The 128,713-nt window shown below is 47.2% G+C and overlaps 8 protein-coding genes and 1 non-coding gene across 23 annotated transcripts; 4 read left to right on the top strand and 5 right to left on the bottom strand.

Annotated features, from left to right (window-relative positions):
* Nucleotides 1–19,803: 19,803 nt before the first annotated feature.
* On the bottom strand, nt 19,804–33,507 carry NPR1 (natriuretic peptide receptor 1). Its single transcript, XM_027975457.3, has 22 exons — nt 32,376–33,507; nt 31,501–31,700; nt 30,948–31,061; nt 30,404–30,539; nt 29,966–30,057; nt 29,236–29,371; nt 28,749–28,833; nt 27,746–27,866; nt 27,082–27,156; nt 26,847–26,924; nt 26,335–26,439; nt 26,012–26,083; nt 25,748–25,904; nt 25,316–25,471; nt 24,908–25,076; nt 23,806–23,952; nt 23,597–23,720; nt 23,376–23,444; nt 22,731–22,905; nt 22,414–22,512; nt 20,930–21,021; nt 19,804–20,777 (listed from the first exon to the last, which is right to left on the bottom strand). Exons 1-22 carry the CDS (start codon nt 33,085–33,087, stop codon nt 20,715–20,717), a joined length of 3,177 nt encoding a protein of 1,058 aa, XP_027831258.1. The 5' UTR covers nt 33,088–33,507; the 3' UTR covers nt 19,804–20,714.
* Nucleotides 33,508–43,838: 10,331 nt separating this feature from the next.
* On the bottom strand, nt 43,839–43,910 carry TRNAM-CAU (transfer RNA methionine (anticodon CAU)). Its single transcript has one exon. It is a non-coding gene; the product is annotated as a tRNA-Met (tRNA).
* Nucleotides 43,911–44,187: 277 nt separating this feature from the next.
* On the top strand, nt 44,188–50,868 carry ILF2 (interleukin enhancer binding factor 2). The gene is made up of 14 exons (XM_004002533.5): nt 44,188–44,243; nt 44,936–44,995; nt 45,203–45,245; nt 45,814–45,918; nt 46,292–46,369; nt 46,678–46,780; nt 47,274–47,339; nt 47,807–47,923; nt 48,406–48,484; nt 49,143–49,230; nt 49,642–49,703; nt 49,782–49,896; nt 50,103–50,193; nt 50,333–50,868. Exons 1-14 carry the CDS (start codon nt 44,239–44,241, stop codon nt 50,491–50,493), a joined length of 1,173 nt encoding a protein of 390 aa, XP_004002582.1. The 5' UTR covers nt 44,188–44,238; the 3' UTR covers nt 50,494–50,868.
* Nucleotides 50,869–51,053: 185 nt separating this feature from the next.
* SNAPIN (SNAP associated protein) lies at nt 51,054–52,696 on the bottom strand. Its single transcript, XM_027975451.2, has 4 exons — nt 52,534–52,696; nt 52,224–52,270; nt 51,874–51,992; nt 51,054–51,663 (listed from the first exon to the last, which is right to left on the bottom strand). Exons 1-4 carry the CDS (start codon nt 52,674–52,676, stop codon nt 51,562–51,564), a joined length of 411 nt encoding a protein of 136 aa, XP_027831252.1. The 5' UTR covers nt 52,677–52,696; the 3' UTR covers nt 51,054–51,561.
* A 21,599-nt stretch (nt 52,697–74,295) lies between these two features.
* On the bottom strand, nt 74,296–83,513 carry CHTOP (chromatin target of PRMT1). Of its 6 annotated transcripts, none has more exons than XM_027975429.2 (7): nt 83,247–83,513; nt 82,035–82,116; nt 80,430–80,583; nt 79,738–79,821; nt 77,743–77,929; nt 76,784–76,921; nt 74,296–75,137 (listed from the first exon to the last, which is right to left on the bottom strand). In XM_027975429.2, exons 2-7 carry the CDS (start codon nt 82,097–82,099, stop codon nt 74,932–74,934), a joined length of 834 nt encoding a protein of 277 aa, XP_027831230.1. In that variant the 5' UTR covers nt 82,100–82,116; nt 83,247–83,513; the 3' UTR covers nt 74,296–74,931. The 6 variants fall into 6 exon arrangements, with proteins under 6 accessions (XP_027831230.1, XP_027831235.1, XP_042110128.1 ...); XM_027975434.2 differs by having other exon boundaries at nt 77,743–77,926; XM_042254194.1 differs by lacking the exon at nt 76,784–76,921.
* A 1,239-nt stretch (nt 83,514–84,752) lies between these two features.
* Nucleotides 84,753–88,340, bottom strand: S100A1 (S100 calcium binding protein A1). 3 transcript variants are annotated; one of them, XM_060402179.1, is made up of 4 exons: nt 88,266–88,340; nt 87,065–87,209; nt 86,225–86,377; nt 84,753–85,062 (listed from the first exon to the last, which is right to left on the bottom strand). In XM_060402179.1, exons 2-4 carry the CDS (start codon nt 87,185–87,187, stop codon nt 84,919–84,921), a joined length of 420 nt encoding a protein of 139 aa, XP_060258162.1. In that variant the 5' UTR covers nt 87,188–87,209; nt 88,266–88,340; the 3' UTR covers nt 84,753–84,918. The 3 variants fall into 3 exon arrangements, with proteins under 3 accessions (XP_060258162.1, XP_042110147.1, XP_004002578.1); XM_042254213.1 differs by lacking the exon at nt 87,065–87,209 and having other exon boundaries at nt 86,225–86,425; XM_004002529.4 differs by lacking the exon at nt 87,065–87,209.
* A 1,212-nt stretch (nt 88,341–89,552) lies between these two features.
* S100A13 (S100 calcium binding protein A13) lies at nt 89,553–96,360 on the top strand. Of its 3 annotated transcripts, none has more exons than XM_004022908.4 (3): nt 89,553–89,604; nt 90,537–90,730; nt 96,132–96,360. In XM_004022908.4, the coding sequence occupies exons 2-3, from the start codon at nt 90,578–90,580 to the stop codon at nt 96,273–96,275; spliced, it is 297 nt and encodes a 98-aa protein (XP_004022957.1). In that variant the 5' UTR covers nt 89,553–89,604; nt 90,537–90,577; the 3' UTR covers nt 96,276–96,360. The 3 variants fall into 3 exon arrangements, with proteins under 3 accessions (XP_004022957.1, XP_011963424.1, XP_004022956.1); XM_012108034.4 differs by having other exon boundaries at nt 89,581–89,832; XM_004022907.6 differs by having other exon boundaries at nt 89,581–90,379.
* A 2,876-nt stretch (nt 96,361–99,236) lies between these two features.
* On the top strand, nt 99,237–101,447 carry S100A14 (S100 calcium binding protein A14). 2 transcript variants are annotated; one of them, XM_042254161.2, is made up of 4 exons: nt 99,237–99,340; nt 99,759–99,866; nt 100,305–100,451; nt 100,674–101,447. In XM_042254161.2, exons 2-4 carry the CDS (start codon nt 99,837–99,839, stop codon nt 100,809–100,811), a joined length of 315 nt encoding a protein of 104 aa, XP_042110095.1. In that variant the 5' UTR covers nt 99,237–99,340; nt 99,759–99,836; the 3' UTR covers nt 100,812–101,447. The 2 variants fall into 2 exon arrangements, with proteins under 2 accessions (XP_042110095.1, XP_004022958.1); XM_004022909.4 differs by lacking the exon at nt 99,237–99,340 and adding an exon at nt 99,357–99,382.
* A 570-nt stretch (nt 101,448–102,017) lies between these two features.
* Nucleotides 102,018–109,009, top strand: S100A16 (S100 calcium binding protein A16). Of its 5 annotated transcripts, none has more exons than XM_012181919.5 (3): nt 102,018–102,286; nt 107,804–107,981; nt 108,271–109,009. In XM_012181919.5, the coding sequence occupies exons 2-3, from the start codon at nt 107,829–107,831 to the stop codon at nt 108,427–108,429; spliced, it is 312 nt and encodes a 103-aa protein (XP_012037309.1). In that variant the 5' UTR covers nt 102,018–102,286; nt 107,804–107,828; the 3' UTR covers nt 108,430–109,009. The 5 variants fall into 5 exon arrangements, with proteins under 5 accessions (XP_012037309.1, XP_004002579.1, XP_060258188.1 ...); XM_004002530.5 differs by lacking the exon at nt 102,018–102,286 and adding an exon at nt 102,507–102,658; XM_060402205.1 differs by lacking the exon at nt 102,018–102,286 and adding an exon at nt 102,820–102,886.
* Nucleotides 109,010–128,713: the final 19,704 nt, after the last annotated feature.

The raw sequence follows: 128,713 nt of genomic DNA, 5'->3' as shown, positions 1-128,713 counted from the left end.
CTTCTTGCTCAATTAGTATTTCTATCCTGACCATTTTTTTCCTCCCAAATCAAAACATGGAAATTAACTTCATTCCGTCTAACAACCTCATAATATTCCCCTCCTCTCTTGTGGAGAAATTGAGCTCTTCCCTGACACTGCCCCCCACCTAGCTGATTTCCAGAAGGAAGGACCTTCCATTTGCCAAAATCCACCCACTGTTGAAGGCAATTGAGGTTAAAAATAGCAAAATGTGTTGTTTTTTTTTTTTTTCCTCCCTTGACAGGGGAAGCTATAGTTACCATTAATAAGAATCAAATAATAAGGCCCTAGAATCAAGAAAAAATTAAAATGAAAATACAGTGCTGCAGAAAGTTCCTCCATCAAAGAAAAAAACAAACAAATCAGTGCCTAATAATCCCAAGAGACTTTTGGGTTTGACAATGAAGGAATCTCCCTACCTCAGAGAGAATGATGAATTACAGGGTTTGGGTAAAGACTAAAAAGGCATACTTATAAAATTTATAAAAACACAAAGCTGAGACTAGTAGCTAATAGACCCGATCACCATATAGCACTGAAAATGTTATTAATGAGGTCAGAGATTGAACTAACAGAACATGAAGTTATTTAATAATGGAAAGCGTGCTTACTTGTATGCTCAGGCCTAGGCTAGAAAGGATTTAAAACAGGGATAAATGTGAGTTCCTGAAATTAATATTAAAAAATTAGTGAAGTGAGATAGGCAAAGATTTCTTTTTTAAAGTATTTATTTCTTTTTGGCTGCACTGGGTCTTCCTGGCTGTGTGTGGGCTTTCTCTAGTCGTGGAGAGTGAGTTTCATCATGTGGACTTAGTTGTCCCAAGGCATGTGGAACCTTCCCAGACCAGGGATTGAACCTGTATCCCTTGTATTGGCAGGTGGATTCTTAACCACTGGACCACCTGGGAAGTCTGCAAAGATTTCTTAATAGATAGAAAAATCGTAATGGAAGGATGGATGAACTGGACTTAATTAAAATTAAGATCTGTTGGACTTTCTTGGTCCAACCGCATGCCAACACAACATGGTGCAACTTGGAGCAACTAAACCTGTGCACCAAACTACTGAGCCTACGCGCCAGTGCATGTGCCACAGCTGTGGAAGCCTCCACTCTTCGCACCTGGAGAAAGCTCACGCCAACAAAGAGCCAGCACAGCCAAAGATAAACAATAAAATTTAAATAAATTAAGACCTGTCCATTAGAAGGCACCATTAAACGGATAAAAGACAAGCCATGAGCTGGGAGAAAATATTTGTAATGCACATGCCTGATAAAAACTGTCATCACAAGATGATATTAATAGGTAGGTAGATAGAGATATATAAAACACAGGAAACTCTCGTTTGAAAAGTGGATAAAAGATGTTAGCTGGCATTTCACAAAGAAGGACTTCCAAATGGTTAAAAATACACAAAAAGTTTGTTAATATCAAGTCATTAGGACAATATTAATTAAAATTACAAAGTGATACTGGAAATTCTAGCCACAGCAATTAGAAAAGAAAAAGAAACAAAAGATACCCAAATTGAAAAGGAAAAAATAATATTATATCTATGCATAAATGAAATCCATAACCCCATATAGAGGAAACCCCCAAAGAATCCACAAGAAAGGCAGTAGAACTAATAAATGAATTCAGTGAACTTGTAGGGTACAAGATCAACACAAAAAGCCCCAGCTGTGTTTCTGTATAACAGCAGTGAATAATCTGAAAGGGAATTTAAAAAGGCAATTCCAGGAATTCCCTGGCTGTTCAGTGGTTAGGACTCTGAGCTTTCACTGCTGGGTCCTGCAAGCCACATGGTGTGCCAGAAAAAAGAAAAGCAGTAATTCCATTTACAATATCTTCAAAAGAACAAAATACCTAGGAATAAATGTAAACAGGGAGTAAAAGACTTGCACACTGGAAACTACAAATTATTGCTGAAAGAAATTAAAGAAGATCTAAACAAATGGAAGCTATCCTATGTCCGTGGGTAAGAAGATAATATTGACCTACAGATTTGATGCAATCTCAATAAAAATTCCAAAGCTTTTTTTTTTTGGTAGAAATGGAAAAGTCAATCTACAAACTCAGATGGAATTGCAAGGGGCTCCGAATAGCCGAAATAATCTTGAGAGAAAAAAAAAAGAACAAAGTCAAGGACTCACACTTCCCATTTTTAAAATGACTACAGTAAGCTATAATAATAAAAACAGTGTTGTGTTGGCATGAAGATAGACACATAGATCAAGAGAATAGAATATAAAGTCCAGAAATAAAATAATAAATGTATAGCTAGTCGATTAAAACAATGTTTTTGGTTGTGCTGGGTCTCCATTGCTGGGAGCAGGCTTTCTCCAGCTGTGGAGAGCTGGGGCTGCTCCCTAGTTACGGCACACAGGCTTCTTGCTGCAGTGGCTTCCCTTGTTGCAGAGCACAGGCTCTGGGGCACACGGACTTCAGTAGTTGTGGCTCATGGGCTCTAGAGCATGGGCTCAGTGGTTGTGGCTCATGGGCTCTAGAGCATGGGCTCAGTGGTTGTGGCTCATCGGCTCCAGAGCGTGGGCTCAGTGGTTGTGGCTCATCGGCTCTAGAGCGTGGGCTCAGTGGTTGTGGCTCATGGGTTTTTGCTCCGAGGTGTGTGGAATCTTCCCAGACCAGGGATTGAACCTGTGTCCCTGCATTGGCAGGTGGATTCTTACCTACTGTACCACTAGGGAAGTCCCAATAGCTAGTCAGTTTTTGACAAGGGTGCCAAGTTCATACAATGGGGAAAGAACAGTTTCTTCAACAGACAATGATGAGACAACTGGATTTCCACAGGCAAAAGAATGAAATTGGACCCCTACTTCACACCATTTACAAAAATTATCTCAAAATGTACCTACAATCTAAATATAAGAGCTAAAACTATAAATCTCTTAGGAGAAAACATAGGACAAAAGCTTCATGACACTGGATTTCAAAATGGATTGATTCTGAGATATGATACCAAAAGCATGAACAACAAAAGGAAAAAGAAATAAACTAGATATCATTAAAATTTAAAACTTTGTACACCAAAGGATATTATCAAGAAAGTTAAAAGATAACACATAGAAAGGGAGAAAATATTTGCAAATCATATGAGGGTTTAATATCCAGAATACATAAAGAACTCCTAAAACTCAAAAACAAAAACAAAAAAATTAGAAAATGGACAGAAGACTCAAACAGATATTTTCCCAAAGAAGATATATAAATATAAGCACACGGACAGTTGGTCAATGTCATTAGTAATAAGGGAAATACAAATTAAATGCATGTTATAAGATGGATGAACCTTAAAAACAATATGCTAAGTGAAATAATCCAGATACAAAAGGGTAACTGTTACATGATTCCACGTATATGAAATATCTAGAAGAGACCAATTCATACAAGTAGAAAGCAGATTAGAGGTTACCAGGAATAAGGGAGGTGGGAATAGGGAGTTATTCTTTAGTGGTTATAGATTCTCTTTTTGAGGTGATGAAAACATCTGGGGAATAATGGTGATGGTTATATAATGTTATGAATGTAATTAATGCTACTGATTTATACACTTAAAAATGGTTAAAACAGTAAATTTTGTGTTACATGTATGTTACCACAGTAAAAATATAATCTTTAAAAACCACAATGAAAAAAATAACCTTTGACAAAAATCATTGTAACAAAGATTTAAGCAAGAATTTGAGAAACCCAAATTGAGGGACATTCTACAACATAACTGGTCTGTCCAAAATGTTAAGCTTCTTAGATCTAAGACTGAAGAACTCTTCTAGATAAAAAAAAAATATCATGGATTAAAAAAAATACCGTGGAGACATAAGAACTGTACATAATGTGTGATCTTGGGCTGGATCCTGGACTGAAGAAAAATGTTTTCTATAATATGCATTATTGGGACAACTGGAAATTGGAAAAATTTGAATACATGCTTATAGACTAGATAGCAGTAAATTTCCTGACTTCAATCAATAATTAATAGTAAGAAATGTCGTATATATATCTTATACATATATAAAAACAATATATTAGTATGTATATTTGTACATGTATATAATCCTAAGCCTTTATGTTATAGATATACAGCTAGGGAGAGAGAATGACAAAGAAACTGTAGTAAAATGTTAATTGGTAAATCTAGTTGAAGGGTGTGTAAAAGTTCTTTGTATCCTTCTTGCAACATTTCTGTAATTTAAAATTACTTCAGATTTTTAAAGTTTCAAAAAGAAGCTTATGAGATACCACTAAACACTTAGGAGAATTAAAAGACTGACAATACCAAGTGTTGGTGAGGATGTCAAGTGATTAGAACTATCACACACTGCAGGATAGTGTGGAAATTAGACTAACTGCTTTAGTAAACCGTTGAATAGTATCTACAAAAGTTAAACAGTTGCCCATCCCAGGACATATTAATTCCACTCTAATTTACGGCCATGAGAAATTACTGCATGTGTCCACAAAACGGCATGTATACGAATTTTCATAGTAGCACTGTTTATTACAGGAAAACAACGAGAAACAATTGTGAGCCAAAAACTACTCTTAAAAAATAGTCTTCTTTAAAAAACTAGAAACAATCCGAAAGTCCATCAATAATAAAAAGGCTGTAAAAAGGAATATCTCTATATATCTCTATACTTATATATGATTTAAACTGGGGCTTCCCTGGTAGCTCAGCTGGTAAAGAATCACCTACAATGTGGGAGACCTGGGTTCGATTCCTGGGTGGGAAAGATCCCCTGTAGGAGGGCATGGCAAAACACTCCAGTATTCTCACCTGGAGAATCCCATGGATAGTGGGCTACAGTCCATGGGATCGCAAATAGCTGGACATGATTGAGTGACCAAGAACAGCACAGCATACTTTAAACTGACACAACATTGCATTGTGAAACAACTATACTTCTATTAGTTGAAGCATACAGTCCATGGAGTTCTCCAGGCCAGAATACTGGTGTGGGTAGCCTTTCCCCTCTCCAGGGGATCTTCCCCACCCAGGGATCAAACCCAGGTCTCCTGCATTTCAGGCAGATTCTTTACCAGCAGAGCCACAAGGGAAGCCCAGAAATACTGGAGTGGGTAGCCGATCCCTTCTCCAGGGAGTCTTCCTGATCCAGGAATCAAACCAGGGTCTCCTGCATTGCAGGTGGCTTCTTTACCAACTGAGCTATCAGGGAAGCTCATGCTTCAATTTAAAAAAAGAAAAATAATAGAAAGGATAAATAATTATAGCTATATTAATACAATGGAATAATATATAGTGGTAAAAAAGAACAAACTCTCACAACAGTGGATGCATTTCACAGACATAATGTTGATTGAAAGAATCCCAACCCAGCACCAAAAAGAAATAATGCATTAAGCCATGAAAACACATGGAAGAACCCTCAATGCACATTACTTAGTGAGAGAAGTCAATCTGAAAATAGCTATATACTGTATGATTCCAAATTTATGACATTCCAGAAAAGGCAAAACTGTGTGGAGAGCAAAAAGATCTGGTTTCCAGGGGGGTGGATGATGGGTGGAAGGATGAATGAGGAGAGCACAGAGGATTTTTAGGGCAGTGAAAATACTCTGTATGATATGATAATGATGGATACGTGTCATTACACATTTGTCCAAACCTGTAGAATGTACAATACCAAGGTAAACACTGAGGTAAACTAGTGAGTCTGGATGATAATAATGTGTCAGTGTAGGTTCATCGGTTGTAACAAGTGTAGCGATCTGGTGGGGGATGTGGATAATGGAGGAGGCTATGCATATGTGGGGGCAAAGGGTATGTGGAAAATCTCTGTACCTGGCCCTCAGTTTCGGTGGGACCTTAAATTGCCTTTCATAAAGTTTAACAAAAAATAAGAAAGAATCTAGACTTTCTAAGTACGCTAAGTATATATTGTGCCATTTCAGGTATATGAAGTTCAAGAATACTTCGTTAGCTATGCCAGTAGAAATAAGAATAATGACCAACTCTGAGGGAGCGAGGGTTGGAGGAGGTATTGGTTGGGAAGGGAAATGAAGGAGATTTCTGACGTGCAGTCAGATCTTTATTTGGGTGATGGTTATATGGTTTATTTGGGTGATAGCATGCATGTGTATGCATGTATGTTAAGTCATTTCAGTCATGACTGAGTCTTTGCGACCCTGTGGACCTTAGCCTGCCAGGCTCTTCTGTCCATGGGATTATCCAGGCAAGAATACTGGAGTGGGTTGCCACACTCTCCTCCAGGGGATCTTCCCAATCCAGGGATCTAACCCACGTCTCATATCTCCTGCACTGACAGGCAGGTTTTTGTTTATGTTTTTTTTTTAATCACTGAGCCACCTGGGAAGCCTGGGTGATAGCATACGTATGTAAAAATTTTCTGAACTGCATATTTTACTATGTATATATGCTTTACCTCAGTTTTTTTTAATGGAGCAAATGAAACAAAATTGAGACACCACTTTTCATCTGTCAGTTCAGTTCAGTCGCTCAGTCGTGTCTGACTCATTGTGACCCCATGAATTGCAGCACGCCAGGCCTCCTTGTCCATCACCAACTCCTGGAGTTCACTCAAACTCATGTCCATCGAGTCGGTGATGCCATCCAGCCATCTCATCCTCTCTCGTCCCCTTCTCTTCCTGCCCTCAATCCCTCCCAGCATCAGGGTCTTTTCCAATGAGTCAACTCTTCGCATGAGGTGGCCAAAGTACTGGAGTTTCAGCTTCAGCATCAGTCCTTCCAGTGAACACCCAGGACTGATCTCTTTTAGGATGGGCTGGTTGGATCTCCTTGCAGTCCAAGGACTCTCAAGAGTCTTCTCCAACACCGCAGTTCAAAAGCATCAATTCTTTGGCACTCAGCTTTCTTCACAGTCCAACTCTCACATCCATACATGACCACTGGAAAAACCATCGCCTTGACTAGATGGACCTTTGTTGGCAAAGTCTGTCATCTGTCAGGTTGGCAAAAATCCCACATTTGGAAAACAGTTGTCAAAGTTTTAGGGAACTAGGCATACTCATGTTTGGTTGTTGAATGTATGTGTTGGTAACCTTTATATGGGGACAATTTGAAATAGATATAACAACTATAAACATATACTCTTTGACTCAGGAATCTCACTTCTAGGAGTTTATCTTGCAGGTATACTGCATGCAACATGACAAAGATAAGAGAGTACACATTTGGTAGATGAATCAGATTAAACATTACGACATTGCATAAAACAGCAAAATATTGGACTGCCGGGGTGGGCCGGTGGTTAAGAATCTCCCTGTCAATGCAGGGGTCACGAGTTTGATCCCTAGTCTGGGGAGATTCCATATGCCACAGGGCAACTAGCCAAGCCCGTGCGCTACAACTACTGGAGCCTGCATGCTCTAGAGTTGGCGCTCCACAACAAGAGAAGCCTCTGCGGCGAGAAGCCCATGTGCCACAGTTAGCGAGTAGCCCCCAGTTGCCACAACCAGAGAAAGCCTGCACACAGCCACAAAGACCCAGTGCAGCCAAAGTAAGTAAATAAACAAAACAGACTTTAAAAAAGGAGCAAAATATTGAAAACTTGTCAATGTTTACCAACTAGGTCAATAGATTATGACATAAACACAAAAATTAATACTATGCAGCTCAAAAAGAATAAAGAAGCTATTTCCAGGTGGGATGGGGTGGGAGGCGGGAAGGAGGTTCAAGAGGGAGAGGACATATGTATACCTATGGCTGATTCATGTTGATATATGGCAGAAACCAACAAAATATTGTAAAGCAATTATCCTTCAATTTAAAACTAATTAAATTTTAAAAAGGAAACTATTTCCAATTGGATGTAAAGAGTTCAAAGATATGTTATTAAGTGAGCTGAGCAAGATGCTACCATTTGTGTAAGAAAGGGAAAACATAATATATACTTGTGAGTACTCATGCTCACATAAAGAAACGTGGTAAGAACAAAAAAATGTTAATAAAGGTGGTTACTTATATTTACATGGATATAGATGACAATGGGGCAGATGCGAGAGAAATTTTTCACAGTGTATCTTTATATACACATTTGTTTTTCAACTGTGCAATTGCTGACTTTAAAATTCAACTAGTTTAACTTAAAAGAGGCTATAAGGGGCTTCCCTGGTGACTCAGTGGTAAAGAATCCACCTGCCAGTGCAGGAAATGCAGGTTCAATCCCTGGGTTGGGAAAATCCCCCGGAGAAAGAAATGGCAACACACTCCAGTATTCTTGCCTGGGAAACCCCATGGACAGAGGAGCCGGGCAAGCTATATACAGTCCATGGGGTTGCAAAAAGTTGGGCACACCTTAATGACTAAACAACAGCAACAACAACTGTATGCGCTAGCAATTCTGCTTCTAGATATTGAGATGAAGGAAATGAAAACGTTAAGTTGAAAAGACATATGTATCCCCACGTGCACTGCAGCACTATTTAAAATTGCCAAGATATGGAGACAACCCAAGTTTCTGTTAGTGTAATGGATAAAGAAAATGTGGTATGTCTATTTAATGGAATATTATTTGGCCATGAAAAAGAATGTAATCTTGCTATTTAAGACAACATGGGACTTCCCTAGTGGCAGAGTGGATAAGAATCCACCTGTCAATGCAGGGGACACAGGCTTGATCCCTAGTCTGGGAAGGTTCCACATGGTGTGAAGCAACTAAGCCTGTGACCACAATGAGTAAACCCTGCATGCTCTAGGGCCCAAGAGCCACAACTAATGAGCCCCTGTGCTGCAACTGCTGAAGCTCGTGCAGCTAGAGCCCCTGCTCTGCAACAAGAGAAGTCACTACAATAAGCCTGCTCTCCGCAACTAGAGAAAGCCTGCATGTAGCAGTGAAGACCCAGTGCAGCCAAAAAAAAAAAAAAACAACCCAAGAAAAGACAACATGGATGGACCTTCAGGACATTATGCCAAGTTAAATAAATCAGAGAAAGACAAATACTGTACAATCTCACTTATATGTGAACTCTAAAACAAACAATAACAATTACAAAAATTTAACTCATAGATACACAGAACAAACTGGTAGTTGCCAGAGGGGGGAGTGGAGTGGCAAAATGGCCAAAAGGTACAAACTTACAGCTATAAAATAAATAAGTAATGGGTATGTAATGCATAGCAGGGTGACTAGAGTAAATGACACTGTATTGTCTATCTGAAAGTTGCTAAGAGAGTAGATCTTAAAAGTTCTCACAAGAAAAAAAAACTGTGACTCTTTATGGTAATGGACGTTAACTAGACTTACTGTAGTTATTATTCTGCAATGTATACAAATACTGAATCCTTATGTTTTATACCTGAAGCTAATCTATCGATTATATCTCAGTTAGGAAGTGGAGAGGCTCTGTGATCCCCTGGGAACTGGATCCTGGCAAATTTCAGAGGTGATGTGTGAGTGTGTGTTAGTTGCTTAATCGTGTTTGGCTCTTTGTGACCGAATGGACGGTAGCCCGCCATATTCCTCTGGCTCCTCTGTCCATGGAATTCTCCAGGCAAGAATACTGGAGTGGGTTGCCATTTCTTTCTCCAGAGGTGAGGTGGGGAAGGTGATATAGGCTGGATATAGAAGAGGGGGACTTTTTGTTAGATTTATTTATTTGGCTGTGCTGGGTCTTCGTTGTGGTACATTGCAGTGCCTTCTCTTGTTGCACAGCATGGGCTCTAGGCACACGAGCTCAGCAGTTTTGGTACGCAGATTTTAATTGGGATCTTCCTGGATCAGAGATCAAACCCATGTCTCCTGCATTGGCAGGCAGATTCCAAACCACTAGACCACCAGGGAAGCCCAAAGAGGGAGAGTCCACATGGAGCTTAGGCTTCAGAGCTACTCACTTTCACTGATTGCTTCCAAGGCCCTGGAAGAGGGTCTAGCAATGTGCTCACATGTGTTTGTAAAATTTGCAAAAGGGAGATATTTTGACTATAATTTGCTAAGACCACTCTTTCACTCTGGCCTCTCTACAAGCTTCCCCTTCTGTTGTATAGTATGAAAGTGGCCACAGGCATTTTGATGATCTGGCTAAGGTGAGGTTGAGTTGGCACTACATTTTATTGGAGTTCAGTTGTATATATTGACATAGTTTGCAGTCACTTTCATACACAGTTATTAAGAGTCATTTCCGTGTAGGAATAGCTTTCAGGAGGAGTCTACCATGGCGTAAGCAGGCTCCTCCCACATGATGACAGGAACAGGGCCAGAGGCTGTATAAACACAGCATGTGAACATATCCTCTATGCTGAGCACTGGAAGCACATGGTTAGCAGAGGAGAAACAAGATTTGAAATATTCAGAGCCAGAAAATAGTCTATGGAAAATCCTCCCAATCATCAGATATATAAAACTATAAAGGAAGAATTCAACTTTCATTGATAACTAGTCAAGACAGAAGTTCTCTCCTGTCAGGAATATATTCAGTTATCTAACATACACTAAGTGAATGAACTAAATCAGAAAAAGACGAATATCACATGATATTGTATATATGTGGAATCTAAAATATGACTCAAATGAACATATCTATGAAACGGAAACAGACTCACAGACATAGAAAACAAACTTACGGTTACCAAAGGGAAAAGGGAGTGAGGGAGGGATAAGTTAGGAGTTTGGGTTAGCAGATACGAGCGACTATATGTAAAATAAACAACACAGTTCTATGGTGTGGCACAGGGAATCATATTCAATGTCTTGTAATAAACAATAATGGACGGACTTCCCTGGGTGTCCTGTGGTTAAGAATCCACCTTGCAATTCAGGGGATGCTGGTTTGCTCCCTGGTTGGGAAACTAAGATCCCACATCCTGCGGAGCAACTAAACCTGTGCCCTGTAACTACCGCCCCTGGGCGCCAGAACTAGAGAGCGTATGTGTGTGTGCCACAACAGAAGATCCCGTAGGATGCAACTAAGACTCAGTGAAGCCAAATAAATGAATTATAAAAGGAAGAGAAAAAAAGATAGTTATTTTTCTAGATTTCGGTATGTTTGCATGTTTGCCAGCTTTTGGAAATGTAAAATGTGTAAAATTTTTGATTTGTAACTTTATCTTCACATTCTAATTAAATATTTCATCCCTAAGTTTGTATTGTCTTTCTTAAAGAGGATCCACCAAATTGTATAAGCTTCCAGACCCACAAGCCCTGGATCCATCCTGGCTAGTGGCTGGCTGGGGAGGGAGTTTGAGGAGACAGTAAGCCTGTCTAATGAGTTTTCAGGTAGGAATATTGTGCTGTCACATGGCTCACAGCCTTGTCTAACTCAGTGAAACTATGAGCCATAGCCATGCCAGGTAGGGCCCCCCAAGACAGACAGGTCATGGTGGATAATTCCACAAAAAGTGGCCCACCGGAGAAGGGGATGGCAAACCACCTCAGTATTCTTGCCCTGAGAACCCCATGAACAGTATGAAAAGGCAAAAAGATATGACACTGAAAGATGAACTCCCAGGTCAGTAGATGTCTGATATGCTACTGGAGAAGAGTGGAGAAATACCTCCAGAAAGAATGAAGAGGCTGAGCCAAAGCAAAAAAGACACTCAGCTGTGGATGTGACTGGTGATGGAAGTAAAGTCCAATGCTATAAACAATAATATTGCACAGGAACCTGGAATGTTAGGTCTCCTTGAATCAAGGTAAATTAGAAGTGGTCAAACAGGAGATGGCAAGAGTGAACACTGACATTTTAGGAATCAGTGAACTAAAATGGACTGGATGGGCGAATTTAATTCAGATGACTATTACATCTACTACTATGGGCAAGAGTCCCTTAGAAGAAATGGAGTAGCCCTCACTGCCAACAAAAGAGTCCGAAATGTAGTACTTGGGTGCAATCTCAAAAACGACAGAATGATCTCTGTTCGTTTCCAAGGCAAACCATTCAATATCACAGTAATCCAAATCTATGCCCAACCACTAATGTAAAAGAAGCTGAAGTTGAACAGTTCTTTGAAGACCTACAAGACCTTCTAGAACTAACACCAAAAAAGATGACTTTTTCATCATAGGGGACTGGAATGCAAAAGTAGGAAGTCAGGAGATATCTGGAGTAACAGGCAAATTTGGCCTTGGGATAAAAAATGAAGCAGGGCAAAAGCTAACAGAGTTTTGCCAAGGGAATGCACTGGTCATAGCAAACACCCTCTCCCAACAACACAAGAGCTGACTCTACACATGGACATCACCAGATGGTCAATACTGAAATCGGACTGATTATATTCTTTGCAGCCGAAGATGGATAAGCTCTGTACAGTCATCAAAAACAAGACCAGGAGCTGACTGTGGCTCAGATCATGAGCTCCCTATTGCAAAATTCAGACTTGAATTGAAGAAAGTAGGAAACACCACTAGGTCATTCAGGTATGAGCTAAATCAAATCCCTTGCAATTGTACGGTGGAAGTGACAAATAGATTCAAGGGATTAGGTCTGATAGAGTGCCTGAAGAACTATGGATGGAAGTTTGTTACATTGTACAGGAAGCAGGGATCAAGACCATCACCAAGAAAAAGAAATGCAAAAAGGCAAAATGGTTGTCTGAGGAGGCCTTACAAATAGCTGAGAAAAGAAGAGAAGCAAAAGGCAAAGGAGAAGAGGAAAGATATATCCATCTAAATGTAGAGTTCCAAAGAATAGCAAGGAGAGATAAGAAAGCCTTCGTTAATGATCAATGCAAAGAAATAGAGGAAAACAATAGAATGGGAAAGACTAGAGCTCTCTTCAGAGAAGGCAATGGCAACCTACTCTAGTACTCTTGCCTAGACAATTCCAAGGATGGAGGAGCCTGGTAGGCTGCGGTTCATGGGGTCACTAAGAGTCAGACACGACTGAGAGTCTTCACTTTCACTTTTCACTTTTCTGCATTGGAGAAGGAAATGGCAACCCACTCCACTGTTCTCACCTGGAGAATCCCAGTGAAGGGGGAGCCTGGTGGGCTGCCATCTATGGGATTGCACAGAGTCGGACACGACTGAAGCAACTTAGCAGCAGCAGCAGAGGCCTCTTCAAGAAAATTAGAGATACCAAGGGAACATTTCATGCAAAGATGGACACGATAAAAGACAGAAATGGTATGGACCTAACAGAAGCAGAAAATATTAAGAAGAGGTGGGAAGAATACACAGAAGAACTATATAACAAAGATCTTCATGACCCAGATTACCGTGATGATGTGATCACTCACCTAGAGCCAGACAGCCTGGAGTGCAAAGTCAAGTGGGCCTTAGGAAGCATCTTTACAGAAAAAGCTAGTGGAGATGATGGAATTCCAGCTGAGTTATTTCAAATCCTAAAAGATGATGCTGTTTAAGTGCAGCACTCTATGTGCCAGCAAATTTGGAAAACTCAGCAGTGGCCACAGGACTGGAAAAGGTCAATTTTCATTCCAATCCCAAAGAAAGGCAATGCCAAAGAATATTCAAACTACTGCATAATTGCACTCATCTTACACACCAGCAAAGTAATGCTCAAAATCCTCCAAGCCAGACTTCAACAATACATGAGCCGAGAACTTTCAGATGTCCAAGTTGGATTTAGGAAAGGCAGAGGAATAAGAGATCAACATCCGTTTGATCATAGAAAAAGCAAGAGAATTTCAGAAAAACATCTGCTTCATTGATTATGCTAAAGCCTTTGACTGTGTGGATCACAACAAACTGTGGAAAATTCTTCAAGAGATGGGAACACCAGACTACTTTACCTGCCTCCTGAGAAAGGTCAGGAAGCAACAGTTAGAACCAGACATGGAACTTGGACTGATTCCAAATTGGGAAAGGAGTACATCAAGGCTATATATTGTCACGCTGCTTATTTAACCTATATGCAGAGTACATCACATGGAATGCTGGGCTGGTTGAGCACAAGCTGGAATCCAGGTTGCCAGGGGAAATATCAATGACCTCAGATATGACTCCACCCTTATGGCAGAAAGCAAAGAGGAACTAAAGAATCTCTTGATGAAAGTGAAAGAGGAGAGTGAAAAAGCTGGCTTAAAACTCAACATTTAAAAAACTAAGATCATGGCATCCAGTTCCATCACTTCATGGTCAACAGATGGGGAAACAATGGAAACAGTGAGAGACTATTTTCTTGGGCTTCAAAATCACTGCAGATGGTGACTGCAGCCATGAAATTAAGATACTTGCTCCCTGGAAGAAAAGCTATGACTAGCCTAGGTAGCACAATAAAAAGCAGAGATATTACTTTGCCAACAAAGGTCCATCTAGTCAAAGCTATGGCTTTTCCAGTAGTCATGTATGGATGTGAGAGTTGGACCATAAAGAAAGCTGAGCGCTGAAGAACTGATACTTTTGAACTATGGTGTTGGAGAAGACTCTTGAGAGTCCCTTGGACTGCAAAGAGATCAAACCAGTCAATATTAAGGGAAATCAGTCCTGAATACTCATTGGAAAGGCTGATGATGGAGCTGAAGCTCCAGTATTTTGGTCACCTGATGCAAAGAACTAACTCATTGGAAAAGACCCTGATGCTGGGAAAGATTGAAGGCAAGAGAAGAAGGGAACAACAGAGGGTGAGATGGTTGGATGGCATCACTGACTCAATGGACATGGGTTTGAGCATGCTCTGGGAGTTGGTAATGGACAGGGAAGCCTGGGTTGCTGCAGTCCATGGGGTCACAAAGAGTCGGACACGACTGAACAATTGAACTGAACTGAATTGATTGTGCTCTCAGTGACATAACCCTTCTCCTCATCATCATCTATGTGAAATCTTTAGTAAAATAGGTATTTTTTATTTTGAAATTGCACAAAGAACAAGGAGGGAGAGACTTGGTGAACAGTAGCAACGTCAGAAAAACTGGAGGTCAGGGGAGAGAGGGATACGTGTGGCCACAAGTTCCATAATAGCCCATCGTGTGACAGATGCTAGGAGGTGATAATTCCTGCTTTCTGCACTCCTGAGACTTCACCTGAGTGATTCTGCTCCAGACAGGGAGGTAGGCTGTCAAAGGGACATTGATGAACCAGGGTGAACACATAGGAGCTCCCCCAGAATGGTACAGAGTTTAGAGTCAGATTTTAGAGAAATCTCTAAAGAAACTAGTGATGTTATATTGCTGAGACTCCAATGGGGGGATGGAGGGGGAGGAAGGGGGTTAGGATTAGGGAGGCAGGTTGTCCTTGGAAGAGAGAGGAGACTTTTACAGAGCTACAAACCTCAGTGCTAGGGCCAGTGGAAGAAGTAAGAGGCAGATTGGCCTTTCCATAAACATAAAGGGAATTTATATTAAATATCCAACATCAAATAATTTATAATTCACGCTGGAATGATGTTCATCAAATGTTATCAATAACTATTCAGTGGCCAAGTTTTAATTTCTTCTGTATACCTCTTTAGAGAAGTGTATCATTTCTAGAAAACAATAAAGTCACAAGTTTTTGTTGTTGTTGTTGTTTTTATTTTGGCAGTGCTTGTGGGATCCTAGTTCCCCAACCGGGGATTGAACTAGGTTCTGAAGGCAAAAGTGCCAGGCCCTAACCACTGGACCACCAGGAAACTTCAATCACTACCTCTTTTTTTTTTTTTTTTAAGTCTCTATTAGATATATCTGGTCTCCAAAGTCACCGTTCATCTACTGGAATATCTCTATCCTTGCTTCTTCTCTCAACTGTCACACAAGTGGATTTATTAGACAAGCTCATCCTGAGCTCACAATTTATATAAAAACTCAGCTCGAGGCTCCGAAAAACAAAGGACCCTTCATCCAACAAGATGCGCCTTCCTTAGAAGGCAGTTGAAGGAGCATGGGCGTGCTTCCTTGTCTGTAAACACAAATTATTTCCTCAAAAGGAATTCTATGATTGAAATATCTCCATCTTCTTATATCAGGGAGAATATTCTAATCACAGCTGTTCAAAAATAGAATGGTTTTAGTTCCAAGTCCCTGAAAGTTTTCCAGTAGAACATGAAAGATACACAGATGTTTCTAAAAGGATTTCAGTCCCAGATAAGTGGTTGAAATGCATAACCTCTAGCTTTTCTTCTAAGATTTTTAGATCTTACCTCTCATTGAGGGGGTCTAATCATGTTGCATTTCACTTACAACTGTTCCTGGATATCAGTAATTCCTTACATTTAGCATTATAGTTTGCATAACATAGACTTTTAATAATAGCAGCAAACTTAATGAGTTCCTATTACCTGCCCTTCAGTGTTTTAAGGCTATGATGGGAAAAAACATAATCCTCCAGGCAACCCTATGGGGTGGGTCTTTGTTCCCATGTTAGAGCGACAGAGGATGAGATGATTGGATGGCATCACCAATTCAATGGATATGAACTTGGGTAAACTCTGGAAGATGGTGAGGAACAGGGAAGCCTGGCATGCTTGGAGTCACAAAGAGTCGGACACGATTTGGCGACTGAACAACAACCACCACGTTAGAGCAGAAAATTGAAGCTTAGAGAAGTTGAGAAGTTTGCCCAAAGCTGCTTGGATTATAGGTGGCAGAGGGTTGTCCCTTGAGGTCCCATGGTTAAGATTCCATCCTTCTTTTGCAGCGGGCACAGGTTCAATCCATGGTGGGGGAACTAAGATCCCACATGCCGCACGGTGAGGCCAAAATATATATTTTAGGCGGAGCTGAAATTTGAATCCAGAATTAGTCTCTTAATCAGCATCATAATGCCTCTCACTTACTAGAGGTTTGAGGTTGCTCCAGTTCTGAATCCTGAGTTTTATATTGTATGATGGCCTGGTCTTGGCCTGCTGGGAGTTTCGTGGGTTGAGACAAGATAAGCTGACCTGATCACAGGACATTATCAATAGTCAATGTATGCCATGTGCTGTCCACATTTGAAAGCCTAAGGCAGATAGAAACAGTGGGATGCATTAAGTCCAGAAGAGGTGTCATAGTGATTTTCAGATGCATCTGATTATGGAATCTTTGCTATGGAAAGAATCTTACAGGGCAACTAGCCTGACCACTCACTCAGGGGTGAAATCTGTGATAGGGAACTGTGTGGGTAGGTTTTATCCCCATCTGGACCCCCTCACTACACCTGCAGTTAGCACTACAGTTACATGGGTTCCTGCCCCACACCATCTCTCTTCTAAGGCCTTATCCTCCTCACCAGCATCCAAATTTATCAGCATCTTGATGATAAACACCTCGCCTGGAATCTTAATTGAATTCCAGTTCAATGAGATTAAACCTCCCTGAACAGCATTAGGTATTAATTTATTTTTGTATTTTTACAACTCTTGCAATTAAAAAGAAAAAAATGACTTTCAGGCTGCAAAACTGGCCTCTGCTGCTAATTAGATTCCATGGATCAGTCCTGAAAGGTATGTGAAAGTCGCTCAGTCGTGTCCGACTCTTTGCGACCCATGGACCGTAGCCCACCAAGCTCCTCCGTCCATGGGATTCTCTAGGCAAGAATACTGGAGTGGGTTGCCATTTCCTTCTCCAGGGGATCATTTTTAAAACATCATCACTAAACGTACTGCTAGAATAAATAAACTACCCAAGCTCTTCGACCTAGAGAAGATGATGGAGGGGGGCGTGGTGTGTGAAGATATTTGTCTTTTTCTGTCTTTTTTTTTTTTTTTTTTTTTTCGGGTCCCAGGCTCTGGCACCGCCGGTTCCTTCTGCACACTGTCTACAGTGGGCCCTCCTACCCACAGCTGCACGCCCTCCCTCCCCTTCCAAGGGTGTCACGTGGGCTGATGAGATAATGTATGTGAAAGCCTTGGTCAACTGCAAGGCACAATCGAATGCCAATGATGACTGTTGTTATTATTCTTATCATACTCCAGGGAAACCCTGTTGCGTCCCACCCTCCCAGACCTACTCTGCAGGACAGCCGGCGAAACTCAAGCGAGGCTAGACAGCCCCTCCCACGTGGGCGGAGGTCCCGGCGCAAATCCGTCTCCCCTGCTAGCAGGCGGGGGGCGCTACTGCTCGCCCCAGACCCTACCCGCCTACCCGCCCCCCACCTCCCCTCAGTAATGGCTTTCCCAGTCCTTCCTGGCTTCGGGGGCCTAACTGCGGAAGGAAATCTCCTCAGTTCCAGTGAAAGTTCTCGAGCTACTGAAGTCATCGACTCCCTTGGCCTGTCTTCACACCCACTCCCCCAGCCCCCTCCCCTCCAAGTGCCCGCAGCGGAGCCAGGCTGCCCCGGAAGGATCTGACCGGCAATTTCCTACAATTGTCTGACTGGGGCTCCTCAGTCTATCAGCTCCCCGCTTCCTTCCCCACCTCATCTCTTGCAGTCTCCCCTCCCCAAAGTCTCCCCTCCTGGATATCCCAACCTCCACCCTGACCTGACTTCTTAGGCCCACAGTTCTCTTTAGCATTTCCTCTCTCTTCTGGGATTGTCACTACCCTGGGGGAGGTGGAATGCGGGTTTGGGAGTCAACATGGCCACCAGGGCCCATCAGGAAGTTGGATGTGCTGCCGTGTTACCAAGGCAACCACCCTTCTGTGTTAGGCCTTCCCAGAGCTATTTGTCCCCAGCTGTGGAGGGTGAGGACTTGACTGTGTTAGGTCCCTCTCCCAATAAATCAAATCTGACTGAGGCCAAAAAGGGTGGGCAGGGAGCACAGGATGTCTAGAAGACTCATTAGACAAAGGGAGGACAATTTATCCTTTCTTCAGCGACTTGTGTATCAAGGAGCGCTGTCCCCAAGGCAGACCTCCAAGCTCTCCCTGGACCATCCTGACCTCCAGTGCCGCTGGGCGTGGCCTCCAGGAAGAGGCTTGCAGAGGTCGGAGGAGGGGCCTGTCTGCACTTGATGGATGGTACTGAAGAAATGTCTGGCACTTTCTTTCCCCATGGGGGAGGTGAAACTGCAGCCACCTCTCCCCCGCATTCACATTCCTGCCTGCCTGCTCAGGAAGGGGGTGGGGTGGGTGGCCGGAGCAGGGAAAGGAGGGCCCTTAGCCCCACTGAGAGTTGTAAACTATCACTCACATTTGCCTACAGTCAGGGAACTGTGGATGGGCAGGTGGACAATTCCCACATTTCAACTGAGGTAAAAGGGGATCCCTATGTTCCCACCCCACCCTCGTTCTTGGCTCCCAGACCGCCTGGGGCAGGTGCCAGGACTGCCCATTCAGTCTGCACTCATTATATTCCTACTGTATGCTGGGCATTGGGTAATAGAGCAAATAAATAAAGGTCTCAAAGTGTAGTCCACAGATTCTGTGAGTCCCCAAGATCCTTTCAGGGATGTTGCTCAGACAGTTCAGTCATGTCCAACTCTTTGCAACCCCATGGACTGTAGCCTGCTTGGCTCTTCTGTCCATGGAATTCTCCAGGCAAGAATACTGGAGTGGGTTGCCATTTCCTTCTCCATTTCAGGGGATGGATGAGGTCAAAAAGAGTTTCATGGGAATTCTCTGACAGTGCAGTGGTTAGGACTTGGTGTTTTCACTGCTGTGGCTTGGGTTCAATCCCTAGTCGAGGGAGTAGGATCCTGCAAACGGTGCAGCATTGCCAAAAAAAAAAAAAAAAAGTTTTTTTCCCCATAATCCTACTAATTATATATTATTTTACCTTTTTTGGCTGCACTGAGCAGCACACAGAATCTTAGTTCCCTGACCAGGGATGAAACCTGTGCCCCTGCATCAAGAGCGTGGAGTCTTAACCACTGGATTTCCAGGGAAGTTTTTTATTTACTTTATTGACTGTGTTGTTATGTGCACTGATAAGGCTGGTGTCTTAGCATAAAGCAAGGCAGTCGTTGTAATCTTCAAAAAAAAAAAAAAAGCCAGTTTCTCTCAAAATGTCTTTGATAAAGCAGTAAAAAATTAACATGTGATGGGTTTATTAAAGTTATTTTAAATGAGTTAATAAAGACTTGTTTTAATTTCTAATACAGAATATATCAATAGATATAACCCACATAAAAGCTCTTTGGGGCCCTCAGTAGTTCTTAAGGGTATAAACAGATCCTGAGACCAACAGAGTCAGCACTGCTGGGGTCACTCATAGGCTGTTACACTGGTTCCTCAAAGTTGAAGGGAACTTTCTCACATATTAAATTGCCAGCTTGGGAAACGTCTTATTTAAAGCTGAGGGTAGAGAATATGGTTGTGTTTCCTGGCAACCCTGGCTCGAGAAAAGACACTGTCACTGGAATAAAGATTTTAATGGTCTCCACTCACAGGAGAAGCAAGGCATGCAAGCCCGCAGCCCTCTGTACTTCCCTTTCTCCCCTATGTGCTGAATGTCTTGTGTTGGGTCATGGGGGATTCGGGGTGTTTGTGGCCCATGTGGGCTAGGCCCAGATGTGGGCTTCTCCCAGCCTAGATTCCTCTTTAGTCCCTTCTCCTATTCCCACTCAGGGGGCTCTTCCCACCTCTCCCATAATAGTCACAGTGGGCACAGGGAGGGGCAGGAGGATTCAGGAATCCATATCCCAACCTGGCCTGGCCTGGGATAGGGTAGAGAGTGAGTGTGTGTGCCTACGTGTGTGTGTGCGTGTGTGTTCCCTGGGCATGACTGTGAGTTTTGGTCCCGTCCTGTGGGCTCCAAGTTCTCCCCATACCAGTCCTCTTTCAGAGGTAGTATCTGGTGTCTCCACTGGGGTCAGCACATCTGAGCTATTCAAGCCACTTCTTTGGCAATGTGGGGTTGCTGTGGACGGGCTGATGCTGGCATCTCTCTGTCATCTCCAGCCCAGGGAAGGGGGGAGTGGAAGGCCGGGAGGGGACCCAGGTCAGCCTCGGGTGCTACTCCCTCGCTCCCCCAGGAGCCAGTAGGTCCGAACTTTGCCTTTGCCCTGAAGGAAAAAAGAGGACATTGGGGTGCGGAGTGATACATCCACTTTCCCAAATGATGGGAATGGGGATGGTTGCTTGAGAAGGGGCCTGGGGGAAGGTGAGCCCTGCAGGGACCTCAAGGGGTCGTGAGGGCAGGGACTTTCTTTTCTACCTTCATTTCTACATCCCCTCGAAGCTCCAGCTCGAAACCACCAAACTCCTCCAGGACAGCCTTGGTTTCAGAAGATAAGTGGATCTTCAGGGCTGGGTAGAAGGGAGGAGAAGGGAGACGAGAGATGCAAGAGTTGGGAGCAGGAGACTGGGGGCCGTGGGGCTAGAAAGATGCTCTCCCACCTTCCTTTAGCCCTGAAAGCCTCCCAATTCAGAGTCCCACCCACTCCACATGGTGTCTGACCACACAGGGCTTGCCCTAAGAATTCCAGAGCTGTGTTATGATAGCCACTAGCCACATAACACCATGACAGCCACTAGTCACATGTGGCTGTTTAAATTGTAATTAAAATGAAATACAGTTAAAATGCAATAAACAAATAAAATACAATGCCTCAGAGGCTACCATACTGGACAACACAGCTTATAGTAGAGTGTAGAGGTCAAGGGCTCAGACACTGGAGCCTGTGCTGCCTAGCACGAACCCGAGCTTGGACACTCGGCTAGGGAAGTAATATTCACTCTCTGTGCCTCATTTTCCTTGTCTACAAAATGCTGAGAGTGACAGGACCCATCTCAAAGTTTTCCCATGTGGATTAAACTTAGTGATTCATAGAGTATTTCAAAAGAATCTGGCACTTAGGAGGCACTGTACAATTGGTTGCTATCATCGTTTTTTAACTCAGTACCCTCATATTAGAGTTGAGGGAGCCCAGGCCTTGGAGGGGAGATTTGCGCAGGCTGCTGAGGTCAGGCCCAGGCCTCCTGACTACTGTTCCCCGCAGCCCTTCCTTGACTCCCTAGCAAACTGTAGTCTAGGTCATCTTAGTATTCCAGGGCCTGGTATTCAGTAGTTGCTCAATAAATGGTGAATTGAATTGTGTTGACTACAGCAGGAAGCAGATCAACAGGAAGGAAGCCTAAGGGAAGAGCTGGGAGCAAGCATTTATCAGGTACCCATTGTGTTCCGGGGGTTGTGCTGTGTTTTTTTATAACCCCAAGACATCATCATTTTAAAGATAAACAGCTGAAGCTCAGACAAGCTGAACAACAATTACGTGCTAGTCATGTTATATGACTTTCTCAAATAACTCTTCTGAGGTAGATGTTTAATTCTCATTTTCCAGATAAGGAAAACAGGGGTTCAGGGAGGTGTAGCAAGTTGACATGAAACATCAGTTGTAGAACTGAGATTCACACCAAGTGGAATGCTCTGAAGCCCTCTTAACCACACCCAAGAGGGCCCTAAAGGTAAGATTCCTGCTGGAAACTGTCAGAGGTTAGTCTGGAAAGACTTCAGTCATTTGGCAAAGGGGGCAGCTGGGACCTGCGTCTCTGATTAGACTCAAGGTGACCTGGCCAGGTTGAACCCTTATGAGAAGGCAACTCGGGAAGAGAGAGAACAGGGAGTAGAAGGCATCAGCCGCCAGGCGGGCAACGACAGCTCCCCTGCCCTCCCTGCCCCACCCAGGGGACCCAGAGTACCTTCCCCATTAGACTCCATTCGTGAGGCAGTGTTGACTGTGTCCCCAAAGAGACAGTACCGGGGCATCTTCAGCCCCACCACGCCGGCACACACGGGTCCTGAGGGAGAGGAAGCGCACCAGTTCAGGGGAGTAGGTGGGAGGAATGGAGGGTGACCTGGGTGAGGCTAGGGTAGGGTGCCCCAGGAGAGGCAGCAGGTGGGATCTGCGGTCGGTGGGAGCCCAGGGGTGTGTGTGGGGGAAGGTGTAGGTGTATGCGCGTGTGTAGGGAGAGCTGGAGAGAGCTAGGGCTGGTCTCCCATCTTTCGGCGGCCTCACCCGTGTGGATGCCGATGCGCAGGCGCAGCTGCTCCTGGGGCCGGTGGCGGATGCGGAAGGAGCGGACCGCGTCCAGCAGCGCCAGGGCCATGCGGGCCACCTCGCGGGCGTGCAGCCTCCCGTTCCGCACCGGGAGCCCGGACACCACCATGTAGGCGTCACCGATGGTCTCCACCTGTGAGGGTCGTGAGAGAGTGCAGGACCTGAGGGCTCCAACTTTCTCTTTCCAGTGTGGGCCGTCACCCAGAGGGCACTGTCTTCTAGTCCACCCTCTACCAGCCGTTGTGTTTGCCAGGTTTTTCTGGCGGTTCCTGGGTCTCCCCGTGACACCTCCTCGTGAGACTGTCTTTGCCCATGTCCCTTGGTCTTCTTTCTCTCTCCTTTTTTTTTTCCAGTTCTACCTGTTTATTGCTACCAACCCATCTCCCGCCACCCCCCCTCATGCGCGCATGCTCAGTCATGTGACCCCATGGACTGCAGCCCACCAGGCTCCTCTGTCCATGGACTTCTCCAGGCAAGAATACTAGAGTGGGTTGCCATTTCCCTCTTCAGGGTAGTCTTCTCTCTTAAGGCTCTATGTCATTCTACCCTTCACTTTTCTGTAACCCTGTCCACAACTGTCTGTCCCTTCCCATCTTTACTCACCTTGTATACGTCAAAATTGTCTATGACAGCATCAAAGCAAGTGTACAGGTCGTTGAGCAGGGTCACCACCTGGAAGAAAAGAGAATCCACGAGGGGTGAGGCATAAGGGACCCCACCTGGGCTCAGGTGGAAAATGTAGACCCAGAAGGCAGACCTGTGAGATGGAGATGAGAAGCCAGCACACCTGGCTGCTCTCACATCTGTAGCTGTGCCTGACTCACCTGCATGGGCGTGCTCTCTGCTGATAGGGCTGTGAAACCCACGATGTCACTGAAGTAGATGGTGACGCTGTCAAAGGCTTCGGCCTGGACCGTCTCCCCACGCTTTAGCTGCTCAGCCACTGAGCTGAGGGGTCAGGGACAGGGGCAGGATCAGAAGATGAGCCGGGCCCAGGGCAGGGCTGATGGGGGCACCAAGTACGGGCACTCACTGAGGCAGAATCTGGTAGAGCAGGGCCTCGGCCTTGCGCTTCTCCTCCAGGTAGGCCTGGGTCCGCTCCTCCACCAGCTCCTCCAGGTTGTTGGCGTACTGCTCCATGCGTGACAGCAGGTTGTCCAGGATGTTGCTGCTGTTCTCCCTGGGGAGGGGGGTAGTAGAGGGGGTGGTGATGAGAGGGGAGCAGCATGCCCAACCCTGCAGTGCCCACCCCAGGCTCTCACCCTACCCAGACTTAAGTTAGCTTATACCGCAGCAGAGTCCCTGGAGACGTTTAAGGTTGGAGGGCACAGCAGGATGGGAGTGCAGGGGAAGAGGGTAGGAAGAAAGTCCAACTCAGCCCTGAGTCCCCCACGGTCAAATCTGAAGCTTCAGATGTATTGGCTCTTTTGCTCATTTTGTTGAACACAAGTAGGCTAGAAGGAGGTGGAGGAGATAGAGGGCATCCCAGGTGGTGCTAGTGATAAAGAACCTCTGTGCTAATGCAGGAGACCCAGGAGATGAGGGTTCGATCCCTGGGTCGGGAAGATGCCCTGGAGGAGGGCATGGCAACCCACTCCAGTATTCTTGCCTAGGAAATCCCATGGACCGAGGAGCCTGGCAGGCTGTATAGTCCATAGTGTCTCAAAGAGTCAGACACGACTGAAGTGACTTAGCACACATGCACACAGAGGAGGTAGAGAGGAACAGGGATCAATTGAGAAGAGAGTGAGGGCACAGACTAGCTAAGGGGTGTGCCTGGCAGAACTGGCCCCCATAGAGCACACTGGGAAAGGGGATCAAAGGACGGGTGGGAGGTCCCAGAGGGGACAGAGAGGCAAAGGGAGGAGGTGGAAGGCCATTTACTCTGCTTACCAGTGAAGACTGTGGAGAAGGGGCCAGGGAGGAGACTGGTATGAAAAGTGGGTGGCTGTGGGGACAACAGGGTCCTCCAGTATTCACAAAGGGGGCTGCGGGACTGTGGTGGGCTGGAGCAGGCTATGTCTGGGGGGCTGTGCGTGGGCTCTGCCACCACAGGGATAAGACTTAAGCGTGGGATACATGGTGGCTGCTGTGGGTGGAGGAGGCTGGGACAGCCCAGGGCTAACGCCAGCAACCTGTTAAATTTTCGCAACATCAGGCGGATCTGCTGGAAGGGCGGCCGCTCCTGTGGGTCCTCGGCCCAGCAGCGCTGCATCAACTGCCCCAGTTCCTCCAGGTGACTCTGCAGGACCAGGGAGGGCCGGAAGGGGGGCTGCTCGCCCCGAGTCACACGCTCGATGATCTCTGTGTGGTGGGGGAGAGAGGGTGAGAGATAGGTACAGCCAGGGGCCTGTTGAGTAACGAGGTGGGGAAGCCCAGGACCAGGGCAAGGGCCAGGGAAGCCTCACAGGGACCTGAGCCAACGGTGCTCAGGGTCACTGGCCACAGTGGGGGAGAATGGGGCAGCGTTTCCAGGGTTCCCTCTCTCTGGAGCTAGGCTCAGTGGAGTGTGGCGGCATTAGGGGAAAGTGTGGTCCTCTCACCTTTGGGACTGAGGTCCAAACCTTCCACGTGGAAGGCGCCGCTCCTCAAGGCAATCTCCTGAAGGATGATCCCAAAGCTGTACACATCACCAGCCTGGGAACCCCGGGCAGGGGGCGAGGCCATTCGCAGGAGCTCAGGGGCTGTCCACAACTTTTCTGTGGGTCAGAGGTCAGGAGTCACAGGGTGAAGGGCCCAAAGCTAAGGGGTGACGGGAAACAAGGATGTGGCTGGGCTGATCTGGAGACAAAACAGGGGGTGCTAGAGCTAGAAGGGGCTTGAGATGACTTCATCTGACTCAGCTTTCTACTGATAATGAATTGAACTGGGAGTCAGGAAAGGTGGACCCGAGCCCATCATAGGCCAGGGCATCAGTCTCCCCATTGGGTTGTGCTTGCCGTAGGGGTTAAGGGTCAGAGTCATGTGGGGCTCACTGGCATAGAGGGTGTGTCCTTGCTCTGGCTCTGGATCCCTGAAGCTCTCCAGCCCGTAGTCAGTGATCTTGAGCACAAAGCGCCCGTCTACCACGCAGTTGGATGACTTGAGGTTCCCATGGGAGCAAATGGCTCCATTGTGTAAGAACAGCATACCCTGAGAAGTTCCGGGAGGCAGGGGTCTGAGTGGGACCTCCAACCAGGGCCAGAGAAGAGGCCTGCCTGGCCCCTCGCCCCACACCCAGTGTGCTCTACCCGACCTACCTTGACAATGTCATTGGTGAGCGAGTACCGGAACATCCAGTCCAGGGTGATGCTCTCATTCTCCAGGATGTCCTGCAGGGCAGTGAGAGTCAGCCCTGTACCCTGCACGCGCCCCCAGGAGGAGGAGTGCAGGGGTCCCGCTGACATAAACTGGCAGAACGGAACAAAGCTTCTATTTACTCTAGTGCCACCATCCTCCCCCACTTCCATTTTACAGATGGGGAAAATAAAGGTCAGAAAAAGGAGAGGCTTGCCCTTATGGTCAGTCAAGGGCGGACTCAGGGCTGGACCCAGGTCCCCTGACATTCCCTTGTCACCCTTACCTGGAGGCTCCCACGGGGACAGTACTCTGTGAGGATACAGATGTTGGGGGGATCAGTGCAGGCTCCCACAAACCTGGTCAAGTGTTCATTTTGTACATCCCGCATCTGCAGGTGAGAGCCAGCATCAGAGCCTGGCAAAGACCTCACTCCTCACCAAATTGCCCCTACCCTCAGGGAACCCTCACTCTTCCTAAATCCCTATGTATTCTCTCCAGACATTCTGTGAGCTTCCCGTGATTCTCACCCACTCCTGTTCAAAAGAACCTGTCCCCAGAATCTGCTCCCTCCTCCCTCTGCTTCCTAAGACCATCCAGCGGAGCCCCTAGGAAATCTCCAGGAGCCCTTCTCCCATCTGTGATTCTACTCACAAAGTGCAAGGGCCCCTCCCACGGCTCTAGGGCCCACCCTTTCCTAGGATACTCTGAGGTCCCTCCATGCTGCTTCTGTGGGCCAACCTCCCCGTATCCCCAGATTCTTCCCCAGGCCACTGCCTCCCTCCCTCCGCACATTACATGCTTCAGCTCAAACAGGACTTCCCGTGTCAGCTCAATGCGTTTCCGGTTCACACGTTTCACAGCCACGAGGTTGCCCTGAGCAAGGAGTGGAGGTGGTCACTGTGAGGAAAGAGCCCAGCACTGGGAACCCCACCGCTCTGACAGCCCACCGCTGCCCTAAGACTCTCCCCAGTCCTTCATCAGAGCATAGCCCTGCCCGATCTGGACGACCAGTGGTCTTACCCAGACTTACCTTATAATACGCTGTCTTGGCAAAGATTTGCAATTGGCCCTCTGTGGTCAGTAGGGAGCCATAATTGGAGCCTCTCTGAAGGGGTGGAGTGCAGGAGGGATGGTCAGCCAGGGGGCCTAGTTCTCCATCCTGGCCATCTGAGCGCTGCTCTTCACTGCCCTGCCTTATCTTTGTGTCACCCTGCCTCGTCCTGTCACCCTACGTCAATGTGGGGAATTTCAGCTCATCCTGAAATCCTTTCCTCATTTATTCACTTTTTAGAAAACAAAATGTATTGGAGTGTAGTTGCGTTACAGTGTTACGTCGGTCTCTGCAGCACAGCAAAGTGAATCAAATGTAGGTACGCATCTCTCCCTTCTTTTTTAGATTTCTTTCCCATTTAGGTCTCCACAGAGCATTGACTAGAAGTTCCCTGTGTTAGACAGGAGGTTCTCATTATTTACTTAAAAAAAAAAAAGTACTTTCACATATGCTATCACTGACCTGTGAGGGAGGCTCTGTGGATGTAATCATTATCTGAGATGGTCTCAGAGAGGGTATGTGACTTGCCCAAGGTCACATAGCAAGTGAAGGCAGAGCTGGGACGAGAACCTTGCTCTCTACCCTAACTCGTCAGTTGCTGCCCCCAGCTCAGCCCCCTTCGCCCCAGTAGTGGAGCTCTTACCCCGCTCAGGGTCAGCCGGCTGCCTGCACTCCGCAGATGCCTCTCCAGGCTACTGGGCTGCAGGTCCTCCCAGCGCACACGCCACAGCTCTGAGGCCAGTTCCTTCTCCAGCTGCATCTTCCTGGGGCACGAAACCTGCACCTGAGCCCACGTCTGAGCCCCTGACCCAGGGCGGGGGTACTCAGCAGCCCCTCCTCAGAGCCCTGGGATCTCTGCAGGAGCTGAGAGATGGGTGGGGCAGTTACAGCCTCTCGGCTCCGAGTCAGGAGGCTTGGGTGAAACTCTGCCTCACTGGGGACCTTGAGCTAGTCATTTCATTTCTCTGAGTCTCATATTCACGTCTAAATGTCCTCATGTGGAAACTGGGGATCTTGACGTTTACTTCAAAGCATTGTTATAAGAGTGAAAAGAAAGGTGTGTGGAAGTGCCTGGCACACAATTTATGCTCAGCCAGCCCTGATTTTCTTCTCTCCCTCCTTGTTTCCCTCTGTCATCAACTTTTCCTGCACCTGTCAGCCTCCCACCAGAAGGCTGGAGTGAGTCTTCCTTATCTCTCTCCTCTGCTCTGGGTTCAGCCCCTGGTACATGGCCGACCCATCATCCTTGCTCAGCTGATATGGGTCCAACACATTGCTTCCCATCTGGTCTGTACAAACAGGGAGGGAGGATAGACCAGCCTCAGCCCAGAACCCACATCCTATGATGCTCCAACAGATCTGCTCCTTCTTGGATCTCCCAGATTCCCCTTGACCACTCCTATCTCTGGTCCCTCCTTAAGTCTCCTGCATTGGCAGGAGGGTTCTTACCACTAGCACCACCTGGGAAGCCCTTTCCCCTCCTTCTTCGTTCTAGCGCTTTTAAGTCTCTTTTCTCCCCCATCTCCCTGGGCCTTGCTATGCTGTCCCTACACCCCTCCCTCTCCACTCTGGGTCCCTGCCACTTCCTCTCCTACTGGTTCTCCGGGCCTTCCAGCCTCAGTCACCACCCTCATCCCCAGGCTCACCTGTATATGAAGAAGGAGATGATCAGGATGCTGAGAAGGGAGAGGCTCCCCACCAAAGCCAGCACCTCCAGGGTGGAGAAGTGGTCTACAGAGGAGCACCGAGTTGCAGCAAGAGAGATGTGAGATAGACATTGGACAGGAGAAAGAAGAACTTTTATATATATATATATACATATATGTATATATATATATATATATTTTTTTTTTTGTTACACTGCATGGCGTGCAGGCTCCTCTCCTGACTGGGATTTGAACCCATGCCTAAAGTGGAAGCATGGAGTCCTAATCACTGGACTGCCAGGGAAGTCCCAGCACTTTTTAATATTTAATCATTGAACTCAGATGGTGGACGAAGGGACAGAAAAGGCAGGCAGAGTTTCTGCGGGAAACCCTCAGTGCCAGAGAGCAGCACCTATTCGACTCCCTGAACAGGAAGCATGCAGTGTCTCCAGAATGGAGACCAGGAAGGCAAGGGGCAGTCAGTCACCTTGGTTGCAGGCTGGGTCCTCGTTGTCAAAGCCACACTTGGGGACATCGGGAGGTGGATACCCCAGGGGCCAGTTCAGTTTGCACCCTGACATGGTCACCAGTTCTTGGGAAGTCCCATTGAAGTTCAGAACAACCTGTGCGGGGGCAGGAGTGGTGGGTGGGCAAGGGGCCTTGGTGAGGCCTGCTGTCCAGGGTAGCAGTCCTCCCCCTCACTTACCCCGTCTCTGCTGCCAGAGACTGCGTCTGCACTGTCAACAGCTCACTGAACCCCTGGCATGACTGGATACAGAGATCCTGATACCCACGCCCCATGTTATCAGAATGGACAAACTTGAAAGTGACTTAAGGGTTTTATATTCTATGTAGAATCACAGGCCCACACTCAGGAAGTTTGTAATCTGGGATTGAAGCACCCAGAAAATAGAAAAAGGCAGTGTTTTCAGTCCACATTCCCAGGCCTAAACCATATACTCTTCCTTCTGAATATAGTCTGTCTCTGCTGGAAGGGGATCCTGCCTACCTTCAGAGACGGGGCTTGCTGAGGGCAGGGCTGTGATCCCTTCTTACACATGGGGCTCCCCAAGGACAACACCTGAATCCCTATCATTCTGGTTGTTCCTCCAGATTGGCTGGAATGCTTTTATCCAGGGTTCGCTCTTATGCAGGGAGGTGGGAAGGTGAGATGTCACTCCCAGTTGGCACTGCCTTCTTGGGGGGCACAACCTTACCCTGAAGGCGCCAGTGTCAGGATCCATATCCCAGAGGGAGAAGTCGGTCTCCCGGTCTCCATTGCTGTCCATTGTCAGGTATCCTGTCACACCTGGGGGTATGGAGGATGATGGCTGTGTTTTGAGAGTGGAAGTTCAGGGACTCCAGACCTCATCTCCATCTTTTGATCTGGTCTGTCTTGCCCTCCGAATATATATATGTATATATATATATAATAAAAGAGACAGACGTGTCATCAGCAGGAATGATTAGTGTTGGGCACTTAAGAAGACTTCTTGATGACTCTAGGGAGATGGGGAAGAAAGCCTAAAGGCAGCTTGGAGGAGAGGAAGAGACGTGTGTGTAAGTGACTACCTGCACTGCAGGCCTAGAGGCTTCCTGTTGCCTCCTGCCTGGGGCCCCAGGGTAGCCTATTCCTGCCACCTGCAGTCCCTGACCTTGGAAGCTTCGGTTCCACATCCGCTGAGTGATGCCCTCCCCATCGGTGACAGCTCCCCCGTGTGCTAGAGTCTCCGTCACCGCCTGGATGTAGAGCAGGAGCCCATCGTGGAAGGACGCTGGGATGGTGTTCACCTGCAGGGGCAGGTAGAGCTGGGCTGGTGGGGGAAGTATGAGGGGTGCAGAGTGGGGTGATGTGGGGCAGGGAATGGGAGGTAATGGGAACTTGGAAGAGGATGGGCGAAAACAACCTCACCCATGTATGGACAGAGAGATTTCACTACTTAGAAGACACATCTGTGTACACCTGCTAGGCACATGGGGCAGGACATATCAGCCTCATTTTGCTGATACAGATTTGAGGTTCAGAGGTTGAACAATCGTCAGGGCCGCCCACCATCATCAGGAGAGACAAGGGAGCAAAGGGAAGGGAGAGAAGGGCAGGCCTGGGAAGAGGAGGGAGGCTGAGAAAGCAGGGCAGAGACCAGCAGAGGGCTGTGGAGTGGAGATTCGGGGCCCACATCACCCAGGACCCCCTCCTACCAGGCCATCCTCCATGGTGAAGTTGAACTGCTCAAGGGCCAAGCGTTTTAGCTTCTGTAGGAATTCCAAGTACTCGGGATTATCCGGCTCTTTATATGTAATGATTTTGGCAGCCTAAAGAGGAGTCAGGGGAGAGGGGAGAGCAGGTTGGATGCTGACTCTGGTCCTCCCTGTACCCTGAGTGCCCACCTCCCAGAGTGGCACCTCTGCTTAGCTCAAGGTCAGATTGGACCTCATTTCCTGCATGAGGTGCTGCCTGCATCAAAGCAGGGAATGAACTGGGATGGCATTTCTAAGTCCTGATGGTCGTCGGGATGTGAACATTATCCCGCCTCAATGGCATTCTCTCATATTTTTAGCCTCCTAGTTCTGAAGTCCTCCGACCCTCTATGTACCTCTGGCCCCAGCCCCCTGCCCTTCTGTCACCTAACTCCCTACGAGAATCAATAATTTCTTTTCTGGAATCCTTTCAGACACTGAGGCACCCAGGACCCGGAAAAGATGTGCAGCAACCCAGAGCCCCACGGCTTGGGCTTCCAAGCTGGACCCTCACCCGAAAGGCCTGGTGGGCACTGACATCCTGCCCATCTCCTCTCTCCCAGGGCCTGCGGGGAGCAAGGCCGTGTGCACCTTGCAGGCTTTGCCCAAAGAGGTCCAGGTGGAAGAAAACATAGTCGTCCCCACTCAGGCCAGCTTCCAGGGCCAGAAGCATGAGGGCTCTGAAGGTATCCGGCGAGCTGCAGATGTAGATAACTGGGGAGAGAGAGAAGCCAGGGAAGCCAGGGTGTCAGGGAGTGGAGGAGAAACTGAAGCTGGCGGGCCCAGGGGAGGAAGTTCAGAGACCCTGCGGTGGAACTCTGGGCTCAGTCTAGGCTAAGCAGGAGAAAGCCGAGGGAGAAGGTGGTGGGAGGGGGAGGAGGAAGGAGGCCAGATAGGGAGAGCAGGAATGGTGGAGCTGAAGGTGGGGAAGGTGAGGTGTGGGGCAGGGAGAGCAGAGGAGGGCCAGCTGGAGGGGGGACGGGAAGAGGAGAGGGCATATGGGAGCTCCGGGAGGAGAAGCTGGAGCAGGGAAGGAGGCTGCTGGGAAAAGACGGAAAATGGGGAGAAAAAGAGGGCTAGGAATTAAGCCGGGGCCCCACTAAGTGTCAGGGTGGTAGGTGGAGGCCTTTTTTACCTCTGTTAACTCCGGAGGAATGGTGGGAAGGAGGCGAGGGAGTAGGGAGGTGAGAATACAGGCGAGGTTAGGAAGAAGAGAGGGGCCATGGAGAAAGACAGGGAAATAGAAACTCAGAGGTGGACAGGGCGGAGGAGGCCGAGGCAGGAATGAAGGGCCCAGAGGAGGAGACATTTGGTGCCGACAGGAGAGAGGTCAAGTCCCGGGGAAGGCCCGGAGGCAAAGCGGCCAGGCGGGTGTGCCCTGCCTCTCACCTCGGCCTTTACGCCGCACGGTGCGCAGCAGCATGGTGTAGTGGTCGCGGTCTCCCTCGGCGAATTCCAGGTGGTCCACCGTGATGTTGAGGCGGTCGCGAACCCGCATGTACAGCCCCTCCACCACGAAGAAGCAGGGCTGGTCGTCACCCGGCTGGTAGGCGTAGAGCACGAGCGCCTGGCGCTCCCAGCCCAGCCGTCGGTGCAGCGCCGCCACGAAGTCGCCCAGCTTGGCGTGGCTGGGTCCCGCGCGGGTGGTCAGCGCGTACTCTTCCTTGGCTCCGAAGCCCACGGCTGGGGCGCCGGCGGTCAGCAGCGGCACCCGCCAGTGCGCGGTGAAGCGGCCCACGGGGGCGGCGGCGTACACGCAGCCAGGGCCCAGGAACACCGCGGGGCTGTGCTCCCACTTGAGGTCCACGGCGGCCAGGGGCGCGGCGGTGTCGGAGCAGACGCCCAGCGCGCTCTCACTGCTGCCCAGCACCGTGCGGACTGTCCAGCCCGGCAGCAGGTCCGGCCGCGCCTTCACCCGGGCCAGGGCCAGCTCCACCGCCGGTCCCACGCGCGCCCAAGACCACGGGTACGAGGTGTTGGTCAGAGGCAGCACCACGGCCACCGTCAGGTTGCCAGCGTAGCTGCCCGGGAGCAGCAGCAACGGCGGCAGGAGCAGAAGCAGGCGCAGGCGGGCGCCGGAGGGGCGCCCCGGGCGCGGCATGGCCTCAGCGGGCACCGTGGTGGGCGAGCGCTCTCACCATGGCCTCAAGCGTCCACTCCGGCTGAGCGGCCGGTACTGGGCACCGGGAGCGCCCCTGTGGGAGGGAGGAGGGGCGGAGCGGGGGCGCTCACCCCGGAGCACGCTGCCCCCTCTAGCTGCGACAGTCCGCGCCGGGAGCGCCAGGGGCGCGCGACCTAGGGGTGTGCCCAGGGCTCTGCGGAGCAGGTGGGTGCGAGGAGAGCGCGGGGGCAGAGAGGACCCGAGTGTGAACCACAGGGTATGTGTGTGTGCGTGTTAGGAGAGAGAAAAAGAGAGCGCGAGCGAGCGCTCGGTGGAGAAGGATGGGAGAGAGGGCGCCAGGGAAGAAAAGGGGAGTGTGAGTGTTTGTATGTGTGCGTGAGCGCTTGGCCCAGGGAGTGTGCCAGAAGGGGCGTCCGGCCGGCCCAAGTCTCCGACAGTCCGGGGGGAACTGGGGAGGACCCAAGCCAAGCTCCGAACCCTCCCTCCCGGCCGCTTCCCCTCCCAGACTCCGAGACCGCAGAACCAAGCCTGGATCTTTAACTCCTTCCTCCCCGCCCCGAAGTCGTGGACTCTCCCGAGCCTCTCAACCCGCGCGGCTTCCTCTAGATCCTCTTCCCGCTTCTCGGCAGGCCAAAAGTGTTTCTCCTCCGAGAAGTGGTACTCGCAGAAGGGGCTCCCTCACGGGGATGCGAAGAACAGAGATGTATGGAAGTAACAGAGTGCCTCTTGCGCCCCACCTTGTCCCTCTCCTCCTACCTGGCTCCGTCTCGGGAAGAAAGAGAGGTGCAGGTTTGGGATCTTAGCCGGAAAAGGTGTGAGTGTTTGGTTGCTGTCAGGTTGTGGGGCAGGAGGGTGACAGTTTTTGGAAAAGAAATTAAAGTAGTTGAATCCAGGGTCCCGTGACCACTCTATCTAGGATGTCACCCACCCCCCGGCTTCCAGACTGAGCGGATTAGTGGAGGAAAAGGACCAGGTGGAAGGACGGAGTTAACTCTTTAGTTCCCAAAAGGCCGTAGGAACGGGAGGGAGAGCTGGTGGGTGGCCGCTGAAACGAAGAGATGTGACCTCAGGGCTGCTACGGGCGTGTGCGTTTTGTCTTAAAGAGGATTATTAAAGTGAGATTTGTCGGGACGGTGGCAGACAGTGTTGGAAATGACAAGCGGAGGCGTATACTGGGGAGTGTTTGGGGGGCCCTTGACGGCTGGGTCAGGGGCAGGACAGCTGTGGAGTCAGTCTGCTCTCTAGTGGCCAGAAGAAGTCACTGGCGGTATCGCGGGCCAACCTCTGAAAACTTCTGCCTCAGTTCAGTTCGGATCAGTCGCTCAGGACCAAAGCTCAGCAAACTTCTGCACTGTAGACTTTCAAAGGACCCACTGCATGTTAAGCACCAACTAGATGCTGAAGGCATAAATATGAAGATTCTCTGTGTGTATATTTGTCCTTGTTGTTGTTCAGTCACTAAGTCATGTCCAAATGTTTGCCACCCCAGGGACTGAAGCACACCAGACTCCTCTGTCCTTCACTATCTCCTGTCCATTGAGTCGGTGATGCTCTCTAACCATCTCATCTTCTGCCACCTCCTTCTCCTTTTGCTTTCAGTCTTTCCCAGCATCAGAGTCTTTTCCAGTGACTAGGCTCTTCACAGCAGGTGGCCAAAGTACTGGAGCTTCAGCTTCAGTCCTTCCAATGAATATTCAGGGTTGATTTCCTTTAGGATTGACTGGCTTGATCTTCTTGGTGTCCAGTGGACTCTCAAGAGTGTTCTCCAGCACCACGGTCTGAAAGCATCAATTCTTCAGCACTCAGCCTTCCTTACGCTCCAACTCTCACATCCATACATGACTATTGGAAAAACCATAACGTTGACTATATGGACCTTTGTTGGCAAAGTAATGTCTGTGCTTTTTAATGTGCTGTCTAGGTTTCATAGCTTTCCTTCCAAGGAGCAAGTGTCTTTTAAATCATGGCTGCAGTCATCGTCTGCAGTGATTTTGGAGCCCAAGAAAATAACATCTGTCCTGTTTCTACTTTTTCCCCTTCTATTTGCCATGATGTGATGGGACCAGATGCCATGATCTTAGTTTTAATCATGTTGAGTTTTAAGCTAACTTTTTCCACTCTTCTCTTTCACCCTCAGCAAGAGGTTCTTTAGCTCCTCTTCACTTCCTGCCATTAGAATGGTAGTATCTGCAAATCTGAGGTTATTGATATTTCTCCTGGCAATCTTGATTCCAACTTGTGATTCTTCCAGCCTGGCATTTCACATGCTGTACTCTGCATAAAAGTTAAATAATCAGAGTGACAATATGCAGCCTTGTTGTACTCCTTTTTCAATTTTGAACTGGTCTTCCCTGTCTGATTCCAACTGTTGCTTCTTAACCTGCATTTAAGTTTCTCAGGAGATAGGTGAGGTGGTCTGGTATTCCCATCTCTTGAAGAATTTTCCACAGTTTATTGTGATCCACACAGTAAAAGGTTTTAGTGTAGTCAATGAAGCCAAAGTAGATGTTTTTCTGGAATTCTGTTGCTTTCTCTATGATCCAATAAATGTTGGCAATTTGATCTTTGGTTCCTCTACCTTTTCTAAATTCAATGTGTACATCTGGAGTTCTCCGTTCACATACTGTGGAAGCCTAGCTTGAAGGATTTTGAGCATAACGTTGCTATCATGTTGCTGTTGCCCCTGCTAAGTCGCTTCAGTTGTGTCTGACTCTGTGCGACCCCATAGACGGCCGCCCACCAGGTTCCCCCATCCCTGGGATTCTCTAGGCAAGAATACTGGAGTGGGTTGCCATTTCCTTCTCCAGTGCAGGAAAGTGAAAAGTGAGAGTGAAGTCGCTCAGCTGTGTCCTACTCTTCACGACCCCATGGACTGCAGCCTACTAGGCTCCTCTGTTCATGGTATTTTCCAGGCAAGAATACTGAGCGCAATTGTATGGTAGTTTGAATATTCTTTGGCATTGGAATGAAAACTGATCTTTTCCAGTCCTGTGGCCACTGTTGAATTTTCCAAATTTGCTGACATCTTGAGTCCAACACTTTAACAGCATCATCTTTTAGGATTTGAAATAGCACAGCTGGAATTCCATCATCTCTACTAGCTTTGTCTGCAGTAATGCTTCCTAAGGCCCACTTGACTTGACACTCCGAGAAGTCCAGCTGTCGGTGAATGAGCACATCATCGTGGTTATCCCAGTCATTAAGACCTTTTTTGTATAGTTCTTCTGCGTATTCTTGCCACCTCTTCATCTCTTCTGCTTCTGTTAGGTCTTTACTGTTTCCGTCCTTCATCATGCCCATCCTTGCATGAAAAGTTGGCTTGATATCTCCAATTTTCTTGAAGAGCTCTAGTCTTTCCCATTCTATTGTTCTGCTCTATTTCTTTGCATTGTTCATTTAAGAAGACCTTCTTATCTCTCCCTGCTATTCTCTGTAACTTTGCATTCAGTTGAGTTTATCTGTCCCTTTGTCCCTTGCTTTTTCGTGTCTCTTCTTTCAGTCATTTATAAAGCCTCCCCAGACAACCACTTTGCTTTCCTGCATTTCTTTTTCTTTGGGATAGTTTTGGTCACGGCCTCAAGTACATGTTACGAACCTCTGTTCATAGTTCTTCAGGCACTCTGTCTATCAGATCTAATCCCTTGAATCTATTCATCACCTCCACTTGATAATCCTAAGGGATTTGATTTAGCTCATACCTGAATGACCTAGTGGTGTTTCCTACTTTCTTCAATTCAAGTCTGAATTTTGCAATAGGGAGCTCATGATCTGAGCCAGTCAGCTCCTGGTCTTGTTTTTGCTGACTGTATAGAACTTCTCCATCTTTGGCTGCAAAGAATATAATCAATCTGATTTTAGTATTGACCATTGGTGATATCCATGTGTAGAGTCATCTCTTGTTTTGTTGGAAAAGGGTGTTTGCTATGACCAGTGTGTTCTTTTGACAAAACTCTGTTAGCTTTTGCCCTGCTTCATTTTGTACTCCAAGGCCGACTGAAAGTGAAAGTATTAGTAGCTCGGTTGTGTCCAACTGTTTATGACCCCGTGGACTGTTATAACGCCCAGCAGGCTCCTCTGTCCATGGAATTCTACAGGCCAGAAAACTGAAGTGGGTAGCCATTCCCTTCTCAAGGGGATCTTCCCCACCCAGGACTCCTGCATTAAGGGCAGATTCTTTACCATATGAGCCACTCTGAAGCCAAACTTACCTGTTATTCCCAGTATCTCTTGAACTCCTACTTTTACATTCCAATTTCCTATGATAAAAAGTACATCTTTTTTGGTGTTAGTTCTAGAAGTTCTTGTAGGTCTTCATAGCACCTGTCAACTTCAGCTTCTTTGGTATCAGTGGTTGGGGCATAGACTTGGATTACCGTGATATTGAATGGTTTGTCTTGGAAACGAACAGACGTCGTTCTGTCGTTTTTGAGGTTGACCCCAAGTACTGCATTTTGAACTCTTCTATTGACTATGAGGGTAACGTACTTCTTTTCTTCTAAGGGATTCTTGCCCACAGTAGTAGATATAATGATCATCTGAATTAAATTTGCCCATTGCCATCCATTTTAGTTCACTGATGCCTAAGATGTCGATGTTCAGTCTTGCTGTCTCCTGCCATCTCGACATCCAGTTTACCTTGATTCATGGAGCTACATTCCAGGTTCCTATGCAATATTGTTCTTTACAGCATCAGACTTCACTTTCACCACCAGACACATCCACAACGGAGTGTTGTTTCCACTTTGGCCCGGTTGCTGCATTCCTTCTGGAGCAATTAGTAATCGCCCTCCACTCTTCCCCAGTAGCATACTAAACACCTTCGACTTAGGAAGCTCATCTTCCAGTGTCATATCTTTTTGCCTATTCATACTGTCCATGAGGTTCTTGCAACAAGAATACTGGAAGGGGTTGCCATTTCCTCCTCCGGTGGACCACATTTTGTCAGAACTCTTCACTATGACCCATCCGTCTTGGGTGGCCCTGCACAGCATGTCTCATAGCTTCACCAAGTTACACAAGCCCCTTCACCACGACAAGCCTGTGATCCATGAAGGGGTTGAAGATGAGAAGTTATTCTGTACAGAGAGAGCAGAATACTGAAGTATGTTTCCTACATATTTAGAAGAATTTTGAATATTGTTATGGTCTAGAGCAAACAGTAGCCCATAGACCAACTTTAGATGGCAGCCATGTTTTATCTCACCTGTTCTCTCTCTCTCTTGGAATTGACCAAGCATGTGAGCAATTAAATCACACATACACACACTTGTGTATGTGTGATTTAATTGGCCCACATTTTTATATCAGCAGGTGGCACATGAATATTTAGACTTCTGACTTGTCTTAAAATATTGGAGAGCTGGTGCATCTCTCTATGAACAATCATCTGAAACCAAGCATCCAATACTTCTTTGAGATGAGTCTAGCATCTCAAAGTCTATACATCATGTTGACTCATTTGCATCATTGGCTGCAGCACTAGTGTATGTTTTCAACCCCGATCTAAGATGTAAGGTATATAGGTGTAAGAGTGACTGAGGAGGAGAGGCCAGAAAAGGCTGCAGAGGGCAGATAATGCAAGCTTTGTGCGACAGGTATAATGTCTTTGTCCTAAAGGGAGGACTCCAGAAGCTATAGAGGTAGATAGCAGATAGGGAAATAAAAAAATAAAACAGTTTTATTGAAGTATATCTGTTATACCATAAACTGCACATTTGTAACATATATTACGGTTTGATGAGCTTGGACATGAAACCATCACCACAACATCAAAGTAATACACATTTTCATCACCTCCCAAAATTTCCTTGTGTCCTTTTGTGTGTGTGTGTGTGTGTGTGTGTGTGTGTGTGTGTGTGTGTGTAAGAACACCTAACATGAGGTCTACCCTTTCAACAAAATTTGAAATGTATAATGTGGTCTTGTTCATTATAGGGCGATAGAAGTAGAACGAATTGGAATTCAGGAAAAGAATACAGCATACCAATAACTGAAGTCTAGGTAACACTGACCCATTAGTTGAGAAGCTGAAAGGTTTTGGGAGGGAAGGTAACAATTTTAGTTTATTGGTTTTGAAGCGCCTGTAGATACCCAAGTGGAGGTATCCAATAAGCCATTGGAATAGTGGAACTGGAACTCAGGAGAACTAGACTAGAAATCTAACTTAGTAATTGAGCTTCCCTTTTACCCATAGTGGCTTAAATAATTTGTCCAACCCTCAAGCTGAGCTGAAGATAACTAAAAAATGATAGATGAAATGCTTTTGAAAATCAACAGTCTAGGAAGACAGTGAGAGCATGAAAGGAGAGGAAAGCAGGAGATCAGCAGTAGGAGGCCTTTTCCCCCTGGAGTCGTTTCCGGATCCAAAATTGGTGGCAGAAAATAGGCTACATGGGGAAAGTGAGACAAAAGTTGGAGTCCAAATGTCCCCAAAGATGATCACCCGGGGAAACCATCTTCCTATTTAGGGTTAGGGTCCTGAAAGGCTGCACTCTTAGGGGAAACCCAGGAGTAGGGGAAACCAGAAGTAAACAGAAAATCCAGTCTTGAAATGGTCAAAAGCCCAAAATTAAGAACCAATTGATGGGTTTAAGAGCAAGTTAGACTCAAGTGAGGAGTAAGTAATGAATTGGAAGAAAGCATAGAAGAAACCACTCAGAACGAAGCATGGACAAAAAGGAATGAAAAATATAAAAGTGGAGGTTAGAGGGAAGAAAAGGAGGTTGCAGATATAAAAGATATCATGAGAAAGTCTGGCTCTCCTTTATTTGGAGCCAAGGAGGGAGGGAAATACTAGGGTAGAAGCAATATTTAAAGAGACAGTGGCTGAGAAAATTAAAAAAACATGTACTTCAAGCCACAGATTCAAGAAGCTCAACAAATCTCAAGATTAAAAAGAATAATCCATACCTGGAACCATCACAATGAAACTACAGGAAATGAAAGATTTGTCTCTCAGTCGTGTCTGACTTCTTGTGACCCCATAGACTGCTGCACGCCAGGCTTCCCTGTTCTTCACTGTCTCCTATAGTTTGCTCAAACTCATGTTCCTTGAGTCGATGATGCTATCCAACCATCTCATCCTCTGTCCCCACCTTCTCCTTCTGTCTTCAATCTTTCCCAGCATCAGGGTCTTTTTCAATTAGTCGACTCATGTCCAACTCTTTGCGACTCCATGGACTGCAAACTCCAGGCTTCCTAGTCCTTCACTGATTATGGTATTAGGATCAATTAAATCCATTAGTGAGTACCTGGCATCACTTATTTGTCATTGAAAATATTTACTATATAATACAATTTTCTGGATGTGAGAGTGTAATTGAAAAAGTCTTGGTCTTACTTTTAAATATAAACCAAATTAGTTACTGTGTGACACTGTGATTGTTGTTCAGTCGCTAACTCATGTCCAACTCTTCGCAACCCCATGAACTGCCCCATGAACTGCAGCACTCCAGCCTTCCCTGTCCTTCACCATCTCCTGCTCAAATTCATGTCCACTGAGTCAGTGATGCTATCTGACCACCTCATCCTTTGCTTCCCTCTTCTCCTTTTGCCTTCAATCTTTCCCAGCATCAGGGACTTTTCCAGTGAGTCTGATCTTCACATCAGGAGGCTAAAATATTGGAACTTCAACTTCATCAGTTTCAGTCGTTCCCATGAGTATTCAACGTTAATTTCCTTTAGGACTGACTGGCTTGATCCCCTTGCAGTCCAAATGGACTCTCAAGAGTCTTCTCCAGCAGCACAATTTGAAATCATCTATTCTTTGGTGCTCAGCTTTCTTTATGATCCAACTGTTAAATTCGTATGACTACTGGAAAAACCATAGCTTTGACTGTAGGGACCTTTGTCAGCAAAGTGATGTCTCTGGGTTTTAAAATGCTGTCTGGGTTTGTTATAGTTTCCCTTCCAAGGAGCAAGTGTCTTTTAATTTCATAACTGCAGTCACCATCCCCAGTCATTTTGGAGCCCAAGAAAATAAAATCTGCCACTGTTTCCGCTTTTTCCCCATCTATTGGCCATGAAATGATGGGACCAGATGCCATGATCTTTGTTTTTTGAATGTTGAGTTTTAAGCCAGCTTTTTCACTCTCCTCTTTCACCTTCATCTAGAGGCTCTTTAGTTCCTCTTCATTTTCTGCCATTAGAGTGGGGTCATCTGCATATTTGAGGTTATTGATATTTCTCCTGGCAATCTTTAAAATCTTTAAAGACAATCAGAAAAAAGACTATTGGTTACTCTCAGAAGAGCAATCATTTGACTAACAACTCTTTTTTCACAGCAAAAATGGAAGCCATAAATAGTAAAATAATATTGTAAATGTGCTGAAAGAAAATGACTTCCAGTTTAGAATTACATATCTAGAGAAAATTTCCTCCAAAAACAAAGGTGAAATAAAAATGTATTCAGAGAAGCTGAAAACAAGAAAGTTAGCCACCAGCAGAAGGGCACTAATTCTCAAGGAGTATTATTCCATAGTGTTGTGGATACAGGAAGGAATAAAAAGCTTTAAAAATGGTAAATCTCAGTGACCATTGTCTTAGTAAGCATTAATGTCTTATGGGATTGAAAATATATATGGAATTTAAATTCTGTAAACATATACACCAACACTTACCCAATAGGAACAATTGCATCTCACAAGAATCTTGTACAAAAATGGTCATAGCAGCTTTATTCATAAAGGCTTCAAACTGGAGACAACCCAAATATATTAGCCTGTGTCTCAGCCAGTCAGCGGAGAAGGCAATGGCACCCCACTCCAGTACTCTTGCCTGGAAAACCCCATGGACAGAGGAGCCTGGTGGGCTGCAGTCCATGGGGTCACTAAGAGTGCGGACGCGACTGAGCAACTTCACTTTCACTTTTCACTTTCATGCATTGGAGAAGGACATGGCAACCCACTCCAGTGTTCTTGCCTGGAGAATCCCAGGGACAGAGGAGCCTGGTAGGAGGCCGTCTATGGGGTCGCACAGAGTCGGTCACGACTGAAGCGACTTAGCAGCAGCAGCCAGTCAGAGGTCCTGTATTCAACACAGGAGAATGGATAACAAACTGTGGAATATTTATGCAATGGAATGCGACTCATAATAAAAGGGAACAAATTACTGACAGACGCAAAACTTCAGAAGAATTTTAAAATGGGTCAAACAAAAGAAGCTAGACAAAAAAACGAGTACATAGGATGTGAGCCCTTTTATGTGAACAACAGACAAAAGTAATCTCTGATAATAGAAATTAGAATAGCGATTGCCTCTAGGAGAAGGGCAAAGGGGTATCAGTGAATTTTTTGAGGTGATAAAAATGTTTTATGTTAATCGTGTGGTGGTTACCTGGGAAAAATTTATTACTCAAAATTAATCAAGCTGTAGACTTAAGATCTGTGCAATCTGCTGTAGTAAATAATACACCAATATAGTACTTAAAGGGGTTACACAACAATATATACAATCCTGGAGGGAGTGATGGTGGTAAACGGAATTAAATTTTCTTGCATTTTTCTCGAGGAGGGAAAAGATTTCATAAAATTAGACTTTGGCAATCGAGGAGGCGCGTCATAATTTTTAGGATAACAACTAGAAATGTAGAAAAGGAGTGGGAACTCTCAATTGACAGAAGCAGAGAAGGAATAATAAACAGTAATTAATGCAAAAGAAGGCAAGGAGGATAAACAGGATTATAGGAAGGACAAAAAGCACCTTGGAAGAAAAGTTATGACCAACCTAGATAGCATATTGAAAAGCAGAGACATTACTTTGCCAACAAAGGTCCGTTTAGTCAAGGCTATGGTTTTTCCAGCGGTCATGTATGGATGCGAGAGTTGGACTGTGAAGAAAGCTGAGCGCCGAAGAATTGATGCTTTTGAACTGTGGTGTTGGAAAAGACTCTTGAGAGTCCCTTGGACTGCAAGGAGATCCAACCAGTCCATTCTAAAGGAGATCAGCCCTGGGTGTTCTTTTGGAAGGAATGATGCTAAAGCTGAAACTCCAGTACTTTGGCCACCTCATGCGAAGAGTTGACTCATTGGGAAAGACTCTGATGCTGGGAGGGATTGGGGGCAGGAGGAGAAGGGGACGACAGAGGATGAGATGGCTGGATGGTATCACCGATTCGATGGACGTGAGTCTGAGTGAACTCCGGGAGATGGTGATAGACAGGGAGGCCTGTGCTGCGATTCATGGGGTCACAAAGGGTTGGACACGACTGAGCGACTGAACTGAACTGAACTGAATATGAATTGATGTAAATGCAACCACAGTATATCCATATACTTGGCTGTGAAACTTTGCATAAAGGTGGAATCCGCCAGAGAGGTTGTAGAATGAGGAAAGGAGAGGAAACGACAAAAAATGGCAGCGGTCTGGTCCTTCTCTCCTGTCGCTTCCCTTGCCCTCCTTTTCTGAGCTCTCTTTCCAAAGGCTGTCTCAGTTTCCCTTCTAGTCCCTCACCATCAGTACTTTCCCTGAGTCAATCAACATACATACTCATATCCGTTTCTTCTGCTTCAGCCTCTGTGAACCACATCCAGACATGTAGTGTTCACAGTCACCCAAAATCCCTTCCTACATGATTTCGGTTGCCTTTTCCATTTCACTCGCTGATGGCAAAAACAGCTTTTAAAGGCTGCATATTTTGAGGGAGAGAAAAGTAGGATTACGGTAGTTACATTTACTGAAGAAATTTAAAACAGAAAAACTGTCCCAGGAGAAAAAAATTAAAAAAGCACCGCTAGCAGAGGATGGTTTCGATCCATCGACCTCTGGGTTATGGGCCCAGCACGCTTCCGCTGCGCCACTCTGCTGTTGCCGTTTTCACCCCCCAAGAATCATAGAAAGGTCTCTAGATGCCAGCCACACTAATTTCTTTACACAGCGCTCTCTAGTGTCTGCAAAAGGGCGTTAACGTCTAACCTGTTCTTATTGGCTAGTTACTGACAGAGCAGGCCCTTTTCATTGGCTCAATAAACCGGTTTGCCAAAGCAAACCAATAGGCACAAGCAGCGGAGTACGGCGGGAGCCAATCGCGCTGGAGTTTGTTGGGACACGCCGGCAAGCTGCCTCTCCAGTTGTCGGCTCCCCAGAGGAAAGGGGCGGTTGGTGTGGCCTCCATTGTTCGGGATCTAGGACGCCATGAGGTAAGGGTTGTGGGGTGCCCTGGAGAGGTTTCAGGTATTCGACCGAAAACTTTAGGAAGTTGGTCCGAAAGGAGTCGGCGGACTGGAAAGGGCCATGTACCTGGGGGTTGCACGGAAACCTGAGAACTCCGGCTCTAAGAGAAGGGGAGGTCGGGGGCAGTGGAGGCGGGGAAACTTGGCCGGGGATGGGGGGTGGGGCCCAGGAGTCGAGAGGCGGTTCCGACTGTTCGCTCTCTGGGGGGTTCAGATGAGAGGGTGTCCTCAGGTTCCAGGAGGAGCACCCCCACACCTCCTATTTAGACTGAGATGGCTGGAACGTGTCTCATTCATCCTCAATGCCAGTTGCTTGACATACACGATACGCCTGATAGATGCTTTTACTACATGAACGAATGAATAAGCAGTCACATTAGTCTGCGAAGTATTAGGGTTGGCGGGACCCGGCGATTATGGGATGTTTCTTGTAGGGCTCTCTTTAATGTGGTTTGATGTGAATCAGTTATCCAGTCATGGGGAGTGAGGCTGGACATTTGGAAGGTGTAGAAGTGTAAGTGAGAATGGGATCCTTTGGCTTCCAAAGGGAAGTGCAGAGCGATAGAGGTAGGCTAACCTGAAATCATACGGCCGGTACCGAGGAGATTGCTTCAATGAGATGAAAAGAAAGTTAAAATATGTTAATAATGCATTTCTAGGGGTGACAGAGGCCGCGGTCGTGGCGGGCGCTTTGGTTCCAGAGGAGGCCCAGGAGGAGGGTGAGTGCCAGTCCTTAGCATCTGTGCCCGTTGGTTTCCCTTTCAGTCATCTAAATAGGAGTGGAGTATCTTACCTGCCTTGTTGAGATCCAGCTGTAGTTTAGAAGTATTCTTCTCATGCTCTCTTGATAAATGAGTTTGGCCCCATTATGTGAAGTCAGTTTGATTTATGTGGTGAGTAATCTGGATTGTTTTTCCGCTTTTTAGGTTCAGGCCCTTTGTGCCACATATTCCATTTGACTTCTATTTGGTGAGTACGGTGTCTCTTCCCTGGTGGCTAAGAGGTTAAAGTGTCTGCCTCTAATGCGGGAGACCTAGGTTCGATCCCTGGGTGGGGAAGATCCCCTGGAGAAGGAAATGGCAACCCACTCCAGTATTCTTGCCTGGAGAATCCCATGGACGGAGGAGCCTGGTGGGCTACAGTCCATGGGGTCGCAAAGAGTCAGACACGACTGAGCGACTTAACTAACTTAACTTTGGCCACTATTCAATTGTTGTTTCTTGGAACCTGGTGTCTCCCTGTTAATGAAGTCATGTGGTAGTTGGAGTAGAAAAAGGGAAGTTTTGAGTCATCTGTGTTGCTTTACATACAAAAAAGTATAACCTGGGTGGGGAAGATAGGTCCTTCATTACAATCGACAGTAACATGATTATAATCTTTGTTCTGAACAGTTAATTGTATCACTGCCTTGTCTGTTAATATTAGGGTCACAAGAGTATAAGTGTTGTAGAATTATCTCTTTTTTTGTGTTGTGGCAACAGAAAAATCTGTTGCATATTATTTTTGGCAAGTAGTATATAGTATATTTCTTGTTTAGTGTGAAATGGCTTTTCCCCGGGTCAAGCCAGCACCTGATGAAACTTCCTTCAGTGAGGCCTTGCTGAAGAGGAATCAGGACCTTGCTCCTAATTCTGCTGAACAGGTATATTCTGTTGGTTTTCTTCCTGAGATTTCATGAAGGAAGCTAGAGAAGTAAATAGCTACTTGGTGAGATTACTGTTGTCAGAGCCTGAACTCCACAGGTTTAATCATTCTTATTTTTCATTGTGTGTAAAGGGAGAGCATCAAGTGAATGTATAAACAGATTACATGTGCGTTCATATTATTATTGGGGAATCTGTCGTTGGGATCAAAGTTTTCTCTTCTGGCATATTCAAGGCTGGGAGGGTCTGGGTGCTTTCAGAATCCGGTATAGGTGTTGATTCCTATTGAAGGAATTGGGGAAATAGTCAAACTTGATGAAAAGTTGCTTGGTATTTCACCTGAGGGTATTTTTGTTTCCTGCTATTTTTCAGGCCTCTATCCTTTCCCTGGTGACAAAAATAAACAATGTGATTGACAATTTGATTGTGGCTCCAGGGACATTTGAAGTGGTGAGTTTTTGAAGATCTAGTCCTAGGAAAGGGAAGTCATGGAAGTGTGAAAGTTTCCTTGGTTCCTGTCGCTTGATTCTTCAGATGCTTATTTAAAGCCACTCTTGGAATGGGAAAGTACAGTAGAATTCCTTTGTCGTGCTGGTCTTAGGGACCAGATTCATCATTGCTATCAGCTAGCTGTAATGAATCAGGCTTTTCATTGCTCATTTTGGAATATGATTTGAACTCTGCTACTTCCAAATCTGGGTAATAAGCTTCTCACTTGTAAGTTTTGTTTTTTCTTTCTTAAATCCCTTTTCCAACAGCAAATTGAAGAAGTCCGACAAGTCGGATCATATAAAAAGGGAACGATGACTACAGGACACAACGTGGCTGACCTGGTAGTGATCCTAAAGATTTTGCCAACATGTAAGTGTGCCTCTCTTTGGCCACAGCAGCAGAACATAGCAGTTGGATTTGAGGCATAGGGATTTAAATGGTGTGCTGTATGTGAAAGAATGTATGACCAGTTACTGCAGGACGGACTTTGCTCCCCAGGGGACATTCAGCAATGTCTGGAGATGTTTGAGGCTAACGTCTTCTGGTAGAGGCCAAGGTTGCTGCTAAGCATCCTGCAGTGGACAAGACAGACCCTACCTCCCAACCCCAAACAAAGAATTATCCAGGCCAAAATGGCATTAGTCCCACTGATAAAAATCCCTACTGTGGAAAAAAGCGTGTAAAGGAGGAGGTGTCATCGAGCCTTCAGTTTCTCTGTTTTTACAAACTTCCCCTTGCAAAAGTGTGTATTCAGTTGCTTTTCGTTGCTCTGCAGGAATCAGAGTGCAGAGTAGCTTTGAGACATAGAAAGTCTACTAAAATAATTATAATCTTCATTATCTCTTTTTCTCTTTCAATCTAGTGGAAGCTGTTGCTGCACTAGGAAACAAGGTTGTGGAGAGCCTAAGAGCACAGGATCCTTCTGAAGGTTTGAGTTTGTTGCTGAACATGTAATACAGTGGTCATAGAAGCCAGGTTTATAAGTACATTTAACAAAGTCTGGTCAGGCTAGAAGGAAGAGTGAGCACAGAGTTTTATGTTGGGGAGGTTTCTAGCGGAGATCACCAGCGTTCAAAATCTAATTGATTTCCCTTGCTTTTAAAATTCTGTGTTCTCAATTCTGACTCTGGACTGTTGCTGTTTTTTAAAAACCTGGGACTTCCTAGTGATCCAGTTGTTAAGATTTTACACTACCAATGTAAGGGGCATGGGTTCGATCCCTGGTTGGGGAACTAAGATTCCATAGCCAAGTAAATAACAAATAATAACAGATAGATAGATCTGTTAGATAAATCAGTAGATAAATACAATATCTGTTCCCCTACCCTCATCCTGGATTTACCTTTGGTCATCTAATGGAAATGTGAGTGCAACTTCTGATTTTTCTTCTTTCAGTTTTGACCATGCTGACCAATGAAACTGGCTTTGAAATCAGCTCTTCTGATGCTACAGTGAAGATTCTCATTACAACAGTACCACCAAATCTCCGAAAACTGGACCCAGAACTCCACTGTTAGTCCTTTTATTCCTTTGCTGTAAAATTTGGGGGAAATTAAAAATGTGGTATTAAGTGCTATTAATTTATTTCATTTGTTGCTATTCCACATGAGACCTTTTGGGGACCCAAGTTTACCCCCAAACTTTGCTGTCTTCCTTTGTAATTTGGAAGCAGTTTTATCAGCTTGCTAATGAAATTGTCAAAAACAGCCAGGCCAAGAAAAGCAGTTTGAGGACTTAATAAAAAGGACTGAGGAAATATTTATGGAGGGGGTAGGCTTTTGGAGAAAACTGGGGCTCTTTCATGCTTCCAGATCTGGTTTAGGGGAGGAACAGTGATTTGGGGATTTGCTGATCTGGGGACATGGGGATTAGTTCAAGGGATTACAAAGTTATCCTGTCTTCCTTCTGAGTTCTTGGAGTGTGGCAGTGGAATTGAATTGCTTGCTCAGTAATCGGAATGTTTCATCTTGGTGGATGTCATGCTTGTCTTCTAGTGGATATCAAGGTGTTACAGAGTGCCTTAGCAGCCATCAGACATGCCCGCTGGTTTGAGGAAAATGCTTCTCAGTCCACGTGAGTCCCTCCCTATTTGAGTGATGATATATCCTAATCCTAACTACACTGAACAGCCTGATAACCCAGTCTTTCTGACAACTGTTTTAGACCGATTTTCTGTCTGGATTTTGATTTTTTTTTTACCTGAAGTACTTGGTAGCTCAACTGGTAAAGAATCCACCTGCAATGCAGGAGACCCCAGTTCGATTCCTGGGTTGGGAGGATCCCCTGGAGAAGGGAATGGCTACCCACTCCAGTATTCTGACCTGGAGAATTCCATAGACTATATGGTCCATGGTGTTGCAGAGTCAGACATGAGTGAGTGACTTTCACTTCACTTCAAGCAACTTAGGTTGAGGGAAAGAAGGGAATAATTCTGGCAATAGCTTCAGCTCTGTGCCTTAGGTATAGAAGTAAAATCATACTGCTTTAATTTTTAAGTTACAGAAGGCCCGTCTTGTACAGTGTATCCTTGTAACATTTATTTTATAAGTAGTAGTTTGCGCCTCTTAATCCCATGGCCCCTATTGTGCCCCTTCCCCTTCTCTCTCCCCATTCGTAACCACTAGCTTGTTCTCTGTATCTGTGGGTCTGTTTCTGTTTCCTTTCTGTTATATTCACTGATTTGTTTCATCATCTGTTACTGCTTTTAATTCCTGGTGCCTCTTATCTTCAGAGTTAAAGTTCTCATCAGACTGCTGAAGGACCTGAGGATTCGTTTTCCTGGCTTTGAGCCCCTCACTCCTTGGATACTTGACCTACTTGTAAGTAATGAAGGGCAACTGGAATTCCTGATCCACCCTATGAGTCAGTAGTCTGAAACCTACCATAAAATGAAACTTTGGTACAGATTAAAAGAAATCTTGGAGGAATGGAGGGACCAAAAAAAAAAAAAGCAGCAGCAATCTCATTAGTGGATAAGAAATCCAATAAAGATTCAATGTTCATTATTTCTTGGGCTTTTGGAGTATTCAATTAAATGGGAGTTATTACTGCTCCTTTATCTTTTTCATTACTGTTGTCATTAATGTGGTAAAGGAGAGAAATTACTGAATGAGCAGTCATTTCAAAACTGCTTCTTGAACATGAAAGTTTTCTTCATGATGGTTTAAAGTTTTAATTTGTTTGAAGATAGAATTGCCACTTTATGGCACACTTACCAGATTTTCTTGTAGGGACACTATGCCGTGATGAACAACCCCACCAGACAGCCTTTGGCTCTAAACGTGGCATACAGGTACAGCATGCTGCTTTGGGGTTGGGGTTTGACTGTAAGTTGTCTTGTGTGTTCTTCTAATACCTCTCCATGTTTCAGACGATGCTTGCAGATTCTGGCTGCAGGACTATTCCTGCCAGGGTCGGTGGGTATCACAGACCCCTGTGAGAGTGGCAACTTCAGAGTACACACAGTCATGACTCTGGAACAGCAGGTACTGGTGCAGCTCTGAAATGGTCCATTGTGCCCCCCTCTTGAATATCCCGTGTCAGAAAGCAAAGGAAATGTGATCTTAGTGGTCAGAGATTTGGGGGTTCTCACAAATTTTGGTTTTGAAATTAAGATTTCTTCATCTTTCATGAAAATGAGAAGGTATTTTGATTCTCTTTGCTAATTTACTCTTACTTTGCTCTCCCTCAGGATATGGTCTGCTACACAGCTCAGACTCTGGTCCGAATCCTCTCACATGGTGGCTTTCGGAAGATCCTTGGCCAGGAGGGCGATGCCAGCTGTGAGTGGCCACCATGGGGCGGGTTCAGGATGCGCCGTGGTCCACAGAGTAACTGCTCAGTGCCCTCCGTGTTTTCACTGCGAAGGGCATGACTTGGATGTTGGGCTGCTTGTCTGAAGTCACCTTTTTTCTCTTCTAGATCTTGCTTCTGAAATATCTACCTGGGATGGAGTGATAGTGACACCTTCAGAAAAGGCTTATGAGAAGCCACCAGAGAAGAAGGAAGGAGAGGAAGAGGAGGAGAATACAGAAGAGCCACCTCAAGGGGAGGAAGAGGAAAGCATGGAGACTCAGGAGTGACCTCCGTATCTCTTCACCTCCCCTTTTTTACCCAAGGGGAAGACTGGAGCCTAAGCTGACTGCTGCTGGGCTTTATGTGGTGGCATTTCTGAGGGAGTAAGGGAGACAGGAAGGAAGATTTTTAAAGAAAGACTCTCTAGAAGGAAGTGTCATTCCACTGGGTTCTGAAACTGTCTTAGTGATCAGAAGTCTCCCGTTTATGACCTGTGTCATCCATCTACAGTGAAGCAAGATACCAACTTTTCTTCCTAATATTCTAGAATCCCCAGCTCCTGAAACCTCTCTCAGCCAGTACTTTGTTGTTGAAATGTTGTGAACTGTGTTTGGATTTTTTTTTTTTTTCTAAGAAAAAAGATTAAAGTACTTCCTAGTAGGGCTCTTGGTACTGTTTTTCCTTGGCATCTGGCAATTGTTATTCTTCCATTTACTTTCTGTACTCTTCACTGAAAATGATGGTACTTGAGTTTTTTCATTGTGAATGCTAGATCTCAATTTGAAGCTATATTTGAATTAATGTAGAAGACTCTTGGAACACTTCCATATACCAGAGTAAACTGGAATACCATTTAAGCATTTATTGAATGAAATATTTCTAATAACACTGCTACAGTAGTCAAGCCAATGCAGTCAACAAAAGGGAGTAAATGTTCATTCACCTTGACTTTGCCTGTCCTTTCCTCTCAATCCTTAGTGTAAACAAAGGAAAATTGGAAGTCACAGAGGACATTCTGCCCAGGTCCAAGGACCTGGCATGTAACAGGAAGCCCCTCCCTTGTTAATGAGGCTCAGAGATGGTACAGGAAATGGGCCTTGACACAGAAAGAAAAATGCAGAAGCCTCAATTCATTCCTAGAAGTAAGAGCCATAATAAATCCTTTGGGATCCTGAGTCCTGCTGTACACAGGTTTCTTTGGGCCCCACATAAATGGGTAAGACTCTGAAGTGTTTCAAACAAACCACAGGGCTGCCTTTTTGATGTCCCAACACCTACAGGGAGTCCTAGCCGAGACAGGCAGCTGGGGAATAGTAGTCGTGCTACACTGTGGCCATGGGCCATCTTCTGGCCTGTTACTTGCTTGGGGAACCAGAGGGGTATACTCCTGAATCCAACATTGCTCTCCTTCGGGCTGTTTCCTTGGCCACGCTGTGGTTTAGCCGCCTCAGCCGTTCCTACAAAACAAGGTTTGGAATCAGGTAACTGCCCTGTCAAGGGTTTAGAGCTTGCTGTCAACTAGGTGCTGGAAAATATCTTAGGCTTGCTTCATCAACTCCCTTTCCCCCAAAACTAAAAATGACGGTGACTTTCATTGCGCTGGGGACTTGACACCTTTTGAAAATCAGAAAGTACCTTGGATTAGTGTTGGCAGGAAACTCCTTTACCTGGGCATTTTGGAGGATGTTATTGACCAAGACGACTCGTCGTCGGGCATTAAGGAGCTTCTTCACATAGGGGTCGAGATCCAGGGCCACTTTCTGGTCCTCATTGATACGGCACAGTTCTGGGAGACAGAAGGAAGAGGCAACTAAACACCTAATGGCTTTGTTCTTAGGACAAGTAAGCTGGTAAATGTTATGGAAAACACTCTTTACCACATGGATACTGTCACTAGAAACTCAGGAGTCAGTCAGCAGCCCTAGAAGCAAGTGGGAGAAACCCAGCCCAAGACGTTAGCAAAACAAGGTACTGAAGTCAGTTGTAGGATCCTGGGTATACAGGGATGCTTACTCACCGGTGGCTAGGTTGTCAATTTGTTCCCGGAGCTCTACTTGGCTCTCTCTGCAAAGAGGTACGAGGCCTACACGGTCAGACAGTTAATGGAACCAAAAACCTCCCCTGTGTGTTTCCCAAGTGCTTAGAGAAGCCAGCTTCTGCCTCCACCTGCACGCCGCCCCGCCAGTCGGCCCCGCCTCCAATCTGTTTCCCCACTTCTAGTCCCACCGGAACGCCAGCGAACTCATCTTGCCTCCGCCCTTTCGTGGTCCCGCCCCTAAAAAGCCAAATCAAGGAGAGGCCCCGCCCCAACCTGCCCTCCAGGGCACCTGACGGCGTGGACGTGAGAGTCAAGCTGCTGCACAGCTGGTCTCAGGAACTCGAGGAGCCCCTCGGCAAAGAGGTCGCGGCCTGCGGGCCCCGCCACGGGCGTCCCTGCACCGGACACAGCGGCGGAACTAGCCCCCGCCATCACGAACTGCCCTTACGCCCGGAACCTGCCGCGAAGGCCGCCGGGAACTTAAGGCGCGCCAAAGCGCCGCCAGGGGGCGCCTGGGGAGTGCCGGCTCTGACCCTGCCAGGGGGTTCTGGGAAATGCAGTCTCTGGAGCCAGAGAGGCGGGGCGGGACGGAGAGAAGCGAAGGGACAGAGCCTAGAGCTACTGGGAGTTGTAGTTCTTTGTAGGCTTTGACGTGACTGGTGGAGAAAGTTTCCAGACTTCAAGAGCTGAAAGTGAAAGTGAAGTCGCGCAGTCGTGTCTCTTTGCGAACCAATGGACTGTAGCCCACCAGGCTTTTCTGTCCATGGGATTTTCCAGGCAAGAATACTGGAGTGAGTTGCTATTTACTTCTCCAGGAGATCTTCCCGACTCAGGGATTGAACCCAGGTCTCCCGCATTGTAGGCAGACGCCTTACCGTCTGAGCCACCAGGGAAGTCCAAAGGAACCGTCTTGGGGGTGGTACTTTTTGTTTTCTCCAAAGTTGAAAAATAATTGCTTACATACCCTATTGTTCATAGCTTTCCCATGTTAATTCTGTGGGAAATCCAAATGATAGTCATAGTATATTTCTAAATTTAAGTGTATTTTTAATGACACTAAAACATATACAAAACTGAATCTGAATATTATTCACCCTTAAGGAATGAAATTCTGGTGTATGCTATGATATGGGTTAAATGTGAAGACATTATGCTAAGTGAGATAAGCCAGACACAGAAGGTCAAATATTTAATAGTCCTGCTTATATGAAGTACCTACAGCAGTCAGATTCATGGAGCTAAAATGTGGTTTTGTCTATCAGAACAGTGTTGTCAGGGACTGAGGGGAATGGGGATTTGTTGCTCAACAGATACAGTTTCAGTATTGTTGTTCAGTCACTCAGTCATGTCTGACTCTGTGACCCCATGGACTGCAGCATGCCAGGCTTTCCTGTCCATCACCATCTCCCGGAGCTTGCTCATACTCATGTCCATTGAGTCAGTGATGCCATCCAACCATCTCATCCTCTGTTGTCCCCTTCTCCTCCTGCCTTCAATCGTTCCCAGCATCACGGTCTTTTCTAATGAGTCAACTCTTTGCATCAAGTAGCCAAAGTATTGGAGCTTCAGCATTAGTCCTTCCAATGAATGTTCAGGATTGAGTTCCTTTAAGATTGACTGGTTTGATCTCCTTGCAGTCCAAGGGACTCTCAAGAGTCTTCTCCAACACCACAGTTCAAAAGCACATCAATTCTTTGGAGCTCAGCCTTCTTTATGGTCCAACTCTCACATCCATCCATGACTACTGGAAAAACCATAGCTTTGACTAGACAGACCTTTGTTGGCAAAGTAATGTCTCTGCTTTTTAATATGCTGTCTAGGTTGGTCATAGCTTTCAGTTCTAGAGATGAGTAGTGGTGATAGTTTCACCATAATGTGAGTTTACTCAATGGCACTGAACCTTACACTTAAAAATTATTACAGTGCTAATTTTTATGTAATATATATTTTGCCACAGGGAAAAAAATTTAACCTGCATGTTTCCATATTTTCATTTTTTTCTACCTTCAAATAGTTTCCTTACTTTGTTTTTCATGGCTTTCTAGAGAGTTTACATCTCTTGTTGAACTCTCAACAAGAGGCACAGCCTTCTGTCTCTAAAATCCTAATGTGTTCCAGTGGCTCACAAAAAAATGGGCATCAAAATATTCATTCTTGAGATTTGATGAAATAAAGTTCCTATTTTAAGGCAAGAAAACTGCTTGGGAATTCCTCGGTGGTACAGTGGTTAGGATTGTGTACAACACTACCCAGGACCTGGGTTTAATCCCTGGCCTAGGAACTAAGATCCCGAAAGTCTTTTTTTGTCCACATCTCATGGCGTGCCAGATTTTAGTTCCCTGTTATTGTTGTTACTCAGTCCTGTCTGACTCTTTGTGACCCCATGGTCTAAAGCACAGGCTCCTCTGTCCTTCACTATTTCCTGGAATTTGCTCAAATTCATGTCCATTGAGTTGGTGATGCTATTTAACCATCTCATCTTCTGCCGCCCCCTTCTCCTTTTGTCTTCAGTCTTTTTTCAGCATCAGGATCTTGTCCAATGAGTTAGCTCTTTGCATCAGGCGGCCAAAGTATTGGAGCTTTGACCTTCGCATCAGTCCTTCCAATGAATATTCAAGGTTGATTTCCTTTAGGATGGACTGGTTTGATCTCTTGGCAGTCCAAAGGACTCTCAAGTGTCTTTTCCAGTACTACAATTCAAAAACATCTTTTCTTCAGCACTCCACCTTCTTTATGGTCCAACTCTTACTGTCATGCGTTTCCTAGGTGGTGCTAGTGGTAAAGAATCTGCCTGCCAATATAGGAGATGTGGGAGCCATGGGTTTGATCCCTGGGTCAGGAAGATCCCTGGAGGAGGGAATGGCTACTCCCTCCAGTATTCTTGCCTGGAGAATTCCATGGACATGGACAGAGGAGCCTGGCATGCTACAGTCCATGGGTTTCTAAAGAGTCAGACATGACTGAGCAACTAACACTTTCACTTTAGTTCTCTGACCAGGGATCAAACCTGTACCCTCTGCAGTGGAAGCACAAAGTCTTAACTGCTGGACACCAGGGAAGTCCCGTGGGCCTCTTCTCTCCCCTCTTGTGTTCAGTGTGTGTCTGCATTATGAGTTAACCAGATCTTTACCATGTCAGAAATAGCTGCTCAACCATACATTTTTTGTCTTCTGACACTAGACTTGTAATTCCTTAGAAGATTACATTTCTTTCTCAGTCCTGTAAGACATCAGGATGACCCACCACTCACCCTGTACCTGCAGATATCTTTGGTAAACTTTATGTGCAATACCAATATATCATTCCCTTAAAGCTAGTGATTTCAGCAGGACAGACTAAGCCAGATGACCTGCAGAGATACCTAATGAAAGTTCTTAGCTTAAATGCTTACTTATGACCTAATTAATATTACTAGCTATCTTACTTGTATTCTGCCTATTTTACAAGATTATTGTTTATTCCATTACCAAATGTGTGACTAAGCTGCCAATAAAAATAGTGACAACTAGGCAACTTGAAACAATTGACCAAATATGTACTTCTATAAGATAAAAGGTTGTAAAAAAAAAAATCAAAAATAGTACAGCGTAACTCTAGATATGAAAGAAACAAGAGGGAAACATTAGCCAGGCCATAACAGACTAGTAAGACAGATGGTCCAGAGGCTTTTGGATACTGTTAACAGGGGCCTAGTCCAGTAACAGCACCTTGACTGGCCCATCAGTGAATTCCTTGCCTGACCTTGGAATGAACAGCCTTCTTTATGGTCCAACTCTCACATCCATACATGACTACTGGAAAAACCATAATTATACGCACCTTTGTAGAGGACTGGAAAATAAAGGATGTTGCCCACTACCCAGTTCTATAAGAATCAAGTCATTAGCCACTGTGGTCAGTGACCTACAGTACATCCAGAAAGGAATTCAGGATAAGGATGAGGTATTTTGTGCTCTGGGAAAACTGGGAGAACTGGCCCTTAGTTTCATATTTTCAGGAGAAACTTTTATGAACTCAGTTTCTTGCATCTTCCCGTAGTTAGACAAGCGCTAAAACTGTACCACTTGGTCAAAAATCACATAAGTTCTAGCCTTCCCCCTTAGCTCTTTGGAACAGTCCTCAGAGCTTTCTGAAAGACTGTCTCCACCTTACAATTCCTGCTGCTGCTGCTGCTGCTAAGTCACTTCAGTCGTGTCCAACTCTGTGCAACCCCATAGACGGCAGCCCACCAGTCTCCCTCGTCCCTGGGATTCTCCAGGCAAGAACACTGGAGTGGGTTGCCATTTCCTTCTCCAACGCATGAAAGTGAAAAGTGAAAGTGAAGTTGCTCAGTCATGTCCGACTCTTAGCGACCCCATGGACTGCAGCCTACCAGGCTCCTCCGTCCATGGGATTTTCCAGGCAAGAGTGCTGGAGTGGGGTGCCATTGCCTTCTCCGTTACAGTTCCTAGATGGGTTTGAATAAAATTTTCCAGTTCTTTCTTAGATTGACTGTTGATTAATTTTTTTCATTGACAACTTCGTCCTCAGGAATAAAGGTGTTTAAATCATTGTGGGAGAGTGGTGGTCAGCAGCTGCAAACCTGAGACTCAAACCACGGCAACTTTTAAAACCTAGTACACTTTTTGTTGTTTTCTGTGTTTGTTTCTGTGTGTTGTTCCCTCTAGTGATTAGAGGTAAAACTCTCAGGAGAGGCTGGGGTCTTATTTTGGGAGTAAGCAGCAACGAGGTGGGTAGCTAGGGCAACAACAGCCGGCTTTCAGTAAAGGAAGCCCAGGGGAAAAAGCAGCATGAGTGCTGAAGAGGAGAGGAAAAAGGTCAAGTCCTTGGGTCCTGCGCTGGAGACAGAGAACAGGGGCTGGCCTTGGCTGGAAACGAGATGGATGGCCCATGTCTAGACAGGAAGCCCCCAAGTTAGGCCACAGTCCTTTCAGATATGTCTTCAAAGTAATGTCGCCAGATTGAGAAAACAGAACAAAAAACTCTGGGACACTAGGTAAATTAGAATTTCAGATAAACAACAAATAAATTTTGTAATATAACTATCTTATCTAGTAATTCTACTTCAAAGGCTGGTTCTCTGAGGAAAATCACTCTGTGTTTTGTTTTCATGCTTTCTTTTTCACTCCTTATCACCTTGAGTTAGCTTTTTTTTTTTTTTTAGTTAGCTGTTATATCTCATGAGGACATTGTATCAACCTCCTGACTGACTGATCTTCTTGCTTCTAGTCTCTCTACCTTCCAGGTCAGCCTGCACTCTAAAATATCAGTCAGATCACATAATAACCCTGCTCAGAGAAAACAAATGCTGAAAGGGACTTTAGAATCCATGTTTTCTTGATTCCTTGGACAGCTCTGTGAAGGAGACTGGGCAAGGATCTTCCAGAAACCCTGACGTTTGATAACAGGTTGAAAGCTGGTGCTGGTTCAATTATTCATCCTCTAAACACTTATCAAATTCCAGGGATAGTGGCACTCAGTTCTCACCTCAAACCGCACTCCTCCCCGCCTGTGCCTGAGTCACATAGCGGTGATCTCCTAGTCCTCGGCTTTCCCCCAGAGGCTGAAGGAAACGTGAGTCATAAAAACTCCCTGTTTCTTCTGTTCCTGAGCTCCCAGCCCCTTGTTGTTGTTCAGTTGCTTAGTCGTGTCTGATTCCTTGTGACCCCATGGACTACAGCACACCAGGCTTCCTGTCCTTCACCATCTCCCGGAGCTTGCTCAGATTGATGTCCATTGAGTCAGTGATGCCATCCAACCATCTCATCCTTTGTTGTCCCCTTCTCCTCCTGCCTTCAATCTTTCCCAGCATCAGGGTCTTTTCCAATGAGTCAGCCCGTTGCATCAGGTGGCCAAAGTATTGGAGCGTCAACCTCAGCATCCATCCTTCCAATGAATATTCAGGGTTGATTTCCTTTAGGATTGACTTGAATCCTAAAGAACTGACTTTCCTTTAGGATTGGTTTGAACTTGCATCTGCGGACAGTGCTTAGGTTGCCTTGTCCCCTTCTTGCTGGATAGCTTCAGATGGTTCTGGGGGTACGTCCATAAGAAATCTCTGCACCAGGCTATGCTGAGTGCTGCTGTGGCTCAGGCAGTACAGCCGTTATCAAATCCAAGTTTGTGTGCCTCATGAACAGTGAGGCTGAAACTTCACAAGTTTGGGAGCAGAGAAAGGTTTATTGCAGGGCCATGCAAGAAGAACGGGATGGCTCATTCTCAAAAGACCTGAACTCCACAAAGGGTCTCAGGGAAGAGTTTTTAAGGAGAAGGTGGGTGAGGGGAGCTGCAGGTTGTGCACAGTTCTCTGCTTGGTTGATCATGAGGCAATAGGGTAGTGTCTCAGGGATTAACATAGCAGTCATCATGCTTTAGTTGGTCTGGCGACTACAGTCTCAGTCATCAAGTAATTAATTTTTTCCATTTGGTGGGAATCTTGGCATCTGTAAAACAGCTCAGGAAATTTCCATCAGATACTTTTATCTAGGCATTTTAGGGGAAACTTAAGATTCTGTGATTACCATATGGCTGATTTACTGTTTAAGTTCTTACCAGTTCTCCTGGCCCAGCTCCTGTATTTTGTCCTTACAAGTTCTCATCTTTTCACTCAATTCTTCTTCTTTTTTTTAATGTTTAGAGTTGTTGTACTAATTATTTATTTACTTTGGCCATGCTACATGGATTGCAAGATCTTAGTTCCCTCACCAGGGACTGAACTTGTGCCCTTGGCATTAAAAGCACAGAGTCCTAAGGAATTGCCTGCCAGGGAATTCCTTCACTCAATTCTTGAGCCAGGATTTTGGGACCCAGGGGAGGCCTGGGAGACGACAACTTTTATAAGGAAGAGGCAGGCAGAGGAAGTAGGGGGCGGGGTCTGTCAAGAGTAGGTCCTACAGGGTCTTGTTTTATTGTTCATTACAGTGTCCTCTTCCTGGCAAGGTCAGGCTTCAGTAGCTGTGGAATCTGAGCTATAGAACCCAGGACACCTGCATGTAAATCAAATGTTTTTCTATCATAGGCATTGTTGTATGCTAGTTTTAAAAATCAATCCAGTTGTTGGGTGTGTGGTCAGGTACCTTCCCAGGTCATTCACCTTCCCAGGTCATTCAGTAGGTAAAGAGTCCGCCTGCAATGCAGTAGACTTGTGTTCAATCCCTGAGTCAGGAAGATCCCCAGGAGGAGAGCATGGCAACCCATTCCAGCATTCTTGCCTGGAGAATCCCATGGAGAGAGGAGCCTGGCAGGATACAATCCACAGGGATGCAAAGAATCACACGTGACTGAAGCGACTGAGCACAAGCATGGGCTCTAGAGCTCAGGCTCAGCAGCTGTCATCTGCATGGGCTTAGTTGCCCTGCAGCTTGTGGGATCTTCTTGGACCAGGGATCGAACCTGTGTCTCCTGCACTGGCAGGTGGATTCTTTACTGCTGAGCTACCAGGGAAGCCCTAGCAGTTTTCTAGGTATGGGAAGAAGCGAGAGTCTGGGCTTATTGAAATAATTCCTTTGAGGGACTTCCCGGCAGTCCAGTGGTTAAGACTCTGCGCTTCCACTGCAGAGAGCGTGGGTTTCATTTCTGGTTGGGGAACTAAGACACCACAGGGCAGGAGGGCAGTCAAAAAACAGAAGAAGGTGGAAACTATTCCCATGCTCCTTAGTTATCAAAGGATAGGGCCAATATCCTGTTTTTCTCCATCCCGAATCCCCTCACGGTGCATCCTTGGGGCAGCTGCAGTGGCTGAGAGCTCGATGGCTAGCCTCAACATCACTTGCTTACTGAAAAGGCAGGGCATTCTGGGTCCACAGCAGGTTAACTGCTGTCCTACAAATGCCACCAGCAACCCCCACCCAAATCTTTCCACTTTAGACACCAGCCTCTAGGCTAGCTCAGGTTTACCTGTACTTTTGCCAGACTGGCTCTAAGTCAGAGATTCCCATGACCCCCCTCCTGGCAAAACTCAGATTTGGCTGCTTGCCACTCAAAAGCCAACACTGGAGACAAGTGATGGTAGGAATGGAAAGCTTGCTTTATTTTGGTGGCTGGCAACATGGGGAGATGGTGAACTCACATCCAAAAACTAACTCGGAGGATTCTGCTTTGACCATGTTTTTAAAGGGAGAATCATTTGGGGAGGGGTTCGGAGTCTTCATTCTGCTGCATGCGGACTTTCTTCTAATTGCTTGGTGGTGGTGGTGCGGTGTTCCTAGAATCTTGTGCTCAGCTTGAAGTCCCCATTCTCCACTTGAGTGGGGGCCTTAGTTCCTGCTGAAGAACTCAAATGTATTTTGTTGGAAAGAATGTGAAGCTTCCATGTCCTCTCCAGGCATGACATTCTCCTCAAATCTCCTATGCTCATCAGCTGTAAACTCTTAGAACCAAGAGAGCTTTTGGTTTTTAGGAAATTTTCAGTACATACACATGAATCATCAGCCTTTGGTGATTCATAGGCAACCTCCAGCCCTTCTCCCCTCCGTGGAGGCTGGGGAGTGGGACTGAAAGTCCCATCCCTCTAATTACCAGGTTGGTTCTCCTGGTAACCAACCACTATCCTTTCGCTGTTGTTCAGTCGCTCAGTTGTATCTGACTCTCTTCTACCTCATGGACTGCAGCACATCTGGCTTCCCTGTCTGGTCCAAACCGCTTCATTAACAAAACTCAGTCTGCAGCCCGTCTCCTGTCCCCAGAGGTCTGGGGAAAGAAATGAAAGTTCCAAGGCTTTAATGATTTGCCTGATTGCCCTGGCAACCAGCCCCAGTCCACTCCCTTGGATTACCTGGAGCTTTCAAAAAGCCACCTTATTAACATAAAAAAAAATCTTTATTCGTCTTTGTTGTTGTGTCTCAGTTGTGTCTCAGTCCCTCAGTTGTGTCCAGCTTCCCTGTCCTTCACCATCTCTTGGAGCTTGCTCAAACTCACGTCCATCAGGTCAGTGCTGCCATCCAGGCATCTCATCCTCTGTCCTCCCCTTCTCCTGCCTGCAACCTTTCCCAGCATCAGGATCTCTTCTAATGAGTTGGCTCTTCTCATCAGATGGCCAAAGTATTGGAGCCTCAGCTTCAGCATCAGTCCTTCCAATGAATATTCAGGACTGGTTTGATCTCCTTGCAGTCCAAGGGACCCTCAAGAGTCTTCTCCAACACCACAGTTCAAAAGCACCAATTCTTCAGTGCTCAGCCTTCTTTATGGTCCAACTCTCACATCCATACATGACTACTGGAAAAACCATAGCTTTGACTAGATGGACCTTTGTCAGCAAAGTGATGTCTCTGCTTTTTAATATGTGGACTAGGTTGGTCATAGCTTTTCTTCCAAGGAGTAAGCGTCTTTTAATTTCATGGCTGCAATCACCATCTGCAGTGATTTTGGAGCCCAAGAAAATATAGTCTCTCACTGTTTCCATTGTTTCCCCATCTATTGGCCATGAAGTGATGGGACCAGATGCCAAGATTTTAGTTTTCTGAATGTTGAGTTTTAAGCCAGCTTTTTCACTCTCCTCTTTCACTTTCATCAAGAGGTTCTTTAGTTCTTCTTTTCTTTCTGCCATAATGGTGGTATCATCTGCATATCTGAGGTTATTGATATTTCTCCTGGCAATCTTGATTCCAGCTTGTGCTTCATCCAGCCCAGCATTTTGTATGATGTACTCTGCATATATAAACAAGGTGACAATATATAGCCTTGATGTACTCCTTTCCCAATTTGGAACCAGTCCATGGTTCCATGTCCAGTTCTAACTGTTGCTTCTTGACCTGCATACAGGTTTCTCAGGAGGCAGGTAAGGTGGTCTGGTATTCCCATCTCTTTAAGAATTTTCCACTATTTGTTGTGATCCACACAGTCAGAAGCTTTAGCATAGTCACAGGAAATTCTAAGGACTTTAGGACCTTGTGGCAGGAGCTGGACTGATGACCAAACATATAATATGTCTTGTGTAAGTCCCATCATAGCACTCTTGTTTAGTTGCTAAGTCATGTCCGACTCTTGCAGGACCAAATGGACAAGAACTGGACATGAAACAATGGACTAGTTCAAAACTGGGAAAGGACTATGACAAAGCTTTTCATACTGTTCATGAGATTCTCGAGAATAGCTATGACAAACCTAGACAGCATATTAAAAAGCAGAGACATCACTTTGCTGACAAAGGTCCATCTAGTCAAAGCTATGGTTTTTTCCAGTGCTCGTGTATGGTTGTGAGAGTTGGACCATAAAGAAGGCTGAACACTGAAGAATTGGTGCTTTTGAACTGTGGTGTTGGAGAAGACTCTTGAGAGTCCTTTGGACTGCAAGGAGATCCAACCAATCAATCCTAAAGGAAATCAGTTCTGAATATTCATTGGAAGGACTGATGCTGAAGCTGAGGCTCCAATACTTCGGCTACCTGATGAGAAGAACCAGCTCATTAGAAGAGACCCTGAAAAAAAAAAAAAAAAAGAAGAGAACCTGATGCTGGGAAAGATTGAAGGAGGGAGGAGAAGGGGAGGACAGAGGATGAGATAGTTGGATGGCATCATTGACTCTTCACTTGCTCATGAGTTTGAGCAAGCTCCAGAAGTTGGTGATGGACATGGAAGCCTGGCATGCTGCAGTCCATGGGGTCGAAATGAGTAGGACAGGACTGAGTGGCCTAATCTTACCCCCACTACCTGCATCCAAGCTTGCTCTGCTTGCTGGTAAATCTGAGAGACTAGGGGTTAAGACAAGGAAGGGACTTTATCTGGGGAACTGACTGAGAAGATGGGAGGCTAGCGCCTCAAAATAACCATCTTGTTGAGGTCTGGATGCCAGGATCTTTTGTAGACTTAGAGGGAAAGAAGCAAAGAGGAAGGAAAGTCAAAGGCAGAAGAGAGAGGGAGAGGCAAGTAAACATCTCCAAGGGCATGACCAGTTTTTGGAAGGGGTGTGTTAATCTCTTCTATTCATAGGTGGGCAAGGTCAGATTAAGAAGAGGTGGCAAGAATACACAGAAGAACTATATAAAAAAGATCATGACCCAGATAACCACGATCACTCTAGGTGATCACTCACCTAGAGCCAGACATCCTGGAATGTGAAGTCAAGTGGGCCTTAGGAAGCATCACTATGAGCAAAGCTAGTGGAGGTGATGGAATTCCAATTGAGCTATTTCAAATCCTAAAAGAGGATGCTGTTAAAGTGCTGCACTCAATATGTCAGCAAATTTGGAAAACTCAGCAGTGTCCACAGGACTGGAAAAGGTGTTTTCTTTCCAATCCCAAAGAAAGGCAATGCCAAAGAATGTTCAAGCTACCACACAATTGTACTCATCTCACACGCTAGGAAAGTAATGCTCAAAATTCTCCAAGCCAGGCTTCAATGGTACACGAACCGTGAACATCCAGATGTTCAAGCTGGTTTTAGAAAAGGCAGAGGAACCAGAGATCAAATTGCCAACATTGGTTGGATCATTGAAAAACAAGAGTTCCAGAAAAACATCCACTTCTGCTTTACTGGCTATGCCAAAGTCTTTGGTGGATCACAACAAACTGTGAGAAATTCTTCAAGAGATGGGAATACCGAAGGAGGGAACAGACAGAGCTGGACTCCGTCTTAGGCCAGGCTGCGAACATTAGGCTACACACATGGCCACCCTCCCAGTGGACTCTGAACTTTGTGCCCAGTGTCTATACAAATGGAATGCCAATGGAAAACCAGACCCCTGGACAAAAGAGCCCCAGGACTTGGACTTGGACTCTCCGTTGCCTAAGAGAATATGCTAGTTGTTTCTGTAACAGAACAAAGGGGTAAATTCCATTATGTTTAAGACCACAGGCCTATTGATAAATACCCATTGTTTATCTAGTCTTGTGACACATGAATCATGAGTTAACTTTGATCATATCTCTCTTTTACCTTGTCCAGACTAGTTTCAACGAATTTGGGGAGGTGGGTTTGAACAAGTACACTTAGGCTGTATAAGGTTTTCCCAAAAACTGGTCGGGGTCCTTGGCTAAGAGGAGACTCTGCCTTGGGCCCGGAAGGTGTAATAAACTGCACTCCGCTATCTGCATTGTCCTTCTGAGTGAGTTTGTTTCCCAGAACGTGTGGCTACAACATTTGGTGCATTGGCCGGGAAACTCCTCACTTTGAGGAGACAAGTCCCATTTGGGACTACTCCGAGGCCTTGCCAGTTGAATCTTCTAGAGGGGGGAAGGCGCCTCGCCCTTCTGGAAGGATTCTGCTTCTCAATGCCTGGGCCTTTCATGTTAGCGGGTAGTGGATGGCAGCAGGGGAACTGAGCGCTCAGGTGAGGAGGAACCCACCTGGCAGGGTGGAAGAGGGGGCCTGATCACCCCCCTGAGAAGGACTAGAAGGGGCACAGACCCACAGGAGCCTGGAATAGGCAGGTGGCGATTGCATGGTACACAGGTCGACACGAGCATGCTAGGGCTTAGGAAGGGAATTTGTGAAGGTCATTTAGGAGGTGTGTCCATGCCGTCTCAGGGAAAATTATTACCAGTGATCGCCAGGGGATTTTTAGGATGGGAAACTGGTCCTTGTATGCTCACATTCTGCCCGCCCCCAGGAAGTGTCCTGTCTGCTGTGAAATTCTTGACCCGTTGGAATTGTCAGGCTAGAAGCGGGGATACATAAGTGAGTATGAACTGGCTTTTCCGGAGACAGCCTGGGACGTGGGATATTTAACCCATCTATGTTTTCATCCGCACCGGATCAAGCCCACCAAGGCAGAACGGACTTTAAGGGAGAAACAGTCTTGGACCACGTGGTGTTCTGGTGCGGCCTTGCGGACCAGCCGGCGAAGACATGCGGATCCCCCTTCTCCCTCTGGGATCTGGCAGGATTTGGACAAGGATGACCTGCCCCTCCCCCATACTGGATGACGGTGCGCCCACTGGCCCAGTGCTCCACCAGGACCGGAGGCTGCCTTAATGCCCGATCCAGGACCAAGTGAAGTTCCTGCGCAGCCGCTGCTCCTCCGCCAGCTCTCCCGGAGTTCGTAGAGCCGCCACCTCGGAGGGCTCCGATCCCAGTGGCAGAAGCCTCTGGCCAACACTTTCAGGATCCGGGTCCAGCCGAACTGCCCAAGCTATCCCCGCCTCTCCCGGTGAGTACTGACAGGAAGAGGAGGGAGACCTTGGAATTAAGCAGAGACTGCGCTCTGCCAGAGAGCCGGAGGGAACGAAAGAGAACAGACAGATTTGCAATGCTAGCTGCTGCTCTGGGAAAGTCTATCTCAGGCCCTCTGGAAAACCTCCTATGCCTCAGGGACAGGACAGTCCTTCAGCTGGTCCCAACGGAGGCCCCGGGCCAAACCAGTGTGCCCGGTGCCTGGCCACTGGAAGAATGAATGCCCTAAGGCAAGGAAGGAAGAGGAAGCTCTGGCAGTGGTGGGGCTCGATGACTTGGAAATTAAATAGGGCTGCGGGGGCGGGGGTGGAGTGGCGGTCAGAGATATCAGGTCCCCGAGAGCCCATGGTAACCTTAAAAGGGGAGGACCAAAACATTGACTTCATGGTGGATACAGGAGCAGAACTGTTGGTAGCAACAAAACCTGTGGCACCACTGTCCAAAGAGACTCCTGCTGTAACTGGAGTATCGGGAGAAGAGATGATTAAATTGTTTTGCCAGCCCAGAAAATGTCAGATGGGGGGGCACCAAGTGATTCATGAATTCCTCTACATTCCTGAGTGCCCAGTACCCCTGTTGGGAAGAGACTTGCTCTCCAAACTAGAAGCACAAGTGACTTTCTCCCCTGAGGAGAGGCCCACCTTCCGGATGGGCACTATGACTTATTTGCTCTCTCTCAATACCCCCTCAAGATGAGTGGAGGTTGCATGAGCCTCCCAAGGAAGAACTGGGTGGGCTGGAAGAGCATGAGAGAGAGCTAACTCAATTATTCCCTGAGGTCTGGGCAGAAGACAACCCCCTCTCCCCCAAGGCTGGCTAAACATCAAGCCCCAGTGATAAGAGAACTCAAACCAGGCACCATCCCGGTTAGAAAGCGCCAGTACCCACTACCGATAGAGGCCTGGGCCGGCATACTGCCCCACATCAATAGATTGAAACAAGCAGGCATTCTAGTGGAGTGCCAGTCGGCTTGGAATACGCCGATCCTGCCAGTCAAAAAGGAAGAAGGACAGGACTCTAGGCCTGTACAGGATCTCAGGCTAGTCACCTAGGCTACTGTGACTTTACACCCCACTGTTCCAAACCCCTATACCTTACTTAGCCTCCTCCCGCCGAGGACTAAAGTTTATACTCGCCTAGGTCTCAAAGATGCCTTCTGCGTACGCCGCCTCGCCCCAGCGTCACAGCCCATCTTTGCCTTTGAATGGGAAGATCCAGTCAGGGGCACCAAGCAACAGCTCATCTGGACTCCCCCTCAGGGGTTTAAGAACTCCCCAGCCATCTTTGGGGAAGCCCTGGCTTCTGACCTGAACTCATTCCATCCGGAAGAGTATGGATGTTGGCTCCTACTTTACGGGGATGACCTGCTGCTGGCCGCCGAGACCAAGGGAAAATGCTGGAAAGGGACAAAAGCACTGCTCCAGCTGCTGATGGAAGCAGGCCACCGGGTGTCGAAGAAGAAGGCACAGATCTGCAAGGAGGAGGCAAAGTAGCTGGGGTTTGTTTTAAAGAAGGACACAAGGCTCCAGATCCTAGTTGGGTCCTATATACTGATGGCACTAGCCTGATAAAACAAAGACAACGGCATTGCCAAGTGGCAAATTATTGGTACCAGAGGAGCTGGCACACACTCTAGTAAGCCAACATGCCGCCTGCTCATAGGTTAATGCTGCCTCTCGGGTATTCAGACAAAAACCTCCGGGTATTCAGCTGAAAGGCACGCTGCCCTTTGAACACCTGGGAGTGGACTTCACTGAAATGAAACCTCACTGACACTACCGTTACCTGCTGGTCATGGTATGTACGTTCTCGGGATGGGTAGAAGCTTTTCCTACTTGGACTGAAAGAGCATCAGAAGCGGCCCAGTGCCTGCTTAGGGAAATAGTTCCCTGATTTGGATTTCCTACCAGCATTGGATCAGACAATGGCCTGGCTTTTGTAGCTGATTTAGTACAACAAGTAAACAAAACTATAAACATCAAATGGAAATTGCACACTGCATATAGGCCCAGAGTTCTGAGATGGTGGAATGAACCAAGTGGACACTTAAAGAGACACTCTCCAAGTGGATCACAGAGACTGACTGCTCCTGGGTGGACTTGATCTGACAGCTCTGCTCAGACTCAGGATGACCCCACAGTCCCAAGGCTATTCTCCATAGGAAATTGTGTATGGGAGGCCCCCTCTCATAATAAAACAGGTGTCAACAAATTTGCCTCAGGTGGGGGGATGGGATTTTGCAGCAGATGGAGTTGGGTAAGGTAATAAATCGGGTAACTAAGTTTGTACAAGAAAGGGTTCTGTTCCCCCTCGGGGAACAGATTCGTGAGTTTACGCTTGGTGACCAAGTATGGGTCAAAGATTGGAAACTTGATTTACTAGCCCCTCGGTGGAAAGGCCCTTATACTGTTATTCTAAATACCCCTACTGCAGTTAAAGTTGCAGGTACTGCCCCTTGGATCCATCATATGAGGTTGAAGAGAGCATACCACGCAGACCTAGAAAACGCTGAGTGGACTGCACAGAGGGACCCCGCTGATCCTCGAGAGACTAAGACCATCCTTAAGAAGAAAGAAAAGAAGATCCCAGACGAGCCCCTTGAGGATGAAGCCGCATAATCAACTCCTGCTGCTTGGTCTCATCAACATGCACATTCCTACACACACGGACTTCACAATGCCTCCAGCCCTTGGGTATGTGGGGCTCTGCCTCTGTCTGTGACGGATGGACTTCCCTGGTGGCTGCCACTGCTCCACCAAGGAGATTTTAAACCACTCTGCTCCCTTCTGGGACACAATCATAATCTCTCCCTGCTGTCTGGGTGTAAGCCAGACCTACAGTCAATAGACTCGGGTCATAGGGTTACATTTGATATAAATGCCAGTGTAACAAAAGCCTAACCTACAACAAGCCCCGGTAAATCTACCTTATTTACATGCTAGGTGGACAAATCCATGTTTCAGTGGTATGAGTATATTGCTGCCTTATTCCTACCCTCTATAGGGACAACGGGTATTATGATTAAAGTAGAGGCCTTGACTAATTTCACAAAACAGGCCCTCCTAGATAGAACAAAAGTCATCCAAGCCTTAAATGAAGAGCAAATCCAAATGAGAAAAGCGGGAATTCATAATAGAATGGCTTTGGACATACTCACAGCTGCTCAAGGAGAGACCTGTGCTGTAATTAAGGTTGAATGTTGTGTATGCATTCCTGACTTATCTGGAAATGTACCAACTGCTTTAAATGACATGAAAAACCAGGTAAAGCAATGTCAAATGAACACATTCCTTTCTGGACTTCGGTCTTATCTTGGGTGAAAGGCGATCGGTAGAAAACTATATTTACCACTGTTATAGTTGCCTTGATAGTTCTGCTTTGTGGACCCTGAATTTTACAGTGTATTATGAACTTTGTAACCTGAAGGTTGATGTCATTCTCCCAAATTGGCGGTCGGAGAGCCAGGGTGCAATATATCCCTATGAGTGATGCTCATAATATCAGTTAAGAGAATCAAGAGGGGGGAATGAAGGAGGGAACAGACAGAGCTGGACTCCGTCTTAGGCCAGGCTGCGAACATTAGGCTACACATATGGTCACCGTCCCAGTGGACTCTGAACTTTGTGCCCAGTGTCTATAGAAATGGCATGCCAATGGAAAACCAGACCGCCGGACAGAAGAGCCTCAGGACTTGGACCTGGACTCTCCGTTGCCTAAAAGAATATGCTAATTATCTCTGTAACAGAACAAAGTGGTAAATTCCATTATGTTTATTGGGATATGACCACAGGCCTATTGATAAATACCCACTGTTTATCTAGTCTTGTGACACATGAATCATGAGTTAACTTTGATCATATCTCTCTTTTACCTTGTCCAGACTAGTTTCAAGGAATTTGGGGAGGTGGGTTTGAGCAAATACACTTAGGCTGTATAAGGTTTTCCCAAAAACTGGTCGGGGTCCTTGGCTAAGAGGAGACTCTGCCTTGGGCCCGGAAGGTGTAATAAACTGCACTCCACAATCTGCATTGTCCTTCTTAGTGAGTTTGTTTCCTGGAACGCATGGCTACAACACAGCCATGAAATTAAAAGACGCTTGCTCCTTGGAAGAAAAGCTATGACCAACCTAGACAGCATATTAAAAAGCAGAGACATCACTTTGCTGACAAAGGTCCATCTAGTCAAAGCTATGGTTTTTCCAGTAGTCATGTATGGATGTGAGATTGGGACTATACTTAGAGTCCATTGGACAGCAAGGAGATCCAATCAGTCAATCCTAAAGGAAATCAGTGCTGAATATCCATTGGAAGGACTGATGCTGAAGCTGAAACTCCAATACTTTGGACACCTGTTGTGAAGAGCTGACTCATTGGAAAAGACCTTGATGATGGGACAAGATTGAAGGCAGGAGGAGAAGGGGATGACAGAGGATGAGATGGTTAGATAGCATCACTGACTCGATGGACATGAGTTTGAGCAAGCTCTGGGAGTTGGTGATGGACAGGGAGAACTGTCATGCTCCAGTCCATGGAGTCGCAAGGAATTGGACATGACTGAGTGACTGAACTGAAGGTCAAATTCTCTCTCTAGGAGCTGAACAAAGGCCCTTTAGTACACTCAGGCAGAGGGGCAGGGTCCTTTGAGGCAAGATATTACGTATGATTGTAACAGCAAAAGCAATGAAAAGCAGGTCAAAAAGCACTTCCCAGCTTGGAGTCAGAATTGGGTTTCTCTCTGCAGCAACCCCCATCACACCACGTTTCAAAGAATCAATTCTGACTCTCTGTTGGAACTATTTCTTTGACTTGCTTTTTCTTTCTGTTGTTGTAGTCATATACAGTGTCATGCCTCAGAGGATCCTGCTCCTCTGCCTGTTAAAAGTGCCTTTGTTCAGCTCATAGAGAGAGAATCTGACCCTGCTTACCTGTGAATGGCTAAAGAAAGAAAAGATTAACACACGCTTCTAAAGCCTGGGCCCTTCTAGATGTTTTGCAAGGTTGAAGACCTGTCTTACTTTACTTCCTCAGTGCTTCTGCCTCTCTGTTCTGCCTTTTGACTTTAGCTCCTCACAACCTCCATCTTTGGTTCTATAAAAGCCTGGCATCCAGACCCTGACAAGACGGTCATTTTGAGACATTAATCTACCGCTTTCTTGGTCAGCCGACTTTCTGACTGAAGTAATAATATTCCTTGCCTCAACACCTTGTCTCTTGGATTCGTTGGCCTGTTGTGTGGCAAGCAGAGTGAGTTTGGACTTGGTAACACATAGATGTGTTTAAATCTTAAACTGATAATCACCTTACACTGAACGGTAAAGAAATCAAACCAGGACTAACGGGAATCAAGAGAATCCTTTAAAGAGGTTTCATGGTGCCATAGATACCCCAGGTCTACTGGTCTGCTCACACAGTAAGAGGCCCTGTCTCGTGGTTGGTGGTAGATTGCTGCCACCGTCACAGGTCCCAGAGCCATCCTGGGCCTCAGACTCTACCCTTGGTGGGTGGGTGGGCATCATCCTGCCTGGGTGAGTCACTAGAATGGATATGGTGAGGTCAGAAAGCCCACTTAGGCAAGAGTGTAGGGCATCCAGCGGCCCCTGGAACTCCTCTCCCCTTGGTGCTACCAGCTAAAATTTAGAAGCAGAACATGAGTTTGGAGATTTGGAGATTTCGTAATTAAGAGGTTGGAGGTGTTGCCCGGAGAAGGTCCAGGATTAGAAAGATGATATACCCCTACTGTGACATCTGTGTCTATATGTGAGTGTTGGGGGGTGGGGAAGGAGAGGGAGCAGGAGGTGAGCTCTTAAAGGTCTCCAGGGAACTGGAAGATTGGATGCCCTTGGCCTTCTCCACATTGCCTGGGGAATCAGTGGGAGAGGTAGTGGGAGGCCTGGGGTTGCAGTGGGATGGACAGGAGAGGGGACACAGAGGCCAGGCCAGGCCAGACAAGGTCTCCTCCCAGGTCCCAGCCTCTCTGGGCCCGTTGCCTCCTTCTAGGAGCCTCCCACCAGGCCTGCCCCACTTACAGTGCTGGTCTGGGTGCTGTTCACTGCTGATGGGTGAGTATTGTTGCCAAAAGCTCAGCCTCTCTGTACACTGGTGCCAGTGAATCAAATCAGTGTCTCGGGTGAAGGGGAAAAGGATAGCTTTATTGCTTTGTGGGGCCAAGGGGGCCAGTGTCTTCTGTGTGTCTCCCCTCCAGAGAACTTGATGAGGGGTTTAATAACTGGGTCAAAGGTAAGGTCTCTGACAAGATCAGAGTGTGGGTAGGGCTTGTATTCCTAGGTGACTCGTCTACTAATCTTGAGCTTTTCTGGTCCCTTTAATCTTGTGTGTGCTCGGTCAGGCTGTCTCTTTTGTGACCCCATGGACTGTAGCCTGCTAGGCTCTATCCATTGGATTATCCTGGCAAGGATACTGGAGCGGGTTACCCTGTCCTCCTCCAGATCTTCCCGACCCAGGGATTGAACTCGCGTCTCCTGCATTGGCAGGTGGATCCTTTACCACTGAGCCACCTGGGAAGCCCCTCTCCCCTCAACTTTAATTATGACTCAGGTGATTTCTTGGCTGTTCCTCCCTTCATTAACAACTGTTCGAATATGCCCTCTGGAACGCAAGGGAGGTCATGGAGTCTTGCCTATGAAATGGGCAGAAATGCCTCCATGCCTGGGAGCCCCACAGGCTGCTACTCAGTTTCAGTACACCCGATGAGGCTCCAAGGGGCCTGGGGATGGGAGAAAGGGGCTGCCACTTGGGCTCATGGGGGCTGGAGCCCTGTCCTCTGCCAGCCCCTCTTGCCTGGACGCTTAGTTCTTTCCCGGGTATGAGGCCAAGGGGAGTGGGTACCTGTTGTGAAGGTTGGCTTGGGCAGCAGCGCTTCCACTGGCTTTAGATCAGGCATGGGGTCACACGAGGGAACTAGGGAGACGGCAAGAGCACGCCAGGGAGAGGAGTATGTCTCATTCCTTCTCCTCTTGAGGTTGCTCAGGTCACCCCTGACTCCTCTTTTGTGACAGGAACCCCAGACATCAGATGGCTAGATAACTGCTGAGGATGTGGCTTGTCCAGGTTCAGGGCAGCTTTCTTTTTTTTGACTAACTCATCAGTTTCCTAGACTCCGTGGTCTTTCTCCCTTTAGCCTATTTCCATATTCCACCATTCTGTGTAAATCACCCCATGGCACTCTCCTGCCTAAATTCAATGACTTCCCATCACCCAAATCACAAAGCCAAAGGTATTTAGCAAGGCAATTAGGCTCCAGGCTACTCAGTCTGGTCAGTTGTGTCTCCCTTCCTACAGTGAAGGACTGCTGAATGCCTTCCCCGGCATACATCTGAGACCTCTGCACCTTTTTTATTGTTCTCTCCTTCAAGTATTCTTCCCCCTTCTCTGTAAAACTTTCTGACTTTAATGATCCATCCTCAGTCTCTTCTCTGTACTCCCAATGCCTAACAAACGATGTGGTCGTGTCTGTAAGTCCTTGGCAGATGGTGGGTGAATGAGTTAAAAGGCTGACCCAGGAGCTAGGCTGACTCTTTATCACTCTCTACTCCACCTGCTGCTAAGTCGCTTCAGTCGTGTACACCTCTGTGCGACCCCATAGACTAGGCACTCATTAAGACCGAGTTTGGCAGAAGCAGGAATAGGTCTCAAGGAGATTTGGAACTGCAGTGAGCACAGGAGGGATTGCAGGGCCCATGATTGGGAGGGCAGTCCCTTTACTCACACTGGAAATTCTTTCAAGGGGTAGGAGAAAAAAGGGGGAGTGGTTAGAGGAATATAGAGGAAGGAGAGGGAAGGGCTTAAGCTCCAGGGGTCACCTCATTGCCCAGCTTCACTGGGACCCACAAAGCAACCCCTTACCGCCAGGATGCCTCAGTGCCTCTTTCACCCCTTTTCTTACAGATCTCAGTGGCTTAGAGGATGGTCCCAGATACCAACTTAAAAATATCCGGAAGAACACATTCATGTTAGTCATCTTCTGCTAAGTTCAAAGTATTTGGGAAGGACAGTGGTGAGGGATCTGAGACTGGATCACATCAAACTGTGTGCTTGAAGAGGGTAAAGGGACCCACTCACCCTACAGCTCCCGCCCTTTCTCCCAAACATGTCCAGCAAGCCCTGGATGTGAAGATCTTAAGGGGTAGCCTGCCCACTGCCAATCAGTACATCTGCAACAAAACAGTCTTGGGGGTCTACTGGAATCAGAGTTCTAAATAGCTCAATGGTAACTGGTTTGATTGGAGGTGGTTAGGTTCTTCTTTTCCCTTAAACAGCACTGGGGAAAAGGGAAACCAGTCCTGGGAGTACGTAATGCCTCTGAGCTTGCTGTGCACCAAATGAGTTAGTACTTTACTAAGTACGGTTAATCTTGCCTTGGGGATTATTCAAAAGAGGGAAAATTGTTCACTTTCTGTCCCAAACTCTCACCCTCCCCACCCTGAATTTTAATACAACTATGAAGGACTCACAACTCTACAGGTGTATCTTAAAATACTGTTATAGTGGCCATAGCATTTGAAATAGCCCAACAAATAAAGAGAAAGTCCTGGATGGGTTTGAGAGAACAATTTCTTGTTGTAACGAACCCGAAACAAAAGATTCTACTGAAACTGAACAGTTGACAGACTATGGCTGAACTTTAACCTTTATGGGGAGTAAGAAGAGGGTCAACAAATGGAGAAGCCCAAGATTGGTCTGGGGTAAACAGAAGGATAACAGCACTTTAGCAAGGTTATCTTCTGACCCCTCCCACCAGGTATCTGTCATCAATTTTCAGCCCTTTCCATTCTGAGGCATCTGGCAAACCAAAAGGCTTTCTCCTCTTTTGTAGGATGTTAAGCCAACCCCGAAACATCCCTTAGAGCATGATGCAAAACCAAGAGGGAAAGTTTATAAATCTCATTCCCAGGTAGGAAGCGCACATATCCAAACCAGCACGATGGTTAAGTGGTACAAGTGTACACGGTAATAACTTTAATTAAATCAGAGCTGCTAGCACGTGTAACGTGTTTGGTAGCCCTGTAGCTATGTCAGTGTTCCCAATTTACTAAAACATCAATGTGGCAGAATGCATTTACGAGCTCCAGATTTTCTGAACACTTTAAAGAGGCTATTAAAAACGTTAAACAGAATTCTATCTCAGAAACTTAGACATTAAGGTGGAACACTGGTGGGCTCTTTCTGGGACTTTTTCACGGGGGCACCAAAATGAACAGAGGAAATGTTAGACTGTCAAAGCATATGACAGATGAGGGGAGGCAGATGGGGGAAGAGGGTGTACTAGCCACAAGGCCAACACATTCATGTTCAAAGAAAAGCCTGGGTGAAGGGAGCCCCTCCCCCCACCAAGTAACAAAACCAAAGCAAACCCCAGTCAGAGGGGAAAAGAAGGGTTTCATACAACATAGTATCAAAAAGTAAAAGGAACACAACTAAATGCACAAACTGGTGGCAAGTCAGTCCAGAGCCTATTATGATAGGTCCTTTCAGTATCAGTCAGCTTTCTTCTCATCTGTTATCTTAAGGTTATTTACAGATGTGTGACTTGAACAAGAGTCTTCCAGGAGGGTGGGCAGGCTTCAATCATTGGTTTCGGGATCTGTCTGAGCCATGTAAGCATCCAACTCAGCATCCAGGTGTCCTTTTGTTTTCGACATGTACGCGTCCAACTGGTTGTCCAGCTGCTCCTTGGTCAGTACAGGGCGAGCAAGGGCACCTCTCCCTCGTCCACGGCCTCGGCCTCTGCCTCCAAAGCCCCCTCTTCCCCGACCTATCATACCCCGACCTGGCCCAAAGGAAAAAGAAGAAAACAGTTACAAGTATGTTTAATGGGTACTATGGTAAATGCCCCTCAGAGCAGCGGGGCCTAGCTGAGAAAGGCTGAAGGGCAGGGCAAAGAGGAGAAATCTGGAAAAACAGGAAACACACTGGGTAGAAAGCAACACATGGAAAGCACACATAATGAATCCCTTATTACATGCTCATCTCTAAATGCTAATTTTAAAAATTCTATCAAAGGGAAAATAACTGATAATTAAAATTTCTTAATCTCTCTCAAAATGGAGAAACTAAAAAAATTTGAGACTCACTATAAGCTTATAATTAAAATGCAAATACATTATAGATAACTCCATTTAGTAAGATAGGGAGAAGTAACAAGGGCACAGAGAAACAGGGATGTGAAGCTAGACAGTTTTCAAATTAAACTTAATTGGCGATCCTTCAGAAAAATTAGCTCATCTCTCCTCAAATTTATCAAACCTAAGGAGCTGGCTGATCCTATGTCAGGAGACTGAGGAGTTATTCTGACATAGGAACAATTAAGGGAGTTGGGAAAAAACACTTGGAGAAGTTCCAGCCATTTCTATCTCCTGATTCTATTCACATTGTAACAATTACGGTTATCTGAGAGGTGGTTTCAATTCACTTAACAAAACATACCCAGCTTTCTGAAAAGCTACTCTAGACTCCTCCCCACAAAATCCTTGTGATGTCTCTCAGAAACCAAGTCAAGATAGTTTGAACAAGCTATTTCATCCTGAAACCCAAACTAGCTTGCACTTCACTCAATCAGCCAAGCAACATATAATGCGAGAGAAGAAAATAAACTCTCAAGTTATCAAATGTCCTTTCTCAACAGTTATTATCCCCTGGCTACTTCAAGGTTATAAATTATGGAAGACCCACCACACACTTTAAAAAAAGGACCAAAGCAAATATATACAGGGGCTACAAGAATGTATGTATTTTTTTCCTGGATAGGTGTTGATGGGAGTTTTCCACTAAGCTTTAAGCCAGAAAACTCCCATGAGATTTGGTATTAACAGCAGCAACACCAGTAAAAATTCTTTTCCAATCTGGGCCATGCAGTCACAAGACAAGTATCACTAAGTCTGAAGGTAAGATTATCAACAAGAGTCAGTTAATTAACTGACACAATACCATCTTGCTTTTTCTACTTTGATGGAAAAATCTCTGGTTTTGCATAGACACAAACCGAGTCAATACCTAGCTCCAAGCCTACCATCTTAACTCTGCTTTACTTTTGTTCACCCCCCTCTTCTCTATTATTAGACTCAAAGCAGGGTTTTGAGCTACGAGGTGGATTGTGTGGTGGTGGGATAGGGACAAAAAAAGATAAAACCCTTAACTGACCATCTTGTCATTTTAATAATACACTTTAAATTTGCAAGAGCCTGAAAGACTGCATATAATCTGGCTCTGTAACACATACCTCACTGTTCTTGGAAAACCCATGACAGACTTTCACACTACCAGCATGTGTATTTAGAAAATAAGCCAGTTTCATAAAACAAACAAGACAAACAAATAAGCCTGCCTATGACTTGAAGCTGTGCAGAAAGGTGGCTCTGAGTTTTGAAGGGAGAGAAATAAGGGGAAGCTAGTCTCTGAAGTTGGTAGCTGACTAACCTCTACCACCGATTCCGCCACGACCCATAGCTCCACGCCCTAGGCCCCCTCTCCCAGGACCTCCACGACCTCGAACACCACCTCTTCTTAAGCCCATTCGGGGAGCTACGGCTCGTCCACCTCGGAGCAGGTTTTGACCTTGGAGAGGAGGCATACAATGTATATGCAGGTAAATCCAAGAGAGACAAAGTAGATGCTAACCAAAGGCAGGCGGTGAGGGTTAAATGAGAGTTAATTCAGTTAATTTTTAGGTTGGGTGGGGCAAGCTGCACACTGAGTATGAACAGATTAAGCTGCTCTTTATTCAATCAATTCAACAAATCTGACCACAAATCCATTTTTGGAAGAAGTTGGCAGTTAAATCAATTAGTAAGTATATACATTAATAAGTATATATTGAATAATCATAGATAGGTACCTAGCACCATGATAGATTTAAAAATAAATGATATGATTCCTGCTCTTAGTACATTTTTGCAGGGGACAAGAACTATACAGGGAACAGTATAACAGTGCCCAAAATGTTACATATAATTAAGAGCTATGGGTCAACTTGTGTTTTTTTTCCAGGTGTAACAGTGTTTCACTAGAACAGAACCACGAACAGATGATTAGTTAAGATATAGGCCAAAAGACCCATAAATTTCTTAATTTGACTTATTTCTAGAACTTGAATGTGCTCTGAATCAAGCAGCAGCAGGGTGTTTTAAGATGGAATGGAGATGACATGAATTACCTGTTGTTACGCAGGTCATAGCCTCTCACCATTGCACATTATCAGAAAAGGAATGGTATCGATAAAAGACATGCAGCACTATTAAAAATACGTGATTTCAAAAGTTATTAATTTATATTAATACAAATTCAGGCTTAAAGATGTTAACAAATGTGTCCATAGCAGCCCAAGAGAAAAGGGAAGGGGGTGGGTCCCGAACAATTGTCAGGTACACAGCACTGACCTCGGAGCGACATCCCGCCCCTAAGCAGGGTTCTTGTGGCACGTCCCCCACGAAGTCCTCCTCTGGGCAAGCCTCTCTGGATAATGGGCAGGCCTCTTCCTCCGATTGCTCCCCTGGCCAAGGTCCCTATGGGTCGGCCTAACCGTGCCTGGATGTTACTCTTACCCAGGCGCTGCTTTAAGCTCTTCTGGAAGAAAAGGTGTTAGGGAATTGAGATCAAAAAAGCAATCCAATGGGATTCAGCAACTAAAAGTGCAGAGAAAAAGAAGCGAGATGTCTGTGTGGTGGGAAATAAACCTGCACTTGCTGTCAAGGATCCCAAACCAGAAGCCTGCCTTTGCCTCAGAACACAGTGTAAGAGAAGCAGAGTTTTGATCCGGAGCTTCTAAGAAGCTTGAGTATGGTTCCATGAAATTGGCATCACCACAAATTATCTCACTAGTTTGGCTACAGAAGTCATATACCACTATTTGGAATGTAAGTTTTAATAAGAACACTATATTTCAAATCGTGGATTCTGCTGATTTTGAACCACCAGTTGACAATGATATGACTTGATTCATACCTGCCCAAGGACTACCACTCTCTTCAAAGGCTTACTCAAACACCATAGGAAGTTCATCACACTCTGGGCAAAATTTAAATTATAAGTTCATTTGAATTCTTGTGACATAACAACAAGTTTGATTTCTCAGTCAAAGAGGCCAGTGTGTCCATTTTTCCTCTGAGTATCTATCTCCAGACGGTCCACTTTTTACCTTAAGATGTAAATAAACACAAAAAAGTCAAATCTCCTTTCCTTACATATCTTAAATAGTGATAATTCCATGTCTACCTTTGCAAACAGCTCCATTAAGTCAGTATAATGACCTTTAATTTATAATAAACATATAACTCAAATACATCTCCAGAGAAAACCAGCCGAACCTGCATTAGAATTGAGTTGAGCTATAACCATAAAACTGAGGGTCACATGTGAGAACAAGGATATACCATATAGATTTTTCAATAATCTGTCCCTCAAAGAGAAACCATGAAAACGAGATCTCAGACAATTAAATTCCTTCAAAGGAATGGATGACTGTGTTGCCTTGAACACCAAAGCCCTAGCAAGCCTGCTCTTCTAAAAAGACTAAGTCAATATGAATGAAAATACATTAAGTATCCTCAGGCTTCACACACAAGTTACTACAAATGATTTTCTCTGCAACCATATGCTGTGAATTATTATTATTAGCCTAAGATTACAAACTGCTCATCAGAGGGATAGGCTCTGAATGACACGAGGTCAGGACTTCATTCTACAAGTCTGTTGTGTTTGGTCATTCCAAGTATATCCTCTCAAGATCTGTGCTTTAAGGGGAGACTATAGTACTTCAAAGTTCTTCTCTCTTCCCAGTCCTGCCTTGCCACCAAACCCTGTTCTCTAACTTAATAAGAAGCTCAAGTATGTCAGCTGTACCATCCAGTCTCCACTCTAGAGCTGTGCTTGCTATAGGCTAAGGTATCCACTAGCCACATGTGGCTATTAAATTACAAGCAAAAAAAGTAAAATAAAGTAAAAAATTTAAGCCCCCCAATCACTCTAGTTATATTTTCAGTGCTCAACAGTCACGTGGCTAATGGCTACTGGAGAGCACAGCTATAGATAGAGCATTTCCATCATCACAGAAAGTTCTACGGGACACCACTGCTCTAGAGGCTACTTTCTGCACAGATTATATTTAAAGCTTGTTAAAATGGTCCTTTGGAATAATATGTCAGACTTGTCTTCAGCAATTTTTAATATTTACTCTTAGAAAACAGTGGTGCTTTTTACTGCTTTCCTGAGTCAGGGATGAATGCAGCCACTCCAAGGCTTATGGTAGCTGAAGCAGAAGGCCTTGTTTATTTTTGGTCAATGAGCCCAATGGTTCAGGGTGGGGGTGGAAGGGTGTTATATTTAACTGCTGATTTTATGCACAGCCATGCAGTGCTTCCAGTTAAAGTCCTTACAGTTGCATGGCACCGCCCTCCAGACGCCCAGCCACAGCTTGGACATATCCTTCCACCGCCACTGTCCGGACTTGCATAAAAAGTCTATGAATAATAAAGAGCAGGTTTTATTTCAGATCTGAATAGGATTATTTCTTAACGGAAATTTGAAAGCGAACCCACTAACTCTTAAATTACTCAGTGCTGTTGTTCTATTTTACTGACAAGACTTTAGGTGCTGTGGAGATGAGGGTCACCCTACTTTTTCCACTGTTTAGCACTGAAAACCTTTGACTAAAAGCCCTTTCAGATTCCCTGTACTAGGGAAGCAAGAATAAAGTCTTTTCCCTAATTTGTAAATAATTTAATGGGGAATATAGGACTTGAAGATCATCTAAAACAGAAACTAAAAATTCTTTGTGGAAAAGCCAGTCAATCTATTCTTAAGGGCAAAGGATCAGAAAACAAGAGATTAATACTCATTGGTAACATAGAAACAGGCCACATTGATGGCAAACTCCCTAAAAGAGAAAGACAACAAAAAGTTACTTATTGTTACCTGCCCAAATGGGAATCCTCTGAGCTTCTCTCTCCTCCAGAGAAGTTCAGCTTTTGCCCTGAGCCACCTCATAATTACCCATCATGTCCTGACAGCCTCAGTGGACTGCCTGACAGATCAGCTGCTTCTGGAGCATTACGACCCATGCTCTCACCTGCTTAAGTTTTAATGCTGCCTGGACAGAGGGTCTATTCTCCATCTGCTGGGCCAGTCTTCTGTTTCTGGCACTGGCTAGCTGCTGCTGTTGCTGCATCGAAGCCCGAATATTCACTGGCATCGGCTGTTTGTTCTTCAGCATATTAGTAAAGCTTCAAGGTCGAACAAAATGGATGTTTAAATAAAAGCTTTATTACAAAACATTTATTGGCATTTTCATGGCTTGCTAGACCAGGAGCTCCAGATCCCACGAACTTAAAGTGGTACACTTAGATCAGTGCTGATGTGGGTTCAAGACTCCTCTGCTTCCACAAACTTGCAAGAATCAGAAACTCAGAAATGCAGCTAAGTGTAGCACATTCAATCAAAAGTGATAACAAGGGCTCAGGTAACGGCTTTTAGAGGTGGAAAGCATGAAAAACACGCAATAAGCAGATATGATGACAAGAGACAGAAGATGTAGTTTCAAAGACGGACAATGCAAGCCAAAACCTCAGGAGACCTGAGGGTGCTATTTTACGGGCAAATACACGGAAGGACAAGAGCACCTTCAAAGCCCATGGAAATGATATACCCACATAAATTGTAAGAGCATATCACATTTTCTCATGTATTTGGTCACTTGCTGCTGCTGCTGCTACTAAGTCGCTTCAGTCGTGTCCGACTCTGTGCGACCCCATAGACGGCAGCCCACCAGGCTCCCCTGTCCCTGGGATTCTCCAGGCAAGAACACTGGAGTGGGTTGCCATTTCCACTTAGTAATATGCAAATATGGAGAATCAGAGTAACACACCCTAAGAGATAAAGAGAAGTAAATATGCTTCAGAAAAGACAAACAAACATAAGTAAATCATTCAGTGGTCTAATATCAGCTTAATAAAGTCACTAGTCAAAGGCACTCAATGAACAAAGCTCTCAGACAGAAAGTGCCTTTAAATACTGTAACTTTCTTTTAGTATCAAATGATTCTTTTTTCTGACTCCAAACGATAACTTCTGAAAAGGTTAGTTCAATCATCTAAGAGCTTGTGAAGACACTCTTCTATTACTCCTGTCAAGTTAAGTTTAATGGGATGAAAGAGAACACTCAACTGTAAAAGAATTGAAAACAAAAACAAACTAAAGCAGAGTGGAGAGAAAGTGAAATGGAGCAAAGCAAGTGCCTCTTACAAGGCCCAAGAATGACATTCAAGGGCCTTTGGACATATTCTTAGCTTGCTACCTGCCTCTTACAGGCCAGACACAACACTGCTGGCCTTGGACTGGGCAGCAAGCCTACTGCAGCCAGGGTCATGCTACTGAGCTGCACCACCCCTGTATCAACGTAAAAATATGTGAAGAAAAGGGAGGGTGTGAGGAGTCTTTTTAAAATACATCCCACCAGATAAATATTTCAGATAGCATAATATAAAAATCTAATGATAAGGGGTTTTGAAACAACCGCCCAATTTGTTTTGTGTACCACATACGATGCAACTAAGAACAGAGGTCTGTAGCCTTCTGTTGGTATTTAGTTTAAAACAGACTTTTGTGCATTGGACCCCAGCGCCAATTTAAGTAATGTTTTCTTATGAACGAGCTGAAGTTGCTGTTGGCTGCCTCACCGCTCATTTAGAGACATCTTGGTGGTGCTTTTTAGCACAACTTTCGGCGCAGACTGTGCAGCCATCTTCAAATCCCGAGAATCTACAAAGGACAATGGGCAGAATGAGCAAACCAGAATGGCGACTATCTCCTTTCAACAAGACCCAAAGACCCCAAAATGAATGAAAAGGTTTGTATCGATGACTATCAACAATCACACCAAAACTCATTTCAGGCACTTAAACAGAAGCTAGTTACTTCAAACTAATAAACTCCTGGGGCTTCCCAGATGGTGCAGTAGTACAGAATTCGCCTACCAATGCAGGAGACTCGGGTTCTATCCCAAGGTATGGAAAATCTGGAGTAGAAAAATGGCAACCCTCTCCAGTATTCATGGCTGAAAAATTCCATGGACAGAGGAGCCTGGAGGGCTACAGTCTATGGGGTCGCCAAGAGTAGGACACGACTGAACACACACACCGTATGTTTCAAGGCCGCAGGACAGAAAATATCTGCCCAAGCCTCCAAAATGGCAGACCCAAAGCAAGTGTTGTTAAGAGTCTGGTTTTTCATCAACAGCGGTCCTTCTCAACCTTGGCGGCAAGGAGCTTTAAATAAACAAAACAGAAAGCACTCAGAAGCCTGAGCCCACACCATTTCAAGCACAGTCTCTGATGGTGAAGTCTGGGGATGAGCCATTTATATAGCAAGGGAAAATACGTCTACCTCGCTGCTTCCCACGTGCAGCTAAAACTGAGAACTACTGAACTAGAGAGATGACACAGGTATACCAATTTCGCAATCAAGTTAGGGGCATCAGCAAGGGCCTGGCGACCTGGGGGAGGGAGGGAATAGGAAAGATTTCCTCCACGAGCATTCCCCTGGGAGTGCGCTCCCAGAGAGCGCGCCACAAAATTTAACCCTAAAGCCGCCATTACTTTCCAACGCTCCTTGAAGTCGAGTAATCCTCCTTTCATCTCAAACCTCTGTCAGAACCGCCAACGTAACTCAACTCGCCAACGTTCCTTTCTCATCCCTATCAAATTCCACCCTTTCCGTCAATCCCGCGACGATTTTCCGTGCGGGGTCTCCCCCGCCTCCCTCTCACGGGCTCCGCCCCCTTCGGGGCCTCCGACTCCCTATTTGCTTCCACATCCCACCAGCTCCTGCTCCGCGTCTGCCGGGCCCCTCGGCTCCCCCAAACTCTCGCCCTCCTCACCACAGACACGTACCGAAGGAAACGGACGCCAGTGCTCCTCCCGGGGCTGCCACCACGGCTGCGGCAGGCGGGCCGGGGGCCGGCCGAACCTGAGTTGACGGTGGAGGGGCTCGGGTTAACTTGGTGGGCGGTTGGTTAGATGTGTTAAGCGGTAGATTGTTAAGTTAGTTCGTTGCTGCTGGCTGGTTGTCCGGTCGGCCGGTCCGCCTGCTCACCCGGCCTGCTCTTTCCTTCCTTTCACTACAGCCGCTGCCGTCAACTCCCGCTCGGTGTGGAAAACAAAATGGCCGCCACGCCCAGGGCGGAATGGGACCGGCTAAAATGGCGTCGACGCAGTTACGTCAGACGTCAGATCCGCCGCATCCCTAGAGGGGCGGGAAAACTTGTGCCACGCCTGGGCGGGGATTAGGGCGGAGCCCTAGGAAGAAGGCGGGACTTTAGCGAAGGCCTCGTCTGTATTACACGCAGCGCCCCGCCCGGGGAAGGGCGTGGCCAAATGGTTTCGCTCTTGAGTTTTAACGGGCTGCGGATGATTAAGTGATTCGCGTCTCTTGGGCTGATTTGGTCTCCGTGAAAGAATTGTCCGTATTTTCTCGCGCGTCCTTCTGCCCCTGAACTAAGACAGAACAACTAAAATTCTTCAGGCGGATGTGCCTCGATCTCTCTTGCGGACCACTGGGCTCGGGTAGTTTGCACTCGGGTAGTTGCACTCCCCTTATTCACCCCGGGCCCGGGTCCGAGAATTGTAGGCTATAGCAAAAGCCCCAGCGGAGGCAGGGGAGCCAGTGATCAGAGCACACCTCTGCTGGGTTCAGCGCCACTCACCACCGTCCGTCCATAATTTCCTCTTCACTTCCCTCCCCAGCTTGGCCTGAATATTGTTAAATCCTTATTTTGTGGGGCCTTTGCGTCTCCCCTCCCGTTTCCGTGTCCACTCTCGCCGTTTTCCATTCATGTGGATTTTGATGCAGACCTATACGGGATTTTTATTATGCTTTGACACACAATAAAGGGCTCGAATGTTTGAAGAATGAGCGAATGAACACATCTTCACCCCTGCCCCCAGTATAGGCGCCTCAGATCCTTTCATTTTCCTTCTTAGCATATATTTGTGAGTTTAATGTTTTGGTATCCTTACTGGGCTTTACCTATGTGACGCTGAGGGTTGTGTGTTGTTAGGTTCACTGCTGTGTCCCCAGCTCCCATACGATGTCTAGCACGTGGTAGGTCTTCAGTAAATATTCTTTGAAGGTTGAAGGGAAATTCTGCCTTTATAGCTGAGACCCTGGTGCACGTATTAGCTTCATACATCCTCCACTTCTGGCTGGAACCTTGAATCCCAGCCTTCCTGGGCCTTCAGCATTCCTTAAATAGGAAGATGCAAGGGTCCCTTGACCTATCTCCAAAAAGATCTCTCCTCAAATAAGGCAAGTTGTGAGTGAGCAGCCTTCATTTCCCCACCTACTCTATACTGTCCACCTACTCTGTGCTGTTAGCAAAGGAGACAGACAGCAACTGGTGGCTGGTGAGACAGAAGCCTTTAATGAAAGAAGAATTGCAGGCCTGGCCCACTATTCTTGCGCCCTTGTTGGTGGGGAGGGAAAAGTAAGGTGAGGAGGAAGCAGGTTGAAGGAGCAGGCATGGCAGGGTAGAGGGGTAGGGCGCTGCCTGCTGGGGCCGGCTCCTCAACTGTTCTCCCAGAAGAAGTTGTTGCACGCCACTGTGAGGGCAGCCACCAGCACCACATACTCCTGGAAGTCCACCTCCCCGTCTCCATTCTCATCGAGCTCCTTCATCACCTTGTCCACAGCATCTGCATCCTTCTGGGCCTGTGGAGGGAGGAGATGGGGAGAGAGGTATATAGGGAGACAACAGCACTGGATCAGGGGCATGCGGGGAGGGGTGATTGACTGGGGAGAAAAAGGCAGAGATGAGCAAGAGGAAAACTACTTATAATTACAGGACTCTTGTTTCCCTCCTCAAAACCAAGAAAACATTTGTGGCTTCCGGTTGCCTGCAGAATTAGCTCCCTAATAAAAACAGTTACCGTATGTTGAGTGCCTACAATGTGACAAGTTCTGCACTAGGAGCTTTACAAGCATTCTCATTTAATTCTAGCACAACTAGTATGAAGTGGGTTTCATTATTCCCATTCTAGAGAAGAAACAAATTGACATTTAGTGGTTAAAGAACATGCCCAAACTCACACAACTAGAAAGTAGTAGCATCAGAATGTGAACCCAGGTCTCATAAAATCTAAAAGCTGGTACACTTTCTACTGGCTTCTTTTCTGCATCCTTCAGTTCGATCAAAACTACTGAACATATTCCATCTTCTCTCTCCCATCCTCCTGTTCAGATATTGTGCGTGTGAAGTTGGCTTCAGTCGTGTCCAACTTTTTGTGACCCTATGGACTGTAGCCTGTCAGGCTGCTCTGTCCATGGGATTCTCCAGGCAAGAATACTAGAGTGGGTTGCCGTGCCCTCCTCCAGGGGATCTTCCTGACCCAGAGATGTTTCCCGCAGCTTCTGCATTGGAGCGGATTCTGAGGCTGAGCCACCTGGGAAACCTTCAGATACTGTACCTCCTCCTAAAATGTCTTTACTTACTCTAATAACCTCCCAGGGGCTTGAGTGCCACCTCTTTGGAGAGGCTCTCCCACTTCAGTTAGGTTAACATTCTCCCATGGTCCTTTCTGATGCCTCTGTTAAGGCCCTGGGTGCTTCCTGGTGTTCAAGCTTTGCTTGCAAGTGTCAGTCTTTTCCTTCTAGACTGTGTGTTTCGTTATTGATGTGTCTACACGTTGCCTAGCCCTTAACAGGTGATCAGTAAATCAGGGCATTTTGACTTGAACCCAGAGGAGTGTGGGGCGGGGGGAGGGGGAGGAGACGGATGGTTGAGCTGAACTGGGGTGGGGAGATGGCAGAGAGGAGCCTACTCTGTTCCCCCATCCCTCCCCCACACCACCCTGTACCCCGACCCTGTGCTCACATCCAGGAAGCCGGAGAGCTCCGTCTGCAGCAGCTCTTTCAGCTCCTTCTTGCTCAGCTTGTACTTGTCTCCCTCTTTGCCCGAGTGGGCATGGAACACATTGATGAGAGTCTCCATCGCCGTCTCCAGCTCAGAGCCCATCTCGAAGCTCACCTACCCACGTCCCATCATGGAAGTGAGCTTGGACCATGCTTAGGGTACCTGGGGTTGGGGTAGGGTCCCACAGCTCAAAGAGCCATGAGGTCGGATCCGCACCACTATTCATCCTTCCTGAGATTTTACACAAACAGAACTTCTAGACTCATTCTCTGAGCCCTTCAATCCATACCCTAGCCAGAGGGAGTCAGGGCTTTGGGCATGGAGGTGGAGCAGCTGGAGCTGGGCTCACTTTAGAGGCCTGGAGTGGACTCTGCTTGGCTCCTGGCTGCCTGGACAGACACTGAGGTGGGTGGGGCAGGCAGGCGGGGGTGGTCACAGGACCCAGTCTGGCTTCCTCTGGCTCTATTTTTACCCTTGGATTGCCTGCCTAGCACAGCCGAGCTCTGCTCTTGGGGATGGTGGGCTGGGCTCCCCTCTATAACCTTGACTCTGTGGCCCACCGTAAACAGCCTGGAGCCCTTGGTCAGCTTGGTGGAGAGGGTGGCAGTCCGAGTGGGTGGTTCAAGATTCATAGGGAGGGAGCCTGAACATGTCCCTTTGGCTTCCCTCCGTTACCTGGAGTTTGCTTCCTCTTACTTCTCTGCAGAACCAGCCCTTCTACTGGGCAGTAGTGGGAAGGGAAAGGGCAATGTCTGAGTCTTTTCCCTGGAGCCAGGGCTCCCAAGGAAGAGGAGGAGATACCTGTGGGATCTTGTCTCTGCTCTTGGCCACTCCTGTCCCTAGGCCAACTTGGGTGATGTTGGGACAGTGGCAGCAGGGAGGATGGGGCTGGTATGTGTTTGGGGAGATAAAGGCTGAATGCATGAGGTCTTCTGAATCCAAGGGGCTGGGAGAGAGGAGGGGAAAAATGGAGGGGTCTGTTGAAGAGAGGGGACTACCAAGCCAGGGGGCCTCTTTCCCTTGGCCTTGGGACAGTTGGCCCCTCCACAGCCTCCGGGGGCAGCTCAGGTATCTCAGATCAGGTATCCCCATCCTTCCCCAGGCCTGAGGGGTCAGACAATGGGCCCTGATCAGATGACATCCTAGCTCTTCAATGGAGCCCTTGTATGTGTCACCTGAACTCCGGACATGAGAAGCGGTTGTCACAGAGACCTGGGGGAGATGGAACCCAAGCCGGGGCTGATAGAGGGGATAAGGAGGAAGAAGGAGGGGGTGCTCTTGGCTCAGTTACCAGCCCCATCCAGGAAGGGCACCTAGAGGTTGCCTGGACCTCGAGCAGCCTGGGATTTTGCGTAGGGGCCATTCTGAAAGGATCTTGGCAGGGAGGGGGTAGACAGAAAAACAAAGGGAAAGAATGAGAGGAAAGAGGAGCTGAGGCATGGGACAAGGAGGAGGAGGAGGAGAAAGGGAGGTCATATGAAGGGAGGGTGGGAGTGGGGAGAGTTCCCCAGTGCCCCCTCTTCCTGGTATCACATGGTCCGTGCTCTGGGAGGGAACCTGGGCAAGGCTGGGTGGGGTGGCAGATAGACCAAGGCTGCCGGTGGGTGGGCATGCAGAAGGAGCGGTTCCATCTGCCTCCTTATTCTTATGCCACTGGATGCGAGGCAAGACCTGGGTCTCCTCCCCAGGAGATGGAGGGAGCTTTGTGGGGGCTCTTGAGGGCTCTGTGGTAGGAGGCCCGGGTCTCCTGGAAGCTCAGTGGCTGGAGTTCCCACTGGCTTCCTCACCCCCTGCCCTGCCCCGAGCTCCCAGATTTCCCTCTGACCTTCACTTGCCTCCCCCCAGCACCTTCCAAACAATGTCTCCCCCAAATCCCAAACTCCTCTCAGACCCTCAGGGCACTGCAGTGCCATCATCCTCTGTCTCCTGGAGCCTTGCTGAAGCCCCCTCTTCCCCAGGCTGGCCAGGGCAGGGAGCAGGGCAGATGGGGCAGGATACTCACTGTCAGCCTGGGAGCAGGTTCTGGACAGGCAGACGAGGCTGCAAATGTGGCTCCTGGAGCTGTGCGGGAAGACCTGTCTTCAGTTGTCCTTCCCCCGCGACGCCCCCTCCACACCGGCTCCACCCCTTCACAGACAGACACCCAGTGGGGCGAGGGGCCAGGAGTGGACAGAGGCGCCCTCTGTCTCCTGGGCTGAAACAGGCTGCCCTGTGTCCTCTTCTCCAGCCTAGGATGCCACCCCCACGCGGGGGCCCCAAATGGCAGGGCCCAGGAGGAAGGGAGGTGGGAAAGGTCCTGGGAAGAAGGAACACTGAGAGGCCTTCTGGGCTCTTCCTCCCACTCTCCACCCTCCCCACCCAGTAATAATGGGTGTGCAGCCGGGCAGAGAGGAGGTGCATGCACCTGACTGAGGGGGCTCATCTTGGAGGGGACTCCTCGGTGAATAATTTTGTCTTGGGAGTCTCCCTGAGGGGTTTCAGCTTGACAATCCCACTGAGGGATTTCAATCCAGGGTCTCCTCTGTGCGGGGCACTCAGCCTGGGTCCCCCTCTGTTTGTCGGGTCTCAGTCTGGATCCTCTGTGGAGGTCTTGGGCTGCAGGGTCCTTAGTGGGCTCTCATTTTGAGAGGCCCTGTGTGGTGTTTCTTAGATGGGACCTCTCAGTGCTGAGCTCCCCCAGTTGGTTTTTTCAATCTGCAGTGGTTTCTGCTGCTGCTGCTAAGTCACTTCAGTCGTGTCTGACTCTATTCGACCCCATAGATGGCAGCCCACGAGGCTCCCCTGTCCCTGGCATTCTCCAGGCAAGAACACTGGAGTGGGTTGCTGTTTCTTTCTCCAATGCATGAAAGTGAAAAGTGAAAGGAAAGCCGCTCAGTCATGTCCGACTCCCAGCGACCCCATGGACTGCAGCCCACCAGGCTCCTCTGTCCATGGGATTTTCCAGGCAAGAACACTGGAGTGGGGTGCCCTTGCCTTCTCCGCAATGGAAATATACATACACCTGGTTAGAGGAGGGGGTATGGTGGGCCAGCAGGCTCCCTGTATTGGGAGGGGTGGGGTCCCAGGATGCCTGCTGAGTGGGATCTGGCCAGGCAGCTCCAGGCGAGTCCCCTCCTCACCAAGTGGAGGCAGGGAGGCTGGGTTGTGGGGATCAGGATTCCTGGCCTGATTGCTGGGGCCGGGGTGGGATGCGGTAGGCGTGATTGGGCAGGTCCCCTCTCCACAATCTACGACGGAAACTTGACACCTCCGGGCTTGGGAGGGGCTCTCTCCTCCTTCCTGGACGTTTATAAGCCACAGCCCCGGGGCTCCTGCTTGCTGCACCCCATCTCCTTGCCCCGGTGAGTCTTTCCCTTTAACCCCGGAGGGAGCCTGGGGAGCATTTTTTTTCCGCCCTGGGCTCCCAAGTCCCTCCCCTGGACCTGGCTTAGACTGGGATTCAGGAAATGGCTTTGGGAAATCCAGCAACAGTCCTCGCAGAGAGGAGGGGGTGGGCTGGAAAAGAGAGGATGAGTGGGCATGGCCCCAGCCGTTACCCCTTCTCATCCCCCTCTACCGCTGCCTCCACTGTGAGTGCCAGTACCCAGCCCAGACTGCCGTTTCTGGGAGACGAGGGCGGGGAGGGCTGTGCGGTCTTGAGCTCCACAGTCTGCCCAGCTGCCCCCCGAGGGGAGATGCGAGTGGGGCGACAGAGAGGCGGGTTCTGTCCAGACTGAGCCAGCCCTGACCACAGCTGGGCATCTGCCAGACCCTGGCTTCTCTGCTGGGAAGAGCGGCCAGTGTGTGTGTGGGGGCGGGTGCAGTGCGGGCGGGTGGAGACCCAGGTCCTTGCACAAACAAGCTTTGGAGACAAACAACCCCGTGACCCTTTGAGGCTGGTGAGACTCCAAGAAAGGGTCTTGGGACTAAACCCCACAGAAGGGCCACCCGAGACTGAGGGGAGTCCAGAGAAAGACCCCAGACCGAAAGCCTCCTCCCAGACGGAGGCGTCTCCAGACTGGGGGACCAACGCACAGGGGTCCCTGAGACGTGGACACAGCAAAAGGATCCCCAGACTGCGAGACCTAGAGAGGAAGGGGTTTCTGGAAGTGCACACTCCTGCCTCCTTACGCTGAGGTACCGATGCCTGGTCCTTTGCCCCAAGCTCCATCCCCTCATCCCTGTCCCTTCCCTTCTTCCCTGTGAGGCTTCCTCAGGCAGAGGCTTGAGGTGGCAGCGCCAGGGCAGGGGGCGCTGTCCTGACTCTCCCTTCCTCTCCTTCCCCCTCCTGCAGGCCAGCCCTGTGAGGACACCAGCTCCAGCTGCAAGGTCCCGATGGCAGCCGAGCCACTCACTGAGCTGGAGGCGGCCATTGAGACAGTGGTCAACACCTTCTTCACCTTCGCAGGGCGGGAAGGCCGGAAAGGCAGCCTCAGCGTCAATGAGTTTAAGGAACTGGTCACTCAGCAGTTGCCTCACCTGCTCAAGGTGGGTGGGGCTCTCTGGGCATGCGTTTTTGGGAGCCAGGGACTGTGGGTCTGTGAGGAGATATTGCTGAGCATAAGGTGACCACAGGTGTACTGAGGAGAAAGGTGTGGCAACTGCGTGTGTAAATGGTCTGAGTGTTCTTGCCTGGCGTGTGTGTGTGTGTGTGTGTGTGTGTGTGACTAGGTAATACTGTGAGTGCGTGTGTGTTGCTGCAGAGGGCTTTGTGCTCCTCGCAGACGATGCTGTTGGGTTCTTGTTGGGTCTCTCTGCGCCTCCCTGGTTTCATTTTCCCAGCACAGGACTGGACCCAGAGCTGCTTTCTGGAAGATTCATAGGCCATCAGAGCTGAAAGGAGGCCAAGAGAAAATATGGTCCAAAGTCCTCACTTCACATGTATAGAAGCTGGGGCCCAGCTATGGGAAAGGGTTTGTTAAAAATAAAAACACAGCCAAACTCATAGAGTCGCAGAATCTCAAAGCAGGAGGCTCCTGTAAGTGGTTTGTGGTTATTGCCCACACTCTCTGGGAATCCCCTCGGTAATGCAACTGGCAGCATCATTCTTTCTCTCCTACTTAGAGGATGGGGTAGGGATTTACGTTTCATCCGCACTGGGTTGGCACAGCATCCCAGGCTGTTCACAGTTTCACTTACATCCTTTCTGAAAATTCACAGGCACACAAAAGTGTGTGAATATGGATTAAAAAAAAAAACAACAACAACAACACCCCTGCTCCGCGCCCCCCCCCCTACAAACTAGTCTCTGAAATTCATCGCCTATCATTTGCAATATCTCCTACAGCCTTAAACTTCTCCCTTCCTCTTCTCACAGGAAACGTCAGGCTCTCCCCTGGAAATACAGCATTCCCTGTAGCCCTGTCAAATAATGACTGGTTTTTCTTCCAGATCTAATTCCTTCTGGGCCTGGAAATGCAGGTCGTGACCTCTTTGCTTTTCATTGCAACTTGCAAATGATAGTTTCTTCTCCTTCTCCTCCCCCACGCTCCCTCTCCCATCCCCGCTCCCCCCATCCCTTCTTCTTCTTTTTGGCTGCACCCGTGCATCTTGTGGGATTTTTTTTTTAGTTCCCGGACCAGGGGTCAAACCCAGGCCCTAGGCAGTGAGAGCACAGAGTCCTAAGCACTGCACTGCCAGGAAATTCCATCTTCATCGTGAGACACTCAGCTCCTTGGAAGCTCATACAGATGCCTGCCATTCTTGGACAGCTTATAGCTCTTCAGCTTCTGGCTTACTGTTTTTCTTCTCATCAGTGCCACTGTCAGCATCCACACAGACAACTCATTCAACACCTGGGCCTTTCGATCTCTTGAATTCCTCCCTTTCAAAGATTCTGTCTTCCTGCATCTCAGCATTCTTGGCTCTCTGCCCCACTGCCCTGTTCAAGATTTTTGGATCCTGTCATTACCAGTGCGTCATCTCCACAATCTTAGTTCCAGGCCTCTCTTCATCTGCCACCTCCTGTCATTCCAGTTCTATTCCTCTATCTCATTCCTCCACCCCACCATGCTGACTTCACTGGGACCTTCAGTCTCTTGACCTTAATTAACACTTTTCCATCTTCCATCACCATCCCTTGAGACCTCATTTCCCTTCTTACTCTGCTGGGTTCTAAGGCTCACCACTATAATCACTTGCTCAACCTCCCTTGATTCTCTTTCTTTCTGTCCTACTTATTTGGCAAAATTTCAACCCAGGTTAAATCCAACATTTCAGCTCCATTAGCTTGCTGGTGAAACCCACCATTCTGCGTCTACACGGCTGAATTTGGCTGGAGAAAAATATACTTCCATGTTGACTTGTCTCACTTTAAATCTATGACTGTTGGCAATGCCTGGTCATTCTCCATTTCCCTACAGGATTCATTTACCAGCCCTTTCAGATGATTATTTCACAACTTTTCCTTTCTCCTCAACTCCAGGACCCCTTCTCATAGTCTCCTTGTCACTGAGAACTTTTCTCACTGAGAAAATAAAAGCCATCAGGAAGCTTCCATGTGCTTCCTCGCCCAAATTTACTAACTGATCAACACAGTTCCCGCCTTCCTTCATGTTATGGGAATGATCTATCTCTGCTTTTAAGGCCGGTGCCTCTGCTGGTGCGCTCAGTCCCATCCCTTCTCACCTTCTGAAAGACGTTACTCTCCCAATTCTTCCTCTCTTCTCTTGCATCATCAAAACTACCCTCTGTAGGGACTTCCCTGGTGGTCCAGTGGTTAAGACTTCCCCTTTCAATGCAGGGGACACGGCTTCGATCCCTAGTCAGGGAGCTAAGATCCCATACCTTGTGGCCAAAAAATCAAAATGTAAAGCAGAAGCAATACTGTAACGAATTTAATAAAGCCTTCTAAAATGGCCCACATAAAAAAAATCTTAACACTTCCCTCTCTACTAGATTGTTCTGATCGGTTTGCGAACGCTACCTCCCGTCTTAAAAGAAAACCGCCCTTGACCCTGTAATTCCCTCCAGCTATGTGTTACACCTCTGCTCCTCTTTGTAGTAAAACTCCTCAAAAGCAGGGAGAGTTATTTATACTTGCCGTCCCTGCTTTTCCTCTCCTGGTTCAGAATGCACATCCTCTAGGGGTCTGCTAGGCTTACTCCTCATTTGACTCAGGTGGCACGTCCTCAGAGTGGCCCTCCTGTGCCACCGCGCACAGAAATCACGTCCTGTGCCCTGTCTCTTTGTCGTTGTTGAGTTGCTCAGTCGTGTTGACTCTTTTGTGACCTCATGGACTGTGGCCTGCCAGGTTCCTTTGTCCATGGGATTTTCTAGGCAAGAACACTGGAGTGGGTTGCCATTTCCTTCTCCAGGGGAGTCTTCCCGACCCCGGGATTGAACTCTCATCTCCACATCTTGTGCAATGCAGGTGGACTCTTTACTGCTGAGATACCAGGGAAGCCTAAGACGTCAGGACTGGTGTGTGCTTAGTTGCTCGGTCGTGTCTCTTTGCTAGCCCATGGACTCTAGCCCGCAAGGCTCCTCTGTCCATGGGATTTCCCAGGCAAGAATACTGGAGTGGGTTGCCATTGCCTGCTCCGGGGGATCTTCCCAACCCAGAGATCCAACCTGTGTCTCTTGCCTCTCCTACATTGGCAGGTGGATTCTTTACCACTGTGCCACCTGGATAGCCCTCTGTCCCCTTTACCCTAGAGCTGTTTTCATTCAGGACAGTTTCTTCACAACAGCCTCCATTACATAATTGAATTTTATTTATTTTTAAGATATTTATTTACTTATTTGACTGCGCCAAGTCTGAGTTGCAGCATGTGGGATCTAGTTCTCTGACCAGGGATTGAATCCAGGCCTCCTGCATCGCGAGCGTGGAGTCTTAGCTGTTGGACCACCGGGGAAGTTCCTCCGTTATATAATTTTCTGTTACCAAGAAGTAACATGTAATTTCCTTCCTTCCCATTGTAGGAAACATTCTTATTTTCCTAAAGGTGAGGGATCTGCTCACTGTTCTATTTTCAGCACTTAGCGTAGTGTCTGACTCTTAGGTGGCAGTGTTTAGTCGATCAGTCTTGTCTGACTCTTTGTGACGCTACAGACTGCAGCACGCCAGGCTTCCCTGCCCTTCAGTGTCTCCTGGAGCTTGCTCAAACTCCTGTCCATTGAGTCAGTGATGCCATCCAACCATCTCATCCTCTGTCGCCCCCTTCTCCTCCTGCCCCCAATCTTATCCATGTTTCCCTTCATATCCATCAGTGTAGTTTTCTTCACAAAAGCTTAATATAGTTCTACATTTTCCATTTATTTTTTACTATTTTAAGGGGAATCTTTCGTTATATTTCCAAAGTGGTATTTGTTTTTGAGTATTAATATTGTCACCAGATACTTTATCATTTCTAATAGTTTCTTTTTTGGGGAAAGAAATACAGAATTGCAGCTAAGAGCATAAGCTCTGAGTTAGACAACCTAGGTTCAGATACAGGGTCTAGTTTGTCATCTGTGATGAGTCCTTTAATCCTTCTGAGCCTTAACGTCTCATCTGTGAACTGGACTCGTAGTAATACCGTTCTTGTTGGACTGGTCTTGCATTAATTCAGTCAGTGTTTACTGAGTGCCTACTATGTCCTATTCTGACACTGTCCTAGGCTTTGGGTTATAGTAGTGAACAAGCCCCCACTATATGCCAAACACTCTCCCAGGCATTGGTATCATGGTGGTGGACGAGATGGACAAGACCCCTGTGCTCCTTGAGCCTTTCATTCTAGCAGATTATGAAGACTGAATGATGGAAAGCATGTAATATGTTCAGCATAATGCTTGGAACAGTCAGCACTATTAAATGCTTACACTTATTGAAATGTTAGCTTTTATCGCTCTTTTTGGTTTTTCCTAGGTATACAATTATATAATTGCTAATATAACAAGGGGTGAGTTGACATCTTCTTTCTTAACAATTTTACCTTTTGTTTCTTTCTCTTGACTAATTGTATGTCTCCCCTCTCCCTCCCCGCGTTACACTGGCAATTGCTTTCCACTGGCAGTGCTTATAGTATTTTGCAGTTAAGTGTGATTGCGGCCTTTAAAAAAGCCTGTTGAGCTCTTCTGTGAATTAGTTTCGTGCCGTCTATAGATCTGGAAAGCCTTCTTAACCGTCATCCAAACGTTGATTCAGATGTTGGGCATGCGCTGTGCCTGAGGCATGCTTGTCTGGTTCGACATGGGTCCGCCATTCAATAGTCAACTTTTCTGCTGTGGTTATCCATCTGGCAACAAATCCTTTGATCACGGTGGTCCGACTTAGAATAGCCTTAGATTTCACAGGTCTGCTGGGAGAGACTTGGCCAAGGACCCCCTAGAAAACCAGATACCTTGTGTCCTTGCCATTCTCCTGATCTACCAGGCTAGTGACCCGGCTGGAAGAATGAGAAGGGATTAGGGTTATGCAAGCAGGCAGCAAAGTGCTGTGAACTCCTCCAACTTTCTGTGAAGGAGGAGGGTGCCCTGAGAAGACTCTGAGGGTGGTCAGAGGGAGTCCCTGCCTACAAGGGCTCCCCAAGTGTCCTTGGGCTTATCCCAGGGCTGGTGCAGTGATGTGCTGAAGCCTCCTGGCACCTGCAGTTGAAGGCCCATTTGTGCGTCTCTTCCCCACTCTGCGTTCAGGGACATCACATTTATGGTTCACAATCCCCCATGGTGGGTGTATTTAGATCACAGCACACACTATAACGAGGTTCCCCACTTCCATCCTTTGCTTCCGCCTGGTGGAGTTGGGCACCTGGGCAGTGCCATGTTGGGGCTGCAGCTTCATCCAGAAGGTGTGGGGGTAGCCCTCGTGCTCTTTGAGGGACGGGAACAGTGCCTGGCAATTCTTCCCTGTCTCCCTGTGTCAAAACAGTCATTTCTAACTCCACTGTTTGCTGTGGTGTCTCCTCAGGATGTGGGCTCCTTAGATGAGAAGATGAAGAGCTTGGATGTGAATCAGGACTCAGAGCTCAAGTTCAGCGAGTACTGGAGGCTGATTGGGGAGCTGGCAAAGGAGATGAGGAAAGAGAAGGCCCTGGAGATCCGGAAGAAGTGAAGCCAGCTGGTTGGGATGGGGGCCGGCATGGCATGGCTGGGTTGAACCCCACTCCCTTCAAATAAAGCTTTCTCCTTGAAACACAGATGTTGCTTATTCACGCCCATCCTGATTTCTTCTCTTGAGACCAGGGGGGTGGGAAAGCTCTGCCCCCACCTGAGGGCAAGTCCAAAAATTATGAGCACCAACATAATTCGTCTTCAAATACTCTGCACCATCAGGTCTTGAACGGGTAGGTGCTCAGTAATACATGGTTGATGAGTGAATATGTGAAAGGGAGAGTGAGATCTCTGGGACGTGTGAGGGGACTTATATCCCACCAGCTGCTCTGGGGCTTGGCCCTGGCTTTCACTTTCTTATTCCCAGGGTTTGCGTCCTTGGGTGGTAGTGATAGCAGTGAACATGTGTTGAGGGCTTGGTCTGTGCCGGGAATGGTGCTGAGCATTTTCTTGTATTAGTTAATTCTCACAGGCTGTTGAGGTAAGTACTATTTTTAAGTCCTGTATCAAAGATGTGGAAACAGACTTTGGAGAGGTTAAGTCACAAAGACAAGAATAGATGGAACTGGAACTTCCCTGGTGGAGTGGCCGCGTTTCCAATGTGGAGAAATTGGGTTTCATCTCTGGTCGGGGGACTAGATCCCGTATGCTGTTAACTAAAGATCCTGCACAGTGAAGGTCGAAGAGCCCGTGTACCACAACTAAGACCCGGTGCAGCCAAATAAATAATAATAATAAAAAAAGAATAGATGAAACTGGGTTGAAATTCCAGAGCCTCTGTGATGAACTGGGATCCTCTCAGTGGACCCTGTTATCCTTGGCTGGAGAGGCATGCGGTTTATACTATCCGCCACCAGAGGGAGCAGGGGTGGGGCAACTCAGCAGGTGCTGCCTTCCGGGGCCTGGCACCGCCTTACTGTCAGGCGGCTACCATTTGAGGCCGCTGAGTCCAGAGGAACGTTTAGTCTAAGACAGTCTCCTCATCACACATCAGAAAAGGGTCCTAGATTGAGATTTGCCCTGTAAGTACCCCTGGACAGAGAAACCTCAGAGGCAACCCCAGGCTGGGACTCTGAGGGTCCATTTGAGACATTCCAGAGTGGTTCCTCCAAGACAGATACCCGAAGAGGGACGCCCAGACTGAGCTATTAGAGACCTCGGCTGAGGCGCTCTTGGAGAAACACTGCGATTGAAATACCCTCAGAGGGGTCCCCAGACTGAGACCCCTTCAGAAGAATTCTCAGAATAAGACACTTTGGGGATTTCCCCGGTGGTCCAGTGGCTAAGACTCTACCTTCCAATGCAGGGGATGTGGGTTCAGCCCCTGGTTGGGGAACTAAGGTCCCACATACCTCGGAGTGCGGCCACAAAAAAAGAATAAGACACTTCCAGAAGGGTCCTCTCATTGAGACACAGACACCCCTGTGTGTTTAGTCACTCAGTCACGTCCAACTCTTTGCTACCCCATGGACTGTAGCCCGCCAAGGCTCCTCTGTCCGTGAGAATCTGCAGCCAAGAATACTGGAGTGGGTTGATCCTCCAGGGGATCTTCCCAACCCAGGGAATGAACCCAGGTCTCCCGCATTGCAGTCAGATTCTTTACTGTCTGAGCCACCAAGTGAAAGTGACATCGCTCAGTCGAGTCCGACTCTGTGTGACCCCATGGACGGCAGCCCACCAGGCTCCCCCGTCCCTGGGATTCTCCAGGCAAGAGTACTGGAGTGGGTTGCCATTTCCTTCTCCAATGCATGAAAGTGAAAAGTGCAAGTGACGTCGCTCAGTCGAGTCCGACTCTGTGTGACCCCATGGACGGCAGCCCACCAGGCTCCTCCGACCATGGGATTTTCCAGGCAAGAGTGCTGGAGTGGGGTGCCGTTGCCTTCTCCGCGAGCCACCAGGGAAGCCCATAAACACTGGAGTGGGTAGCCTATCCCTTCTCCAGGGGATCTTCCTAACCCAGGAATTGAACCAGGGTCTCCTGCATTGTAGGCAGATTCTTTACCAGCTGAGCTACCAGGGAAGCCCAACTGAGGGCAAAAGTACAGAGGAACGCTGGAAGGAGACCAGGGAGGGACACTGAGAGGTATGCCTGGATCTCAGAGGCCACCCTGACTCCCCTGCCTTCTTCCTTCCCGTCGGCTGAGGAGGGCCCTTGGGGTTGGGCTGAGTCCCCCCACCTCAAACTCCTGTCCAGGCTCCCTGGATGTTGTCGTGGGTGCTGGATTGTGTGTTTAGGGGAAGGGGGTTGCAATGCAGTGTCTGGTCAGGGAAGACATGGAATTCTGAGGGAGGGAGGAGTAGCTAGCCCAACCAGTTTGGAGAGGTTGTTAGCTGACAGATAGCCTGTGTGCTCGCTGCTCCGGGAACTGAAAGGAAGTCCCGGACAACCCTCAGTCGGCTCCCTCCTCCAGGCTGTGCTTCTTTGGCCCCTTCCTCCCGGCCCAAGTCTCTTCCCTCAGGACTGGGGAAGGCTGGGGTCTGGGACCTCGGCAGGCTTGAGTGTCACTATCTAAATTGGCCTTGAGGGGAAAGGAGTGTGTGCGTGTGTGTGTGTGTGTGTGTGTGTGTGTGAGACACATTAAAGAACAGAGAGATCCCCTGGGGACATCTTTCAAGCCACGTGTCTTTCATTCCCTCTAGGCCACAAAACCCGCCCTGACCAGCCTCTGCTTCTCCTTTCCTGGTGGTTGACTGAGAGCCTCTCAGAGCCCCTCTGCCTCTCTGTCTTACTTTTCCTCCAGGCCTTTCCTCCCAAGCTTCACGCCACTGTGTTTCCAAGTCTTCTTTCTCTCCCTCAGCAGCCTCTCCTCCCCTTTCTTCCCTGGACTCTGCCTGCTGGTCTGGGGCCAGGGGGATCCCAGACCCAGCTTCTACGCGATTCCCTCCTCTTGGCCAGGACGGGGCGGGCTCCCGGAACTGTGGCCAATGGAGGTGGGGCCCTAGGGGGTGGAGCCCCTGGTGCAGGCTCGGTCCAGGCGGCGGCTAGAGCTGGGTGGCCCAGCTAGAGCTGGGAGGCCCAGCCCCCTGCCTCCCCTCCCTCCGCCCAGGTATAAGAGCTGAGCTCAGGTGAGCTGGCTCCTTCAGTCCTGTCTCAGCCGCTGCCAGCGGGTAAGGAGACCCAGGGCTTTTCACCCAAACGGACTGAACCAGGTTCAGAGGGCATGCTTAGCTTATCCTAGCTTAGTCTGGTTGGGGAAGGTCTGGGGGACCAGGCCCTGGAGGCTGGGCTGGGCTGTGTGTGTGTGTGTGTGTGTGTGTGTGTGTGTATACAGAGCAGGGGTGGGGGGCTAAGGAGAGGCCTCTAGATAGTAGGCCTAGGGGCTGTGACCTTCGCTCCTGGAGCCTGGGCAGGGAAGGGCTTATGCGGTGTTGGCTCTGACCCCCTGGGTGAGGCACAGAATATCTGGGGTGCAGCCAAAGGGGATAGTTGAGCAAGAAATGCTGAGTTTTCCCCTTAGCTCAGCCGCCCCTCTCCTCTGAGCAGATCATGAGCCATCAGCTCCTCTGGGGCCAGCTGTAGGACAACAAAACTCTCACCACAGGACCAAGCGCATTGAGCATCATGGGACAGTGTCGGTCAGCCAACGCTGAGGTGGGCCCATTCATTCCTGACCTTTCTATTCCCGCTCCTCTCCTTCACCCTGAGGGTCTGTGTCCCCCGCTGACTTCTGTCCCCTCGCCTTGGCCTTGCTCTGCACTCCAGACCCTGCCTGTGAGACCTGAACCTCCTCTCTGGTGCCCACACAGGGTGATGAAGATGGGCCCCCCTGAAGAGGATGCTTGGGCCTCATGCTAGGGCCTGCCCTGCCTGGAGGCTGGGGAGGAGGTGGGGAGGAAGCCTTGCCCAACCCATGGCTCAGGGCAGAGGACAGTGGGGGCAAAGGGTGCTGGATGCTGGGCTTTGGGGTGGGCAAGGGCCCGTGGGCCCGTCAGCTGTCTTGCTCTGTGGGCTCTGTCCGGCTCCTGGGGCAGCAGGCTGTCGTAGGGTGGGGGAGGCCTCCCTAACATGGGTGATGTCCCTTGGCCCCAGGATGCCCAGGAACTCAGTGATGTGGAGAAGGCCATTGAGACCCTGATCAAGAATTTCCACCAGTATTCGGTGGAGGGTGGGAAGGAGACGCTGACTCCCTCCGAGCTCCGGGACCTGGTCACCCAGCAGCTGCCCCACCTCATGCCGGTACTGAGAGAGTGAACCCTGCCCCAGGCAGTACCCTGACTTCCCAAGCAAGTGCTCCAAGACCCCACCCACGCTGCCACAGCCCCTGGCACTGGCAACCCCTAGCCCTTCCCCTGTCAATGCCAGGCAGGCTCAGGTCCTGCTTCCTGCCCCTGGGCAGGGTGGGGTGGGAAGATTGGAAGGTACTGCCTGTCTGAGCTGTGGTGTCTTCCCTCCTTGCAGAACAACTGTGGGCTGGAAGAGAAAATCTCCAACTTGGGCAACTGTAACGACTCTAAACTGGAGTTCGGGAGCTTCTGGGAGCTGATTGGAGAAGCAGCCAAGAGTGTGAAGCTGGAGAACACTGTCCAGGGGAGCTGAAAGCCTTCCCCTGGAATTCTGGATGGGTCGGGTGGGATGCTGGGGAAAGGGCACCTTAAGCACCTCTCTCCACCACCCTCACACTATTCCCCAGCCCCACCTGCTCCACCTCTGCAGGGTTCAGGTTCATAATGGCCCTTCTGGGACCTCTGTGTACTTCATCCCTGTGGGGCGTATGGGTCCAGGGGTCCCCCCCAAGGGGAGGCTCGGGGAGCCGCTGGGGCCAGGGACATATGTGGAAGGCTGCTGGAGGGTTGAGGATGGTGCAAGGGCCACGTCATTTAGTAGTGGGGAAGGGCAGAGAGGAGCCGAGCTGTGGGAAATGATTTGGAGGGTGTGGCAATAGGGATGGACATTTGGTACTAAGAAGGGTCTCTATGAAACTACCCCTCCTAATCTCTTCCCCAACCCAAACTGTCCAGTGCTTTCCCTCCCTGTCCTCAGTTCTGCCTCAGCCTCTTCTCAGGACCCTGTCTCCCTGGCTTAGGGCAGGGGAAGAGAGAGAGAGCAGGCTCAGGGAGAGGCTGAGGATGGTGACTTTGGGGGGTGAGAGAACCAGCTGGGCGCTTGGGCATTTACAGGATGATGGTTGTTTTGTATCATTTGATTAATAAAAAAAAATGGAAAAAAATGAAAGATGTTGTCTTGATTGGTCTGCCTCCCATCCCAAGGGTCCATGGGTAAGAAGGAGTTGGGGTGAGTGGGGGTGAATGGCAGAGTCGTTGGTGGCGCGGAGGTGCAGTGGTCGGCAGTGGAAGTGACTGGGGGCCTCACACTCTCCCGTGGATTGGGGTTGAGGGCACCAGGCCTGAAAGGTGGGAGACCTGGTCCTTTCTGAGGGACAAGCTGTCCTTTGCCAGTGGCCTGGCCCTCTGGCAGGAGAGCGGGGCATGTCTGCACACGTGGGGAAAAGGATGTGAACCCCGGTGTGCTGGGGCCTGCATGACTAGCGGCAAGGGAGCCGTGAGGCTGAGAAACAGGCTGACCGACCTGGGGTTGAATCTCAGCTTTGCTGCTTACTATCTTTGGAACTTGGGGGCATCATCTCAGAGTATCAGTTTCCTCATCTGTGAAATGAGATCGGACATGTGATGTAGCTACTCACCAGAGAGGCTGACGCACAGTGAGAGCCCAGGGAGCTGAAGTCGCTGGATGGGGGATGGGGCCCTCCTGGAGTCAGCTTTTGCCTCTGGGACATCCATGGCCAGTTTCCTATGGCATTTCAGGGAAAGGGACGGAGGGGTCCTTTTCAGAAGAATTCTCTGTTGCACTTGAGGTCCTAGGGATGTGTGCATTGAATGGGGAAGATGAGGAGCCACACTCTGGGTCCTTCTGACTGGAGCTGACAGAAATGGGCATTACTCTTGAAATCCCAAACCGTCATAAATACTTTCTGTGGCCAGCCAGGCTGGCCTGGAATGCTAACTGAACTTGTCTGTTAGGGGCCGCTGAAACTGGACTCCCAGTGACCCCAGGTGAGTAGGGCAGGTGACTGTCCTTCCCTTCCTTTCTCAAAGTTGTAAATTCTGCTCGGAGCCTGTGGGACGAGGAGGGTGGGGTGGGGGAGCGCCACCTCCACCACTCCCTCTGGGCTGGGGGCGGAAGGGTGTTAAAAAAGGTGTGTATCCCTTTAACAAGGGCCCAACCCCAGGGCCCAGTTGAGAGGGAGTTCAGTGACTACCTCCCCACTGAGCCAGCTCCGCCGGGCAGGGCCAGGAGGGAGTGGGACAGAATCTGGGAGTGCAGCGGGGAGGAGTCCTGGCTGGGCTGAGCGCGGGGAGCTGCTTGGCAGTGCCAGAGCCCAGGCCCCAGAGCCCCGCAGGAGAGGAAGTGGACCGAGAAGGCAGGTGAGCACCTCAGGCCCGTCCTGGGAGGTCTGGGGCTGCCGGAGGGGCCCCCCGCAGGCTTGGGAGGCCGGAACAAGGGGCGGTGAAGGGGGCCTGAGGAAGGGGGCCCTGCAAAGACTGAGCAGGAAGGTTTCGTTAATTGTTAACCTTCCCCCAAAGCCAGTTTGGGAATGGAGCTTTCTAGTGGGGTCGGGGGCTGGAGAGGCCTTCAGAGGAGTGGATGCCGTGGTGAGACCCCCTTCCCCAGCCCAGCAGCTGCCTGGGGTCCTCTCCCTGGGTTGGGCCGCCGGGTAAAGCGTTGAGGAGCTTCACTCCGATTTTCTCTTCACAGTTCAGGGCAGATGTGTGTTGGTGGGGGTTGGGGAGTAGCCAGACCCTGGACACAGACAGGCCTCGCTGGGCTCTGAGGCCTGTGTCCTGGAACAGGTGATGAAGTCCAGGAGGAGCCAGGAAGGGCCCAGGGGGTCTGAGAGCAGCCTGAGGAGGGGAGGCAGCACCTGGGTGGCCTCTCTGTACCTCTGACTCCAGCAGGTCCCAGACGGTGGCCCCATGTTCTCTGGGAGCTCTTCCTTGGGAGGGGCCCGTGAGACCAGGAGAAACCTGGGTGAGGCCCCCTGGAGCCCGAGTTGTAGGAGAGGAACTGGGAAACTGGGCAGCTTCTCCCCTACCTCAGGACCCAGGCAGGTTCTGGCTTGACTTGCTTTGCTCGGTGGAGCCACCGGCCCTATGGAGCATTCCCCTGCCCTGCCCTGCCCAGGAGGGTGGCGGTGAGGGCAGGGATGCTGGGAGATGGAGCCCTGGAGTGCTGGGGAGCAGGGCTCGCACTTTCCCCTTCAACTAGAGAGGCGCCGCAGGCTGGGTGTTGGTGAGGCCAAGTGCAGCAGTGTGCGTGTGTCCACAGCAAGCTCCTCCAGCGTAACTTGTCTGGAAAAAAAATTCAGATGAACAGGTTTCTTCCTCCAGCTACACACTCTGAAAGGTTTGGAAGGTAGATGGGTCACCCAAGCAGAGAGGATCAGAAATGGCAGAATTCCTTGCTTATTATGATTGTGTATATTTGTGTGTTAGATGCTGTGAGTTCTGTGAGGGTGAGGAGGGGTGAGGCAGGGACACTTGTTTGAGACATTAGCTTCTGGGACCGGGAAAAGAGCTAGAGGAGGGGGCGCAGAGAGTGGAGTTGTAGAGGCTGGAGAAGTCGTTCGGAACAGCCTTGCATACAGAGCAAAGCATTACCAGCCTGGTGTTAGAGTTTGCCTTCCCGTGCTTTGCAGACAGCTGGGGCAAATGAGTGAATTAAGAAAGAAATGAAGAAGTGAATGAATGAGTAAGCAAATGAATGGTGGGTGCAGGAGTGAGGTCAATGGAAGGGCTGCAGAGAATGCCAAATTTAGGCTTGAGGGTGGACTAAGCTCCAGAGGGGAGATGACCAGGAGGGATAGGAGTCTAGGGACATATCCCAATACTTGGGAACAATTTAAGACTCAAGAAGCATGTGTGGAGTGGGGAAGAAATGGTGAGTTTTAGAGGGTGTGCGGTCCATGTGGAAAGGGACTGGGGAGTTAAAGAGATGAGGGGGTGAAGAAGAGGCCCTTGGAGGGGTGGGGCCCAGCACCTGGGGGTGAGAGGGTGGGGCTGGAGTGACTGAGACCCAGGAAGGTGGTGTCAGGGCAATTTGAGCTTTTGGAGAAGTCAGCAAGCTGGGCTGAGGTGGGCGGGGTGGGGGTGGGGGCCTCTTGGTTGCTCAATGATGAATCAGCCAAGGTGCAGACAGTGAGAACTTTGCCGGCAGGTTGGGGGCTCCAGCTGAGAGAGTCCTTCGGAGGATGAGTCCTTCGGAGGATGAGTCCTTCTATTCCTGCTCTTTTGGAAGGCTGTAGAATACTGTCCACCTCCTCCATCACTCTCAGGACAGGATCTGCTTAGAGGAAAGTCAATGCAGGAGTTACCTCCTGCCCCGCCCTTCCCAGGGAGGGGATGAGGAGAAGGCCCACCACCTCCCTTCCCCCCAGCCCCTTGTCTGGGGACCCACTGGCCTGGCTAGGTGGAGGACTGGGTAGGCAGGAGGGGCAGGTGACCTTGGCATGGGTGTAGTGAGGAAGCCTGTCTCCTGGCCCCCAGGGGAGGGAGGTGTGATGACACCTGACTATTAGCCTCTGATATCTTTCCTTCAGAAAAACTTCAGAAGAGCATTTTTTAACTTGGGAGTTGCCCGGTTGACTAGAAGGTGGGGTGGGGAGTTTTGGGAAGCCTGGAATCTGAAGCCCACCTCTCTGGGTGACTGTGTGCTTGACAGTAGGTGCTGAGATGTCTCCTGGGAGCTCACCAATGCCTTGCCAGGTAGAGGCTGAGACATGGTAAAAAGGAAGGGCAGGACTGGGCTTCAAGAAGGCAGGTGGTGGGAGGGGAGTGGGTGACCAGTGGGGAGAAGGACAGAGGCACATTGCCCCCAAACCCATCTCTTTCCCTTTGCTCTCCTTGTTTTTTTAAAATTGTTTCTTTAGTTACTTATGGTTGCACTGGGTCTTTGTCGATGTGCATGGGCTTTCTCTAGCTGGGGTGAGTGCAACGACTCTCTAGTCGCGCCATTCAGGTTTCCCCTTGTGGGGGCTTCTCTTGCTACAGAGCACAGGCTGTAGGCAGGAGAGCTTTAGCAGTTGTGGCTCTCAGGCTCTGGAGCATGCAGGCTCAGGAGTTGTGTTCCCTGGGCTTAGTTGTTCTGCTCCAGGTGGAATCTTCTTGGAACAGTGATCGAACCCATGTCACTGGTGGGCAGATTCTCATCCATCCTCCCACCAGGGGAGTCCCTCCCTTTCCTATTCTTATTTCCCACAGGATTCCTCATTTGGGGAACAAGGTCTGGGATGGGTAAAGTCGAGGGTTCTCTGAACTTTCTCCCACTCCCAAGGTTAGTTGGGAGTAGTTGATAAAATTCTTGCTGACATGAGTGCAGCTTCAAGAATCCTCAGGAATACTGGTCGGAGGCCTGGGCCATTCCCCATCCAGGGGCAGGAAGGCAGACGGTTCATGGACTGAAATACTTTTGTCTTCATTTGTGAATGTTAGAGCATTTGTATGAAAGTCTCACAAAGGTGTAAACATTGAACCACACAATAAAACACAATAAATAAAGAGGACTTCCCTGGTGGCTCAGATAGAAAAGAATCTGCCTGCAGTGCAGGAGACCTGGGTCAGGAAGATCCCCTGGAGAAGGGAATGTCGACCCACTCCAGTATTCTTACCTGGAGAATTCCATGGACAGAGGAGCCTGGCAGGCTATATATAGTCTATGGGGGTTGCAAAGAGTCGCACACAATTGAGCCACTAACACTTTCACTTTTCACTTTCACTGGAAAAAGAGTGTGGTTTCCTGTAGTTCTGGTTCCATATTTCATCCTTCTGGCCACAGGCCAGATGGTCAGATGGATGAGGCAGGGGAGAGAAGGGGAGAATTCCTGGTTAGAGTCGCCTCAGCCTGACCCCTCTCCCTCTCAACTCTCCTTCCTTCCTGCATCCTGGCTTTGTCCTGCTGAATCTCACCCTTCCTTTAGAAGAAGTTTCATAGAAGAGACATCTTAGAAGGGTGGTCAGGGACCTTGGCTACCTGGTATCAGGGCTGGAAGGAGGTGGAATATTTATAGAACCTCTACCTTGAGCAAGGCATTGACCAGGTCATGTGGGCGAGGGGAGATGCAGAGATGGTTGTATATCTTGGATATTTAAAAGTGGTCCCAAAGTCTCCGTGTCCTACTGTTTGGTTCTGGAAACGCAATGGCTGCATATAAGAAACACCATCCTTGCTTCAAGGAATGTCTGGTGTCTGAGGAGAGAAGATCCTGGAAGAGATTGCAGCCACACTAGCTAGTGGGCCCAGCCGACAGCGGCTGAGAGTCTGTGGGAGTCAGGGGAGGAGGGTACTGATGGCAAGGGCCAGGGCAACCTCCCCCAGGAGGCGTGGTTTGGGCAGGCTTCAGCTAGGTGGAGAGGTCAGGGTAAAGGGCCCAGGAAGAGGGATGGAGGGCCAAGAGGGGTTAGAGAGCAGGTGGCAGGGGTGGGAGCTGTGGTGGGCCGGGGAAGCAGACCTCCCTTCCAAAGCGAACCACGGGATGCCCCGATAACGGTGTCCGCCGTCCAGAGCCAGGACCAACGGGCAAGGCGGCTGCAACTCATCCTTGGGCTTGGGGGTGGGAGGGAAGGCTCATTTGCCAGGGTTCACTTGGGGGGGCTCCGGGCATGGGTGGTGACTCACAGAGTAGATCCGCCTGCTCCCCTCATATCCTGTTATTCTGTTGGCTGTATCCGCTTGGAATGTGAGTGCCTTTTGTCCTGGGGCGAGGGGGTGACGTGTGTAGCCTCTGGCTGGCTGCGGAGGCTCCATCTCCAGCTGTCTCCAGCTGGGGCAGGACCAGGCCTGGCTCCTCCTTAGGTAATAGTGGGGGCGGGGTGGTCCTTGGATCCTATTGTATATTTCGAGGTGGGTATGAGGGACGTTAGGCTAGCCGGGGGTGGCTGCGGTCCTGCACAAAGCCTGACCTGGTGGATCAGGATATTGTTTAACCAGAGAAGGACAGCTGCGGCCTGAGACCCTGAACGTACTGTCCTGGAGCCCAGGTGAAGAGTTAGGGAGATCCTAGGTCCAAGTCTCCTGCTTTGAGGCCTGGGGCCAGGACTCAGGCCACCTGGGGGATGGGGGACATGGCTCCTGCCCCTCCCCAGCCCCCGTGGCCCATCCTATCAGTTTCTAGCTGCTACTTGCTCCCGGGACAGGGACCCTGGATAGGCCGAGTATGGAGAGGGAGGAGGGATGGGTGCTGGCACTCTCTGTCTTCCCACGGATCCTCTCTTCTCTCTGGGGCTCTGACAAGCCCAGTGCCTGGGGCTGGGGAGGAGCCTGGAAGACCTGCTGAGGCGGTTGAGCTGGAGATCACCTGGATGAGAGGAGACACATAGTTCTCATTCCAGGCCCACCTCCACCCTGGGTTCTTGGGTTCTCCTTTCCCTGCCTCCTCCCAAGGTCTGGGGTCTGGCTGGCCAGCATGGGGGTCCAGGCGCCCAGGGGGTGGGACCAGCGGGAGGACAGGGGCTGGAAGACCTAGGCAGAGATGTGGTCTGTGAGCTGTCCTCTCTTCCCCTCATCCTGACGACCAGGCCCTGTGAGGCGTGAGGCAGTGAGATGGCGGACTCCTACACGGAGCTAGAGAAGGCGGTGGTCGTCCTGGTGGAAAACTTCTACAAATACGTCTCCAAGCACAGCCTGGTCAAGAACAAGATCAGCAAGAGCAGCTTCCGGAAGATGCTTCAGAAAGAGCTCAACCATATGCTGACGGTGAGGTTCCTCCCACCCAAGGGCCAGGCCCTCCTCAGCCACCAAAGCCCTGTCCCCTCTGGGTGACCTTCCTGACCGCTTTCTCTGTCCTTTCGGAGTTCCCCCCAAAACCAGGGTCTCAACCCCACGCAGACCTCTGTCTTCAGTGTGCCCAGGCCTGAGCCAGTGAGGGCTCTGTTCCCATTTCCCAAAGGCAGCAGCAGCCCAGGCCTGGGGTCCTGCCTGGGGTCCTGCCTGGGGCCGCTGTAGAGCTGCCAGTCAACACTGCTGATCCTTGACTCTCCCCCAGGACACGGGGAACCGGAAGGCTGCTGACAAGCTCATCCAGGACCTGGATGCCAACCACGACGGACGCATCAGCTTTGACGAGTACTGGACCTTGATAGGCGGCATCACTAGTCCTATCGCCAACCTTATTCGCCAGCAGGAGCAGCAGAACAGCAGCTAGAGGCCCTCCCGCCGTCCCTCCCCCCCATGCCAGTCCTAGGCTCCCTCCTCTGCCCACCCAGGCAGGCCCCGTCCTCCCCTCTCCCTCTAGACCCTCTTCGGACCACAGCTGAACAGGGTAAGGGGAAACGTCAGGGCCCCTTTGTGAGTGTCTCAGGCTGGGGGTGCCTCCCTGTGGGTCTCAGTCCCTGGAGCCAGCGGACCCTGGGGCCCCTCTGTGACAATGCTGTATGGGGACCCAAGAGTCTCCCTTCCTGTTCAGTCCATCTACCCTTCTGACTTCCTCTGTTCCTGCCTGATTCCGGGCCTCTCCTGACCTCAGAGGTCAGCTTGCTGCTTCAGGTCTCCGGGGTTCCTGGCAGCACCAGCAAGGACTTCTCTCTCCCTCTCCCCTCAGCCCCTCTGCTGGGTACAGGAGACTTCCAGGGATTGTCCTCCAGCTGCCTCTGCATCTGGGAACAGGGTCGAGCCCCCTCCCTCCTCTGCAGCCGCTGAAATGGGAAAAAGGCTGGATCTAGAGTTTTCCTCCCCCTCACCCAGTCCCTTGGTCATGTTTATTAAAGCCTTTCCACGCCTTGGAACCTCCTTGTGCTTTGGTGATCTTTGCCACGGGCCCTAAGGCAAGGGAGCAACTAGGGGGAGTCTCCTGAGAAACCCCAAGGGCAGAGGAAGAAAGAAGGACTCTGGGACCCTGCAGGCGCTGTCAGCAATAGGCCAGCAACTTCTTCCCTCCTCCTTGAAGGGCCAAGGTCACATGTCATTACCTCTGGGCCTCTTAGCCCAAACTCAACTCACATTCAACTTCTGGGCCCACAGTGCATCCCGTTTAGCTCTCAGTGCAGTTCCAGGAGAGGGGGCCGCAGCTCTCATGTTGAATCATGAGTAGGACTGAGATACTGAAGTCTCACCAATAGATGATTCTCGTACACAGAGAAGTCTACGGGATGAGGAAGTGGGGTGCAAAGAAAGAGGGCTGTTGGAGGCCAGAGTTAGGTGTTGCACCTGATGTGGGGGACAATGACAGCTTCTGTGTTTCTTCTCTGCCATGGAAAGACGGCACATGCCCCCAGGAGAAATAGGGCAGGAGGGCCAGCCTGTAGGGCTCTGGATCAGTGGTTTTCAACTCCAGGAAGTGTACCCCAAGGTTTAAGGTTTTTCAAAAGATGCACCGTCATAAACAGTTTCATAGTTTTATTGGAATCCATTATAGATCCTCAACCTTCTAAAAGTGACCTGCCTCAGTATGAGCTTGTGGTCAAACTATATGTTTAATATGGTGCCATTTGTCTATTTGTTTACTTGGTTTCTTCTTTTTTTTGCTTTTTGTTACTTTTTTTTGGTGTCATCAGTTCAGTTCAATTTAGTCACTCGGTTGTGTGTGACTGACTCCTTGCGACCCCATGGACTGCAGCACGCCAGGCCTCTCTGTCCATCACCAGCTCCCGGAGCTTGCTCAAACTCACGTCCATTGAGTCGGCGTTGCCATCCAACCATCTCATCTTCTGTCGTCCCTTTCTCCTCCTGCCTTCAGTCTTTCCCAGCATCAGGGTCTTTTTTTCAATGAGTCAGTTTTTTTGCATCAGGTGGCCAAAGTATTTGATGTCAAGGAATATTTGCTTGTTACAATGTCCTGAGGATGTCTCCCTAAGTTTTCTTCTATGAGTTTTATAGTTTCAGGTCTATGTTTAGGTTCCCATTTGAGTTAATTTTTGTATATGGTGTAAGGTAAGGGTCCAGATTCATGCCTTTGTATATGAATATCCAGTTTTCCTAACACCATTTGTTGAAGAGACTATCACTTTCCCATTGTGTGGTGTTGATATCCTTATTGAAAATCATTCAGTCAAATATATGAGGGTGTAGTTTTGGGCTCTCCATTCTGGCCCATTGGCCTGTATGTCTGTCTTTTTGCCTGTTCATACTGTTTGGATTGCTGTAGCTTTGTAATGTGTTTTGAAATCAGGATGTGTGAGGCCTCCAGCTTTATTCTTCTTTCTCAAGATTGTTTTGATTACTTGGGGTCTTTTGAGATTCCATATGAATTTTAGGATAGTTTTTTTCTATTTCTGAAAAAAATGCCATTGGATAGGGATTTCATTTAATCTCTAGGTCACTTTGGATAGTATGAACATTAAACTATGCTAAGTCTTCCAATGCATGAATTTGGGATGTCTTTCCCTTTATTTGTGACTTCCTTAATTTCTTTTAGCAATCTTTTATAGTTTTCTGTGTTCAAGGCTTTTGCCAAAGACTTGATGTGGCAGTTCCTTAAAGCCTAAGGTGTGCAGATGCCATGAAAGATCCCGGGGGCAACTCAGAATCGAGCTCCCTTCACTGTCCCTGGTCTGTGCCTGGAGACCAGCACTTTACCCATCAAGCGCTTAGAACAGCAGGTGGGAAATGAGCAGGTGTGTGACCCCAGTTAGCAGCTTATTTTTAGAGGGTTCTAAGTGTAACCCTAGAGCACTGGAGATGACGCTGAGTTCAGTGGAGGTCAGAGAAACTTACCAACAGTCACTGCTTGGGCTCCAGGGCCTGGAGCCAGAGAGGCCCCAAAGGAACAAAAGCAGCCACTTTGAGGTCAGGCAGCTCGGCTGGAGGCCTCCCTGGGGAGTGCTGGGGCCAGCAAAGGGCCAGGCTTTCTCTCTCACCCAGGAGGCAGGGACCAGATGGCCTGAGCAGGGCCTGAGCAGAGCAGGGGGATGGGGCCCAGAAACAGGCTCCTGTGGGGGTCCCACAGTGGAGCTGAGAAGGGTCCCTCTGTCTGGGGTCTCACACTGGCCTGGCCTAGTGTCTAAACTATTGGGACTAAGGGGGTGGGTACCCAATAAATTATGCCCATCAAACCCATGTATCTCCAAGGCTTGTCTTTCTACAGGGTGAGAACCTGGCTTATCTTGCCACATTAGGGTAAGAACCCTAAAACCACCTGGATCAGCTTTTGTATTTCCTATACATTTTGGTTTTCCGTTCCATTTCTATTCCTAGTAAAGTCCCTTTCAGAAAACAAAACAGTCCTGTCTGTAAGTCCAGCGTTAAAAGTTTTAAAAAACTTTTCTCATCCAAGGCTGTTGTGGTCCTCCTGGCAGCCCTATGAGACGGGAATCATAATCCACGTTTTACAGGTGAAGATATCGAGGCTCAGAGAAGTGACGTGACTTACAGACACGCTACTGATCTGACCAGTGGACCTGCGCTCAGGCCCCTGCTATTACTAACTGTGTGGACTGCCCGAAGGGCAGAGGCTCTGGTCTGTATCTTGGCCCCAGTGGTTATGAAGCATTTCAGCCCCTTACAGGCCCTGGATGGTGGTTGTGGTTGCTTCTGCTGAGGACACATTCATTTATTTATTCATTTACTCATTCAGAGCATAGTACTTTGGGGTCTTCCCTGGTCCAGTTGTTAAGAATTCGAGCTTCCACTGGTAGGAGTGTAAGGAGCGTGTGTTCCATCCCGGCAGTGCGGCCAAAAAAATAAGTAAAAATTTAAAAAAATGAATATAGTACTTATATGTGCCAGGCACAGTAGATAGTGCAGTAAAAAGAGAAGGAAAAATACGTTTCCTGATTTTATGGGACTTTCAGTTTACAGAAGACAACAAATAACCATGCAATCACACAAACAAGTGGATGATTACAAACTGAGGTCAACTGCCAAGGGATCATATTTACAGCAAAAAAATTTTTTTTTTCCTGCATCAGGCCTCTTGTGGGATCTTGGTTCCTGGATCAGGGATCAAACCTGGGTCATGATAATGAAAGCACTGAGTCCTAAACACTGGACCATAGGGAATTCCAAACACTAGACCATAGGGAATTCCAAACACTGGACGACCATAGGGAATTCCAAACACTGGACCATAGGGAATTCCAAACACTGGACCACTAGGGAATTCCCTATAGTATTTTTAAACAAAGAAACCTGATTTAGTCTGGGAGTGGGGGGTGTCCTTGTGGAAGTGACCCTTGAGATTTAAAAGATAAGCAAAAGTTATTCAGGCAAGGGGAAGATTGTGAAAGTAAAGTTGAGGGGAAGAAGTGCTACCCAAATAGAAAGACCATCATATGCAAAGTTTCTGTGACAGGAAGCTCCTTTTTACTGAGGGAAAGTGAGTGTGGCTAAAGCCCAATAACAAGATGAGGCTGGAGAGGTCCCTAAGGGGCATGTTAAGGATTGACAGACACGGAATGGTTTTTTTCAGCAATGTGAGCATGTGTGTGCGTGTGTGTGCGCGCGTGCGTGGGTGCGCGTGTGTTCAAACTTGGATGTGTGATGCGCTCAGATTTGCATTTTGAAAATGTTCACTTATTTTGCCACATGGAAAAGATTAAGAGAGGGGGTAAAGTAGGGGCAGGGAGACCAGTGAAGAGATATTTGAACAAATAATAGTTAATTGTTACTGAGTACTTACTCTATACGAGGTTTCTCTGGTGGCTCTCTGGTTTTTTCCAGTGAAGGACAAGGAAGCCTGGCATGCTGCAGTCCATGGGGTCACAAAGTGTCAGACACAAATGAATGACTGAACAACAAGGGGTGACTGGGTGGTTAAGAATCCATCTGCCTAATGCAGGAGATGTGGGTTTGATCCCTGGGTCAGAAAGATCCCCTGGAGAATGAAACAGCAGCTAATTCCCCTACTTTTGCTGGGAAATCCCATGGACAAAGGAACCTGGTGGGCTGCATTCCATAGCATTGCAAAGAGTTGGATCAGACACGACTTAGCAACTAAACAAACAAACGTACTCTATACAGGCACTGTTCTGAGTGTTTCACACATATTAAAACCCTAATCCCCAATTCCCAGAACCCAGTGAAGTAAGTACTTCTGTTATCCCCGTTTGATAGGTGAGGAAACCGAGGCACAGAGAAGTTGCATAACTTACCAGAGATCATACAACTGATAAGCGGTGGGACCCAGGCAGTCCGATTTGGGAGCTTCGGCTCTCAGCTACAGTTGTCTCCTGAACTCCGGTGGAGAGAGTGAGCGTGCAGGCTCAATTACCCCAGTCAGCATGTACTTGTTTAGTGCTCACTACCTGCTGGCCCGTATTCTATCTCTGGGGAGCTTGGAGTCTAGTCAGGTGGAGATACATGAGCAGCAAGCAAACAAGGAAATCATATGGTGTGTAAAGGAGAATAAAACAGAGATAAAGGACAGTGAGTTGTGGGGAGATGGGTGGTGGGGAGATGTGAGAAGCAGATGCATCTGTGAGAGATTTAGGGGGTAAAATCATCAGGTCTTGATGGACTGGACATAATGGACCGGGAAGAGGCAGGTGTCCAGGAGACCGATATTTCTGACTTGTGAAACCAGATGGATGGTGGTGCCATTTATCGCCACAGGGAAAACTGGAGGAGGCCTAGATTTGGGGGAGTAGGTGTGTGGATATAGCAGGTTTAGTTTTATGTAGTAATGTCAAAGGAGTCGTTGGATATACATATCCAGAGTTCAGAGGACAGGGCTGGATTGGCAGGTTGAGGAGCTGAAACATATAGACGGAAACCTAAGCATTGGGCATGGATGAGCTTGCAAGGGATAGAGAGTGAAATGAGAAGAGAAGAGGTTCTGTCTAAAGAGCATCTGCAATTCTGACACCAATTCCAATTTTAGAGTGTGAGTTTTCCCCCCACGTCACCAAGCAGGGTGTCCTAAACTCAGCTCAATTCTGACACTTTTATCTACCAGGAGACAGCATCAGACCCACCAGTTAAGGGTTCAGTCCTACAAAACGCGCCCCCAAACCCCCCCACTTCAGTTACCAATCGAAAGTCTGCCTATAAAGAGAGGTTTTCACAACCCCTTCTTTCAGTACTAGAGCACAGTTGTCTTCCCCAGATAGTCCCGTGGCATCTCCGTCCTCTACTTAAGGTCTTTGGTCAAATGTCACTCTCTCAGTAGAGCCTTCCTGATCACTTTAGCTAAAATTGAACCCCCCCACAGGCTGGTATACCCTATCCGCACTTCCTGCTTTGTCTTTCCTCATGGCACTCACGACCTCTAAAATTCCACGTGTTTTCACTTTTTCTTCATTGTGTATTGCAAGCACCACAAGGGAAGATTTCATTGTCTCACTTGTTCACTGCAGTGTCCCCCAGTGCCTAGCACATAGTAAGTACTTAATATTTGTTGGGTTTTCCCAGGTGGCTCAGTGGTAAAGAACCTGCCTGCCAATGCAGGAGACGCAAGAGACTGGGTTCAATTCCTGGGTTGGGAAGATCTCCTGGAGAAGGAAATGGCAACCCACTCCAGTATTCTTTTTTTTTTTTACTTTACAATATTGTGTTGGTTTTGCCATACATCAACATGAATCTGCCACAGGTATACACGTGTTCCCCCTCCTGAACCCCCCTCCCTCCTCCCTCCCCGTACCATCCCTCTGGGTCATCCCAGTGCACCAGCCCCGAGCATCCTGTCTCATGCATCGAACCTGGACTGGCGATTCGCTTCACATATGATATTATACATGTTTCAATGCCATTCTCCCAAATCATCCTACCCTCTCCCTTTTCCACAGAGTCCAAAAAATTGTTCTATACATCTGTGTCTCTTTTGCTGTATCTCATATACAGGGTTATCATTATCACCTTTCTAAATTCCATATATATGTGTTAGTATACTGCATTGGTGTTTTTCTTTCTGGCTTGCTTCACTCTGTATAATAGGCTCCAGTTTCATCCACCTCATTAGAACTGATTTGAATGTATTCTTTTTAATGGCGAGTAATACTCCACTGTGTATATGTACCATCGGTTTCTTATCCACTCGTCTGCTGATGGACATCTAAGTTGCTTCCATGTCCCACTCTCCAGTATTCTTGCTTGGGAAATCCCATGGACAGAGGAGCCTGGCGGGCTATAGTCCACGGGGTCACAAGGAGTCGGATACAACTGAGCACGTGCGCGCGCACACACACACACACACACACAGAATATTTGTTGAACAAGTGAACTTCCATGTGGATGACTCACAGTACATGAAACTGACCAAGTCCAACAGGAAACTCTTGGTTCTCCCTGGTGATGCATGTCCTCAACCCCACCTCCCATGTTAATGGTGCTATCATCTGCACATGCTCAAGTCAAATCCAGAAGTCTTCCTGGGTTCTTCCTTACATCTTACTCACCATACCTAATTGATAGGCAAGTTCTTTTATTTAAAAATAAATCTCAAAATATTTACTTCTTTCTCTTTCTCTCTATAATGCCCTTCCCATCACCTCATTAATTTTTTAATTAAAAAAAAAAAGCTTTTGGCCATGTGACATGCAGGATCTTAGTTCCTTGACCAGGGATCGAAGCCATGCCCCATGCAGTAAAAGCACAGAGTCTTAACCACTGAACCACCACCCTTCCTATCACTTCAAAGCCATCACTATCTCCCTGTCACGGCAAGGGCCAGTCTTCTCTGCTTCCCACAAATCCTGCTTCAATTCATTCTTGAAATAACTGCCAAGGTCATCTTTTCTCCTTCTAAAGGAATGCCCATGACCCATATCCATCAGTAGCAGCAACAAGAACAATAAATTAAGCAGCAAGTTACAGAGAAGAAAGAAAAAAATTAATCACTATCCCACTGTCCAGAAATAAGCATTAACCATTTGTTGAATACCATTTGGCGCTCTCTCCATCAGTACAGACAGCTAGAAAGACTGATAGATAGATTACAGAATAAAAAGTTACAAAAATGGGAACACAGTACAGGTTATTTATAATAAAAGAAGCTATTTTAAGTTTTGCTTGTAGATAAAAGGGACAAGTAGCAGAGGGAAAATGAACAAATTAGTGAATTTCAGGTAAGTTATTTTTCATCATAAGAAATATTAACGTGTAAAAGAGTCAGAGATAAAAAACCAATTGCTCATCACCTACCAGAAGGATGAGGAAAACAGTATATTTATGCTTCCTTACATTTCCCCTCTCCCAATCTACCGATTGCTGAGAGTTATATTAGCTAATTTTAAAATGTTGACATATACCATATTTACATTCTGTTTTTGTAACCACGATTTCCAAGGCAAGTTTAGTTTTAGTTCTATGAATTCAGCACTCACAAACAGACCTTTTAGCCTGGCTTCATTTTAGCATCCTTTATGTGAGTAATTATTTGGTTGATTGGATTTCAAAAGACTCTTGGCTTCTGTATTTCCTGAGTTCTTTCAGCTTGAGACTTGCTGCTTGGCAGGGCATAAAATTCTCAGTCCTACATTCTTTTTCTCTGTACCCTGTAGACATGGCTCCTCCATTTGCTGCCGATGCGAGTTCCAAGGGAAAATCTCAGGCTAAACAACTTTTTTTACCTTGTCTGTGGCTTATTTTCCCTTCATGGATGCTCTCTCCTTTCATTTTCTTTTTCTACTCTTTAAATGATGAAATATTTCATATATATAGAAAAGTACAGAAAATAGCACAGCATCCAATCATAATCTTTTCTGAATTTAAACATTAAAAAATATTTGCTTCGGGTCCCTTAAAACAATCAAAACTTACAGATCTAGGTGAAGGCCTCCACGTGCAATCCTTTATTGCACCAACCTTCTCCACAGCTGTAGCCAGTGTTGAGGAGGAAGAAATTTTCCTCTGCCCTCCTAGGTTCTTCTGGCTGGTCTAAGAATTGAATTGACATGAGACCAATTCACAGGAGAAAATCAAACAAAAATTTAATAATACGTATATGTGGGAGAGACCCAGGAAAACCGCATATTAGTATCTCACCAGAATGGGCAAAACCCTCACTTTGAGTAACATCTTCAACCAAAGACAAAAGAGGAATTTGAGGGGCAGTGGTTTGGATCTTCAGAGGGAAGGAAGATAATTCAGAGATAGAAAAGCAAATATTTGGTAAATAAATGTTTGCTGGGCCATGAGGAGACAATGGGACACTAGTGGACTCTGATCTTGCCCTACCACACCTAGCCTAGATTCTCTGCAGATAACTTTGGTGATAGCTTTGTTTTGGCTTTTATCTAAATTCTTTAGGTGGCACACTGGATAGGAATCCACCTGCCAGTGCAGGGGGACATGGATTTGATCCTTGGTTCTGAAAGATTCCACATGCTGTGGAGCAGCTAAGCCCACGTGCCACAACTGCTGAGTCTCTGTACCGAAACCACTGAAGCCCAGGTGCCTAAAGCCTGTTCTCTGCAACAGGAAAAGCCACTCAATGTGAAGCCAGGGCGCTGCAAGGAGGAGTAGCACCCCTCCCTCCTCGCTCCCCCGCCGCTGCTGGCTGCAGCCAGAGAAAACCCACGCAAGGCTACAGATATCCAGCTCAACCAAAAAATAAACACATACAGTTTCGGCAGCTAAGGGGGAGGTAAAAAGGTGCACACAGCTGGGTCATTAGAAAAAACCCTGATACTGGGAAACATTGAAGGCAAAAGGAGAAGAGGGCGGCACAGGATGAGATGGTTAGATAGCATCACTGACTCAATGGACAGGAATTTTGAACAAACTAAAGGAGATAGTTGGAGAAGGCAATGGCAACCCACTCCAGCACTTTTGCCTGGAAAATCCCATGGATGGAGGAGCCTGGTGGGCTGCAGTCCATGGGGTCGCTAAGAGTTGGACATGACTGAGTGACTTCACTTTTACTTTTCACTTTCATGCATTGGAGGAGAAAATGGCAACCCACTCCAGTGTTCTCGCCTGGAGAATCCCAGGGACAGCGGAGCCTGGTGGGCTGCTGTCTATGGGGTCTCACAGAGTCGGACACGACTGAAGTGACCTAGCAGCAGCAGCAAAGGAGATAGTGGAGGAAAGAGGAGCCTGGCGTGCTGCAGATCATGGGATCTCGAGTTGAACACGACCTAGTGACTGAAGAACAGCAACAAAAAAGAAAGACTTTCTGAATCTTATGTTTCTTAAAATTAAATGAATCTTCAAGCCAAAGGGACTCATTTTGGGGTGGCAAAGTTTGCTCTCATACATCACCATCCCCAATTCTGTGTTTACGATTCTCTTGGTTAAAAAAGATAATTTTGATCACATATATACATATTCCTAAGCAATATGTTATTTAGTATTGCATGTTCTTGAACTTTAAGTAAATAGTACTGTAACGCAGAGTCTTTTGCAACTTCCTCTCTTGTTTTATCCATATTGATGGAGTTGATTTGTTTTCATTACTGTATCATATTTCATTGTTTAAATATGCTCTAATTTATTTCTCTATACTGTTGATGAACACTAGAGCCCTTTTTATTTTTTTTTCTATTTCTTTTAAAACTTTTATTACCTATTAATTAAAATTTCTGTTGTATTACAATAAGGAAACATAATTATAACCTGTGTAATAATGATTCTTTGGAACCTATTGAGACTTCTTTTGCATCCTAGAGTTTATTCAGTATTACAGGATCCACATGTGTTTATTTTCTTTTTGTTGAGTATAGAATTTTATATATATGTATAGACTAATAGCAGAGAAGGCACTGGCACCCCACTCCAGCACTCTTACCTGGAAAATATCATGGTTGGAGGAGCCTGGTGGGCTGCAGTCTATGGGGTTGCACAGAGTCAGACACGACTGAAACGACTTAGCAGCAGCAGCAGCAGCAGCATAGACTAATAGTATGAATTTACCAATAACATCATTCAGCCATTTTATATCTGTTTATTTTTTGTCTCCTTAATCAGTTTCTGAGAAGAGTGTATTACAGTTTCTAACCATAATTTTTGTTTCTTTCTTCCAGATGTTTTTTTAGCTGTTGCTTTATGTAGTTTGGGGTGATAGTACTGGTGTTTGTATATTCATGATGTTGGTATTTTCTTGTATTATGTTCCTCTCGTTTCTTATATTTTTTCAACTTGAATTCTCTTTTATCACACATCAAAATTAATCCCCTGATATTTCTTTAAAAAAACCAGCAAGTGTTTATGTTTTTATTTGGCTGCAGTCAGTCTTAGTTGCAGCATGTTGGATCTAGCTCCCTGACGGGGTGGAGCCTGGGCGCCCTGCATTGGGAGCTCAGAGTCTTAGCTGTTGGACCAGCAGAGAAGTGCCCCTGATACTTCTTACGCTTTATATTCTGATATTTCTTATGCTTTATGTTTACCTGGTATATTTTCACCTTTTTTTTTTTTTTTAAAATTTTGTTGTTGTTCAGTCACTAAGTCGTGTCTGACTCTGCAGCCCCATGAAGTGCAGCATGGCCGGCTTCCCTGTCCTTTACTATCTCCCGGAGTTTGCGCAAACTCATGTCCATTGAGTTGGTGATGCCATCCAACCATCTCATCCTCTGTCCTCCCCTTCTCCACCTGCCCTCAATCTATCCCAGCATCAAGGTTTTTTCCAATGAGTCAGCTCTTCGCATCAGGTGACCAAAGTATTGGAACTTCAGCTTCAGCATCAGTCCTTCCAAAGAATATTTGGGGTTGATTTCCTTTAAGATTGACTGGTTTGATCTCCTTGCTGTCCAAGGGACTCTGAAGCATCCTCTCCAGCATCACATTCTGTTTTTTTTTTTTTTAATTTATTTAAAATATTTTAAATTTAATGTTTTTTTTTTTTTAACACAAAAACATTTTGTATTGGGGTATAGCCAATTAACAATGTTGTGGTAATTTCAAGTGAACAGCAAAGGGGCTCAGCTATATATATATATATATATATATATATATATATATACATGTAAATATTTAAAACATTTCTTTTAAATGTTTCTCTTGTATGCAACATATTGCTGAAAATAATTTTAAACCCAATCTGAGAATCTTTTAAGAAGTGTGTTTCTTTTGTTCATCTTTATTACAGACACTGGAATTTCCCTGATGGCTCAGATGGTAAAGAGTCTGTCCGCAATGCAGGAGACTCAGGTTAGATCCCTGGGTCGGGGAGATTCCCTGGAGAAGGGCATGGCAACCCACTCCAGTATTCTTGCCTGGAGAATTCCGTGGACAGGGGAGCCTGGTGGGCTACAGTCCATGGGGTCTCAAAGAGTCACACAGGACTGAGCTGATAACACACATTACAGATATCTATATAGTATTAAGACTTATTTTGCCATTTTATTTTGATTTTTCATATAGTGTGCTCTTTCAGTCATTCTCCCCCCCCCTACTTTTTTTCTTTCTTGCTTTCCAATGGATAAAGCCAACTTTCTTCTTATATTTCAAAAGTTGTACCTTCTATATTTAAAAAATGACTGTGGGAGAGGGAGAGGGTGGGATGATTTGGGAGAATGGCATGGAAACATGTATAATATGATATAAGAAACGAATCACCAGTCCAGGTTCGATACAAGATCCTTAGGGCTGGTGCATTGGGATGACCTGGAGGGATGGTACAGGGAGGGAGGTGGGAGGGGCGTTCATGATGGGGAACACGTGTATGCCCGTAGCGGATTCATGTTGATGTGCGGCAGAACCAATACAATATTGTAAAGCAATTAGCCTCTAATTAAAATAAATAAATTTAAATTAAAAAAATGTTGTGATTGCTTTAACTTAACCCCATGTTCCTCCTTGGAATATTTCAAAGTGTATAATTCATTTTATATTTCCATTAACAGGAAAAGTACTTTTTCACACCCTCGTATTCTTTTAGTCTTGTCCTTTCCTCTCTCTCTCATCCCATCATCTTGACAGTCCCTGAAATTCAGGTTGATTCTTCTTTTGCTCAAGTCCCCAATCAAATGCTAGCTGTCTTGTCCTTCAAGTGCTTTCCCTCAGGCTGATAATAAAATTCTGTGCCAAGTCCGTTTTCTTTTTCTTTTTGCAAATATAACCTGCAGCAGCTGGAGATTCTTCTCTCCAACTAACCATTTCATTCTCTCTCTCCCCATTGCCCTTTGGCCTTTTAAAATATCATATTTTATTTTATTTTTTTGCCACTGCACAGCTTGCGGGATCTTAGTTCCCTGGAGTTGTCCCCTTTCCCTCCTCTCCCCTGAAGTGGAATCACAGAGTTCTAACCACTGGCCTGCACTGAGGATATTTTTTAATACCCTCACATTTGATTGACTATTTGGCTCTTTGCAAGATTTCTTTGAATATTTTAAAACATTGTGGGAACCTGCTAGAAAGCACAGGAAGCTCACCTGGCACTCTGTGATGACCCAGATGGGTGGGAAGGAAGTCCAGGAGGGAGGGGATATATGTACATGTATAGCTGATTCACTTCATCGCATAGCAGAAGCTAACACAACATTGTAAAGCAATTACATTCCAATAAAAAAGAAAACTAGGGAAAAAATTGCTATTTTGTCTTCTTGCATTTAGTGTTTCTTTTGAGGAGTCTGATATCACTTTGATTTTGGTTCCTTTGTATTTCTTTTGAAGATATTTAGAATTTTATCTGATTTGAAGTTCTTAAATTTCCATATGAGTTTGAATGTGTTTCCCCCCTCCCCCCTCTTAGTTACCCCAGTTACCACTTAGCAAATGTGTTCAACCTGAGACCTTTCACCTTTCTCTAATTCTCAGAAATCTATTACCATATTTCTTCAGCTATATCTGCCCCCTTTTCTTCTTCCGCTCTTTGGGGAATCCTATTATCCTGATCTCACACTTTTTATGTCATTTAGCATCTTTTGAAATATTCTGTCTCTCTAATCTTTTCTTCTGCCCTCTGGGAGACTTTATTTTCTTGGGTTCCAAAATCACTGCAGATGGTGACTATAGCCATAAAATTTAAAAGACGCTTGTTCCTTGGAAGAAAAGCTATGATGAACCTAAACACCATATTAAAAAGCAGAGACATTACTTTCCTGACAAAGGTCCGTATAGCCAAAGCTATGGTTTTTCCAGTAGTCATGGATGGATGTGAGTTGGACCATAAAGAAGGCTGGGCTCCAAAGAATTGATGCTTTTGAACTGTGGCGTTGGAGAAGACTCTTGAGAGTCCCTTGGGCCGCAAGGAGATCCAAACAGTCAATCCTAAAGGAGATCAGTCCTGAATATCCATTTGAAGGACTGATGCTGAAGCTGAAACTCCAATACTTTGGCTAACTGATGAGAAGAACGGACTCACTGGAAAAGACCCTGATGCTGGGAAAGATTGAGGGCAGGAGGAGAAGGGGACGACAGAGGATGAGATGGTTGGATGGCATCACAGACTCAATGAACATGAGTTTGAGCAAGCTCCGGGAGTTGGTGATGGACAGGGAAGCCTGGCATGCTGCAGTCCATAGGGTTGCAAAGAGCTGGACACAACTGAGCATCTGAACTGAACTGAACTGGGAGATTCTTCAGCCTGATCTCCCAGTTCACTCATTTGTTCTCCAGCTGTGTCTATCCTTTATTTTTTCCCCAATGTTGTGCTTTTAATGTCAATGAATATGTCTTTCATATTTGATATGTCTACTCAGTTCTTTTTTTATGGCTTCTTGTTTTTTATTTCTATCGTGTGTTCTTTATATTTTGAGGATATTTATTATCTTATTTTAACTTCTCGGTTCATCAAGTTCAACATTTCTGCTCCAAACGGTTTAGGTTGCTCTTTTTTCTATGTCATTATAATAGTTAATCACTTCAGGTTCTGATTATTTTGGCTTGCAAGTATATGTTTCCTGGGCTGGAGTGGGATTTGTTCTCAGTTACTGTGTCTGCTGATGGTGTTGGCCCCTCAGCCAAAGACACCAGAGAACTAGGGTCACTATTTTCTTTGCAGCCCCTCTACTAGGCAGCATTGTGGGGAGGGACATACCTCCAAACTTTAACTTAAAACTCTGGGAAGAGACAGTGTCTTTCATCCTCCAGCTCTGGGGATTTACAGAAGGAGGAGGCTTGGCTGCCTTAGGTCATCCCACACCTATTTTCATCAGCTTCTTATCTTGACAGGGCTTTTATATTGTCCTGTTTGTAGTCAGCTGTCAAGAGTTCTTGTCTTTCCATGGAGGGAGGCGATCATCTTGTTATTCTTTTTCTAATCCTTAGACCTTAAGGAAAATGGCCATAATCTTCAATTTAATGTTGAGTAAGGTGGTAATAGTGGGAATCCTTTCCTTGTTCTTGGCTTTTATAAGAATAATTTAAAGCATTCATTTACTATTGAGAATGAAATTGCAGTGGGTTTTTGATAGATTTTTGCTCTTTGTTAGTTAAAATATTTCTTTCCATTCTTAGATCACTAAGAGTTTTTATTACAAATGGGTATTGAATTTATTCTGGCATCTGTTGAAATAATCATATAATTTTAATTTTTAACCTGTTAATAAGGTGACTTACATTAATACAGTTAAAACCATCTCTGCTTTCATGGCATTGACCCAACTTAATCATGATGCATTTTTCCCAACTGTAATGCTGGATTCCATTTGCTAATAGTTTATTTAGGATTCTGCATCTGTAAGCATAATTGAGATTGACTTCTAATTTTCCTGTCTCATATGGTACATTTCTGCTGTTAGCATCTAGGGTGATCTACTTAGTCCACAGATTTGGCTGTGTAACGAATACCAAAAATAGCAGAGGCAAGGAGGAGGCAGAAATTGACTTCTTTATCTTGTACTATCTGGAGATTTGTGGTGTAGGGCTGGTTTGGTAGTTCTGCTCAGCTGTCTCTGGTTTGTATGGTTTCAATGGCCCATCTTTATTTTAAGCAGCAGTGAGGGGATGACGGCATGTTCTCCGCCATTAAGGGCATGAATCAGAACTTACACATACCAAACAAACAAACAAACAAAAGTTGCATATATCACTGTTACTGGCCAGAGTTGGGACCAAATCCAGGTTCAGCTCAGAAGTCAATGTTTGAGAGACAAGGGTTGATGGGAAAACACAGATGCTTTATTCAGGATGTCGGCAATCTCGGAAGATGGATGAGTGTTACCAAAACCATCTCTCAGCTGCCAGTTAGATGGAAAAGGGTTTTATAGGAAAACTGGGACCTTTCAGGGTGTGCAGGCAGGGGCTACATGCAGACCAGCACAGTCAGCTCTGACCAGCTTCTCAGTACCGGCCATACAGTGACCTGGTCAGTATCATCTGTAATCTACAGCTCCAGGGTTGATTTGTCCATATTCCCTTGAGGCCCATTTCTGACGTTAGGCAAGCTGTAGATATCAGTACTGCTCAAGATGGAGCAGCTTATATCAAGGCTACAGTTTGGTCATCATGCAGCTAGCCTTTTCCTTCTGGTGATGGTTTTAGTTATTCACAAAACAACTCAGGAATTTGTGTTGGACACTGGTTTCCATGTATTTCAGGAGAAGCTAGGATTTCTGGGACTGCCAGATGGCTGACCTGTTGTTTAAATTATTACTAGTTCTTCTGGCCCCGCTTCTATCTTTTGTTATTATATATTCACATTCTTTCAATCCTTGACTCTTGAGCTGGCTTTTTGTGACTCATGGAATGCCTGGGAGACCAAAGGTTTTCTATGAAGAAGCAGCAAGTGGAGGGCATGGATGGTGGGGTGGGATTTGCCCCGGGAAGGCCCCACAGTTTCCCACTCTGTTTCATCACTTTTATCTACTTCTCTTGGCCAGAGCCTAGTCATGTGGCAAGGAGGACTGGGGACTGTGGCCTTTACTTGAACTTAAAAGTGAGTGTTCTTTTGCTACAAGAGATAAGAGGAGAATAAGTAATGGGACAACTAGCAGTCTTTACCTCAAAGACTATTTTGTATCTGCCTCATAAAGTAAGCTAGGCACTATTTTCTCTTTTTGTGTTTTCTGGAAATATAAGTTTTGTATAACTTTTTGTATAACTTTTTTTTCTTGGCTATTTGGTGAACGTCGGCAAAAATCATCAGGATCTGTTTTATTTGAAATTTTTATCTTTGTTGTGTGGATTTATACTAGTAATTAATTTCTTTAATAGTTATAGGGCTTTAGTCTTCTTAGTCCATGTTGATGAGTTTTATATATATATATATTTCTCCCCTGCAAAACTGCCTCTTTTATGTAATTTTTCAAATGTCACTCTCAGTTTTATCCAGAGAAATCTTGGTTAATCTGTTTTAAGAGTTTGGGCCTTCAAAATCATTTTGCTTTCATTGAGTACCCCAGGCCATTACCAGTTTAGCACCACTTTTTATGCTAACTTTTTATTTCCAGATTTTCAGAACCATGCCAGCCCCATAAACTAAAATCCCAAATCCGCACAAAGGCAAACCCAAGGTTAAAATTTCTCTAGGAAAACTATTTTTCCCCGTCCAGAGTCCAGGTCAAGCTATAGGAGCTTCTTTGTAATCTCATTTTGCTGGTGGGAGATTTCCCTTTCAGGCCATTCTTTCACTAAGGAAGCAGTCCTTTGAGGGTCTTGCTTCGTGTAAGGGGCTTTCCAGTTCCCAGCTACTTCCAGATAAAAGACTCATTTCTTCTCAACTGGTCACTAAAAACTGAAGCCCTTTGTTTCTGAGACTAGAAACCACCCCTTCCCAAGGACAGCTGGAGCATTAACTCACGCTCACTCCTTAGTGTTTGGTTTCTCCTTTGCTTTGGGCCTCTGAAAATTTCCTTTCTTGTGAGCTTAGCTATGAATTACAAAAAGTACGAATGTTACATCTCAATCAGAGGGAAATAGAAGTCTAATTCCGTTTTATTTCCTCCTTTTTTAAGTTGAAGTGTAGTTAATTTACAGTGTTATGTTAGTTTCAAGTGTCAGCAGTGATTCAATTATACGTACACTTTCCGCATATTCTTTTTCAGATTCTTTACCGTCAATATAGTTCTTTGCGCCATACAGTCGGTCCTTGCTGTTTACTTCTTTTGTATATAGTAGTGTGTATACACTTGTTTGAGATTTTTCTTGTTTCCCGAGGTAAGGTTATGTTGCTATAAACTTCTCTCTCACAATCGCTTTTGCTGTGCCCGTGGGTTTTGGATTGCTGTGCTTTCATTGTCAGTTGCCTCTATTTACTTTTTGATTGCCTCTGATTTCTTCAGAGGTCCATTGGTTATTTGGTAACATATTGTTGAGCCTCTACGTACTTGTGTTTTCTCCAGTTTTTTTTTTTTTCCCCTGTAATTGATTTCTAAGCTCATAACCTTGTGCTTGGAAAAGGTGCTTGATATCATTTCAATTTTCTTGAATTTACCGAGGCTTGATTTGCGGCCCAATATGTGATCTATCCTGGAAAATATTCCCTATGCACTGAGGAAAAAGTCTATTCTGCTGCTTTTGGATGGAATGTCCTATAAGTAACGCGAATATGTTAATCCCAACCTCTTAATTTATCATTTCCCCATCCCCTTTGGTAACCATAAGTTTGTTTTCTAGGTCTGAGTCTATTTCTCTTTTGTAAATAAGTTCACTTACATCATTTTTAAATTTTATTAAACATTTTTGATTAATTAGTTAATTTTTTGGCCTCACCGTGCATGTGGGATCTCCGTTCCCAAACGTGGGACTGAAGCCATACGCCCTGCATTGGAAGCTCAGAGTCTTAACTCCTGGACTGCCAAGGGAGTCCCTGAATCGTTTTTTGAGATTCCACGTATTAAGTGATACCATATGATATTTGTTGTTGTCTGACTTACTTCGCTCAGTTTAATAATCTCTGGTCCGTCCGTATTGCTGTGTACTCTGCCATTTTTCATCGAGAGTGCCCCAGGGTCATGTTTAAGAATGAAGTTAGATTATGCCATCATATTACCTAAAATCCTTCCCCGGTGTCCTTTTGTACTTAGAATAAAACTCGTAACTCCTTACACTGGCCAACAAGGCTCTGCATGACTTGACCCCCTTCTGACTTCTGCAGCTCCAACTTGTGCTAATCTCTCCCTCGCCATCCATGCCCCATCCACACTGGCCTTCATTTGCTTCTCTCACACCCCAAATCCCCTCCCATCTCTGGGTCAGTGCCTGGAATGCTCATCCTCCCTCCCTTTGGGGGAACTCCTCCTCCCTCAGGAGGCCTTTCCTGACCACCCTGCCCAGGTGATGCTTCTCTCTCATTGCGCCCGTTGGTTTTCATGCATAGCTCTTACTACAACTTGTAATTTACATTTACTTGCTGTCACCCTCACTTGATTACATGCCCCACCAGTGTAAGGAATGTGTCTGTTTTTTTTTCACCAATGTATCCCCAGGGCCTGCTGCAATGTTACTACCTAATTAACATTTGTTGAGTGTATGAATGAGTGTATGAAATAGAGAGCTGTACCCTTGAGAGCCACACTGAGGAGTTTACTTATTTATTAAAAAAAAAACAAAAACTTTTTATTTTATATTGGAGTATAGCAAATTCACAATGTTTTGAGAGTTTTAGGTGCACAGCAAAGCAATTCAGCTGCACATATACTTGTATCCATTCTCCCCCAAACTCCCCTCCTATTGAGGCTGCCACATAACATTGAACAGATTTTCCTATGCTACACAGTGGGTCTTTGTTGATTATCCATTTTCAATACAGCAGTGTGTACATGTAGGTCCCAAACTCCCTAACTATCCCTTCCCCCATCCTCCTTCCCTGTTAACCGTAGGATTGTTCTCAAAGTCTGTGAGTCTGTTTCTGTTTTGTAGATAAGTTCATTTATATAATTTCTTTTTAGATTCTTCAAACACACTGAAGAGTTTAAATGATGCGGTGGTCAGTGAAGAGATCTAGAAGTTTCTTGAATAAGTGAGGGATAGAATGGATAGCTATGATCAGAATGAAAGAAGGGAGGGGCTGTGATCCAGGAAGAGACAGGTCAGGAGGTTGCTCTCCCAGGGCAGCTGGGGTGAGGCTGTAGCTACAGGCACAGAGAGGAAGAGATGGCCAGGTGAGGTTCCCAGGAATACCCGGCAGCACTTGCTCTGTGCTCAGTGAGGACCTTGGCTGGTAAGGCTGCCTGGCTGGCTCTGGGGTTTCTACAGAAGAAGGCAGGGTGATGCCCATTAGATGACCAGGGGACCAGTGACAGCCTGAGACTCTCAGGGGAGGGTGGGGCGGCCTGAATGCAGATTCACACTCTTTCAAGTAGGTAAAGGATCTGCCTGCCATGCAGGAGACCCGGGTTTGATTCCTGGGTCAGGAAGATACCCTGGAGAAGGAAATAGCCACCCACTCCAGTATTCTTGCCTGGAGAATCCCATGGACAGAGGAGCCTGGCGGGCTACAGTCCACGGGGGTCACAAGAGTCGGACACGACTGACTGCCTAAACCACCACCAAAGTGAAAGGATGATGATGCTGTGAGAAAGAGGGGGAGAAAGAAAGGAGATGGAGGGAAGCAAGAAAGGGGGAAAGGGTCGAACACTAATGTCAGCCACCAGCAGAGAGAGGGAGAAGAGCAACCAGGGAAGTGGCTGGAAATGAAACTTCGGGTGAAGGGGAGGCAGGGAGTGCGGCTGATTGAGGAGTGGTGCTCTGCAGCCAGGCCAACCTGCGTTTCAGTCCTGGCTCTATGCTTAATCCCC

The sequence above is a fragment of the Ovis aries genome, chromosome 1 (assembly GCF_016772045.2).
Source record: "Ovis aries strain OAR_USU_Benz2616 breed Rambouillet chromosome 1, ARS-UI_Ramb_v3.0, whole genome shotgun sequence".
Classification (NCBI taxonomy): Eukaryota; Metazoa; Chordata; class Mammalia; order Artiodactyla; family Bovidae; genus Ovis; species Ovis aries.
Note: the sequence above shows the minus strand (reverse complement) of the source record. Positions and strands in the feature narration are given on the sequence as shown.

Bases quoted from the DNA above. Each gene is read 5' to 3' on its own strand.
- S100A14 (XM_042254161.2), top strand. From the start codon at position 99,837: ATGGGACAGTGTCGGTCAGCCAACGCTGAG. The intron at 99,867-100,304 runs GTGGGCCCATTC...CCTTGGCCCCAG, and splicing joins GTCGGTCAGCCAACGCTGAG to GATGCCCAGGAACTCAGTGA. The intron at 100,452-100,673 runs GTACTGAGAGAG...CCCTCCTTGCAG, and splicing joins AGCTGCCCCACCTCATGCCG to AACAACTGTGGGCTGGAAGA.
- S100A1 (XM_060402179.1), bottom strand. From the start codon at position 87,187: ATGCATTCAGCCTTTATCTCCCCAAACACATACCAGCCCCATCCTCCC. The intron at 86,378-87,064 runs GTATCTCCTCCT...GGACGTGGGTAG, and splicing joins GCAGAGACAAGATCCCACAG to GTGAGCTTCGAGATGGGCTC. The intron at 85,063-86,224 runs GTGAGCACAGGG...CTCCCTCCACAG, and splicing joins AGCTCTCCGGCTTCCTGGAT to GCCCAGAAGGATGCAGATGC.
- S100A13 (XM_004022908.4), top strand. From the start codon at position 90,578: ATGGCAGCCGAGCCACTCACTGAGCTGGAGGCGGCCATTGAGACAGTG. The intron at 90,731-96,131 runs GTGGGTGGGGCT...GTGTCTCCTCAG, and splicing joins AGTTGCCTCACCTGCTCAAG to GATGTGGGCTCCTTAGATGA.
- ILF2 (XM_004002533.5), top strand. The intron at 45,919-46,291 runs GTATATTCTGTT...GCTATTTTTCAG, and splicing joins CTCCTAATTCTGCTGAACAG to GCCTCTATCCTTTCCCTGGT. The intron at 47,924-48,405 runs GTTAGTCCTTTT...CTTGTCTTCTAG, and splicing joins ACTGGACCCAGAACTCCACT to TGGATATCAAGGTGTTACAG.
- NPR1 (XM_027975457.3), bottom strand. From the start codon at position 33,087: ATGCCGCGCCCGGGGCGCCCCTCCGGCGCCCGCCTGCGCCTGCTTCTG. The intron at 27,867-28,748 runs GTGAGCCTGGGG...TTCGTGCCCCAG, and splicing joins ATCTCCTTCTTCATATACAG to GAAGATGCAGCTGGAGAAGG. The intron at 26,925-27,081 runs GTAAGTCTGGGT...CTCCTTGCTCAG, and splicing joins CCAAGACAGCGTATTATAAG to GGCAACCTCGTGGCTGTGAA.
- SNAPIN (XM_027975451.2), bottom strand. From the start codon at position 52,676: ATGGCGGGGGCTAGTTCCGCCGCTGTGTCCGGTGCAGGGACGCCCGTG. The intron at 52,271-52,533 runs GTGCCCTGGAGG...ACCTCTTTGCAG, and splicing joins TCTCACGTCCACGCCGTCAG to AGAGAGCCAAGTAGAGCTCC. The intron at 51,664-51,873 runs GTAAAGGAGTTT...CTTGTTTTGTAG, and splicing joins ACATCCTCCAAAATGCCCAG to GAACGGCTGAGGCGGCTAAA.
- S100A16 (XM_012181919.5), top strand. From the start codon at position 107,829: ATGGCGGACTCCTACACGGAGCTAGAGAAGGCGGTGGTCGTCCTGGTG. The intron at 107,982-108,270 runs GTGAGGTTCCTC...ACTCTCCCCCAG, and splicing joins AGCTCAACCATATGCTGACG to GACACGGGGAACCGGAAGGC.
- CHTOP (XM_027975429.2), bottom strand. From the start codon at position 82,099: ATGGCTGCACAGTCTGCGCCGAAAGTTGTGCTAAAAAGCACCACCAAG. The intron at 80,584-82,034 runs GTGAGGCAGCCA...TCGACCTTGAAG, and splicing joins AAGATGTCTCTAAATGAGCG to CTTTACTAATATGCTGAAGA. The intron at 76,922-77,742 runs GTCAGTGCTGTG...CTCCTCTCCAAG, and splicing joins GGGCGGGATGTCGCTCCGAG to GTCAAAACCTGCTCCGAGGT.